Raw genomic sequence first — 115,939 nt, 5'->3', positions numbered from 1 at the left:
CTTAGAAGACACACGGGGTATGTCAACGTTCAGTGATCTTGGTAATGCACCTCTGTTGTATTCCTTCCTTCAACACACTCATTTTTCTATTTACAAGTTAGGTCCTTTGTAAAAAGAGTTTTCACAACTTCCCTAATCCCCCATAAACACTCACATTTGAAAATAATCTAACTAGTAAAGAGAAGTATATTGGCAGCATTTCTAGACATTATCAATCATTGTCACAACGCTCAATGGTATACCACCTTTGGCAATGCTGGGAAAGAGAGCTCTGTATCAATATCGGAGGGAGGGGAGTGGAATTCAATAAAACTCAACATTCTTTCTTCAATGGTTTGTGCAAAACACACTGTAGTTCAGCTGAAACCCACCCACCAGACACACTTTTCCCTAATGAAAATGATTTAAAATATATCAGGGGTTCAACCCTAATTGTGAATGATGTCAGGTTTCTCTGGCCTCACTGAGGCATATACTTTGAGACTGTTGAAAACACTTCTAGAAAAAAAAAAATCATTATCTGTCAGATGGTGTTGGATTTGCAATCATTCCAAATCTTCCTATGGCAGTGCTTTGAGTTATTTCAGATGAGTTTAGACTATGGAAATAAACTATTATTTCTTACACCACATTATTATCAAGTTGACTAATTCTGCTCAGTTGAAAGAATATGAATGCACCCTGCATAACTGAATGGGAAAATTATATGTTACTACCCAAAGTAACCAGTGTTGCCCAGGTACAATATACCGTCAGGTGTATAAGTATTTGGAAAGTAACACAATTTTCAAAATTTTAGCTTTGTACACAACCACAATGGATTTGAAACAAAGGAATTAAGATGTGATTGAACTGTAGACGTTCAGCTTTAATTCAAGGGGTTTAACAAAAATATTGTATGGACTGTTTACAAAAGAGAGACATTTGTATACATGGCCCCATTATTTTCAGGGGCTCAAAAGTTCTTGGACAAACTAACATAATCATAAATATAATGATCATTTTCAATATTTGGTTGTAGTGAGAAGACAAGCAAAATGACATCTTTTATTGGCTAACTATTAGATTACAATATGCAACCTTTCGGGGCAACTCAGGGCTCTTCTTCAGGCAAGATATAATACAGAAACTGGAGTTCCCAATGTTTATATATACACTATGGCAAGAAACAACATTGGAAAATCTTTAAGTGAGAAATCTTAAATGTAAAAAATTAATTGACCTCTGCAGGCTAAGATTAATTTAGCAAGAGAGGGGAACAATGTGTGGTTAAGATTTTTGGATAAGACAACTGTCCAGCAACGTCTTTTGAAGTCTTTTGGGTCTGTAGACAGGTTATCTGTGTCAGTCTAAGAGATGTAACCAGCCCTCATATCTGGCCATAAAACTCTTGTCTCTAGTTAAACCATGTTGTAATGTATTAAATTTTAGCATGAGTTTAACTTCCCATTCTTTTCTCTCTTGCTGTGTTTTGAAGTTGCCCATAAGCACTGTGACTTTAAAGTCCCTCTCACAGTGTCCATGGCTGTTGAAGTGGGCCGCTACAGGAACATCTGTATTGCCATGCTTGATGTGGAGCCTGTGTAAATTCATTCTCTGGCGGAGTGTTTGTCCATCTCCTCCCACATGGAGTGCAGTGTATGGACATTTCATGCAGAGAATTAGGTAGATTAGATGATCTGCAAGAAAATGATCCCTTTATGTGCAGTGTGGTATAACTATACGGTCTGCATTATAAATGTAGGCATACGTTTTATATCTTTTCTGTAGGCGGGGAGATGTGCAATTTTCTGTTTATTCACTTAGGGAGCTTTGGACAATTAGCTGCAGCGTTTCGTCATTGCTTAGCATTGACTGAAGTTCTTTTATAAATTTTTGAAGTGCTTCAAGATGTGGGTTATAGGTGACAACAAGGGGAATGAGGTTCTAATTTTCTTTGTTTCTATATTCCAGAAGGTTGTCTCGGGGTATGGCAGTAGTTTTTTTTATTTGAGTGTCTGTTGTTTTGGGGGTATAACCTTGTCTGATGAAATTTTGTCCAAGCTCCTGCAGTTGTTTATCCTGGTCTGGTTGGTTGAAAATCCTTTACAGTCAAAGACTGCATGAAGTCTGGAACACATGGCCGTCTCCAAAGGGTTTCCAAACTATTGAGGCTTTGCCAGGCCTTAACTGCAGCTGTCTTCAGTTGCTGCTTGTTTGTTGGACTTTCTGCCATCGATTTTGTCTTCAGCAAGTGAAATGCTTGTCCAACTGGGTTGAGGTCAGTTGATTGACTTGGACATGGAAGAATATTTCACTACTTTGTATTGAAAAGCACTTTGCTTGTACTGTGAAGCATTGTCCTATCGGTTTTTGTAGCATTTGGCTGAATCTAAGCAGATAATATAGACCTATACAATTCTGAATTCATTCTGCTACTTCTGCCAGCAGCTATATCTATAATAATAAAAGGCAAAGCCCTCACTGACTCACTGACTGACTGACTGACTGACTGACTCATCACTAATTCTCCAACTTCCCATGTAGGTAGAAAGCTGAAATTTGGCAGGCTTATTCCTTACAGCTTACTTACAAAAGTTAAGTAGGTTTCATTTCAAAATTCTACACGTAATGGTCATAACGGTCGATAATGGTCGACAATGTCCGCCATGTTGAATTTTCCAAATGTCACTAATTCTCCAACTTCCCGCGTAGATAGAAGGCTGAAATTTGGAGGCCCATTCCTTACAGCTTACTTACAAAAGTTAAGTAGGTTTCATTTCAAAATTCTACGCGTAACGGTCATAACGGTCAACAACGTCCGCCATGTTGAACTTTCTTATTTATGGCCCCATCTTCTCGAAATTTGGTAGGCGGCTTCCCTGCACTAACCAAAACCAATGTACATACTTATTTCGGTGGTATGATGCTACTGTCGGCCGCCATATTGAACTTTTCAACAGTCTTTATTACTTATGGGCCCATCTTCAAGAAATTTGGTACACAGGTTCCCAACGCTAACTGAATCCTACTTACATACATATATACGTCCATAGCCTGCACCTCAGTCACCGTGTGAGGTGCTGTTGGGTCTCCCATCCCAACGCCTCCCACGTTGTTGGCTGCCTGCCTATATAAGGCCGTCCGTCGCTCCAGTCTCTACATTCCCCTTCCTTGCTTCGCCATGGGATTCACGTCTCCCTACTGATAACTACAGTCTTTTTATTTAATCCACGGCTTCTCCACTGTTTTATTGTTCATTTATTACAATTATAGTTATTGTGTAGGTATTTTAGACTTACTTTACATTGTTCAGGTACCCATTTCCTTTATCATTCCAACCGTACCCCCATTAACATGTCTATCGAGGTGATCATCATTGATTAAAGAACTGTCACTTACCGAGTGGTTTCCATGCCCGGAGATGGCACCTACCTTTTCCATTCTCTTTGTTACATATTGCACGGCCATATCAGGCTCACTCTTGATATCCGGAGGAACATTGTGTATCAATGTTTAAACTCTCAAAAGCTGCATGTGATTTTATCAATGAAACCGGTTGTGTGCTTACAACGCTTGACAGATGCCGAATGTCTCTTCAACACAAGTCCTACAAATACTGTCATAATTGAAACAAACCATGAAACTCAGACCGATTATGACAGCAGCAATACAAGCTGTGAGCTTTGAAACAAGATTACTGTTCACATGGCCAACTGTACATTGCATGCTCAAGAGTAAGCTCAGCGCACAGCTTGGTCATATTACAACCGGAGGGCCGAACTCACAATCATAATTATTGCTATATTTTCCCTCAGTTTAAAAAGGTTTAATTTTCTTCTTAATAAAAATTTTAAGGCAGTACTTCACCGCTGCGAAGCGCGGGTATTTTGCTATCATCAATAAACACTAGTAACGGACATCCATTTGCAGCCATGCATGATCCTGCCATAAAACTACCTCCACCATGTTTTGCAGATAATGTGCTGTTTATTGGATCATGAGCCATTCCTTTTCTTCTCCATACTCTTCTCTTTCTAACATCACAGTATATTTTGATCATAGATTTTTTTATTCAGAGAAAGAAAATTATTCCAGATCTGAGGCCTCATGTATAAACGGTGCGTACGCACAGAAATGTTGCGTAAGAACTTTTCCACGTTCAAATCGCGATGTATAAAACCTACACTTGGCATAAAGCCACGCACTTTTCCACGGTACCTCATACCTTGTCGTACGCAAGTTCTACGCTCGGTTTTGCAGGCGGCACACAGCGTCAAAGCACTACTACTGTTCCTGTGTGGTTACTCCTTATTTTCCTGACGCGGCTTTATAAATACACTGAAACTAACCGCATATTGTTTATTAGTGTAATGCATCTGATTGTAATTAACTTCTAAAAATATAATGGTCCAGGGAATAGCCATAGTATTCCAAATACCATAACTCCTTTAGCGTTGTTACTCTAACTGCACCTTCTTCTTCTTTCAGTTGCTCCCGTAAGGAGTTGCCACAGCGGATCATCTTTTTCCATATTACTCTCACTGCACCACTCGGAGTATTTATAACACTGTATCTGAGTGTGAATCACAGCAGCAGGTGATCGGAAAGAGAATTATCGGTATACAGCTTCAAGAACACACTGTCTCAGCCACAGCAAAACGTTTCAAAGCCTTTCCTGTACGGACCTCGCGGTTCAGAAACAGTTTCATCCCAAGAACGTTAAACACACTCAATCAATTGCTCCTTGTAGAACAGTCTGTACTTATAAGTACAATCACCCCACTGTAAACTTGCACTACAGTTATAATATTACACAACCTGCGCCACTTATAAAGCGTGTATTTACATATGATGACGATATCATTTTTAAGATGAAATGCAGCAAAATATGTTTATTATATTATACAGATAAAACTTTAACTTAATTTAAATAATCTATATTCTTCACTGAGACTGGCGTGAAGGATAGAATAATTAAACATGTACTACAAAGATATTTCAATGTTCCTTAAACGTTTTGAAGAATCGGCGCTCTAAGCTTACAGATGGCTTAACGTCTGTTACAGAGCTGATTGTGTGGCGATCCACTGTGCATACGATAACATATTGATATTGGACTTTCCCTATTGGACATAGAGCCGCCCATGAGTACTGCTACAATAAATAATTTCATCGAAGGTCACACACAATCAGTGCGCCATGAAACCAATGTTTAATAACGTGCTTTAACTATCATCATGAAAATGATATCATGTATACTTCTCAGTATTTTAGTTATTCAGAGAGCTGAAATATGAATGTAATGGATTTTGTGTCCTGTCGAAGGAGGAGAGCCGGTTTAAGAAGCACGTAGTGATTCACACACATAGAGCATATAGAAGATCACATACAAAACAAAGCATTTAACGTGCTATACTTTAATTACGATGTGATTTGAGAACTGGTTAATTAAACGATTTTAAGATGAAGTTTATGATGTTCTATTTTAATGACAAAATAAACTATGTGATTAAAGTGGAGATTTCGAGATTGAAGTTGACATTTCGTGCTTTTTCCTCACTGTGTGCCTTTTTTTTTCTCTGTACCTTAATAAGCTTTCATATGACACTCAGACAGTGGGCTACAACTCGCCTTTTCACGGCGACTTTGATATGTGACTTCTTTATTATTTCCGGCCTTGTGCGACTTTGTGAACGTGAGCTTTCAAGTTTCTCCAACACGCTATGTCACTTGATCAACTTCCTTTTGTTGATTATACCCCGGTTTAATTAAACAAATAGTATGTTTTTCCTTTGCCTCCACTTGGTATTCGCTGAAATTAATATATTTTCCCCCATGCTTTTCCCATTGTCTTTTCACAGAAGGCTGAGCTTAAGGGTGATTTATATTGATTTGCATATTCAAAGAGGCGTAATTCTGGGAGGAGTTGGGCCGTTACATAAAGCACGTGCACTTGCGTTACTTTTCACGCTGACCGGGATTTATGTAGCAGAAGAACTTGGAAGTTGGAGTACGCACAGATTCCTGCATCTGGATTTTTCTTTGTGTAAGCACATTTCGGCTTTTGTGCTTACGCCATGTTATACTGCGAATTCTACGCACGGCTATATACATGAGGACCCTGGGCAGGCTGTTTTCTGGCAAAGTCTAATCTGTCCTTCCTGTGCTTGAGGCTTACCAATTGTTTGTGCCTTGTGGTAAACTTTACTTTACTTTCATGAAATCTTCTCTTGATTGTAGATTTTGGCAGTAATAAGCCTACCTCCCAGAGAGTGTTCTTGGTTTGGCTAAATGTTGTGAAGGGGTTCTTCTTCACCAAGGAGAGAATTCTGCAATCATCCAGAACAGTTGTGGTTTTCCAGGCCTTCTGATGTTGCCAGCATGTTCCATCTCTTTAAGAATGTACCAAATGGTTGATCTGACCACTCCTCAAGTTTCTGCTGTCTCTCTAAAGGGCTTGTTTTGTTTTTCAAGCATAATGATGGACTGTTTTTACTTACAAGAACAGCTCATATTTTGAATGTTCACAGCGACAGCCTCCAAATACCCTCCAAATGCAACTTCTGCATTTGGAATCAATTCCATACCTTTAACCTGCTGAACAGCTTGTCAGTCAAATGTCCAAATACTTTTGAGTCCCTGGAAATGGGCAGACTAAGCAAAAAAATGGCTGTAATCCTAAAAGGAACAAACAGTATTTTGAGTAAACCCTTTAAATTAAAGGTGAAAGTCTACATTTCAATCCCATAATGATTCCTTTATTTCAAATCCATTGTGGTGGCGTACAGAGCCAAAATTATGGAAATTGTGTCACTGAGCAAATGTTGTAATGGCTAGCTGTCCCATCCATCGTCCACACTCTCTATTAATGACTTTGCTCTCATGAGTCGAGAATTTTTTTAATTCTGGTCTGATTAGATTCCAACATTGTGGTAAGTCTTTGCTGGTTTATAACAAAGAATGACGGCATCTCTGACTTTTCCTCTTAATTAAAGGTAGACAGAGTGTAGTGCTAAAATGATGAAGAAAACCCGACAAACCAGGAGTTAAACAACAACCCTTTGATTTTCCTTTGTATTGTGCTGCCCTTCCACCCTCAATCAAGCCTCACCCGACATCCCCCCTCTTGCAAAAGCGCATGATACTCTTTTTATATTACAGCAGATGGAAGCAACACAACACTCGGCATTGCCCAGGTAATTAATGTTTGGATGTTTCACTTGGCACCCTGCCTGGGATTGGTTCCTGCCTTGTGCCCTGTGTTGGCTGGGATTGGCTCCAGCATTTTTCTAATTAATTCTTGTGCTATCGATTCACCAATCAGTAACTAGAGGGCATGTTAGAGCCCACCCTCTCAACTTTGACGAGTGAAAGTGACAATTTCATTTCAAGTCGTATTTCATGACGGTTTGCAGGAATGTTATGGACAAAATGAAATAAATAAATAAGCAACAAAAAACATATTTCGTGACATATTTATTTATTTATGCTTTCTTTTAATGACATATTTATTTATTTAGGCTCTCATTTCATGACACATTTATTTATTTATGCTCACATTTCACAGTACTTTTATTTATTTATTTATTTATTTAATTTTGTCCAAAATATTCCTCCATAATGCTGAGCTTGCTATTGCCACTAATCAAAACATATCCATTTTCCTGACACAAACAGACACAAGTCCATTAACAAACATGTTTTATTTTCCTTGCGGAAAGCATTTATGTTGTTCCTCAGCACACAGCATGGTACAAAACACTAATAACAACTGCGCAGTACAACAGTTTCTCCTCCTCTTCTCTCTCTCTCTTTCTCTCTCTATCTCTCTCTCTCCATCTTCAGCCTCCACTCTTTCTCTGGCAAGCTTCCTTCTTCTCCTCCCAACTCTGGCTCCTAAAATGAAGTGAGGCAGCCCCTTTTATGCTGCACCTGGGAGTACTTCAGGTGGCCCCTCCGCATTATCTGGAAGTACTCCCAGGTGTGGTGGAAGCTCTGTAGCTCCCCGTGGTTGCCCCAATGGAACACATCAGGGCTGTGCCAAACTCCAACGCCCAAGGAACCTTGTGGGAATCTGAGGCACTGCTGCAACCAAGGGGGGCTGCCATCTAGCACTCTGGGTTGAGCAGTGCCCTGTGCTCTCCCGGTCCTTCCAAGAGCCCTAGCCCTTCATCACACCATCCATCCATCCATCCATCTTTAAATCCTTTTAATCCAGTTCAAGAATTTTGTGTGATCACCATTAAAGTGACCATGATAGGAATGGTTTAGAGCAGGGATTGTCAAGTTTAGTCCTGGGGTTCCACTGTAGCTGTAGGTTTTCATTCCAGTCAGTTTCACAAATCAAAATACAAATTTGGGAATGTTCTTCTAAATGTAAATATCACACTAGAGCACTTTTCTGAAACCAATATGAGGGGAGAAAAAAAAGGGCCAGCAACATCAATAAGAAGTAAGACTGGCTCACTGACTTGTGAATCTGGTTGAAATAAAAAGCTGCAGCTAACATGGAACCTCAGAACTTAATTTTAGAACAACTGGTCTAGACAAACACTGTGCACAAATGCACCTGCAAGACAACAGTTTTTCTTCCTTTAACATCACTTATGTCAATAGAGCGAACCAGAGTAAACATTCAGACAGTCTGTTGTCTTATTTAAGGTTAATTTTAAGAAGGCTAACACCTTTTCATAGACAGCCTGAAAATGTCCACTCCTACACATTAAATGCTTTCCACAGAATTATGTTTGCAGGGTCTCACATACCAGCCCACATATTCTCATCCATTGCTTCACTGGCTTCTTGAATCTTTTTTTTTCCACACATACAGTATATTGAATTTATTACATTCTAGATAATTAATTCTGACATAAGAAGCAAGCAAGATATTCATTAAAGATTTAAACTAACAATAGGCCAGAATTTCAAAGCAAAATAAAATTTTTATGTATACCAACTTTCACCAGAACAATAATATTTTGAAATAATTATTTTGACATTGTGTGGCCAAATAATAAATCTTAATTTGGTATAACATCATTTTGTGAACTTGCTCTTTGCAATAGTAATTGCTTTTTGAAGCACTGTCAATTAAATTTTGCATGAGCTCTCAGTGCTAAATTAGGCAGAATTCCAGAAGAGATCTGTTGATTATTCAGGTCATACGCTTTGTCAATAATGTGCTGACATGCATTTTGGCCCCTGAGTGCTCTTGTTGTACCATTGATTTCCTTTAATGTGCTTATCTCTTAAGACAGTCTACCTAACTCTTGGCGTAGTCACTCAAGACGTGTTATGAGAATACCAATGACAACTGACATTTTGCCTGCAATGTAACAGAATCAGAAAAAAATGTAGTTCTGCATTTTCAGCTGTTTAAATTGTTAAGGGTTGAAGATTTTTTGTTCTAAGTAGGTAGAATTAAACTTCAATGAGTTTTTTAAAATATTTTTACAACAGTAAACAAGCTCTAATTCCTATAAGCACTAACATGAACACACAATACCCATAGTTTGAAGTCTACAATCCCTTTTGAATGTGTTCCTCATTGCAACTGGTTTGACTCAATTTGTTCTCCTGCTTTCATCACAATATATCTCTAGAGTCTGGACACTTCAGGTTTATTTAATTAAATAAGGAGGTTAGAAGGCCCCGCAAGCAGTGCTTTAAATTAAACATTAAATCACTTTGTTGGCTGTATCTGTTTTTATTTCAGTTCTCACAGGCTTTCTTCTCTACTGCAGTTGCTGCGTAAATATATACACGGTGGCGTAGTGGGTAGCGCTGCTGCCTCGCAGTTAGGAGACCCGGGTTCGCTTCCCGGGTCCTCCCTGCGTGGGGTTTGCATGTTCTCCCCGTGTTTGCGTGGGTTTCCTCTGGGTACTCTTGGTTTCCTCCCAAAGGCATGCAGTTAGGTGCATTGGCGATCCTAAATTGTCCCTAGAGTGTGTGTGCCCTGTGATGGGCTGGTGCCCTGCCCAGGGTTTATTTCCTGTGTTGGCTGGGATTGGCTACAGTGTGACCCTGTGGTTAGGATATGATGGAGATATATATATGTAGCACCCTGCTAGTTGGGTATAATAGTAAACTCAGAAGTGTTTACTTGACGCTAAGTGCGCGCGCGATTTTCGGCGCCACGTTCAAGCGGGAAGTGAACTCGCGCGGCAAGCAGGTTCACGTCTCACCTGTGGAAGAAAAAAAAAACGCGGCTGCACAGTTGCGCGCTCTCCCTTTTTTAAGCGATACAGAGCTCGGTGATAAAGACTTTTTGGAGGACCGCCACAGCTGCATTCCGAGAGGCACAGCTGGCACGCAATACGTCTAACATGATTTATCCCAGAAGGAGAAAATGCAAATAAGCAGTGTCAGAAATATCACAGGAGGCAACAACTAATCAGGGAACGCAAATAAATCGCGCATCAAGACGAAGCTGCTGGCGTCATCCCAGACTGAGCTGTGAGATTCCTGTGTTTAACCAAGGAGGAAAGTGAGAAGTGTGGGGAAAAAGTTCTGGAAGGACACCGTGAGTACACGTGAAGTTATGTCCTTCATATGAGCTCCAACTAAGCGCGCCAACGATTTATATATATATATATATATATATATATATATATATATTTTTTTTTTTTTGATTTCTAGGTGTGAACCTTACTAGTGCTGAAACTCAGACAAATTTAAGTTGAACTGTGATAATATCCCATAAGCGGTGTGTTTATATAAATGTGTTTTATGTTTTTGTTTGTTTGTTTGTTGTTTTCTATCCATGATTGTGTGAAGTGCTTACATGGTGGTTGCATTCAAATAATTAATAAAAAAAAAGGAGTGTTTATAAATCATTACTTTGAACTAGTGTAAAAATTATAAATAATAATTGTTTTCATTGGACCCATTGGTTATTGTAATTTATTGGGAGGTGTTTAATGTGGATCCCACCAGTGAAATTTCATCCTATGTCATAGGTAACGTGCCAGTTAAATGGTGGGAGGGCTGCATATATATATACTGTATATCGTTTTGAAGCTTTATTAACTGTGCCTTTTTTACGCTAGCTTCATGCGTACTTGTAACACATCATTGTTGTATTTGAAATCACAATATTTTCTTATAACTTTCTACATGTAACCATTTTCTTACTCTCCGTTTGTGCTAACTGTTGCTGCCAAGGAAAACTCTAGCTCCATATGAAACTATCCATTTGTGGTAAAGTGAAATTAGGGGTCTGTGGTAGTGTGTTTTTTTAGAAAAGTCAATGGAGTAGCTCAGATCCTGTGAGAGTAGGTGTGGGGGAGGAAAGTCCTGATCCTGATGAGTGAATTCGCTAATTGAGCTTAACATGCATGAGAATGGTTGGTGCAGCTGTCCCTCATTGAGGCTCTGCGGTTCGTTTGGCACACCTGCACTCACTTAGGATAAAATGGGTCTGAGAGTGAGAGATGGAAAGAAAGAGAAAGTGGAAAGGAAAATGACAGAGTGGAGGTGAAACCATGGAAAAGGCAAAGAGAGAGAGAGTAAACGTCAGGATCGAGGTTGAGCTGGGTGAAGAGGAAAGGAGGCAGGGTGGACAGGGAAACCCTGTACACAGAGAAAGAAATGGTGTTCCAGGGGTAGGGTTGGTCATGCTGAACATTGGAAAGGAAGCAGGAGTGGCTAATTGCTATGAAGAATTTTCCTACAAACACCTAAGAATGATGGTGGGACAATGGAGCTGGGTACTGAGTGATGGTGGTGGGGAAAAGAGCCAAAGGTGGATGACCGCACTTGCTGGCATCTCTGTCAGCTAAGTAGACAGGTTTGAGAGACTGACACACTGGGGCTTGATATCCAGATGAAGGAAAAAAAATTGTTAATCCTGACTGTGTTTCAATTCTTGATTTTAACCTATTTATGGATTTTAACTTCCACAAAATAAGCACTGAATTTATCATAGAATTTTAATTTATTTATTTATTGTAGAACTTTACTGCACCTTATATATTCATTTTCACTTTTTTTATATGGAATAATTGCACAGTAAACTTTGCACCACTCTTGTTGTTTATGTGTCCTCATTGCACTAGTCCATCCTGATCATTACTATTGATAACTTGGGATGAAGAAGATGCGAAAGCTGTGGGCAACCCTCTGGCATCAGAGTAAGTCTTTGGAAGCAGTAGTTCATTCTTATTTGTGGTGTTGCTGAAAAATGCAAACTTTCCTCTCAATGAATTCATTCATGGAGAACAGATGAAAATGCAGAATAATTCTTTATTTGCACATAGATATGCACAAATGTCTCTGTCTATGGAGTGAGCAATGATTAATACAATTCATTCCCTTTTATTCTTTTCTATTACCATTACCTTCTCTAATACATCATGTCATCTGACTCTTAATACGTAGCATTCTATCATCTTAGCCAATCAACAGTCACCAGTAACTTTGTATACATGTTGAATCTTCTAAACATCACTGTGTTAAAAGGAGTGTTCTACGGTTTTCCCATTGATCTTGTCACCTCTTCATAATAGGGGTGTTTGGACTTCTCACTAGTTTGTTCTTGCTTTTTAAGTAGGTATTTAGTGCTCATTTACTTCATTTTAATCTTATTAATTACCTTGATGGTTCCTCTTAAGATGAGACAACCCTCACATGTTCAAGTTTTAAGCTGCGTTTAGTTAACCCTTTATTAACCTTCATTCCTATTCCTTATGCTTTTAATAATCCAATACAACTTAATTTCAGAATATACTTGTATTAAATTGTAAAAATGACCATGTATTGATTAAAAATATTTGTTTAAAATTCTAAAGTGGCCGTTGTCCTATTTTGTTGTTTGATCATGAAGATCTATTGGTGAACTCATTCAATCTCTCTTAAAGATTACCAGCTGTTGTCAGACATAGCCCGAAGTAAATGTTCATTTGTAGAACCCACATTTGAGTGTGATATTCAACATTTCAGCCATGCTTATTTACAGATCTGCAATCAATGCAACTTATATCATCATTGTTTGCTGCTTTTCAGTTAACCTTTTGCTCTACTTTTTCATTTGTATTACATGGGACATACATTTGTGGTACCTCAACACTTCTTCTTGTGTCCTTTGTTTTTCTCCACTGTGCTAATCCTAATAATACTATACTGTCAGCTACTGTACTACAGGTCAGGTCAGGATAAGGTTGGGAAGCATGCACTGGAACAGCACATTGCTGTACCCAACACACATCGAAACAGCTCGGGATCCAGGTTGGCAACCCCTCAGGTAGACACGTGGTCCAGTTCCACCCACCAGAAATGACCATCTAACTGCTGCAGCCAGGTGTTACGTAGGCATCCATTGGCCTGGTCCAGTCGCTCAGGACCTCAATAATGAGGATCCTGTGAGCTGGATCACCCTCAAGGAATTGTGCCAAATGGCCATAGTGCTGTAACTGGCACTTCCTCACAATAGTGTGTGCCTCACATAGGACACTCATTCGAGACAAGGTCAAACCAGCAGTACCCAAGGATTCTCCGAAGACACACAATACCAAAGGAGTCCAGTCTTCATCTCAGATCACTGGATAGTGTCCATGTCTTACAACCATATAGCTAGACAGGAAGCACCAGGACCAAAGACTTGGACCTTCTTCCAATTACATAGATATCGGCTGCGCCGCACACCCATTTCCAGCAACCCCAGGACTACTCTGTTGTTTTTACTTAAGCACAATTTACCCTACAAATTGGACAAGTAATTGAAAGCTCTTTTATTTACTATGTATTATCAAGTATAGCATTGCTTTTGCAGAAAGCATCTTGTGATAGCATATTGTGGCACAATATAAATAAATATTTAGAACATTTAGAACAGTAGGAAAAACTGTAACCAGTACAGTGGATTGTCCAAAATAACATCAAATTGAGATTTGAAGGCCCATGAAATTCTACTCTTCACCACAGCACCTGGTAATTTATTCTATTTGTTTATGGTTCATTGTGTGAAGTAAAGCTTCCTAACATGTGTGTGAAATCTGCCCTTTCAAGTTTTCAAAGATATGCTCATTTTGTTGATGTAGAGATTATTTTAAAATAACAACTGAACAGGCCTGGACATGGCCACCAGTAAGCTTGGGATAAATCCCAATAGCCTGACCTGTGTTATAATTGATTTGGCCTGTGCCCTGCCAATGTGTTTTTTTCCCCAACTTAAGCACAACATAGAACATTACCGGATTCAGGAGGAGAATAGTTTATTGAAAAGTATAAGTGGAGGAAAGCCGTGCATGGCAATGCTGCAAAATGCAGAAAAATGATAGATTTATTTAAATCAGCTATTGCATAAAGTGTAAGTAATCAGATATCTCAAGACATCCCAAAAAGCTCAGACAGTCTCCTGAAAATCAATGTAATCTCCCGAAATTACACAAGTAATTCCCAATCTCCCGGAAGGCCATCTTCCTCTCAATTTCTTTCGCAATAACCTTCAGCATTCCAATATTATTTTCTCACACAGAGTGAACACTTTAGTGTATGATTCACATCATGACACATCCTGATGTAATAGGAAAATAATATAATATATATATATATATATATATATATATATATGTTTGAACGGGTATTTCAGTAGATGGATAACACAAGGGAGAGGAATGCTCCATGACTGCCTGCCCTCCCCTTAGTTGTATGTTATGAATATCAAACAGGTTGCAGAGGTTATCAAGAAAATGGAGGATGTTAGAGGCCTAGTCTTGCCTGGGAGTGGAGGAGTGAGGTTCAAAGTATCTCAACATGCAGATAATATGTCCCTATTTCTTATGGATGGTAGAGATTTGGTTACAATATGTGAAATTTTTGAGTTTTTACAGAAGGCAACAGGCTGCAAAATAAATCAGAATAAGTCCATTATGGTGAATTATGGTAAATAGAGGGAGAGGAGAGATGCCCTTTGTGGACTATCAATTGACATGTTTTGTATTAAGATCTTAGGAGCTAACCTTTTCAAGACAGGAAGTGTCAAGAGAGAATGGAAATGCATCAATGTTTGCTGACATCCAGCCCCACTCCCAAACATCCTGCAGCCTAAACAGTCTACATTCCTGATTCCTGACACCTACCTGGCTACTCAGAAAACATTTAAATGTGTGTCTTCTCACATTTATTTGATATCTATCTATCTATCTATCTATCTATCTATCTATCTATCTATCTATCTATCTATCTATCTATCTATCTATCTATCTATCTATCTATCTATCTATCTATTGATCAGCATCAAACATTCTCAAAAGGAGAAACTTCCAAGAAATGGCCAATGAAAATGGTTTGTGATGGTGCATCACTGATCACTTTCTGCAGACTCTCCCTATTGGGGAAGTGGGAAAGGGATAGATTGCATTTTAAAGCAACTTTGATTTGGTTGTTCAGAGGGTTTTGCATTTTTCCCCACTACTCCATTCTGGACATTTAAAGACTTTGAACTTTAAAGAACCCTTAATCCAATTTTTAGGCCTAGGCAGACCTGAAGCCTTGTTAGTTGAATGGAGAATTGGCTTTCTGGGGTGTGGGACATTATGTGAGTTCTAATCTGAAAACAGGGCAGGTCTTGCCTTTTGTGTTTTTTCATGGCCTACCACAATTCCTGTGCTTTGGCTAGATTCTACAGCACCACTATTTATTTCTATTGGCAGCAATATTCATTATTTTGAATATATCTCAGATCTTTTGTATTCACAAATGTACTAGGCAAGGGTTTACATTGTCCACTCTCCTTTTCAAATCACCCTAGAGCCTTTGACAATCTCCCTTCATATTGTAGGCCTGATAACCCCAAATAACCGTCATGGTTTCCCACAAAATAATTCCATATATGCTTTTTTTAGGTAATGTCCTTTCAGTTCTAGTTCCTGCACTTAATGTGTTCAGAGCTTATGAAGCTGTTTTGAGGTACTAAACTAAGTGGTTCAAATCTTTCTTTCTCCTTTCAATTCACCTTTGTCAACAATCTTTTCTCCCTGTGACAAATTTCATGCAAATATCTGAGCATTGCCATTTCTAATTTGGTGCAGAAAATACTCTTCTCTAATCATCACTGTGACATTAAAGACATTGATATGGGCATAGACTTTGAACTGTTGTTTGATGTGTTTGATTTCATATTGTAATAGACTGTTTCACTGGTATTCTTAAAGCAATAAAGGATGTACTAGATAAAAACTTTTAAGTTTTAAAAGAAACCTTTGTACTAACTTTAACCTGTAACCTAGTTTATAATTAGAACTTCTCTGATTGATCTGTTCACCACATAACAGGTCAGAACCAGTTAAAAGATAAACTTGGGGTTGTCTAAATTACCAGTTGGGGGGCTACAATGTGAAAACAAAACAAAAAAGCAAAAAAAGCCTTTTTGTCCTAGTCCACAAATATGATATATAGATTGTCCCTAGCCAGGACAGGTCTGGAGGCATATGGTCATAGCATGAGGAAGAAGCTATTTATTATACTATGATGCCCCATTGGTCTAAGAGGTACAGTAAGGAAGAACAAGACCGCCTAAAATCTGGAGGCACATCAGCAATTGCTTGTCTCTGCCCTTCTATCAACATCTATCCAGAGACCATACCTGATCAAATACCAATCAGCTTATACGCACAACACAAGATTGAAAGAGTAACCTGACTTTTAAGCATATTGGGTGCTCGGGCTCATATTCATTTTTTTTATTTTGGTACATTAAGAATGGTAGCTTAGGGAATGTTATTCTGTGATGTGATCCCTACTCGCCCTCAGTTCAACAATATGAATTTTTCATTTGAAGTCAGATCCTTCCTCTCCCAATTTCTTTGAAACAGCAAAATACTCTGTGATAATCTGTTTACAATAGTCTATGACATAGAGGAGTGTCTCTTCCAGATCAGGAATTATACCATCATATCTATACCTGTCAGCCTAATAGGAGGTAGCTTTACTAACAGTCCTCCATCCTAGGCATTCCATTGAATACTTTCAATATAGTTTCCCCCTCATTCTCTATGTACTGTACATTCTGTATCTCTTTAGATTCCTTAAGAGTAAAGTATGCTCTTTCTATCTCTGGTCCTTTTTCTCTTAAGCTTTAAAGGCATGGTACTGGGTGGGTCATGCTCCCACTGGCATTTATATACCTCTGTTTTTTTAAAATGAAGATATGTGTTTCAGTGGACCTCCACTGTTTGTGATGATCTGAGACTCTGGCCATTCCAGGCACTTAAAGTACAGAATTCCCATCTATTCCTTTTATCTTTTGAATGAGATTGGTTCTTAGCCTGTGTGGTGTGTGTCTGTCCCAACCTCTCTTTCTTCTACCACTTACTCATTCTGTTTCTTCACATAAAAAGTCAGTTGCAACTCTGGTGCATTGCACACAGCATCAGACAAGCCCTGACTTTTTCATGTAAGCTTTTCTCCTCCATAACCTTCCCATTTTTAAGAATATCATTTTGTCTTCCAAGAGCCCTAATCACCAGCAAACCTAGTATAATTTTGTCAGTCATTTATATCTAGCCCTTGCAAATGTTTTGCATTTGGTTCTACTGACTGTTTTTGTCATTACTTCTCCTTTTATGTTTCTGGAACTTCCATGCACATGTTTTGGAACTGTTCTTCTGTCACTTCCAATTGGTCAGTTGTTTCAAACTCTCTATCCCCATCAATCCCCCACCTCCTTATTTTAATTCTCTTCAATCTTTCCACACTTTCTCTTAATCCAGTCCAGCAGAGGGCTTTTTTTCAGGGTGTCATCACTGTTAACTTGGAATTGAACTCTTGCTAAAAGTTGATAATTCCTTCTCTCTCTCTGTTCACTCATGGAAATCTTCTTTCTATAATTTCTCCTTGACATTTGGCTTTGCAGACTACCTCTTCATTTGGTACCAACATTAAGAGGTGGTTATCTGTCACCAGTGATGGGATTAGCTGGATGACCAGAAAAGATCAGCACTTGATCACACTATTTGTTTTTTGTTTTGATTTTTTTTTCCTGGTTGACTTGTAGATCACTGCCCTCTAAGATTCTGTTGCAAAGTCTCCATATGCTCCTTTATCTTTTTAATATTGTTCATCAGTGAGAAGAGAATACAGGTGGTTTGTGGGTACCAATGAAGGGACACTAGACATCCTTCTTAAAAAATGTTTTTGTTAATTTCTGTATATGTACTGATTATAAATTAATAAAATCTTGATCACAAATACATTTTTGTTCCATAAACTCTCATTCCCCCTTATCAATTGAGTTGTCCTATTCTTAAAATACACAAGTCCAGTGAAATAACAGTAGACAGTTTAGGCACCAGGGATCATGCAGCCAGGGGTCTGAGTTTATTGAATGGTTGTTGTATTGCTTTACTTACTATTAGCATGCTTGCTGCCTGACATCAGAATGAAAATGTTAATGTTGCTATCACTCATAGAGATCCATAGGTCTTAATTATGACCGTTGACCTTTTGGGTACCTTATATGCTTGATGTATCTCAATGACAGTGATCATTTTTTAAATTAATTTAATTTAATTTCACACGATGGGGCCTAATTTGTTTTTTGGCACTAGGGTCAATCAAATTCTAGTAACACCATTGTTCAGGTCGCTTTGTTGTTTAGTTGTTCGTGTTTGTATTCTTCACATTTTATTTCCTTTGTTTTCCACATGAATGTGTTTTTGTGTCAAACAGCAATACTTTTCCTTCTTTGTCAGCTCAAATGGCCACAAAAACGGCTGCAGTTCCTGTCTTTATTTATTTAAAATATCCAGATAGTTTTCTTCTTATATAAAGAACACTCTGTATGTTGTGATTTCTCTCCAGGTCAATGCTTTGCTTTTAGATGCATACATGGTAGAATTACTCCATCTTGTGAATGAGTTGAGATATTACATCTGGAATTTAATATTTTTTCCTTTTTAAACCTAGGTAATACAGCTAAAAAAGGATAAAAATAAATACAGCCATCTGACCAATGGAAGACATGACTGTTAAACCATATATATACTACTTTTTGAAAGTTTGGGGTCACCTAGATATTTTTTTTTTGTTTGTATCTGATAGAAATTGATTGCTTTTATTATCAAGATGCCATTAAATTAATTTTAAAATATGGCCAAGGCATTATTAGTGTTTATAATGTCTATTACTGCTTGATAATAATGATTGTTAATGCATTATTCACTTATGACTGCAAAGCCCCTGTTTCAGAAGTGATTCCTTCAGTGTCCTAATGGTATACTCCCTTAGCTTATTCTTAATTAGTCATGTTTACATGTTAATTGATTGTTAGAAAAAGCTTTCTAATTGCATTAGCACTACTGAAACCTGTTATCTTGTTCACTGGCATTACAAGGTACTGGCATTCCTAAAGTTCCGTTCTGGGTGCAAAAATGGCTAAAATGAAGTAGATTTCTTAAAAAACATGTTAGTCTATTGTGGGTTTTTTGGGGTTTTTTTGGGTTTTTTTTTTTTTGCTTATTCCATCTAACAGATTGGACCAGAAACTGAAGATTTCCTTAAAAGGTGTCTGTTACTGTCTTGGAAGAAGAGGGCAAACTATATAGAAAAAAGAAGGGGAACTGCATAAGAGGATAAAAACGTTAGAGTCTGTAGTGTGACAAACAATGGCTTACAGATCCTCAGATGTCTTGTTCATTAAATGCCTCCACAAAGATATGAAAGACTAATATTGACTTCTAAGTATATTTTTGTTGTAGCTAAAGATGATGCAATTAGTTATTACTATTCCAGGCAGCACCAACTGGTATTGCATAACTTTCTTCATTAAATAAATGTCATGAGTTAAAATAGGGGAGCCCAGTGCGTCGATCGTGGTCGACCCGTAGATCGCAAAGGTAATGCAGGTAGATCGCGTTGCATTCAAAAAAAATTTTTTAAACGTTAGTCTATCATATATCCTCCCTATGGCATTTACCACTTGATTGACATACAGGGCGGCCAATCTGAGATTTCTTTTCTTCTAACACACTGGTCATCCCGCACGCACGATCAAACGCGCGAGCTACTGCAAAACTCCGGCTGTGATCTAGTTAGCTTTACAATTTATATTGACTAAAGAAGGGATTAAAAAAAATTGTTTGGGGAGGGTATGGGCTGGATGTGGAATTAGAAGGGGATTTTTTTTCTCACAATGTCACAATCGAAGTGCGTTTGTCTGATCTGTCAATCTATCATTGCTATTCCAAAGAAAGAAAATGTGGAAAGGCTTTTTCGAACTGTTCATAAAAACTATGAAACTGACTTCCTTCCAAAAAGCGATCTGAGAAAGAGAAAGGAGAGGGAACTAAAATCGCAGTTAATCGGACAGCCGTCATTTTTCACTCGGCTGAATTCAAAAGCTCCTTGACTGCATTATTCGGCTCTACTTATTTATGCGAGTCAGTCTTTTCCCACATGACGATTATTAAATCCAAATACTGTAATGACCATAAATGTATTGAATTATTATTGTGCTATAAAGGTTATTCAGTTATGCTAGGTACAACAACATACATTTTATGTATAAAGTATATATATATATATATATATATATATATATATATATATATATATATATATATATATATATATATATATAATTTTTAATGTAGATCATTTTGACCTGGTCATTTTAGAAGTAGCTCGCAAGCCGAAAAAGTGTGGGCACCCCTGAGTTAAAAAAGTAAACTTTTCTTTGTCACCTCAGGTTTCCTTTAATATTAGATTTTATTTAAAGAGCAGAAAACAATCAATGCCAAAACTGTGAAATAATAGAGGAAACCAGGAAAGGTCATGTATTTGTTTCAAGCACAGTCATAAATGTATCCTGCTCGACTCTACCAGTGCTGTGCATGTTATGATTCTATATTTTTTATTAATTTTCTTTGACCCTTTAGAAATGTTTGCCTTACACTTCATCATTTTTCCTTAGGTTTTGTATCATATAGTTTTCATTTTCACTGTTGTTTTTGCTTTAGTTTTGTTTAAAGCCTGTTCATTTTATTTTAACATTATATTTTGTTTTTCACTGTCACACCATTTTAAGTATGGGATGTTAAGATGCATTCTCCCATTGTTCAACTTCCGTTGTTACATCACCGGGATGGCTGGTATAAGATGGTGATCAGTGGATGAAAAAATGTTTTTTTCCCAAACTCTTAGCAATAGTTAACAAAAGGGTCTTTATTTTGTAACAGGTTCATTTTGATTTTGACTTACTTCTGCTTTCAAATTTCTTCTTCTTTTTTCTCTGCTCCATTTGATAGACTTTAACCGTGTTTTTTTGACATCACAGGAGCTTTGACTTCCATCTCCTGACTATTTGCTTAGTAAACTCTTTTGACTTTATCTCCCGGCCTTTTCCCTGCTCACAATTATCCTCTGAAGCTGCCCTTAGCAGAAGCCTTTCCTTCTTCCTGCCAGAAATTACCAAAACTGTCCATGTTCATACAGTAGACTGCTGCCACACATCTGCTCGTTCCTGACTGCTGGTCCATTTACATTATGTCTGGAGTTTAAACATTTTTATCATATTCAAATGGGTTGTTGTCAGGGTGTGTCATTTGCATTTTTCATTCTATGACGTGAGCAAATGTGCTCCAAGATGAACATTCAGGTCTGAGGCATTTGGATGAACTGCCACTCAGACCATCATGCAATTGTTTTGTATATGAGAGTTAATCTGGACAGCCCAGAGAAAAACTTATACAGCCACTGGGAGAATATGCAAACGCCATACACATAGCCACCAGGCTGGCATTCAAACCAGTCTTCTGAAGCTGTAAGTTAACCACTGCATTACTAATCCAACTGCAGTACACTTAATACATTTTTTTCAATTTTTAATGTTACACTCTGTTTATATTAGACCTTGTTCTCATGAGAGCCATTGAAATGTGATACTGTGCATCCGGAAAGTATTCACAGCTCATCACTTTTTCCACATTTTGTTATGTTACAACCTTATTTCAAAATGGATTAAATTCATTTTTTTCCTCAGAATTCTACACACAACACACCATAATGACAATGTGAAAAAAGTTTAGTTGAGGTTTTGCAAATTTATTAAAAATAAAAAAGCTGAGAAAGCACATGTACATAAGTATTCACAGCCTTTGACATGAAGCTCAAAATTGAACTCAGGTGCATCCTGTTTCCCCTGATCATCCTTGAGATGTTTCTGCAGCTTAATTGGAGTCCATCTGTGGTAAATTCAGTTGATTGGACATGATTTGGAAAGGCACACACCTGTCTATATAAGGTCCCACAGTTGACAGCTCATGTCAGAGCACAAACCAAGCATGAAGTCAAAGGAATTGTCTGTAGTCCTCAGAGACAGGATTGTCTCAAGGCACAAATATGAGGAAGGTTACAGAAAAATTTCTGCTGCTTTGAAGGTCCCAATGAGCACAGTGGCCTTCATCATCCATAAGTGGAAGAAGTTCAAAACCACCAGGACTCTTCCTAGAGCGGGCCGGCCATCTAAACTGAGCGATCGGGGGAGAAGAGCCTTAGTTAGAGAGGTGACCAAGAACCCGATGATCACTCTGTCAGAGCTCCAGAGGTCCTCTGTGGAGAGAGGAGAACCTTCCAGAAGGGCAATCATCTCTGCAGCAATCCACCAATCAGGCCTGTATGGTAGAATGGCCAGACGGAAGCCACTCCTTAGTAAAAGGCACATGGCAGCCCACCTGGAGTTTGCCAAAACGCACCTAAAGGACTCTCAGACCATGAGAAACAAAATTCTCTGGTGTGATGAGACAAAGATTGAACTATTTGGTGTAAATGCCAGGCATCACGTTTGGAGGAAACCAGGCACTGCTCATCACCGGGCCAATACCATCCCTACAGTGAAGCATGGTGGTGGCAGCATCATGCTGTGGGGATGCTTTTCAGCCAGCAGGAACTGGGAGACTAGTCAGGATAAAGGGAAAGATGACTGCAGCAATGTACCGAGACATCCTGGATGAAAACCTGCTCCAGAGCGCTCTTGACCTCAGACTGGGGTGACTGTTCATCTTTCAGCAGGACAACGACCCTAAGCAAAGCACACAGCCAAGATATCAAAGGAGTGGCTTCAGGAAAACTCTGTGAATGTCCTTGAGTGGCCCAGCCAAAGCCCAGTCTTGAATCCGATTGAACATCTCTGGAGAGATCTTAAAATGGCTGTGCACAGACACTTCCCATCCAACCTGATGGAACTTAAGAGGTGCTGCAAAGAGGAATGGACAAAACTGGCCAAGGATAGGTGTGCCAAGCTTGTGGCATCATATTCAAAAAGACTTGAGCTGTAATTGCTGCCTAAGGTGCATCGACAAAGTATTGAGCAAAGGCTGTGAATACTTATGTACATGTGATTTCTCAGTTTTTTTATTTTTAATAAATTTGCAAAAACCTCAAGTAAACTTTTTTCATGTTGTCATTATGGGGTGTTGTGCGTAGAATTCTGAGGAAACAAATGAATTTAATCCATTTTGAAATAAGGCTGTAACATAAAATGTGGAAAAAGTAATGCGCTGTGAATACTTTCTGGATGCACTGTACCTATAAGTGATATTACAGAATTAGTTCTGGGAAAACCACCAAGATAGTAAGATGGATATGTTATTTAGGGGTGCCAAACTATTTTCTGTTCGCCTCTAAAACTGGCACGCTCACTAGTAGCTGTTGGGCTTGGAACTTTGGTAATATGTTTCAAAAGGGGCATACTTTGATGAAGATTTGGAGGCTTTGCCTGATTCTTTTCCTACTTGCTTATATGCTACAGAAGGACAAACAAACTGAATAGAAGCAGTCCTCAGGTTAGGTACGAGATAGGGACTGTAGGTTTGTACTTAAGTTGAATTTGTATGTAAGTCGGAACAGGTACATTATTTTAATAAATGCCATTGTTGACCGACTTTAACCAAGTGCTCTGCCAATGAATGATCGAGTTCTCTCTGACCTTTTTATTATTTCTACTTTATTTTCAATGGTGATGGTTTTTCACTTCTTTACTATAACACCAGCACTTGCATCAGATTTGTGTTTCAGAGACATTCTTGAAGGGTGAAGACAAAAGGTTAAGATGAGCTCTTCTGAACAGCACTGCACATTATCAGAGCAGGAAGGCACCCATCATCAACATGATGTACTGATGTACTGACAACAGACAACTTCCTGCTATGTGTGTAACAGTACAAGCAGGCTTGCTATTGAGAATGAATGGGGGCGAGGGGCGGTTCACCACCCGCCCACCACACTGTCTCCTCCTCTACAGTATGCTGCATGTAGTGAATCGCCCACCACTGCCCCTTTTCAACAGGCAGCCATCCGAGGCACACTACGATGCTGCCCCCTGTTCACCCTCAATGGCCTCTGTTCAGCCACAACCGAGTTACCGCTTGCAGCATTACTAGCCGCCCACCGAGAACAAACGGGGCAGCCATGGGAGGTGGGTGTTTAGTGAAACTGCTTGCCAACAGGAGCCGTCCGAGGGACACTACACTGCACGAGCAGTGAAATTGCCCCCATCCAGCCTCCATCCATCCACCGCTTGCAGCGTCCCCAAGCTGCAGCAGTTACCGAGGCGCATGCATCGCAGCTGTGGCCCGTTCGTAAGTCGTAGGTCTGATGTCCATAACCTGGGGAGTACCTGTATATTATTACTGTTGTGGACCTACTTCTGACTTGATCCAGGACACAGCCAGTGAACCCAGAAACAGCAAGTTTATTGAAAATATAAAAATACAGAATAAATAAATAGACAGAATATCCAGGGTAACAAATCATGAGATAAAACAATAATATTCCTCTTTTGAGCCTAACTACACAGATGGGAACTCTACTAAAACCCCTAGCCATAAATGAAAAGAATACATGACATCTACCCGATCTCCTCCCAGATCCTTTTTCCAAGCAATGTTGGCCTTTTCCTCTTTCTCCTATCCCATGAGCCTTTGTCAACTGCTACCTCCAGACTCCACGCTCCCTTAGGAATGGGCTAAGAGGGCCTTGTAAGGTCTATGCCACATTTACTTTTGGTGTCATCATGATGCAGAGTGAAGCATGCACTGATTCTCAGAGAAGAAATAAGACAGCTTAGCTGAAGCTCCCTGCCAGTGTCCCAGGTTCCCATGGCAGGATGTTGCCTTAAAATAGAGAAGCAGGAAAACTTCTGACATCTGGATCTGTATCGAGGAGGTTACAGTCAGTGGACATACCTGCCGACTTACTGGGTACTATTAGTGGTTAACTAAGAATCTGGTCCTGAAAGCTCAACCACTTGCAGTTAACGCTGACCCTGCAGTTGCCTTTACAAGTAATAACGCTGAGTTTCTCATGTGATATTAAAAACAAACTTTATTTGGAAAAAGAGCGGCAAAGCTTTAGAAATATTTTGCTGTTTACAACAGCTTCTGACAAAAATTCCACATTTTTTGTACATTTGGCATATGTCAAGCTATGTACAACTTTACTTAAACAGCCTTCCAACAATCAGCCTAACCTCCAAACCTGAAGAGTTTTAATCTTTCAAAATTTTGTTTTAATTTCTTAACCTTTGTCAGTTTGTTTGCAAAATGCCAGTATACATTTCAAGTATCTATTAAAGATGAGTACCGCTATAGAATAAGGGGAACAAACTGCAGAGTTGGGCTAAACTACTACATTGTAAAATTGAATTTAGTGTTATTCTTACTATAGGCAATGCGCTGGAGACACATTAAGAATCAGGCCGTTATTTTATTATTATTATTATTATTTATTTATTTGCATATATTGCCACTTGCACAGATGTTCTCCTGTGTCTCATTTTGTCATGCCCAGCTCAATCAAAGCACATGGAGTTGCTCATTTGCGGCTACACATATGTGTTACTTTAGCATGTTTATCTAAATAAAATGGTTGGCAGCACTTTAGTTTAGGTACTGCAAAATAGTAGCTATTACTCATTAAATCTTATGTAACAAGACCTTAAAAAAATGCTTTTTTTGATATTCATAGCACTTATGAAACATCAGTAGATATGTTTTTCATCTGTGTGCAGTGTGGCATATTTACAAGATGGTAAAATTAATTAGTATTAATATGAAAGATTCACAGGTCTTATAATAAATGTGAATTTTGTAATATCAAGAGAAATGTGTGTTCAGTTAAGCCACGTCAGACCACTCCAAATCAATACTTTGTTAGTAGATCTCATAGTAGAGATAAATAAACACTTTAGAAGGTCTTGCTACAAAACAGTAAATGAGTGATAGATGTATTACTGCAGTACCTAAACTAAAGTGGTTTCCTTCTTTTAAGTTTTTTTCTTTATAACATAATTTTACTTATATTGCATGTTTATGTGAGAATTTTACAACTAAGATCACTTTTGAACCTACCCCCAAACCAAGAATATATTCCAAGGACACCTAAGTAATGCATCAAGCTTATTTTATTAACAAAGTGATAGCACCAGAGGGGATAAAACAAGGAAAAGAAAATTATGCAAGCAGACAAAACAAAACTCGGCCTGCCCCTCTGGGCCTAAATAAGCATATGCCTTGCATCCCTGGCTATCCTGCAAGGTGCCTATTTTAGATACAAAACTTTTAAGTTCAGTGAGCCCTCATATATCACCCTTGTACCTTCAAGCACTCTTATTGTGTCAGCTCTTTCTCACGCTTGACCATCGTCCTGCTTATATCCCAATACCAAGGCCAACTAGCATACAGCATGTCCAGAAGAGCCTTTTCTCTTTCAAGTTTTAACTGCTTCTAGGGAAGGCAAGCTACCACTTTTTGGGTCAGAAAAGGTCAAGAGAAGACTTAGGGTTATGCTGTCAATGACTACCCTATAATGTTCCCAGGTGTCCCGGCAATCCTGGTCTCTGGGTTTCTGTTAAAGGGCCAGGCAATCAACCCCCTGACCACCTGAAAATTATAATCTGTAGAACAGAGACATGTATTAGATATTAATTCTCCCTGCTTCCACCTAAAGTCGTGGGGGGAACTCTTGACATGCTCCCCATCATTCCCCAAAATCCCAGACACATATTGGAGCTCCAGTGACTGACTATCTGCTGAGCTCTATACACAGTACTGAGACATAGTGGCCGCTATCAAGGGTTGTACGCTGTCAATGTCAATGATAATATTGGTACTGTTCCTGCCACCTGGGCATCTTACAGCCTGACTTCTGTCCTGTATTACTGCAGTGTTCATACAATTATGGTCATATTAAATACTTTAAGAAGTTATTTTTGGGGTTTAATTTGTGAAAAGGGTCCAACAAGAGAAGACTAATGGCCAGTGAACCAGTCATCACTGCTTTGGCTCAAAGAGCCATGTACTGTAGGTTTACTGACTTCCTCTATTGTATATCCTGTCATGTAATGTGCTCTCTATCCTCTTATTAGAATTTATCTTTTGTAATAAAACATTTTCATTTTTGTGTGTTTTGGCCTCTTTATTCTCTTTAAATTCTCAAGTACCCTCTATTATCCACAACAAATAGTCAATGTCTGTATTTTAGAAATTTCTACATACAATTTGTACATAACAGATATACATGTAGGAGAAAGGAAAACATTCATCCAATATGGTCTTGCGGCACAGTGCATTGAACAGCAGTTGTCGCCAGATCAAATGAGGAATACACTGCAAGACCAAGTATAATATTTTTGTCTCATTTATTTAACTGGTTTCTCTTTATCTACTTTTAGGACTTGAGTGAAAATCTGATGACCTTTTTGGTCATATTTATGCAGAAATATAGAAAATTCTAAAGGGTTCACAAACTTTCAAGCACAACTATATTTTGTATTGTATTTAACAGGGAGCCAGTAAAGTTGAGAGAGAGAATAGGTGTAATATGTTCAGTGGATTTAGAACAGGTTATTATCCTGGCAGCAGAATTTTGAATAAGTTGTATTGTGGGATGCCAGATAGCATAGCATTACAGTAATCTATATGTGAGGTGACCACGGCATTAACCAATACTTCAGTACTGTGTTGCGTAAGAACAGGACGAAGTCTAGAAATGCATTGCCAGGATTAACTTGTCCACTAGTATAAACAAAACCTTCAAGGTTAAAGTGCCTTTCTTGAAAGCTTTTTGACAATAAAACATATATCTTGGTTGCATTTTCCTTTGAACAATTCCTTCTTGACATTGTCCATGCCATTCTTTGCACACTGTAAACAATGCAGTCACCTTGTTTTATCGTTCTGTAAACGGAAGTAATTTCCTCTTCAAATGGAGAACTCCTAAAGAATAAGCACAGTGTCTACTATTCAGAAAACTGTGAATGATTAAGACAATTTACCTGATATTACAGATCATATGAATCTTTATTTAGGCTACTCACCATTGTTTTCATACAATAATGAGCCTGCTGTCCCCATAGGCCCAAGGACAGAAAACACAGACTTTTTGAAATGGTCCACATTTCTGATGATGCTTCCTTAGAAACAGAGACCAATATGGGCGTTAAGATGCTTCTGATTAACAGTAGCTTAACTATATAAAACTAATACCCTTGAATCAATTGTGCAGAGATTACAGGACTATGAGATTATACAAGGTAACATTACAGAGATCCCCCAGGATACCAAGGTTTGATAACAGGGCCCAGAATTTGGTGTAGATGGTGAAGAATTGCCATCCTGTGAAGGTATAAACTTTTCCATGATATCACAAAAAAAATCAGGAGAACTTCACTCTATGCAAGACACTAAACTAAAGATATGACAAAGTCCACTAATAACAGCAGGAGTGCACTCCTTAAAGGTTACGTTCATCATTACAGTAGACAAAGTCATATTTCATAATCATGGCACACAGTCATTTGCTTCAAGTCTTCCATTGTTTACTTTAGCATTACTTAAAAAAAAGTAAGAAAAACACATCTCCCTAGCACCTTACACTGGTAGTCAGCTAGGCACCAGAAGAAATGTGAATCAAAAACAGATTCAAAGCAGTGAAGTTTCCAGTTTCAAAACTCATGGCTGTCCATTTTTGTTGAAATGTTTATGGCTACAAAATTTGATAGTTAATCACAGAATCTCTGTTTAGTTTGTTTTATGTAAACAACAGCCATTGTAAAAGTCTGTATAATATAAAAAACAGTATGTTACTAAATAATCACTTTGCTGCTCCTCTGTACAAAAAGACGATATTGATGTTAGAAAAATCTGTGATTTTTTGTACTGTTGTTCATAGATCCATATTCTTGCCTTTTACATTGCTGTGTACTTTATTACAACCCCAAACTTTATAAATAACAATGTTAGACAATATCATATATTATTATGAAAAAGAAATAAGAATGCATTTTAACAAGTCTCATAAAGATGTCATTATAAACTGCACAGAATGAGTTATTATAACAAATCTTTATTTAATGTCCATTCATATTATCGAAGCTAAAAACTTGGATAATACAAAGTGTGTAAAATTGTACAAGTGGCTGTTAGTGGACACAACTTGGGCAAGGCTGCAGTCCATTCTCATTGCATGATGTGCATTTCAAGGCTTTAAAAGAGTCTGTGAAACAGTTTCGGAACACTGACATCTTACTCCCATGGCACACTGAGCAAGGAACGAAAGAAAATCCTCCACAAGTGGAACACTCTTGGGGATGCTGAACTTTCTGAAAGAGTAAACACAAAACCTGGACATCAGTTGTATTTCTTACATTTAAGTTCTGAAGAAATTTTCTGTTTTCTTCATATCAACTTCTAAACACACATTGAAAGGATTATATACTTTTTACGCACTCTTAAAAGAAAAGACTAGAACCCATATTATAAAAAGGAATCACTCTGGGAACATGAGGTAAATGTACACTTCAAATACTGCATATGTAATTGTTGGGGGAAAGACAGGGACAATAATATGATTGGGTTTCTGCTGCTTCATGAACAAAATCCAAGCTGTTTCAGGACAGTCCATCACCTTCAGCCAATCATGACTGTAACAACAGAAACCCAAAAATATAAAATCAATCATCAAGACAGATTCAACAGAAACAGGAGTTTATACAAACAGAACTAAGAACTTTGTGCTTTAATAGCTAAATTAATGGATTGCTGCTTAAGCTCTGTAAGTTAAAATGTTATTCTTCCTGCAGCATTACAGATCATGAAATTGTCCTAGGAGGTCAGGGGTGATTGTGGTTTACACCGTTAACTTTGCTGAACAAGTTGTTTTTAAGTATACAGTGCATCCGGAAAGTATTCACAGTGCATCACTTTTTCCACATTTTGTTATGTTACAGCCTTATTCAAAAATAGATTAAATTCATTTTTTCCTCAGAATTCTACATGCAACACCCCATAATGACAACAAGTTTACTTGAGATTTTTGCATATTTATTAAAAATAAAAAAATTGAGAAGGCACATGTACATAAGTATTCACAGCCTTTGACATGAAGCTCAAAATTGAGCTCAGGTGCATCCTGTTTCCCCTGATCATCCTTGAGATGTTTCTGCAGCTTAATTGGAGTCCACCTGTGGTAAATTCAGTTGATTGGACATGATTTGGAAAGGCACACACCTGTCTATATAAGGTCCCACAGTTGACAGTTCATGTCAGAGCAGAAACCAAGCATGAAGTCAAAGGAATTGTCTGTAGACCTCCAAGACAGGATTGTCTCGAGGCACAAATCTTAGGAAGGTTACAGAAAACTTTCTGCTGCTTTGAAGGTCCCAATGAGCACAGTGGCCTCCATCATCCGTAAGTGGAAGAAGTTCGAAACCACCAGGACTCTTCCTAGAGCTGGCCGGCCATCTAAACTGAGCAATCAGGGTAGAAGGGCTTTAGTCAGGGAGGTGACCAAGAACCCGATGGTCACTCTTTCAGTGCTCCAGAGGTCCTCTGTGGAGAGAGGAGAACCTTCCAGAAGGACAACCATCTCTGCAGCAATCCACCAATTAGGCCTGCATTGTAGAGTGGCCAGACGGAAGCCACTCCTTAGTAAAAGGCACATGGCAGCCCGGCTGGAGTTTGCCAAAAGGCACCTGAAGGACTCTCAGACCATGAGAAACAAAATTCTCTGGTGTAATGAGACAAAGATTGAACTCTTTGCTGTGAATGCCAGGCGTCACGTTTGGAGGAAACCAGGCACCGCTCATCACCGGGCCAATACCATCCCTACAGTGAAGCATGGTGGTGGCAGCATCATGCTGTGGGGATGCTTTTCAGTGGCAGGAACTGGGAGACTAGTCAGGATAAAGTGAAAGATGACTGCAGCAATGTACAGAGACATCCTGGATGAAAACCTGCTTCAGAGCGCTCTTGACCTCAGACTGGGGCGACGGTTCATCTTTCAGCAGGACAACGACTCTAAGCACACAGCAAAGATATCAAAGGAGTGGCTTCAGGACAACCCTGTGAATGTCCTTCAGTGGCCCAGCCAGAGCCCAGACTTGAATCCGATTGAACATCTCTGGAGAGATCTTTAAATGGCTGTGCACCGACGCTTCCCATCCAACCTGATGGAGCTTGAGAGGTGCTGCAAAGAGGAATGGGCAAAACTGGCCAAGGATAGGTGTGCCAAGCTTGTGGCATCATATTCAAGAAGACTTGAGGCTGTAATTGCTGGCAAAGGTGCATCGACAAAGTATTGAGCAAAGGCTGTGAATACATATGTACATGTGATTTCTCAGTTTTTTTATTTTTAATAAACTTGCATAAACCTCAAGTAAACGTTTCTCACGTTATCAATATTGGGTGTTGTGTGTAGAATTCTGAGGAAAAAATTGAATTTAATCCATTTTGGAATAAGGCTGTAACATAACAAAATGTGGAAAAAGTGATGTGCTGTAAATACTTTCCAGATGCACTGTATAATGACATAGACAACCTGGAGAGTTTATTAACAGATTATCTTTTGCAAAATGAGATTATCCTTACATTGCTTTGTCGCAGTAGTTGTTAATTTGTTCAGGTACGCTTTGCTTATATGGCTACAATGGTTTTTGTGTATCAATTTTTTGCACATTTTGTAATACATATTTCTTTAGTTTGGAAATTAAGTTATACTTTCGAATGTTAAGATATTGAAATGAAGAGAGCCACAATAAATCCATAAGCAACTGGTAATGTATGCCTATTATCTGGAAATGGTGAATTTGTCATAATGAATTATAGCAATTGATTTAGTTTCTAAATCTAAAGACCCATAGTATGACAGAGTGTAAATCTAATTACAATGAGATAGAAAGAAAAAGACTACAAAATATACAGATATTTCCTAAAGCATTAATGACACAGAAAATAAATGAGATATTTAGCACATTTTTAAAATAAGTACTTCAAAGAAAATAATACTGATTACAATATTTTGACAGCACAGTAGAACATGCACTCAGGGTACTAAATGAGACAATACAGTATGTCAGAAAAAAGAAGCATTTGAAGATTCTCATTTGTTGAATTTCTGTCTAACTAATATTAGCTGTTTGGTTTTTGTAACCTAGGAATTGTAACTAGCTTGCATTCTGTTCTGAGCTATTTGCTTCTCAGTTTTGTAATCTTGTCTCGACACACTCGTTTCACAAACAGTCCCTAAGACATACATTATGCTTACTCAGTTATGTTCTATGTTGGGTTAAATGGCCTGTTCTCATCTAAATCTATCTAATGTTGACCTCTTTTCATATTGGATATAAGCATCTGTTAAGCACATAAATATAAAATGTAAAAAATGTGGACATTTTCTTAAGGATATTAATGAAATTTATGTAAGAAACTCTGCAATTCCTTAATATTGCACTATAATTATATAATGATAATAATGATAATGATCACAGAAGATAATTGGGCTGGTGTCTAAATACAATCATCATACGCTATACACAACTTTTCTGGGAACGTTTTTTTAAGATTTTTAAGTGTGTCTGTTGGAATTCAGACAAAATAGCATTTGTGAGGTCAGAAAGTGATGGTGAACAAGAAGACCTGGCTCATAAATCAGCGTTCCATCCATCCATCCATTATCCAACCCGCTATATCCTAACTACAGGGTCACAGGGGTCTGCTGGATCCAATCCCAGCCAACACAGTGTACAAGGCAGGAAACAAACCCCAGGGAGGGCGCCAGCCCACCGCAGTAAATCAGTGTTCCAATTCATCTCAAACGTATTCAATGGGGTTGAGGTCAGGGCTCTATGCAGACGACTCAAGTTCCTCCAAACTTGTCAAACCATGTCTTTCTGTAATTTGTGTGCAGGACTACACTCATGCTGGAACAGAAAAGAACTTTTCCCAAACTGTTGCAACAAAGTTGGAAGTACACAATTGTCTAAAATGTTGTTGTATGGTGTAGCACTAACAGTACCCTTTACTGGAATGAAGGGGCCTATCCCAAACCCTGAAAATTTGCCCTAGACCATTATCCCTTCACCACCAAATTTTACAGTAGGCACTATGCAGTCCAGAAGGTAGCGGTCACTTGGCACTTGCCAAACTCACATTGATCTGTCAGATTGTGAGATAGTTAAACATGGCTCATCAATCCAGAGAACACACTTCCACTGCTCCAGAGTCTAATGACAGTCTGCTTTACATCACTCCAGCCAATGACTGTGATTGTGTAGAACGATCTTAGGTTTATGTGCAGCAGCTCGGCCATGAAAACTCATTTCATGAAACTTCTAGCGCACATTTCTTGTGCTGATGTTTTTTCCAAAGGTAGTTTGGTGAGCTTGCATGGTGGACCAATTTGTGCCTGAGCAGTTCTTCTTCCTAGACACTTCCATTTCACTATAATAACTCTTAAAATTTTCCTTAGCAGATTTAGCAGAGCAGAAATATCACATACTGGCTTGTTCAATGTTATGACAGTGGCACATTTAAAGTCACAGAGAGCGTCAGTAGAACCCATTCTACTGCCAATGTTTTTCAATGGAGATTGCACGGCTATTTGGTTGATTTTATGTACTTGTTAAAAATGAAACACCTGAACTTAACAATTTGGGGGGTTGTCCAAATCATTTTGGCCATTTAGTGTATGTGTTGTCCAATGTGTTTGAAAATCTGTTTCATATATTAATAATAGGGCGCACGGTGGTGCAATGGTAGCGCTGCTGCCTCGCAGTAAGGAGACCCGGGTTCACTTCCTGGGTCCTCCCTGCGTTGAGTCTGCATGTTCTCCCCGTGTCTGTGCGGGTTTCCTCCAGGTGCTCCAGTTTAGTCCCATAGTCCAAACACATGCAGATTAATTGCATTGGCAATCCTAAATTGGCCTTGATGTGTGTGTGTGCCCTGCGGTGGGCTGGCGCCCTGCCAATGGATTTATTCCTGTGTTAGCTGGGATTGGCTCCAGCAGACCCCCATGACCCTGTGTTAGGATATAGCAGGTTGGATAATAGATGGATGGATGGATGTTAATAATAGATGAATAGATGCAGTATTAAACAATAAGGAACATTAAATCATAAATACTGAAGAACTGATTATGCATAATAGTATTTTTCAAGCTTCCCTTTATTCAAAAATATCCCTGGCTTGGCATATACAGGCAGAATGGTAACAAATGTCATTGTCAGCATGCCTGGGTGGCTTTCTCAGTCAAAATGCTTACTGCTGCCATGTCTAGACTTCTTGATTTATTGTCCTCTCATTTTTAAAATAATTCCTGCATGCATAAAATAAAAAGATTTAGTTAAAATCAACTCTACCATGAATCAAGCTACCTCCTAATAGTATGCCTCCTGTCAAGTTTAGCTGCATTGATTGCATTGTAAAAAATCTAAATAAGCTACACTAAAAATATTGGTGTGATTAGAAATGGTTCTGTCTACTTTCAAAAGAGACTTGAGATATGTTCTAGTTCAGTATTTTCTAAAACTTTTTAAGGTAATTTTATATTTTGTTTTAAAGAGTGTGGCAAGCAGCTGGGGGTGGCACCCAGCCAGGATGCCCGGGAGGACCGGAAGAGGGATTACGCCTCCTCCAGACCACGAGGGGGTGACTGCCCTGGTGGATTTGGGGACCACGGGAACTGAGCTTTTTAAACTCAACCCTAAAGGGCCCATGGTCACCGCCAGGGGGCACTCTGATGGCTGGAAAGTCCTGGTCCTCAGCACTTCCACCACACCCAGAAGTGCTGGGGGGAAGACTACCAGGGACACCCAGAGTGCTTCCAAGTGCACGGCCGGTACTTCTGCCACACTGGGGAGTGCTGGCGGAGAGAAGGACGGAGCTCAGGATGAGAGGAAAGGAGGCAGCCTGAAAAGAAGAGAGAGGCATCATTTTGGTAAAGGCCTGGACTTTGGGGGAGTTTGAGGTTGTGTGCTGTTCACTGTAAATAGAATGTACACTAAACATGTGTTGGTGTTTGAACCATCGTGTCCGCCTGTCTGTGTCTGGGCCAGCCTCCACAAGAGCCAAACATAAAATTAAAGTCAGCTTTATGCTTAAAACATTCACAAACACGGTGGGTCAAATATCAAACATTAGAGTGACATCTGAAATTCAGCTGGACTTGGTGGAGTATGAAAGTCAGATGTGTCACCCATGGATCTTGGAACTTGTTGAAATCAATTTAAAGAAAGTAGGAAGTCATTGCAGGGTTAATATTGGTTACGTTATAATCAGAAAAAAGTTAAAAACCTGAAAACAGGTAAACAGGAAGCACAAATAAAGAATTGAGAACTTTATTATGCAAGACTTAAAGATGAGAAGGTCAGAAAGGCTCTTATAAATATCATCCCATTGAATCATGTAATTCATGTCCATAATTAACTGAGATAAATGCAGCAAAGAAACTGAACCAAGCATTATTGTTCTTCAAAACCGCTTTTTTTTCCTTTTTATCTTTTCCCACTTATATTTGGGGTTGATGTGGTTGATCAGCCTTCTCTAAACAGTTTAGTTCTGCACTTATTTGCTAGTCAAGCCTTTCTCCTTCTGATCTTATTTTACTTTATCCATTCACCTCCACTTTGGCTTTTATCTCTTTCTCTTCTCCAGTACTTCCATTCCCATCATTCTTTTTCCCCCATTGTCTCTACTCATCACATGTCCATACCACTTCAGCCAGCTATCCTATACTTCTTAGCTATCACTTATACTTTTGTTGTACCACTGATTGTCTCATTGCTTAGTCTGCCCTTTTTTATAACTCCACACATCCATCTCAAAATTCTCATTTCTGCAAAATCTAACTTCTCCTGCACTCCCCTTTACTGCCCATGTCTCAGCTCCATATATCATTGCTGGTCTTACCACTGTCTTAAAAACTTTACCTTTAACCTTCACCTTAACTCTACAAACTCTTCAAAACAAAACACTTATTTTGATTTTGATACTGGCAAAATATTTCAAAAACAGTTTGAACAGGAAAAGAACTTACCACTTTGTAGCACTGTTTTTCCTTCTCAAAACACTTAATAAATATTTCATTACTGAGGGCACCTATTTATTGAGAGTTTCAGGTGTAATTTGGTCCCATTCGTTCTGCAAACAAGTCTTAAAGTATGTAAAAGCTTCAAAATGTGTGGCACCTTCTCATTTGGGGACAAGTCAGAACTGTTTTGCATTGTCTTGCTCAGATATGCATCAGCATCCATGGAAGAGATGTCATCTTGAAGGCAGCATAAACTGCTCCAAAATATGTATGCACTTTTCAACATTAATGGAGCCTTCACAGAAGTGCAAGTTAGTCTTGCCCAGGGGCACTGACGCAACCACATACTATCATAGGTGCGAGCTTCTACACTTGTAAATTTTAGACAGAAGTGCCCAAAAGTGAAAAAGGAGGAGGAGAAGTAGGATAAAACTGTCCTGCAACCAGATGGATAGTAAACATAAAGGCAGAAGGTAAGCTGAGCAAATGCTCCTCTTGGTAGGGCAGAACTGTGGCCTGTATTGTGTATCAGAATATGAACAGTAAAAGGAGGTAAGTGGGGTGACTAAGTAAGACATTGTGCAATATGGCTTTCTGATTTGGTTTCTCTTGTTGTATTCTCCAATTCCCTCCTCTGTTAAACATTATTTGTGCTAAATACATTCTTTGTATTGCTATAGGGCTGTGTTTTGGGTCTTTTGTTCTGGATGAGCGTCATACATGGGGTACTCCCTTTCACACATAACATAACATAATGTAATGGATAGGGTTAGACAGGCCTAGACAGGGGAAGGAAGAAACTATCCTTACAAAAACTGTGGCACTCTCCTTACTCACAGTCTACTCGCACCCGCATCTAAAATCGTGCTGAGTGTGCAAATTAAACACAGACTGTACCTAGGGCAGTTATTTAAAAAAAGACTCTGGAGTGCTGAGGTGGTAGGGCTAAACACTGAGCTTTCATGCTCTAATCATTCACCTACTGAAGAGCACTCCTCATGAAATAATGGATTTGCATGCATATTAACCCTTTTGGCCCTGATATCCTATTACTAGCACATATATATGCAGCCATTTTTGTAAAGCACAGGTACGTTTGCAGCCGTTGAAACCAGACATGCTACTATTAGCGCAGACTGGAGAAACTGGCATATGGTCTGCGAAACACGGAAGTAAAAATGGACGCTCCCGTAGTGTGTGCACCACTTTCAATTTTATTTCCTCACAAAGATTGAAGTATTTGGCAGCTATTGCATAATAATAGTGATAATATTTTATTTTTTTCATTTTTGAGCTTCCTAGACACCCCAGAGTTAGAATACCTCACAAAATAATTTTCCTATAAAAACAGAAAATACAGGGTTAAGAGACTTACAAAGGAAAGATTTACCAGCCGTATTAGAATAATGGTAAGCAGTGATACACAGCATATCACAATAAACATTAGTGGGTACAGGATCATTTTTGCCAGTGATTAAAATCAACATTGATTTACAACACAGCAGGGAAAGCAATACAGGCAGTCCTAGGGTGAGAGTCGAGTGTAGGAGTCTGCACTAAATGAGCATTCACTGAGAGCTGGAATAGTGAGAAGACTGGCATCTCAAGTGTCTGGCAGCCTATAATGGTGTATACAACGATGAGAGGTGGTGTGGGTTGTTAGAATTAACAGATTTGTAAGTCAGTAGCTAAGGTTTTAAAGGTAATTCAGTATCAGAAGTGAAGCCCAGAGGGGTGATGAGTCAGGATTCATCAGTAGCATAAAAAAGCAGTTTTAATCTCTTAATGCTTACAGGATGAAAAAATAAAGGCAATTAAAGTGTGACATACAGTATATTTGTAAATTCAAGGAGAAGATGTAATGATAGAGTGTGGCAATGTTTCACATGTGACTAAAAAATATTTTGAATGCAATCAAGAAGGAACATTCAAAGTTGGTGTAAATCACTCCAAGTACAGACAATGGATTAAGGATTCATCCCGGATTGCTTGAGCTTTTGTTCCCAAAAGAAGTAGTCCAGTTCTGTTTGTATAGGAAATCTGCAGACACCCACATGCTAATGTTTCAGAGGCAGTGTAATGATTCTGAACACTTTGTGATTTTTTTTTATTGGACTTCATACATTTTTTCTTAGATTTTCTATTTTTATTAGGTTTGGAAATCTGCAGAACTCATTTTGTAGTTTTGTTTTGCATTTAGACTTTTTATTATATTTTATCATTTTATTTTTTTTTTTGTTTGTTTTCTGTGATGCCATTTTGTGTCATTGATAGGGGTATGACACTGCAAGTTATGCCATGTGACATCATCTACACAATTCTATGGAAGCCAGTGTTACACAAAGGTCAGTGTTCAATATTATGAATACTTTGTAAATCTTTGTTAGTAATTTTTGTAGAATTAATTATTGGTTATGCTATAAGACTGATATCTGGTGTTGGTTTTGAGTTTAGTTGCTTTTATCCTTTGATTCCCAGTTTTTACCCTTTCTAGTCCTTATTACATATTTCATTTACAAGTCCATTTTTTCCTCCCCTCGGGGCCTGGCAATTCTCACTTGTGGCAAAACAGACAGACATGGAGCTTCAGTAAACCTTTCAGAATTGATTATCATGTGGAATTGGGTAACATCAGCATAAAAGTGGAACATGAAGCCATGCTGATCGATTAGCAGTATGCAGACTTTGAGAAGAAGTGGACCATGCACTGAATCGACATACACAGCACAGCACAGGAGAGAGCTGAACCTCTCCAAGACAACTCCCTATGGCAGGGGTGGGCAAAGTCATTCCTGGAGGGTCGCAGTGGCTGCAGGTTTTTGTACCAACCCAGTTGCTTAATTAAAAAAAAATCCTTGTCAATTATTTAATTTCAGGGCTCTTTAGTGCTTTAACTCTGCTATGTCAGGTCATTCTCATATCCTAGATATTTTTTCCTTTCTAAGGATATCATCCAAATGCTTTGAAGTCTAAAACAGATGAGTAATTCTCAGTCATTCACTTTTATCTCTTCATTTTCTTTGCAAGTATTTAATTAAACCAAACAGTGCACGATAAACACATGCAGGTGTAAATGGAAACAAGCTTAATGGAGAAATGCTGGATTTCTTTTGTCATTTGCAGCTGATTGCTAATAAGGGATGATTAAAAACCAAGACTACAGCTGTTTAAGACTAAAATAAGCAATAAGGGTTCAAAATCTAAACGAGTGAGACAACTAAAATGAAGCAGAAGTGTTACTTGAGCAATAAGGGCTTCTTATGAAGCAACTGGGTTGGAACAAAAACCTGCAGCCACTGCAGCCCTCCAGGAATGACTTTGCCCACCCATGCCTTATGGTATAGATTATTGCTAATCTAGTGGTAGCAACTGCTGCATTCATCTCTATCAACTTTTACCGTGGGTATCCTGACTGAATCTAATAAATGATTTTATTAATACAAAATAAGCAAAAAAGTATTATTTGTTAATTTGCATGGTTGTTATGGTTATTTTGTCGGGGTTGTGACTTTGAGGGGGCACTGTAGGCAAAATTACTTTTCCACAGTGCATTCCTCAGCATTGAATCTGGACCACCCGTGAAGCTAATGCTCCCTGTGAGAAACAACTGTATTTGGAGTAATACCAGATAAAACAGCATTGCAATAAGAAAAATGTATTATACCAGTATATACCAGTAAATCAATATTCCTATACTACACCATTTGCATAAACACTCATTTTGCTTAAAGAAGAGAATCTTAATCCAACATTCAAACTCAGCAGAAAAATGTCAAAATGTGAAATATCTAATTCTCTTTACAAGAAACTGTTTTAAATTCATTAATGTCATTGTTAAGTAAGCATGTCAGGCCTGTGCTTAGCTCTCTGAGTTGGGCGAGTGCTGAATTCAATGGATTTTTTTCTGGAGTATATTATTGTATTTGCAGTGTGTTTGTTTGGATTCTTTTTATTACTGTGTTTTGTTGTTTAAAGAAAAATAATTTTTCCATCTACCATCCATTATCCAACCCACTATATCCTAACTACAGGGTCACGGCGCTCTGCTGGAGCCAAATCCCTGCCAACACAGGGCACAAGGCAGGAACAAACCCCGGGCAGGGTGCCAGCCCAACACAGGGCACATGCACACACACACACACACACACACACACACCCACACACCAAGCACAAACAATTTGGAATCGCCAATGCACCTAACCTGCATGTCTTTGGACTGTGGGAGGAAACAAGAGTACCCGGAGGAAACCCACACAGACACAGTGAGAACATGCAAACTCCACACAGGGAGGACCCGAGAAGCAAACCCAGGTCTCCTTACTGCAAGGCAGCAGTGCTACCACTGCGCCACTGTGCCGCAAAATAATTTATTGATTCAAAAATATTTTATCTTGTTATCCTTTAATTTCAAGATCTTCACAGATATAAAAAGAAAACAAAGCAATATTCGTAACAGCAAAACAAATGAACACTTGATGACCTACCTCAATTTTAGTCAAAAGATCCTGAAGCTCTCCTGATTCATTCATTGCTAATATTTTTTCTGCACCCTGTTCAAGAGCAAGAATATTACTGTAGCTTAAGAAACATTATATCATCTAGACATAAAACTCATAAACAGTACATGTGATGGTCCAAATAACATTTTTTGCAATGAATTATGAATGTTTATTATGAAAGGCAATAACATGTATTGCCAAAACTACTCTGCACATCCCGCCTTTTTATAAATATAAAGATCAGCATGATAAGAAAACAATATACTGTAAAAGAAATGTGACTTGAAATTGTTTGCTTATACTTTGTATCCCATCTTTTTTGCCAGTAGACCACACTTTCATTTTTCAATTGTGTTTCAATTTTTATTCTATAAGACTAAAATGTAATCAAACTCCAAAAATAAAGCACTGTGGAGCAACTGTGTGTATTAAATGTCAAACTGCAAAAACAACCTGGAGTACCCCATTTAATGAGAGAAATCACAAAGAAAAGTAGACTCTATGTCACCCAATGAATTATTGACTTTGTCCTTAACAGGGAGACGTTTGTTATGGTTGATAATTACATTTCTACAGTCCATCATACATGAATAAGAGCTACACAAGGCACAGTGATTGCCCTGATACTCTCCGATATCTATATTAACAGCTTGAAAGGATCTGACAGCAATTGTTTAGCAAATGATTCAACTTTGATTGTTACCTCTAACAATGCAGAGCATTTTGAGGGAGAGGCCAAAACATTGCAGAGGTGGTGCCAGGAGAAGAACTTCCAAATACATTTGAGGATGGCATTGACTTTAGAAAGAATGCTGAACCATATAACCACTGGTCCACATGGGAAAAATTCGGACGTGAGTGTCAGTAGGCTTTGCCCCTAGGAACCAAGTTACCGAAACTATTCTATCACATTTCAGTAATTATTTACTTCTCTGATGCTGATCTTTCTGATCATAAAATATGTCGATAGCAATTGATGAGATGAAACCTCAGTGGATGTCCTGTCATGAGGTGTTGTGGAAATGATTAGCAACAAATACCAGAATCAGTAGGTATGGAGTGTATACACTTACGTCTACTCCTAAAATGTTGGAAAATATGAACTTGTATTGTATTGTATTGTAGATGTGAGAAAAACGTTAGTCACCTAAACAGGACACACATGATTCTTATATATTCACAAAATCTCAAAAGATAAAACAAAAGACTTGATTGTTTAAACATTCCATTTGCAATTCCTGGAAAGATGAGCACAGACATTTTCATTGAAGTTGCCGTTTCTGTTTAACTGTTAGGTGGAGATTTCAACACAGGCTGTACACTAAGGAGGACTTGTGAGTGGTGGTGGTGGAGGAAGATGTGTTAGGGGTGCTGTAGAGTGAAATGACTTGTATGAATTTTGTTATGTTGTTGTGTACCAAAGACAGGATGTGATTCTTGCAGTCTTGAAGGAATTCTATATTTTTCTGGGTTTTCTTTTAAAATTCAATTGAAAGTTGGAATATACTGGTGTCTCAGGTATTACAGAACCATAAGATACTCAAATTAAAGAAAACAGTACAAAGTAATAGTGTTAAAGTAAACTTTTATAGTGTCAAAATTAAAACTGCATTAATAGACAGACTGGACCCATGTATATACTATATATATATAGTGACAAAGTTGCTCTTTGGCTTCAAGCATGTATTGATGTGGATGGCGTGTTGGTGGACCACACCATGGACAATAGGGGATGAAAAAACATTTAAGGTTCTTAATGTTCATGTTCCATTATGTTACTTGATAATAACACTGGTAGTTTCCTGACAATAATGCCTTTTCAATCATATACATAAATATGAGCCACCCTGTATATATACACTTAAAGTGTTGATTTAACATTTTACTACTGACTGCCTAGCAATTTTACTGTGTAAATAAATGGCAGTGTGAACAGTTAAAACAACAGATTCAGAATAATTATGTGAATCACAAAGTAAAGAAAGAATTATGTTCATTTAGGATATGTATACACTGTGTATGAATTATGCTAACTATCATGGTGGCTGGATAAAAATGCAGTCAATGTTTATTTGCATATCTTTTACTTTTTGCACCAGAATTGTGTTCTTTCACAAGAAGAACATTGTACCCAAGGCAGTTTAATGGTGGGCCTTGGTTAGTTCAATTTTTTCAAAATGTTCAAATAAAATGTGACAGGCTTTGAGTTGTTTAATTTCATTACCTTCAGCTGGAACAATGGAGTCTGACTAATAAGCTTCACAACCAAATTCTATTCACTGTAACAATCAACTTTTGTTTTCCTCTAATTCTTGTGACAGTCAAAAACAGTAACATAATGCTAAGGATTTGGTAGTTCATTGCTGTTTTAACACATTAACTTTGATTGAGAACATTTTCAGTTTCAAAACCATACAAAATCAAAATATGGAGAAGCTGCTAAGAATAAGCTGGATAAGGTGTAGTAGAAATGTTAACAGAATGCTGATGCCGTTGTCAGTATATACAACGATTGGTTTTTACTGAATAATCTAATGTTAGTCACACTTTTGTTCTAGTACAGTACACAAACTAAAGGAGTGCACTTTACACCTTAGTTACAGAATAATTAGCATAAGGTATAGTACGATATGACAAATACTATTACAAAATTTTTATATGCACACTTATGGCAACAAAAACTCCTGCTTTAAAGTGAAAAGTTATTTTTTCTTCATAAAAGAATTTTAATTTGCTAACACAGTACAGATGGACCTTCAGGTACACTGTGTCAAAAAGGTTTACTTTTTTTTACTGTTTTCATTTTATTAATACTGACTGCTAACATTTGCAGAGAAAACTGTATTATAAGATGCCTTACCCCAAGATAATGCCCATCAATGAAGACCACAGGAAGAGATGGCGATTCTGCCACCCTTTTGCACCGTTCCTCCAGTTCTTTTCCATATTCAATGTTTAATGCAATATTTTTATCGACAAATTTAACTCTGTGATTCTGGAATATCTTCCTCACCAGTTCACATCGTTCAAAGGTTGTTCTTACCACTCGGAAACTGGTGGTATAAATTACAATTCTTCCAAACTCCAGCATTAAGTTTGGCTGAAAAAAACAAGTTTAAAAATGATTAGATTATTTTTTCATAGGTGGTGCAGTGGTAGCACTGCTGCCTTGCAGTTAGGAGACCTGGGTTCGCTTCCCGGGTCTTTCCTGCGTGGAGTTTGCATGTTCTCCCCATGTCTGCATGGGTATCCTCCGGGTGCTCCGGTTTCCTCCCACAGTCCAAACACATGCAGGTTAGGTGTATTGGCGATCCTAAATTGTCCCTAGTGTGTGCTTGGTGTGTGTGTCTGTGTGTGCCCTGTGGTAGGCTGGCGCCCTGCCCGGGGTTTGTTTCCTGCCTTGCACCCTGTGTTGGATGGGATTGGCTCCAGCAGACCCCCGTGACCCTGTAGTTAGAATATAGCGGGTTGGATAATGGATATTTTTTCATAATGAAAATATATATGTGTGTATTCTGTGTATTCAGAAAGAATTCAGACTGTTTCATTATCTTCACATTTTATTGTGTTATAGATTTAGTACTCAGTAACCACAATGACAAAGTGAAAATGTGTTTTCAGAAGGGTTTGCAATTTTTTTTTAAATCAAAAACTGAAACAGACTTTAAGGTTATGTTTAGTCACAGTTTTACTATATTCATATTATCCTTTTTTAGGCTTAAATGTGACATTTTAGGGATTCAGTAAAAATCTAAATAATCAGACAGTTGGAGCAGTGGTAATGCTGCTGCATCAGAGCAAGGAAAGCAAAGTTTTTGGGCCTTCACTGTGTGGAGTTCTCCTGGTGTCCAAAGTTCCAGTTTCCTCCCAGTGTCCAAAGACATGCAGTTTAGGTAAATTGGCTATATTGGTCCTAGTGTGTGTCTGTGTGTTTGCCCTGAGATGGACTGGTGCCCTGTCCAGGGTTTGTTCCTGCCTTGTACCCTCTGCTGGCTGGAATAGGCTCCAGCTCCTCTGTGACCCTGGTATGTATTAAACAGGTTTGAAAATGACATGAAATAACCAGAAACTATTTGTTTTGAAACAAGAGCACTGTACTGTATGTTTAAAAGTTCCATCATCCATTGAATTTCTAAACCCACTATTTCCATTTACTTGTGGAGAACTGCAGCTCATCACTATGGTGAAATGTGTCTGGGTTCCATGACTGATCTGAATAGGCGTAGTTTGTTTTTATTAATGCAGCTCAGATTCCGTGGGTGTAGATGTGCGTAGGAGAAATGAGCAAACGTAGAATTTTTAATGGGGTAATTGGATGACTGATTGTTAATGTGGGTGAGAGTGGTTGACACAGCCATCCTTCATTAATGCTCTGCAGATTGCTTAGCACACCTACACTCACAGGGCTGTTTAAAAGTACTGAGTAAGAAAGGAAAAAGGGAGAAAGGAATCAAGTGGACAGGGAGAGAAAAAGAAGTAGAATTATGTCTGGGTAAGTGCTGGAGGAGGAAGTGAGTGGTCAGGGAAGCCCCATGGAGAAGTGTAAACAGAGGTGTTCCTGAGGAGCTACAGCCCTGATGATTAGGTACAACTGGGATAATGGTGAGTTCCAGGTGTCCTGCTAGACCGATGCAAGGTGGCAGAATGAGGGAGCATCCCAGCAGGTACTGACAGAGGTAGTAGGGGCGGGGGGGATTTATTGATGATCACATTCGGCAAAGTCTCAACCCTACTGAGCATGCCTGATGGATGGGCATCAGGAGATAAGGGAGAGAGTGAGAACTTGATGAATGGAAGCTGATTTTGACTGTGATTTTATCCTTGGATTTACCAATTTATTGTATTTATCCATTGTATGTTAACTTCCTCACTACACTATTGGCTTTATGAATTACTTATTAAAGATTTTCACACTGCCTTTTGAATGTTTTAATAAAACACACTTTGCACTTGTGCACCTTATTTCTTGTTTGTGTCCTCACTAGCCTAGTCTATCCTTGGTTATGACTGTTGATGAACTGGGAAATTTTGAAGGAGCACAAGGCTGCGGATAAACACAACAACATTAAAAGGAAAAAAACAGCCTTGAATGAATCACCAGTTCAATACACTAACCCCTCTCATGCTTGCACTGGGATCCCTCATTAGGAAACATTTTCACTCTTATGCAGATGACACCCAGTTATACATTTCATTTAGATCAAATGAAATTTCTCCAATGTTGTTTTTAATTAGTTGTGTTAGTGAATTAAAGGAGTGGATGGATGAGAACTAGTTGTCTTTAAACACAGATAAAACAGAGATGTTAATTGTTATAGGGAATGACGTTGATCACAAAAATATTTTGTCATCATTTAACTCAGTTGGAATCACCATTAATTTTGCTAAATCAGCCCACAATCTAGGAGTTATCTTTGACTCTAGCATGTCATTTAAAGCGCATATTACAAAGTTGTCCAAATCATGTTTCTTCCATCTTAAAAATGTCGGGAAATTAAGGCGTTTTCTAAATAAACAGGATTCTGAGAAATCAATTCATGCATTTACTGTATTTCTAGTAGGATTGACTACTGCAATGCAGTGTTCACTGGATGGTCAAACTGTTCTTTATACAGCCTCCAGTTAATCCAAAATGCTGCTACAAGAACTATTACAACAAGAAAATACGAACACATAATACCAGTTCTTAAATCCTTACATGGCTCCCAGTTAAGTTTAAGGCAGATTTCAAAATCCTCCTTTTAACATAGAAAGCATTAAATGAAAGTGAAAGTCCGGCTTACTTGTCTGAACTTATCATGACTTACAAACCAGAGCACACATTAAGATCTCAAGATGCCAGTCTGCTTATGATTCCAAAATTAATAAAATAACAGTGGCAGGTCGAGCTTTTAGTTACAGGGCCCCTAAACTGTGGAATTGTCTGCCTGCTACTATAAGAGATGCCGCTTCGGTCTCAGCTTTTAAATCCTGGCTGAAGACTCACTCCTTCAGTTTAGCATATCCTGACTAGAGCTGCTGATTAACTGTACAAACTGTACTGCATCTCTGTTGTTAGTAATTAGGACTAAAATATAAGTAACACGATAGTTATAATTGGATACTAACCCTCACCTATTCTGTTTCTCTTCTTTGTATTCAAATGTGGCACTTGGTGCCACGGCCCACCTGCCAAGTTGTTTTGCCTGCCTAAGGTAAAGTCATACCTGATGGAGGATTGCAGGAATCGTGGGTTAGAGGGATCCTTTCATTGGATTGGCTGGCCCAGCGCCGTTTTAGCTGTGGAATGGCCAAATGGGGGTGGCAGCTTGATGGCTGAAGTCAACAGGACGCTAAACAAATCCAAATCATATTATCTGATATCATCTACTGTTAAATTCTGGTCCGTACTTGTACAATTTTTATTTTTATACTGCATTGAGGATTTGTTCTGTTCTGTGTATTGTATTGTATTGACCCCCTTCTTTTTGACACCCAATGCAAGCCCAACCTACCTGGAAAGGGATCTCTTTTTAAACTGCCTTTCCGAAGGTTTCTTCCATTTTTTCTCTACATGAGTTTTTTTTTGGGAGTTTTCCTTGTCTTCTTAGAGAGTCAAGGCTGGGGGGCTGTCAAGAGGCAGGGCCTGTTAAAGCCCATTGCGGCACTTCTTGTCTTTTAAGTAATAGTAAATGCTAATTATATACCCACTAATATTATTGTAAGTACAAAATTTAAATATTGTTTTGAATACCATTATTCTAAATCATTTTTTTAAAGTAATACTAGGTGGCCTTGCCTCCTGCTCGCTTCACGCGCCAACCCCCAAGCAGGCGCTACGCGCTAGCCACTTTGCAGATCTGCCGCTTGCGTATGGGGAAGCAGATGTACAATTTAAACAGATTGTTATTTTCAAGGGAATTGTTACATATGCATAATAGAACTATTTTACATTACAGTGAGCAATTAGCCATAGTAAAAAATAGTAAAACGTAATAATTAGAAAGAAAATTATGTTTCATGTTGCGTTAGAGGTATTCATTGCGTTATACGTTTTTGTTCCATTTGGCTTTGAAATTAATACGTAAATACTTTTTAAACATTCACTTTTACTGTAAAACTTAATTAAAACCAATTTTTTTTAATTAACTTTTCATCAATATCACATTGAACTTTGATTCCGTGTTCTGGACTTATATCGTGACAATGCAATGTATAATTGCCTGTGAATGAATATTGTTTCTTTCTCTCTAATAAATAAACCAACTTTTTTGAATGTTTGTCCCTGTGATTTGTTAATTGTCATAGCAAAAGCTATTCTAATGGGAAACTGTAAACGTTTTAATGCAAATAGCATATCAAGATCTCCTTTGGTGTCTAATGTTATCCCCGGAAGATGTACTACATTACCTTTCTTGTTGCCTGTTAAAATTGTACATGTCAGAATTGTTCGACCAATTTTAAATACAACTAATCTTGTCCTATTGCATAGCCCATCACTCAGACATAAATTACGCAATAACATTACGATACATCCTTTTTTCAATAGTAATTCGGCCGGTGGAAGTCCGGATGGTGTTAACGGTTGTAGATATTCTACAGGATATTGTAAGCTGATGTTTTCATCTTCCACACCATCACCACCAACTGTTTCAGCATAGTCTATTGATATGCATTTAACCAATTTGCCATGTAACCAATCAACAATTTTCATGTTAATTTTCACATGTACTAATTTCTTCTGTTGATAACCCTTCGGGATGAAATTCTTCAATAAGATTTGGACATAATAAGTCTTCATTTATTGGGAACTTAAAGCGAGGGAAACATAAAAATTTATAAGAGCTGAGAGCACAGCTGAATGCTTTAGTGTCTGACAAAAGCATTCACACAAATGAGAAGTGAAAGGACCGTGGGTGTGGACCATTAACCGTAAATGGTTGAGAGGAGGGTGGGACTTCAAAAACATCTCTTGGCAATAGTCTTGTCTCAAGATTTTCTTTTATAATAAAGAGATATGCTAACCCATAATAATACACCAAATAACCCCACAATGACTTTCATTAGTGATTGGTTTCCTACTTAAAAAGCCTGTCAGCACTGGTGTTGTTCCTTTGACTTTGCATATATATAGAACTAGCAGAATACCCGCGCTTCGCAGCGGAGAAGTAGTGTGTTAAAGAAGTTATGAAAAAGAAAAGCAAACATTTTAAAAATAGCATTAAGATGATTGTTAATGTAATTGTTTTGTCATTGATATGAGTGTTGTTGTCATATCTATCTATTTATATTATATATATATATATATATATATATATATATATATATATATAGCAAAATACCTGCGATTGGCAGCGGAGAAGTAAAAGAAAAGGAAACATTTTAATAATAGCGTAACATGATTGACAATGTAATTGTTTTGTCATTGTCATGAGTGTTGCTGGCATATATATATATATATATATATATATATATATATATATATATATATATATATATATATATATATATATACACATACTGTATATATACACACACATATATACATACTGTATATACAACATATACATATCTACATATATACTGTATATACACATATATATACAAATCTACATATATATATCTACATATATATATTAGGGGTGGGACTTCGATTAAAAAAATGAATCCAATTAATTAGAGGCTGGGTAAGAAATAATCTTGATTAATGTATGTAATCGCACACGTAAATTTGCCCCAAATCGCAAATGTTTTTTTTTTAATTTAAAAGCGGTTTTAGTGGGCGACAGAATCAAATAATAGACATGGACATGAATATTGTAAACTGAAGCTGTTTTAATTTCTGAAAAAAAATCTTTTAAACTGCATTTGAATTCAAAACAGAAACAAAAATATCATCCCTGGTTAAAATTGGGCAGACTTAAAAATAAAGTGGTAGTTTAAGTAATTTAAGTACATTTTCAGAATAGTATTGTCTTTAAATAATAATAACCAAAATTTCAACATAAAGTGCAGTTTTCTTCTTAAAAAAATAAGTCAGAAACATAAAAGGTAATTTGACCAGCTTACTCTTTAAACTCTGAGTAACATTAGCCAAAATTATTTTGTACATTAGGCTAAAACAGTGTAATCATTGAACATTTTGTAATTAGATGTATTTAGAATTACTAACGGTCACGGAAGTCCAATGATCCCCAGTAAGAGCCACAAAGTCCGCTTTCTGTAATGCATCTAATTTTGCTTGCTTTTCAGTGTGCACAAAACCATGCTTTTATCAAGGCTTCGCTCGGGTAGTGAAATGATCAGTCGTAGGAGCGCTTTATTCCGACTCTAACATTGTTGTAGCTGTGATGTGTGCATCAGTGTAATGGATGTACCAGGAAATCATGCATTGACAAAAGTTCCCGTTTGCTTGGAATTGAAAGTGTGATTAAATCGTTATTTTTAGCGTTATGGAGTACATGCATCGAAGCTTCTCAGCTGTGCTTGTGCTAAGAAAGGGAAAATTTTAAAAATAACGTAACATGATTCTGCGTTAACCTAATATTTTTCATCGTCCCAAACCAAGGAGATGCGAAGGTAAAATGAATCAGGTAGCGCGCATACATAGTCAGTACACCCCCTCTCAGGAATCGAACCTCGAATGTCAGCATTAGAGGCGAAGACTCTACAATTGCGCCACAGCGTGTGGCTTGTCTATGCAAAAGAATGTATTGTAGATCGGGGATATATATACATTTATATATATATACCCGTGTACCTGATGGAGAAGTAGAAGTTATGAAAAGAAAAGGGAATATTTTAAAAATAGCGTAACATGATTGTCAATATACAGTATTGTTTTGTGAGTGTTATTGAATGTTGCTGTCATCAAGGATTTGATTATCATTATTTCTTTCAATCAGGCTCGTATTTGTAGGATGTGTTCAAGTTACATTCCGTGTTTGTCAATCGTTGTAAAGATAAGAGGTTTCATTCATCGATTAGTTCATTACTGCATCAATAAACAGCTCGTCTTCCTCTTTATCTGAGACGTGACAAACTGCATGCACGTTTTTTTTACGCTGTCTTCCTTTAGCAGGACATTCACTTTTTCCACCGTGTGCTTTGTTTCCGCAGTAGCTGCACTTATGAATATAATTGTATGTATAAGCGCTTCATATTTTTTGCTGCCTTCTCAATTGTGTAATTCGGTTTTGTTCAGCACTCTTTGGAACTGTTGCTTTTGTCTGCGCATTGCGTCAGTTCCGTGAGCGCTTGGTGTTCTTGCATCGAAGGTTCCCAGCTGTACTGGTGCCATCTCGTGTAATGTCAGCTAAGACCCGGCACTTAAAAGTTTCTCTCGCAGTTTCAATGAGTTTGTGCCAAACACCACCCTGACCATCTCATCTTCCTCTGCATAAGCACAGTCCTTCACCCGTGAACATTTACCGGCAGTGTTTGTATTGGATTGCGCTGATGGACGGCCTTATATGGGCAGGCACTAAATTACAAACGCTAGTGGCAGCCTGTCTATGAACCTAATTTAATATAAACTTACGGTTCCGCGCGTGCTTTGTTTCGCAGTAGCTGTACTTATGAATATGCTTGTATGCATCATTTGCTTCATAATGTTTTTCTGCCTTCTCAATTGTGAAATGGCGTTTTGTGCTCATCGCTGTTTGGAGTTCTTCCTTGTTCTCTACGTACTTACGTAGGAGGCGTGATGATGTCACACGAAACTCCGCCCCCACGGCCATCTCCAACTCAAGACTCCATTACATTATATGGGGAAAAATAGCTTCCAGTTATGACCCTTATGCGTAGAATTTCGAAATGAAACCTGCCCAACTTTTGTAAGTAAGCTGTAAGGAATAAGCCTGCCAAATTTCAGCCTTCTACCTACACGGGAAGTTGGAGAATTAGTGATGAGTCAGTGAGTCAGTGAGTGAGTCAGTGAGTGAGTGAATGAGGGCTTTGCCTTTTATTAGTATAGATACAGAATCATTCATAATATTGCACTGAATACTTTGTGTATAATATTTTCCTTTTCCCTATGCATTATAACAGCATAGAGCAACAATTATTTTATTTATGGCACTAGTTTCCTTATCTTCTTTATTTCAAATAACCCATTTTCCTAGGTGTGTGACAGAGAGACCCGGTACTAAATTTCTGTCTCTGCCCTACATGTATCTGTGAGCTCCTAATGCTGCTGCCAAAGGCTTTATAAATCTTTAAGAATACTCAATAGATTTGTGTTTCCTGCTTTGTGGTTCACTTTTCTGTCTCAGAAAAAACAGAAATTGCTAGAAATGAGTTCCATGAATAAAAGCCTGGCATACTCCTTACTTTCTTGTTTTTTTTTTCACAGGTATGCTGTCTTTGTTATGAAGGAACCATCAGTGGTAGCTCAGATATTCTAAACCCCATTGCTTAAATTAATTAAATTAGCTTGCAGTGTTTTATTATTCTCCAGACTTGAACTCTGTACATCAAAGTTCTTAGTTAGAATTTGTCCACTGCAGTGAAGTAACTATTTAACATTTTACTTTTTTCTTTTCTTTTTTTTTTTTTTTTGCAATTCACTGTCAACTTCAATAGACAGCCACTTTTCTTTTTATTGTTGACAAATGGATAGACAATTTAATAGCGCTGTTTTCTTCATAACATGAACTGCAAATGCTAGTTATTACTGTCTAATAAAGTAAGTTAAAACAGAAAGAAGAAGGTCTAGTCTGTTATTGAATCACAAATGTAGGTGCAAAGCATTGTTAAGCTTAAGGCAAATGGTGCCCACTACCTCCGAGATTGAACAGGAAACCAATATATTCCCTATAATTTAGGCTCAAAAGTATAAATAAACTTTTTTAAGCATCAATTATCCCCATCCAACAGAATATCATGGTTGTGAAAGTTTTTTATGTTTATAACATTGTCTCCAGTAGTAAAGTTAAAAGTACAAGACAACAATGATTAATTTTCATTTTGTTCAATTTCGGTCCACAAGTATATTTCAAAATGGTCAAAACTCTGGCCCTGAGATTTATTTATAGTTATAGCAAATGCAAAACTATTACAAATTGTTGTCTATGTAAGACGAATGGTAATCTACTTGCTGAAATATCACCAGTGTCTAACTTGATATGCAGAAGGAATAATAATAATAATACATTTTATTTAATAGGTGCCTTTCTTATCACTCAAGGTCACCTTACAATAAAGTTAAACAACAATTAATAAAATAAAATCAAGAAAATGATAAATCACAAAGCAATAATTAGCAAACAAACAAATATGACATGCAGTAACAGTGTAGAATTCACAATTGATATGCCAGCTTGAAAAGATAAGTTTTGAGGGTAGTTTTAAACTGTGCTATTGACTCAAGCTGACGAATAGGAGAGGGAAGAGAATTCCAGAGTTGAGGAGCACTATGAGAGACACTCGAGCTCCCATAGAACTGAGTTTGATGTGTGGTACAGAAAGTACAGCTGCAGATGAAGATCGGAGTAAGCGAGAGGGAGTGTAAATCTGGAGAAGATCAGTGAGGTAGGGAGGAGCAAGGTTGTGGAGAGCTTTAAATGTTAAGAGCAGCATTTTATATTGTATTCTGTAATTAACAGGGAGTAAGTAAAGTTGAGAGAGAGCAGGTTTAATATGTTCAGTGGATTTAGAACAGGTTATTATACTGGCAGCAGAATTTTGAATAAGTTGTAAGTGATGAATTAGTTTTGTGGAATGCCAGATAGAATAGCATTACAGTAATCTATGCATGAGGTGACTAGTGCATTAACCAATACTTCAGTACTGTGCTGGGTAAGAACAGAGCGAAGTCTAGAAATGTTTCGGAGATAGAAGAAGGCAGTCCAAGAAATGGTACTTATATGGGAAGAAAAAGACAAGAGTACTGTCAAGAATAACGCCCAGGCTCCTAACTTGGGAAGAGATGTTTATGTTAATATTGTTAATTAAAATAGAAGGGCGGCACGGTGGAGCAGTGGTAGCACTGCTGCCTTGCAGTTAGGAGACCCGGGTTCGCTTCCTGGGTCCTCCCTGCGTGGAGTTTGCATGTTCTCCCCATGTCTGCGTGGGTTTCCTCCCACAGTCCAAAGACATGCTGGATAGGTGGATTGGCGATTCTAAATTGGCCCTAGTTTGTGTGTTGGCTGGGATTGGCTCCAGCAGACCCCTGTGTTCAGATTCAGTGGGTTGGAAAATGGATGGATGGATGAAAATAGAAGAATGGTTAACCTTAGCAAGTGTAGATTTAGAGCCAATGAGGAGCATCTCAGTTTTATTGCTATTTATTTGGAGAGAATTGTCAGTCATCCATATCTTTATGTCTTGGAGACATGCCATAAAGGCATCTGAAGGGAAAACAGAAGTAGATTTAGTGGATAGATATAACTGTGTGTCATCAACGTAGCAATGAAACTTAATACCATGGTGCTGGAAGATATTACCTATTGGGAAGATATAAATGAGAAAAAGAAGCGGCCCCAATACAGAACCCTGCGGAACTACCTGATTAATGACTGCATTCTCAGATTTAAAGCCCTTTATTTGAACAAATTGCTTCAAGAAGAAAACCACTGGAGGACAAGGCCACAGACTCCAAAACTAGCTAGATGTTTCAAAAGTATCTGATGAGATATGGTGTCAAATGCAGAGCTGAGGTCAAGAAGCACAAGAATTGATAAAAAGTCCCATGTCAGCTGCCTGGAGAAGATCATTTGTGATTTTGACCAGGGCAGTTTCTGTGCTGTGTTTAGGGCGAAACCCAGATTGAAACTGTTCAAAAAGGTTATTTTTTGAAAGGTGGGACTGGAGTTGGAAGGCAACTATCTATTCAAGAATTTTGGATATAAATGAAACATTTGAAATAGGCTGATAATTGTTAAGGCTATTTGGGTCTAAACTAGGTTTTTTCTGAATTGGAGTAATTGAGGCTGATTTTAGTGAGAGGGGGACCGTGCCTGTAATAAGGGAAGAGTTAACTATAGTAGTTATCATGGGGGAAATATGTGACAGACAAGACTTAACAAAGCTTGTAGGTATTGGATCTAATTGGAATGTGGAAGAATTAGATTTTGTTGCAAGCTCTGAGATATTATTTTCAGCTGGTAAACTGAAATCTGAGAATAGGGTGGTTGGTAAGGGAACATGGGTGATAGTGGAGAGTATGTCATTTTCTGCAGAAATAGAGGAGGCAAGTTGCTGGTGGATTTTTTCAATTTTTAAGTTGAAGAAATCCAAAAAAGTGCAGCAGTATTTAACAGAGAGGTTATGGTGAGCTGCACTTTCTGGTGGTGTAATTAGCCTTTTCATTGTAGAAAAAAGAGCTCTAGTATTATTCCCTCCTGCATTGATAATGTTAGAATAATATACAGTTTTGGCAGCAGAGAGAGCATTTTTGTATTTCAACATGTGATCTGAGTACATTTCCTTGTGTACAACAAGACCCGTCTTTTTAGCTAGTCACTCTTACTGTCGGCCCGAGGCTAGGAGCTGACGGAGTTCAGATGTTAACCAGGGAGCAGTGCGAATAAATGAGAGAGTCCGTATTTTTAAGGGAGCTAGTGTATCAAAGGCAGAGGACAGAGCAGCATTGTAATGGTCTACTAATTCCGATGGTGTGGTAGCGGAAGGAGAAACATACTGGGATTGCAATAAATATACAGTATGAGGGTCTCTGGGTTTACATGCTTGACATTACGAAATGAAATTACACAGGGAATCTTTGATTTACTGAGAGGTAAGCTAACATCAAATGTGATCATTCTGTGATCTGAGATAGGTAATTCAGTAGGAATAAGATTGTGAGGTGTGATACCAGAGCAGCAAATTAAGTCTAAAATATGACCTTTGTTATGAGTCAGAAAGTTGACATATTGAATTAAATTAAAACAGTCAAGGATTTTATTAAAATCATTTTTCAGTGCATCAGTTGGCACGTTAACGTGTATGTTAAAATCTCCCATGCAGATGACATTAGCAGACATTACACACAAAGTTGTTAAAACAGTAAAAAGTTCAGCAATAAAAACACTTGATAATTTAGGAGGTCTATATAAAACAGCAATTATAATAGGTAAAAGTCCGCAGAGTTTGCCAGCTAAAAGTTTAAAGGATGGATATGCTGGAAGAGGTATCGGTGGCTGTTTTAAACGGAATTTGGATGTGCAGACAAACTCTGGAGGGAGCGCTTAATTTAAATGGAAATAATCACTGGGTTACTGCCAGGCTTCCGTAAGACATAAACAGTCCATCTAAGTATCTATGATAACATCACCAATCAGTAGAGCTTTGTTAGAGATAGATCGAGTAATAAATAATCCAAACTTCAAAGCGTCTATGGACGTATATTCTGGGTATTTTACCAAAGGAATCAACACGTTTTGATTAGCACATCACTCAGAAGTACGTGGACATGTGCGTCATTCAGACCAAATTGAAGGAAAAGACCCGCTGCTACTTCTGCTGAGGCAAAAACGACGTCAAGAGCCTCGGTGAACGTACTTTGGTACGTGGTACCGTGGTGCAGCAAGAGATCAGCAGGCACTTCATAGTTTGTTCAAAGTTGATACAATTCATCTGATGAATATTTTGGTTTTGAGGATGTGACTGCATTAGATAGCAAAGTAGACATAATAATCCATGACAACCAATTGAGGTTTATCATAGTAGATTTCCAGAAGTCACCCAAGCAAATTCCAGATTGGAAGCAAAGCAATGTACCCCTCGTGTACCTACTCAGCCCAATTAAAATAACATGTTAGCCAGTAGACTGTCACCTCTGGGATTTCCACAAGTACTCAGCAATTGACAAGGGGCAGTTTCACCATCTAATCATTAAAGCTAGTTACTTGATCAGAGAATCAGTGAGAAAGTTTACACTTACCCACACAGGTTGCAGCAAGCAAAGAACAGTTCTAAGAGGGCTCGTGTTGAGGCCGAAGGAGGCAAGGGACGCAAATGCGTTTTATCAGTTTTTAATTCAATGCAAAGGCGAAGGAAGATTCGATACAAAAGGCAAAAAACGAGTAAAAAACTAGGAAAAAGTACACAAACAGAACACCAGCAAGCAGCGGCAGACAGAAACGCCAGCGTTCGCTTCCGGTAAAGCCTGAAGAATGAGACTTCTCCTGCATGATCACCATGCCGGCAACTGAATATTTATTCAGTTTTACAATTTGTAAGCATGTGTCATTACATAGGTTTTATCTGTCGACTGCTAACACACAACTGAACTACTAATTTTAGCAGAGAGGATGTATATAAGGTACTTTGAGTTATTTGTATTGATTTGACAGTATCATTGTTGTATTCTCCTAATGAAGACAAAAAAATATATACTGTATATTGATGTATACTGCACGACCTACGGTTTTGAAGAAAAAAAATGATAGGTTAAGGAACATATATATGAATATATGCACACACACTACTGATACGTAGTGGTCACTAGCAAGGCACTCACCTCCCCTGGAATTCAATAAGGCCACTGTATTGTTTATTTAGGTTTTGTTTTAAAAAATGTTTTCCTGTGCATAAGCTCAGTAGAAAACCTTACATGAAAAAGTATACCCTTGAATTTTTCTATTAAATGTCAAAAATTGAGTGATTAAACAGAAGGATCCTGTGTCATCATTTTGCAGCTTTTTAGTGGATTTAAACGGATGAAAACATTTTCAAACCAAAACCAAAATAAAAAGAACAGCAACTGTGGTGGTTTCAAATTGTAAATACTATTGTGCACTTATAACAAACTGGCCTTTCATAAATTGCAATGTGCTTCATATTCTCCCTCCCCAGAATGAGACTTAAAAGAATCAACCTATATGAGTGCTATATGAATTACAATTTAAAATCAATATGGCTTCTATACTAATTATATTGTTTTTAAACTGTTATTGAACACACTCATCTCCACTGATTTATTACATCATTAGATCACCTGTGACATGCACCTAACATGAAAGGTACCAACTAACCCTTAAGTTCTTTTGTAAATAAGGAATAAGAATAAATGTCAAAACCAGCTATACAACTTTTACCTGCAACCAGTAACCTCTTACTGCATTACTATACCCTGCATATTCAACCCTAGGGACCACTTTAAACTTAGTTTACCACCAAGAGAGGACTTCACAAAACATCCTTTTTAATCTTAAGGGACCGCAGCCAGACAAGGAATGATCAATCCTACCTGTTGGCTATTCTAAAAATCAATGATCGAACAGTGTGTTGAGGTTAGTCTTTGACTTTAAAATAGTATTTTATTTGCCTGAAAAATCAATCGCAGCAAATAAAAGCAATATGAAGTATAGTACAACCTGGGTGGCTCAAGAAATCTTCATTGACTTCCAGATGACATTTCCCAGATGGTTCAGTTCCTTAGTTACAGATTATATATCGCTAAGCAAAAAAAAAAAAATTCCTACCAGAGAGAGAGTTCCTTTTCCATGTGTCCAACACCTTAGCAAATAGTAAGCTCTGTTTAAATGTCTGTGGCCCCTCTTAAATTGTTAGAAAAGCAGAAAGTGAAGCAAACACTACATTTTTGCAACAGTGAACTATTGAACTAAACTTGAACAGAGAAAACTCTTTTTGGAAAAAGTCTAATAAAGGGGCATCACTTTCTCCCTCCTTCTCACCCAAATTAAGTGGACATCTGGATTACTGTCCTCTAACAGATTCTCAAAACGCTAAAATGTTTATCACATAAGCTAAAGTTGACTCCCATTGAAAGATACTTGAAGTTGCAAACAAATTGGCTAAACAAAACATTCTAAGGTCCTACTTTGCCTTTCGGCGTTCCCAGAACACACTTCACTCCTTTTTAGCTTGACATGTTTTTCAGGCTTAATGTTGTTTACCTGAAATCTGGCAGTTGAAAAGGTTAAAGCATCAGCCATGCATCTGCCTACTACACTAATGCACATCACTCAATTAACCTGCATATTTCAAATACTAAACATTCAAAAATGACATAATGACAATGAATTCATGGTAAGCAAATAATCCAAATCAGCTCTAAATACCAGCTTACAATGTAGTATGTAGTTATCATTTGTGGAATCACAAGGGTCATGCAGCCCCCTAACCCAAACACAGATAGGCTCAGAGACACACAAGTCCAAACACCACATGTTTATTTCCTCTCATTGCCTCTGCAGAACAGTGCACAAATCACCAGCCAACAACACTATTGCTCAGTCCCCTTTTCTCTCTTTTCTTTTCTCTTCTCTCTTTTTCTTCTGCCACCTACACTCCTATTCACAAGCTTTGCCCACCACCTCCTGACTCTGGCTCCCCAAACAAAGTGAGGCAGCTTCTTTTATATTGCACGCAGACGTGCCCCAGGTGCTCTTCATTTATCTTCTGGCAGCAGTTCAGGGTGTGGCGGAAGTGCTGCAGTCCAGGGCTCCAGATCTGTCCAGGCGCCTACCGGCGGTGGCGGCAGCCACAGTCCCCAACAGGGTTGAGTGGCCCTGATGCAATCCAGCAGAGCTGCCCTCTCGTACATTGGCCAAATGAACAACAGAAGATCTGGTTCTTCAAATGAAATGGCTCATGCCATTTGAACAGACCTCTTGCATACAGGAGTATTTTGTCGAAGTGGCTTATTGTCACAATATTTTTTTTTTTTTTTTATTTATTTATTAATTTTATTACAATCAATACATAGCAATCAAGTTTTACAAAAAAAAAGAATTATGCTAAGAACAGATCGATCCCCACCCTTGAGAGAGAGAGCAAGCCAAAGCGGTGTAAAATTTAAGGCTTTTAAAAATACCTAAATCAACAAATTCTCTGTGCTTTATAAAATCATTTCAAAATATTACTGATTAGATCCTGCCATGTTTTGAAAAAAGTCTGCACAGATCCTCTAACTGAGTATTTGATTTTTTCCAATTTTAAATAATATAACACATCAGTTTCCCACTGACTTAAAGAGGAGAGTTTGGGTTCTTCCAGTTTATCAGAATAAGTCTGCGTGCCAACAGTGTAGTGAATGCAATCACAGTTTGTTTGTCTTTCTCCACTTTAAGACCCTCTGGAAGAACCCCAAACACAGCTGTTAATGGGTTAGGAGGGATTGTGAGTCCAAGACTGTCTGAGAGGTAATTAAAAATTTTTGTCCAGAATAATGTTAATTTGGAGCAGGCCCAGAACATGTGACCTAGTGAGGCTGGGGCTTGGTTGCAACGTTCGCAGGTTGGATCATGCCCTGGAAACATTTTGGAGAGTTTTAGTCGAGACAGATGTGCTCGATATATAATTTTGAGTTGTATAATTGTATGCTTTGCATATGGAGCTTGAGTGAATTCTCTGCATTGCTACTTTCCACTCCTTTTCTGATATATTAATTGAGAGGTCATTTTCCCAGTGTCCTCTTGGATCTTTGAAAGGAAGGGATTGTAAAAGGATTTTATATATTGTAGAGATGGAGTCTAACTCCTTGAAATTGAGCAATAATTTTTCCAGCGTGGATGAGGGTGCAAGATGAGGAAAATCTGGAAGGTTCTGTTTAACAAAGTTCCTGATTTGAAGATAGTGAAAGAAATTTGTAGCTGGAATGTTAAATTTGGAACGTAATTGTTCATAGGATGCAAAGGCGTTGTCTATATAAAGGTCTCTAAGCAAGTTAATTCCAAATTTTTCCAGATATTAAAACTGCATATGTTTGTGAGGGTTGAAAGAGGTGGTTCTTTTGCAGGGGTGCCACAGAAAGAAGCTTCTCCGTCTTAAAATGCTTTCTACATTGGTTCCAGATTCTAAGTGAGTGGAGCACAATTGGGTTATTAGTGTATTGCCGATAGCGTGTGTTTATTGGAGCACAAAGCAAGGAATACAAAGAAGTACTGCAGGATTTTACTTCTATTGCGGTCCATGCCTGTGTATGTTCTTCTATTTGTGTCCAGGTTCTTATCGACTGTATATTTGCCGCCCAGTAATAAAACTGGAAGTTAGGTAGAGCCATGCCGCCTTCTGCCTTTTGTCTTTGTAGGGTCGCTCTTTTGATGCGTGGATGTTTAGAATTCCAAATAAATGAGGTTATTGTTGAATCTAATTGCTTAAAGAACGATTTATTAATGTATATTGGTATGTTTTGAAATAAAAAGGAGCTTAGGAAGAATATTCATCTTAACAGTGTTAATTCTTCCAGCTAGTGTGAGATGAAGGGTTGACCATCTATGCAAGTCTTGTTTAATTTTTTCCATACAGACACGAAATTTTTTGATAAAGAGCTTTATGTTTACTTGTGATGTTTACGAGGTATTTAAACTGTTCTGCAATGATAAAAGGAAGGGTGTCTAATCTAATATTATATGCTTGCGAATTCACGGAAAGAGTACACTTTTATTCAGATTAATTCTGAGACCAGAGAGCTTTTGAAATTCTGTGAGTGCTGCTAAGACTGCAGGCACAGAATTTTCTGGTCCGATATATACAGTACCATGTCATCTGCATATAATGAGATTTTCTGTTCCAGTCCTTCTCTGCTAATCCCCTTTATCTGATCAGTATTTCGACAATGTATTGCCAGTGGTTCAATGGCAATTGCAAACAGCAGTGGTGACAAAGGGCATCCTTGTCTTGTGCCACGTTCTAGTTTAAAGTAGTCTGAGCAAATGTTATTGATGCAAACTGAAGCTTCTGGGTTAGTATACAGTAATTTAATCCATGCACAAATGTTCGGGCCAAACCCAAACTTCTCCAAAATAGTAAAAGGTATTTCCATTCAATCATGTCGAATGCTTTTCTGCATCCAATGATAATAATATTTCTGGGGTGTTTGATTTAGTTGGTGAGTATATTACATTAAACAGGCGTCGAAGATTTGAAGATAAGTGTCGGCCCCTAATAAATCCAGTTTGGTCTTGTGATATTATTGAGGGAGCACTTTCTCCATCCTTCTAGCTATGATTTTAGAGAGTATTTTAACGTCGTTATTCAGAAGTGAAATTGGTCTGTATGATGCACATTGTAATAAGTCCTTATTTTGTTTTGGAAAGACAGTGATTAGTGCTTGGCGAAAGGTTTGTGGAAGAGATTGGTTATCTCTGGCTTCTGTAAATGTTGCTAATAGGAGGGAGCTAGCTGAGCGGAGAATTTCTTGTAAAACTCTGCAGGGTAGCCATCAGGGCCTGCTGCTTTTCCACCTTGGAGTGACTTTATAGCATCCAGTAATTCTGATAATGACAGAGGTTTATCGAGCTCCTCCACACTAATAGCGTCAATTTGTGGTATCTGTAATTTATCCAGAAATGCATTAGATTGTATATTGTCTTCTTTAAACTCAGTAGTATATAGGGATTTATAGTAGTCTCTAAAAGTGCACATTATATTTTTGTGTTCGATGATTTTATCTCCATTCGTGTTAGTAATTACAAGATTGCGTTGCACTTCTTGCTTGTGAATTTGTTGCTAAAAGCTTATTAGCTTTCTCTCCATGTTCATAATAATGATGTCTGGATTTGTAAATTAGTTGTTCGGTTTCTTTAGTTGTCAAGAGGTTTAATTCTGAATGTAGAGCCTGCCTCCTCTTATGTAGAGTCTCGCTTGGTAGTCTGGCATGTTCTTCATCTATTTTAGTAATTTCGCTTTTATCTCTGCTACTTTCTTCGGATTTATTTCTGTGGGAAAGATATGAGATAATCTGTCCTCTTAAGAAGGCCTTAAGAGTTTCCCAGAGTGTTCCTGCAGAGATCTCAGGGGATGTATTTGTCTCTAGAAAGAATTCAATTTGTTTGGATATAAATTCAGTACAATTCTCGTCAGCTAATAGAAGCGGATTGAGGCGCCATCTATGGGGTGAGTGTATGGGGCTTAGTAATTTCAGCTCCAAGATCATCGGAGCATGGTCTGAAATAACAATAGCATCGTATTTACAAGATTTAATCTTAGGCAAGAAGTTATTATCTATAAAGAAGTAATCAATCCTTGAGTAGCAATGATGTACTGGTGAGTAGAAAGAATATGTTCTTGAATTTGGGTTTAAAACCTCCAGGGATCTGATAAGTTGTGATCAGTTATAAACTTTGTAATTATCTTTGCGGTGTTAGTTGCGTTCCCCTGTGGAGGAAGTCTTATCTAAAAGTGGATTTAGAACACAATTAAAGTCCCCAGCCATTATAAGTTTATGAGTGTTCAGATTGGGAATGGATGCAAATAAATTTTGTATAAATTCCTTATCATCAACATTAGGTGCATAAACATTTATCAAAATCATTTTACAGTTAGATAAGTCTCCCATGACCATCACATATCTCCCTTCAGGATCCAATACTACATCTGATGCTACAAATGGTACTGTTCTATGTATGAGAATTCCCACCCCTCTAGTTTTCTTTGTAAAACTAGAATGGAACATTTGGCCAGTCCAGTCTTTTGCAGCGGAACTGATCCTTACTTAGTAAGTGGGTTTCCTGTAAAAATACTATTTTAGCATTTAGACCTGTTAGGTGAGAAAGTACTTTCTTTCTCTTTAATTCGTGATTCAGGCCTTTAACATTCCAGCTTACGAAGTTAACTGTCCCATCATGGAGACACTGATTCTGAGTTTTTGGTGTCATATTATAGTCTTAACTGGAAGTGAAATAGTTTAGGTCTTAATTTCCTATTCCCCCAAGAGTTGTTGCCATGCAGCTTATTATTACGTTGATAGTTATAATTATAAAGATTGAGATGATAGATTAGATATAGATCAAGCCTGCTCTCTTTCTCTTCCCCTTAACCCCCACCCTCCCTTTTTGCCTCCCCAGGTGAGGCTAAAACCCACTTCATGCAGTCCCAGTCCTCTGACATACCCAGAGACAGAGCACGTCCAAAGCACATCAAGCCCCCATGCAGTGGGCTTTAAGGTTAAAAGATAGAGATATCTGTTACCAATATAGTCTTTAAAAGAGGAAAAAGAAAGAAAAGAATTTTGCACTTAATATATATATATATATACATATACACATATACATATATATATATATACATACATACATACATATAATCTTCATCAATTTTAGTGCATTAAGATGATATCCCCAGATAATAAACCCAGGTGATGGTGTTAAAGATGTGTCCAAAACAAGCATAACAAGTCTTAATGCAGTAATAGCAATAACAGCAAACCAAGGGTATGATATTGAACAGTCTCATTTAGGGTACACATGAAATAATTAGAAAAAAAAAAAAAGAGGAGGAAAACGTAATTAAGCACAATAAAACACAAACATTTAGCCCTAGTAATACTAAGTAATGATAAGTAATAAGTAAGTAATAATAATATAAGAATATGAGAATATATGCTGATAAAAACCCGTATTTTAAAACAAATAGATCAGACAGTAGATTATTAATCCTAGCTTTATCATTTACCGCCATGACTCACAATTATGTATCAGAATAGTCCGGGATCAGCTTTCTTAACTCATTTTCTGCCTCCTCCTTGCTAGCGAAAACATAGAAATGCCCTGCCATTCCACTTTCAGTTTTGCGGATACAGGAGGCCGTATTTGACATTGGCTTGCCGTAGCGCTGTTTAATATTATAGAAGGCGGCGTTTGATAGCTGTTGCTGGAGAGAAGTCAGGGAAGACGCGAATTGGCAATCTTCATATATAATATCTTCCTTTTTTTTCCTGAGGAGTTCCATCACCTCTAACTTAAATGATAATCGTTCAAAACGGACTATAAAAGATCTTGGTCGGGGTCTGACGGTGTTTGATCAGCGACGCTGTAAGCGCTGCTATCTCAGATTCTGCTTTAAAGTCGCCCCCGATTATTTTAGAAAAAAGTTCAGTTGCGAATTTCACCGGGTTTAAACTTTCTCGATTCTCCGGCAAGCCTTCAATTCTGACATTATACCTTCTATTCCCATCTTCTAAAGCAGCCAGTCTGTCTCCAAGTTTTTCTCCGAGTTTTTACATTCAACTGACATTTACTGCTCTTTCCTCGGCACTGGCAGCTAGATGTTCGGCTATTTCGATCCGATTCGTGAATGTCTCACTAAGATGCTCCAATCGATCAGCAAGCGTGCTCAGTTTAGCCGAGTTTTTCTCAATGCGCTCTTCAATTTTACCCAGCACCTGTCGAAGTTCAAGCTGTACCTCTTGACGAAGCCTTTCATTTGCCTGTTGGATTTCCTGTCGCAGACATTCATTGGCCTGTTTCATCTCCTGTTTCAGTCTCTCATGTGCCTTTGCCGTTGCTTTCTCATTAGCCTTCTCGCTTTTCTTTATATCTTGCCTGAGGTCAGCGAGCAACACTTTCAGTTCAGATAGCTCAAATGTGCCTTCTTGTACCGTAGATGAAGCAGCAGACTCTGCTGAAGCCGGTGTCCCCGCTGCTCCAGTCCCGCGTGATTGCATAACTGAAGCCGCGGACCTCCCGGCCTTTTCCAGTTTCAGGTAATCCTCTCCAATCGGCGAGCTATCCACATCTGCACTCACGATCGCACCTTCGCTCCCCTTTTCGCTCTCAGCAGGCGACGATGTAGCGGACCGTGGTCCCGAGGAGTCTGTACTTTCGCCCATCTGATCCAGGTCTGTCTCTGAGAGGCCGTATCTCGAACTAGGGCTTGCTGATCGCAGCTTGGATGTAGCTTTAGTCTTGATTCTTTCGGACCCCCTTCTTGTTGGCCATGTTTATATGTGTTTACATATACTGTAGCGGTCCCTCTCGGGTTGAATAAATACAGGATATCTCAGAATAATAAGCAAATAATATGAAAAATAGCACCACTGCTAGCGGAGCTCCACTTCAGACGTCCATCTCTCGCATCGGACGAGACCAAACTCCCTATTGTCACAATATTTTAGACAAAATATTTGTTTGGGGTGTGTTGAGCAACAACTAGATGCCTAGCATTGATTTTTTTATGGATGATTTGATGTTGTTTTCTGTGATTCAAGTTGGGATGCTATTGAAGCCCATTGTATCAGGAACTTTGCCATCTCCATTCTGCATGAAAACAGATTAAATGTTTGTCAAAGTTTTTTACAAATAATGGGGAGTAAGCAACAGAGAGAAATTTTTATGTTAGATAAGGAGATGCCTCTGTTAGGATCCAGAGGCTCTTTAGCATATTTTTACAGTCTTCATATTTGATCTATATTTGATAGTTTTGGAAGTTTTTTTGTCTTTCCTTTGAGTTTAATTACAATTTTGACATTTGTAGTGTTAAGTGCTTGTAACTTTCTACTTATTTATATATTCATGCAGAATGAAGTGCAGTCTTGACAGATGAAAAATAAACAGAAGCTCTGCCCACGTCTGGCAAATTTGTAGCTAAAAATAAAAGAGGAAAAAATTTAATGAAAGAATATTTAGTCATTATAAATTAAAGACAAATTAAGTATTTTGTAAACAAAGACACATCATTTACATAGAAAACAGCTTTTAAGAAATAATTCTAGAACAACTTCCTCTGAGTAAAACTAAGAATATATATTGCTTTGAGAAAAAGGGGGAAGAAGAAAGATTTAGCATTTAATTTTTTTCCTTACAGTCCTTTTTTGGTATTTTTTCAATGCATGTGTCTTGATTTAAAAAAATATATTACTAGTTTTATTGTTTGTTTTTTTGTCTCAATTACATGCCATTTTTTGATACTAGAGTATAATAAACTTTACATCACTTGCTCACAAAATAAAAAAAATGATCGAAACATTGAATATTTCTGTAATTTTTATTTTTTAAATTTCCAGTTGGCTAAATCATTATGCAAATAGAGAATACCTTTTGTGTGGCTTATTGTATGTGTTAAACCTTTTATTAAGAATAGTTTTGCAATTGCAAAAACAATGCATATAAAATAGCTGTATGTTCAAAAGGAATAGCCATATTTTCTATCTTTTAATAGAGAAAGGCATTCTTTAGTGTTGACACTTTGAAAACATGGTGCAAAATGATGCAGCTGTTTTCCTATAAATTGCCAGATATGAGCCGGCCAATGGTCTAGAGCTGAGCTGGAAGAAGACTTCAGATGGCATTTTGACTTCTTTCATCAAATCAGTAATAATGGTATGACATTACCAGTCAGCATCTTGTTTGGCAACTATAGAAAAATGGCTGTATCATTTCACACAAGTAATTTTGCATGTGGTAAGGGGGTGCAGAGGGTACAACCGCACCTCTTCTTCATGTTCTTCATCTTCAAACTATGGCAGGCTGCTGATATCATTGGTTTTAAATTTTATATCAAGTTTTTTAAAACTGATATTGAGGTTTTGAAATTTGATATCCACTTTTTAAAATTTGACATCGACCTTTTGAAATTTTATATCACACTTTTGAAATTTGATATGGTGCTTTTGAAGCTTAATTTCAAAAAAGACAGCTTAAATGCCAATATATTATGACAAGCGTTTTGACAATTAATCCATTTTCCTTTTTATGAAATTTGATATCAGGCTTATAAAATTTAATATTACACTTTTTAAATTTATCATCTAGCTTTTGAAATTTTCAGTTTTTGAAGTTTTTAAAATTTGATATCACACTTTTAAAATTTGATATGAAGCTGTTGAAATTTGATATCAAATTTGGGAATGTTGATATCAAATTTCAAAAGCGTGATATCAAATTTTAAAAGCTTGATTGAAAATTTCAGAAGCTGGACAACAAATTTGAAAATTGTATAAACATGATAGCAAAATGATAAAATATGATGTGAAAGTTTAATATGTATATGTTATAACATTTAAGCTCTCATATGAAATTTAAAAATGCAATATCAAGTTTTAAAACCTTGATATCAAATGTCAAAAACATAATATAAAATTTTAAATCCTTGATTTTAAAAGGCTAACATCAAGTTTCAACAGCTCGATATCAAATTTAAAAGCTTGATATTAAACATTACAATGTTGATATCCATTTTTCAAAACTTGATATCATATTCAGCGTGTGTGCAAGCGACTAGTGGTATACAAGTTATCTCCAAGAAATAACAGTCAGGCAATTAAAAAGGACACCCTACGATCAGTTTAAAGGTACAGATATTTATGTGAAAAACAAAGAACAAATATGTTTTCATACAGGTTAATAGATTTTGTGTCCCCTTTAAAAAGCGATGTGTGGTGTTAATGGCAGTTCTTTGGAAATGTCCAGTGACTGTATTATACAGTAGATTCCAGTTCTAGTGATGACTTTGCTGAAGAAGTATACTCTGACGCCACTTCTGAATGCTAATAAAAAGGCCATGGTAAGACCATTTCTGGTCACAACACACCTATTTTCGATCATTCAAGTTATAAGGTATCCCACATATTGTTTTTTTTTTTTTTTTAAATAAAGAAGCCTACTAAGTTCAGTACATTATCACAATATATTTCCCTATTACTTCAGCAGACCCCCGTGACCCTGTAGTTAGGATATAGCGGGTTGGATAATGGATGGATGGATGGATTACTTAGTGTATGTGCTGGCTACCTGGCAGGTGGATTTCGAGACTTGCACCCACGTCCATATTTTGGTTTTGAGCAGCAGACAGAAAATGCAAAATCCAAGCTGCTGATGAGGTGTCATGTCATGACGAGCTGCTGTCTTTCTTTCCACTCAGTGTATAAAATGCAAAAGGCTGAGGTTGAGATGTGTTGATAAACAAAACTATCATTTCAAAGACTTTAGGAAAAGCAGATCATGACAGATCAACAAAGAATTGTTCCAGCAGCCCTGTCCACAAGACCATTTTTCACCTTTAAAAGATGAAAAAGGTGATTGTTCCCATTTAACCTTTTGTGTTATCTGTATTTGTCTCAAGAGTTAACGGTTAAATTAGATTAACAGTTTTTCTTTTTACATTAACATATGATAGTTTGAATAACAATTTCACCAGTTACATTTTTTTATCAAAGCTTTTTCCCTTATTTGTTTCTCCAACTCAAAGAAAATGCTTTCATTTCTCTGGGTGTGTTCAGAAAACTGTTTGACTTTTAGTACAGAGGTTGCTTATTTTTTTCAGCAATTTAACTTATCTTGTTATAGCTTGATTCACACTTTCTGCTTTAGAAGGAGAAAAGCTTCTGATGACATTACCATTACTTGCCACAGGAGAGCATATGTTGGCCATTAAGCAATGACACTACCAGAGGTAGCTTATTGTCTTAAAAGTACATTTTTCTTCATTTGTTAATGGTTGTATATGCCTCATCAAAAGAAAAATTGCTTTTTAAATTTTTTTTTATCTTTTATTGAATTTATTAAAAAACATGTAACATTCCACACAATCAAGTCAAACTTCAAAACTAAATTTAATTCAACCCCCACCCATGTGAAAAAAAGAAACTTTGCTTTCTAAAAGCATTTGCATGCATACTTGAACAAATTATCTCCTTTTAAAAGTGTTTTGTTTTTTTTGTAGTTTAATTTAATTTCTGCTCCATATACTGTACATATATTTTATTGCATTGAATTCTTTGATGAAGCCATTTTCACCTTTAAAAGAATATAATCATCTATTCTACTGAAGATGAAGGAACCATTTCTGCTCATCTCTGTTTATTCAGAATTTGATTCACATTGTTTTGCAAAAATTTACAAATACTGTGTACTATTGGTAAAATAAAGCAGCAATAATATAGCAGAAGACAAGTAAACACAATGCTAAATATAATTCCATAATGCACATAGAATATATGTAACTAAGTAAAGAGAACTACAGTCATTTCTTAAATTAAGATCTTAATACTCCAAAATATTTATAATGAAATCCAAAAGTATATATATCCTAAGCTAAAATTAGCTCACCACATAGAAAAAGAAAGGCCAATTCATCACTCTTCAGCTGCTTCTTAGGTCAGTCACTCAGTCATTCTCCAACACACTATATCCTAACTACAGGGTCACGGGGGTCCATCCATCTATCCATTATCCAACCCGCTATATCCTAACTACAGGGTCACGGGGGTCTGCTGTAGCCAATCCCAGTCAGCATAGGGCACAAGGCAGGAAACAAACCCTGGGCAGGGCGCCAGCCCACCACAGTCCTTCTTAGGTACTCCACAATAAATGAACTGCACATGCAAAGAAGAACAAGTCCAGCAAACTATTACACTGGTCTAACATCAAGTTCACCACTGGTAATGCCACATTTAGTCCAAGACCAACTCCAAAGTCTGCTCTGAAGTAAAACTGACTTTAAAAAGAATATTATTTTAAAAACTTACTATAAGTTAACCATGTCTTTTTCAAACTAGCTGCCTTGCGAAGTAACATTCTGCTTTGAGTGTTTCTTCCATCCTGGGAAGCATTTCTGGAAAGTTTCTTCTGTAAGTTCTATTAGCATGATCAGTTACTATTGTTTGGATATTATGAATCATTTGAAAATGATGTCTTGTTAGGTAATTCTTCAACTCAGAGAACACAAGAAAGTCACGTGGTGAATACAGAGGATGTGGAGTCACTGGAATGCTTTTAAGTGTCAGGCACTTCCTATCAGATAAAGTACAGTGAATGGGTGTGTTAGCATGTTACTGTTAAACATTCTTATGTTCCATTTGTGACTGCATCAACAAACACTCAAGACAAGGTGCTACAGAGGAAGTGTTACAAATCTTACTACTTAAATTTTTTTTTTTTTTGCTCATATTAAGTTATTGTTTTGGATCTTATATTTATTTTCCTAGATTTTGGATCATACATAGGTTTTGTGTTTTACTATGTTGAAAGTTGTAATTTATCTTTATTGTTATATTTTTATGTGTCTGTAAGCTCTATTTTGGTTCTTAATGGAAAGTAGAAATGTAGGGTCCTGCCACTATGACACAGGTGCCTGTTGCAAGTGACGCACCCCCAAAAAGTCACATGATGTGACATCATTTTCATCATTTTTAAGTTGCATTGTGATGTCAAACCTTGTCTAGTCTTGTAAATTTCTTTTGGGTCCTTTTTTGTACAATATACAGTATTTGCCATTTTTCCAAGCCAAGTAGTGGAAGGCTAAGCAATTCAGTTCATGACATTTTATAAATGACATGTTCCCATTGACAAGCTCAGATATCTGTTGTGGAATGGGACCCGGACCCAGACAGGCGGACAACGTTTGTTCACCCAACATACCCATTTATTCACCACAACTATTTACAATATTTACAAGTCCAGTGCACAACCCAGTGCCTCCAGCACCGATTCCCCAAAAGTCCGGGCCTTGCACACAGTCCTTTATGCCTTCCTTCAGGCTGCCTCCAGTCCTCTCTCCAGCTCCATCCACTTCCACCCGACTTCCGCTCTCGACTGTTGGGAGGCGGCCCAACACCCCGGGTGGGCTCCAGCTGCTTCCTGGCATTCTTCCGCGGACACACCCCCGTGTGGCGGAAGTGCTGGGCTCCAGGGTTCTTCAGGCACCGGGGGGCCGGCTGGCCCCTACAGGGTTGGGCTTCCAAGCCCCCTACCCGAGGCCGCCAACAAAACCAGGGCGGTCGCCCCCTCGTGGTCGGGAGGAGGCACCAGCCCTCCTCCAGTCCCCTCGGGCATCCCGGCTGGGCTCCACCCCCAGCTGCATGTGACACTGTGCATATACTGTATATGCATGTCAGATATTAATTACAAAGAAGTATGTAATAAAACAAAAAATACCATGCTAAAAAAAGAACATTTATTTTGCATGCATAAATATATGTTACATGTGTAATCTTTTATCTTTTTATTGAACATTCCTAATGGTAATAATATAATTACAGCTTACATATTTGATAAAGAAGTTACTAATTTGCGGGTGCCCCAGTTAATAGAGAACAGGCAAGTTAAAATGTATATGATGTGGAACAGCTGCCACTCTATAGTGTACCAGGTTTTTGGGGGAGAGATTTCTTCTCCCATGGCTCAACTTCAATCTAGAGCAGGTCAGTCCTTTGGAAAGGAAAAATACACTGGACATCTTCCACACTGCAGTTCCCTTAGCATTTTTCATTTAGTCCTTTAAGGAAAATGATGTTTAAGTTTTTGATTCATTTCATTCCATTTGTTCTTCTTTTCTCTTTGCAGGATTGCAAGATACCTTTATTGCCACAGTACAATACAATGAAATATTGTTTGGAGCATCCCAATAGATGCAATTAGATAATAGCGTATACAGTATAAGAGTAGATAATAAACTAAGTACATTTTAAACTATGAGAAGCACAGTTACTAATAACAGTTCCAAATATAAACAGAGTAAAAGTAAAGGTAAACATATACTGTAAGTGTAAATAGACAAATAATGAATGAAGTCAAAGAGAAAATTACAGTCAATGTAATGATCATGAGTTCCAAAAGGGTCATGTATAAGTATGTGACTTTGTGTGGTTTGATGCAGTTCAACTGTGTAACTTCATCGCAGTTTTGATTCGTTTCTACACCCCTAATCTTTAGGGATTCCAAGCCAGTGCCCCAAGTGTGTCTGAGTACCTTTGTGTTTTTTAATTATATACACTCCCAAGAATACTTTCAAAAATGCCCACTAGAGGGTGATATCACTATCAAACCCAGTTGGACATATTGGAAAAAACTCTTTATAAATAACAGATTTATTTTTCACAAAAAAAAAAAACTATACCCCCAAATAAAAAAAATAGCAAATAATATCATATCTCTAACATAATTCATAATATTGACATAAACTAAAGAATCATACTTGAACAAAGATCTGAATCCCAGGCAGGGGAGGGACCCTGGCTGAAATATAACAACATATGCATTGGTATCAGTTGAATCTTCACTGATATTATGATGTTCAAAAGCTTCCAAGCAAAGCACATTTATTAGGTTGTTTTTCTCGTGTAAAAGAGCTCAGTTTGAATAGCTACTCCACTTGATTAATATGCACAATGACAGAAATTAATTGAAAATTAACAATGTACATGCTAAACAATTCTGTATTCTACAAGCAATAAACTTCTGCATTCATCATCTGGCAACAAGGCAAGTTTTTACAGAAGGTGCATAACTTCATTCATTTATTTTCTTTAAAAATACTGTATTCCATGTTTTCCTACATTTCCCCATTCGTCTTCACCCCTGCCAAAATCACTACTGCACAGTCTACTTAAAGTGTGCACAGGGTTCTTACTCTGTCAGGTGCTTATTCAGACAAAACAAAACTGCAGAAGTTCCACTTTCAAACTGCTTTACATTTGCCTCTGTACGCTGCAGCGATTACTTAACAGAGCACTTACGCTGTGAAAGTTTTACAAACAATGTGGGTCATTTTTCATTCTGAATTGTGAAGTGTCCAGTCTGTCAGCTTTCAAAAGTGCCGAGGTCTGACGTTCTAAGGCATATGGACTTCCCCCTGTAAACTGCAGAGATTGCTGACAATTTAGGCAGTTTATTTGTCAATAAGTTCATCTGTGTTTGTCCTCCACTCAGTAGTGTGTTTTCAAACTGGCAGCTCTTTCTCCCAAAAATTAACTGAAATCCATACATATTACTCTTGCCCTGAGATAATCAATTACGTTTTTATGCAAATAAGAAGCTTTCCGACAATGGCTGTGAATTTATTTGGAATTGTCAAACAAGCAGTCATTTCTTTGTATACATCAAATTATTAAATGTTTTAAGTTTTTTTGTGTATTACATGTTCCTTACTGGCTCTGTGTAAACTGTGAGAAAAATTATGAATCAAGTTTTGTGATTTCCCTAGATGAACATGTTGCAATTAATAAAGTTTATTCAACCAGCTAACTGCAGAAGTAAAAAAGAAACTTAAGGCGATCAATGACATTTTGAAATTTTTAGTGAATCAAGTCATTTGGCTCACCTTGTGAGCAAAAGCCTATTCTGATGCATCCCAAACAGCTTTTTATTCAATCTGGGAAGAGAATAAAGATTAATTTATTCATCCCTGGGATGGCAACATAAATGTAATGTAGGGTGTATGATCGATCGGTTAATTATTATCAGTTTTACCTTTAGCAATGCTGATAATAAATTAAAACAATCAACAAGACACCCCTTAAGGGACGTCTCTGTTCCACTTTCTGGCTAGGACACACATGCTTGTTAAAATAAAATAATATAATTTATTTACAGCTTAAGGATAATAGATGGATATATCCAAGAATACTTAGATATAAATGTATTTATAGATGAAGGACAATAACAACAACACAAAACATAGAATTATAAAAGCTTAGTTTATTTTTTTCTCTCCTATAGGGAAAGAGATGTAACTTATGAATTCCATCTCTTAGCTTAGGTAGATTTTTTTCTCTTCAATTGAAAAAGTGAAATGGCTTATGAATTCTGATCTTATAGTAAATGTTTTCAAGATGGATAAGTTCTGTTGCTAGTGATTAAGCACCATGTATGTTATACTATAGGATTCATTAGCTCTCAACAGCTAGCCTCTCTGCTTGTTTATCAAATGCCACACAGAGGGCTCCCTCTTTCTCTCTCTCTCTCTCTCTGTGAGAGAGTGTGTGTACACATAAGGTATTGCTTTGCACTTTCTTAATGGTTTTAGGATTAGCTGGCTTTGTCCTATATATTAAACTGCAATCAATAGTCCTAGGAATCAAAGTAATACATATGGTTCAAGGAGAGGGATAGTTTGTTACTTTCCAGGTCAGTTTTCACAAGACCATTCTTTGTACAGGAGCACATCTCCTTCTTTACCTTCAGTCGCACCTTCTAGCTGCAGGTGGCAGTTTCACACACACAGTGTCCTCGGTCAGCCCCCATTGTTAGCAAGGTGGATGCGTGGTTTGCAAACAGTTTCTCACTCTTGCTTGTGCACTTGCTGTTTCTCAGCAAGGTTGGACTAATAGCAACCTATTCCATATTGGAATTGGACAAGTATTCCACCATTCCATTCTGGGACATTTGCCCTGTGGAGTAAAAGAATTGTTTGAACCTGTAATGCGGTCACATTCTATCAGCTATGGGTATTGGCTATGGGCAGCCAAAGTTGGCCGGGTTGAGAAGACAGCAGTTAGTTATGGTGTGGTTGATGTTTTTTAATGAAGGAATAATGGTCTTGGTGTCTTAGATGCACATAAATCCATCCTTTTGGCTGATATTTGGTGGAACTTTCTGTCCCTCAAGGTTGACAGTTCTTGAGATATGGACCTTGGTTTGTATTTGGGCCTCCAGCTCATGCCTTCAGGAGATGTCCCTGCTGATATCAGAAGGTCTGGTATTGATTATCTTATCAGATAAGGCATGGGTTGAATACAAGTGAGAGACCCTGTCAGGCAAACAGAGACTCGTTTACTGACAAAAAGAGTGTATGGCAGCATCTTGCTAAACCAGGACTTGGGTCCCAGCCTGACAAAACAGACAATGCCAGTCTCTCCTACATCAGAAAAACAACTGTTTTTAAATGTCAATAAAACTTTCCAAAATTACAGTATCTTCACTAAGTATTCAGAACACTTACATATTGAACATTTTGTTGTGATGCGGCTTTTTACTAAAATCCTAGGCTGGGAACTATCTGAATGGAGTCTGCATTTTAACGTTATTGCTGCATGAGATTTTTCTTGGTACCTTAGTTTTCTACTAACATACCAAAGATTTGCATGTTACTGAGCAGTCTAAATCAGCCTGCTGTAATTAAGTTTGGATTAGTGCTTGATGGTGCACTGCAATGGACTTACACTCTGTCTAGGGTTGGTTCCTATCTTGCACAAATCATAACTACAGGAGCAAATTAAAGTATAGTAAATAAATATTTCTTTGTTATTTTCATTGTGTATTCTAAATTAATAATCAATTATTCTATTTTTAAGGGACGGTTACATTTCCCCCTAACAGTCCAGGGCATCTTGGTTATTCTCTGAAGTTGTTCACTTGTCTGTATGGAGTCTGATTTGCGCTTCCATGTTTAGTTTGCTTTTTACTATGAACTTTAGGTATTACTTATGTCCAAAAATGTTCATGTTAAATTAATTGGCAGCACTTAATTGCCCTAGCATAACTGAGTGTGACTGTGTACATGAGTGTGTCCTGAAATCTCATCTAAAGTGTTTTTGCATGTTGCCACTGGAATAGACTCAGGCTCCCTAAGACTCTGTAGTGTAAGAAAGAGGGGTTGTAAAATGGAAGGATCGATATTCTTTTTTGTCGTTTAGCCAAATTCAAAATATCCTCTAATATCTGTCGTCCTTCCATCAGGATGTGTTTGTTTACACATTCCCTCAAGATGTGGATGCAGATTAATCTGTATTACACTTTTCATTTTCTTTTTTTGCCCCCAATGATGAACCGAAAAATTCTCAGGAAGTAATATGGCATGAGAGTGCATAAAAATTCTCGACACATTAACATAAGGGTCAACATGAGTAGAAATTGCAAAGCGTATACCGTATGTTATACTGAAATAACTGAGAAAGAGAACTGTAGACATGGGTAAAGTTCATGAACCATTGCCTAGTATCAAGGGATGCCACTTGGGATCTAACTAAATAAGAACATGCATAATTAATGAAAATGACACAAGGCATTCTCACAGAATTAAATGGGGACTGCCAGATGCACTCATCTAAGATGTCAAAGGAGGATTTTGGGTGAGCACAACATAGAGGGATTGCACAAACGATTGAAAACAAAGAAGCCATCCTTATTAAAGTCATTCAGGCTAAGCTGAGAAAGTGAAAAAAGCTTAATTGTTACAGGCTTGCAACACAGTTAGCAATGATGGGTTACTCATTCTAATAAATAAGGAATATTTAAGAAACTGATTGTTCTGACTACTGTTCTAAAAGATATCATCTTCATTACTCTCCTGAGGAGATGATGTACTAGCTTAACTTCAGAAGCATTTGGTAGCTCTTTGAGCATGCCATTATTTTTTCAAAGATAACTGAAAAACCGGTTGTCTCTGCTTTTGGAGCCAAAAACTCTAGGAATTAAAAAAACTCTCAGAAATAGAAATACATATTCTCGCAATGCTGAATGCCTACTCCCAGTGTCAGCTAGGCAGTTTGCCAGATTAGTTGTTTGGAAGAAATAGTTTTTTTAGTGTCTGCCCATACAAGATTTTTTATTCTTTTTTTTAAGTGAGATCAAATAAAATATTTGATCATGTAAACCGGGGCTTAGGGACATCTAGGATTTTGTCAGAAGCACTAGAGTAAATAGAATCTCTATGCTGTACTTGATTTCCAGTACTGTTTTACAGATATGTATATATACTGTAACTGAGGATAAGTTTTTTTAACAAAATAAGTGGCTGAAAGCAGGTCAATTAGCTCATCAGTTATTGACTTGAAGTACTCTGCAATGCTACTCTCAGCTAGAATTTTTGGTAACTGGCCTCAACTCTTGTGCAAGGTTTATCTTTACCCATGAACTGGGTTCTTGTTGAAAAGAGATTTTAATGTAACAGTTGGGATCCACTGTCCTTATTGTCCACATATTTCTATCATGTTATCTCTTCATTTCCTTGAATTTTTCCTCCTTGAGCATTCCTGGCAGATAGCTGTTCTGTTCTGAGGTTTTCCCTGCTGACAGTGTGAGTCCAAGCTATCCAATGCTACTATAGACCAAAAATTCAGACGTGAGCATTAGTAGGCTTTGCACAATATGAACCAAGTTACCCAATCTATTCTATAACAATTCAGTAATTATTTTCCACTCCAATGCTGATCTTTCCGATCATAAAATAGATCATTACAATAGCAATTGATGAAAAGAATTCAAAATTATTGCAGAATTACTGTATTTGATGGGTCCTCTAGAGTGCATCGTTCTCTTGCACGATTTGTCTCAAAAACTAATCAGCACATTGTTTCCTCTTAAAAACATGTAATACTTCTTAAAGAGCTTCCACAATAGTTCACTGGAGAAGCACAAAAGCAGCATGAAAAAGCACATGTAGAACCTCACAAGACCTGAACTGCGCACAGCTTTAAGCATTGTACAATCATGCTCACATTTTTTCTACAGTATAGAAAAGTATTATTTCTATTGTGAGATGTTTCAGTCCTTTTTCAAGATAATTAACATATTCCCTGGGGAAAGAAAGCTAAACTGCAATTAGTAACATTTAGCAGGGTCCTCATAGATCTATGGATATTGTCCTTCTTGTAATACACATTCCAAATTGCATGTTACTCGAATCATGGCCTTTTAGCATTATTAATTAAGTATAATTTATCTTGTCATGCACTCTGCACAACATCGTGTATAACTAGAGTTCTGGGTGTGTCTGACATGTTTTGGCCCTTTTTGCTCTTAGTTTGACTCTTTCTTCCCACTCTTTATTCCTATTATCTCACCCTTTAGCAGCTAAAAGCCTAGCTTTACCTTGTTCTGCAATTATTATCATGTACTGTATAACTGTAATTAAATGAAGCATATTGCCATGATTTTGATCTAAAGGTATATAACTGGTATTACTGTTCAAAATATATGACATTTGTTTGCCATTTTTGCACTCTAGGTTAACCAGATACTTTCATCATTATGTATTTGTTTTTTCAAAGTCTGCTAGGCTTTGTCTTGATTTCTCAGTTCTGCGCTGCCTTTACTTCATAATGTTTCAATTGTACTTTACATTTCTTATTTGTTCTTTAACTCCTTTAAAATTATTTATCAAGATTACATTCTGCTAAGGTGTTTTTGATGTACCAGAACAGTTGAAGCTTTGACATTGGTACAGTCCCTTCTGCAATCTTATTTGCTTTAGGGTGTGCTCAAATAGAATTATCAGGGACATTTAGCAAGAGAGCTCTGGAGATTTTCCTATAAGAAACTGATTGATTACACCGATAGCTTCTGCAAGTCTAAATTCTGAAATCCTCCATAAATACCTGATATTAAATTTTTTTAATATCTATTTTCTCTCAGTGTTCTTCAACTGTCATTCTTAAGACAAAGAATTAGGGTGGTGGTGAGTGAAAGGATACTAAGTATGAGTACTTGTGGGATTTTTTTTATGTCAATATTTAATTTTCTCTGTGCTTAATTCAAGGAAATATATTGTTTATTTTTTTGTGGTTTGTAATAAAACCTGTAACCAAAAAGTTAACATTATCTGACTAGCTTTATAGCAAAACCAAAAAAGAGACATTTTTTGTAGTGCAAGTGGCCTATAGGCCTGGACTTAATAGTTTCTGGAGGAAAAATTAAAGAAGAGGCTAATTTTGATTTTAATTTCTATGTTACTGTGCTGTCATTTTCTGTGTGACAGCTACATGTTATTGTATTTTCATTGTAAGAAATGCACACTCTATCCAATCCAATCCTATCCACAAGTGCTCATATACTGGCTGTCCAATTTTCTGAGATTTTCTGCACAGTAGTATTGACTGCATTGAATGTATAATCAGAAGCCATAGTTACACTTTTAAAGGGATTACTTTAACACTGTGAGGGTTAATTGCTACTTTTACTGTGTAGTTGTGGTACATGCAGAGACTGGACAAATGATAGTGCAGGACTAGATGAGCAGAAAGAAACAAAAACTATTATTTGTATGGTTTAATATTTCATGATTTTTCTAGGTTTGTTAAAAGTTGTAAGAAGGCCAACATTCAACTAGGAGACAATTGTCAATGTTCTGCCTTGTAATAAATTCAGACTGAAATTTACGGGACATTTTAAGAGATTTAAATTCTGTGTTTGCATTTTGTGGTGTTTAAAAGATTGCTTCATTGGATGAAGACCAGCTAATTAAAAGTAATAACTATCAAATTGAAGTGCCTACTTCCCAATGATATGAAGTGCTTCACATTGCCTATTTTACAAATTCTTTATGGTTCTGAAAAGCCTAACACAGTGGTTCTCAACCTGTGGGGTAAGCCCCCCTAGGGGGGTGTGAAGTAACAAAAAGGGGGTGCAAAGATGTGAAAAAAAGAAAACAAGAATTAAAAATATGAAAAAAAACATCTGTTGAAACCAAAACAAATTAACTTAAACTACATTCTGAAACTAGAACAATAAATATAGAGTTAGATAAATGTCAATAAAAGTTAAGTAGGTATAATAAAATATGCATCTACATTTCAAAAAAAGTTAGGAGGGGCACGATTAAAACTTTTATGAAAACTCGGGTCGCAAATAATTAAAGGTTGAGAAACACTGGCCTAGCGTGCATATTGTGAACTATATGATGAATTCAGCCTATTATTTGAAGGAACTCTTCAAATAATTCACACAAATTGATTCTGGCCATTGCAATTATGTCCCCTATATCAATGTTACAATATTATGGAAACTAATGACAAGGACACATCTATACACAAAACTGCACACATTCATATGGGACAAATATCAAATTGTCTGTTAACTTACGATGAATGTATTTGAGATGAAGGAGGAAAACTGGGGAACGATGATGAAAACCCACAGAGAAGTGGGGGAGTATGAAAACTACATACAGAAAATAACTGAACCACATTGTATTGCTGTGGACTCACAACAGGAGTCATTTGAGTTTTGCACTGTAACCAGAAGCGAACCTGCAGCATCTGGATTACAACAGCAGTTTCTTATCCTAAAGAGGCATCTTGACCTTGGGCCGAACACATAATGCGTCTGAACTCTGAGAGTGGAGTGTTTCCTGGTGATGTCAGCTGAGATCTTTCTTTCTCTTTCACTCAGCCCTCAAAGTCCTGTACAATGCCACCACTCCCCACCCATTCTTACTGTTGTACCCTTTATAAAAAGCTATGCATTAAAAAAAAGTGCTTATGAGTAACATCTAAAGAATATTCCTTCTGAGAAATATCACTGTATGTGTCTTTATATATAATAAATATTGTGAGAAAGCACAACGTGCTGGGATCCTTATCCTGTCCGACACCAATGGCGTAGAAACACAGGGGAAGACAGTTCGCTCACGGCATGGTCTCCCCAAAACACCAGAAGGCAGCCTCCGTGGGTTATGGTACCACCATGGATTCCCACAAGGCACATTGAGAACTGTAGTTCATTGGTTTGGCCCTGTTGGGTTCCGTGGGTGCCACCAGGGGGCGCTGAGGGAACTAGCAAGGCAAACATTTTCAAGCTCTAGCCTTGCCCGGAAGTACACCTGAGCCACAGTTTCAGAACACTGGAACTGCTTCTGGGTTTTACGTAAAAGGGGCTGGCTGCCTCAACTTAGGAAGCCAGAGTCGAGAAGAGGGAGACAAATTTTGCTGGAGGAAAGGTGAAGAGGAGACAAAATATTGCAGACTGGAGAATTATAGTTCAGGTTGTGGTGTGGGAAACAATTACTGGAAAGATTTTCACACAATTAAAGCCTTTATTCACCGACGAACTTGTGTTTGGACCTTTGTGTTGTGAGTTTGTATACATACGTCCAGTGCCTTCAGAAAGTATTTAGACTCCTTTGGTATTTTTCACAGTTTGTTTGTTTTTTTAGAGGCCTTATGCTAAATTTGTTTTAATTATTTTTTTCATCTATAAACAACACTCACTATACTAGAATGACAAAGCGGAAACAGGATTTTAGAAAATTTGCAGATTTGATAAAAATGAAAAGCTAAAATATGACATTGGCTGCCCATCCAAACTGAGGAGGGTAAGGGCTTTGGTATTAGGGCAGATCACGATACCTGAGGGTCACTCTGGCTGAGCTCCAGAGAGCCTGTATGGAGGTGGAAGAAACTTCAAGAAGGAGAACCACCATTGCAACACTCTACTAAACTGTGCTTTAAGCCAATGTGGCAGAATGACACATGAAATTCCGCTTCAGTTTGGAAAAAGGGTTATAGGACCCAGAGTATTTTCTTGTAACAACAGGTACAAAGAAGGAGCCAACCGTGGACGAGATACTAGATCATTTCTGGGTGTATTCACATACACTCATACCAGATTAATCACCCTAACTCTATATGAGAGAATACATTAACACAGGAACAGCATGCAGATTATATGCACTCTAGGCAGGGAATGACATTCAGGGTCCCTAGAGCAGTGATGCAGCAGCACTAAATTTTGTTTTGCTGTTCTGGAAAATTTTTAAATCTCAACTAAAGCAAACTTTTGTTTTGAATGAAAGATTTATTCTGGGATTAAAAGCTCAAATAAAATCAATATGGCTAGATGTTTTTGGTGACAGGGTTACATGAGAGATGGAGAACATCATAATGAGTGACCTAACCAAGGCTTCTGCATAGTAGGGTATATCCGCTTGGGTCATGATTTTATTCTGCCACACGTGTCTTCGTTTAGTATAATATTGAATATCAAATATTGAAAAGAGAACCCCTTAATTAATCTGTCTGGAATGTACATTTTGGTACTCAACTGGTGTCAGGTACCAATCTGCAGTACTTATTCATAATGCAGTGCTGTCTGAGCACCAGGGGCTGATGGGTGAAGCAAGTTTACATATATCAAATGACACAGAGCACTCTTGAACTCAAGAGCAGGTCATTTTCTTCAAACTGCTGTTCAGTCCCTTAGGCATTAACATTCATAGGGCATGCCAAGACTCTCTTGACAAAGAGAAGCAATTAATTAGAAGATGTAATCCATTTTGCAGTTAAACTATGTAATATTTTGAAAGCATCGAAAATGAAATATGCTTTTTTTTATCATGGATTTCACTCAAGGCTTGGCATTGAAATCTTAATCCTGGTTACATTCTTGCAGTGCTATTGGTTGTCTGTTTTGTACTTATAAGCAATACATTAAGCATAGTGCATTTCAACATCTTTCCACCACACTTAAAGTGTTTCTTGCTTCTTTCTTACAAAGCACCCAGACAAATGTATTACAGACAGTACATTTATGAAATTTTCACATTCTCCTCTGATGTCTGATTGTTTTTTCTCTTATTCACCTATTCCAGAGATGTGCCTCATAGGTGTCTTGATTATATGTGAGTGTGACTTTAGCACTGCCATGGTAGCTCCAGCACCCTCACAACCTCAAACTGGATTAAGTATTAAACTGCTAAGCTTTATATACTGAGAACTAAAAGGAAAATATTTTGCAAATTTTACTCAAAATTATTTGCTTGAGCTATGGTCAGATTTTTTGCAAACTAAGAATCAGATTTCTTGCATAGGTTGTATGCAGACCTACTTATTTTTATTGAGAATCTCAAACTAGAACTGGACAGCTGAAGGAAATGTTTTGATAACAAAGCTGACATTCGGGAGCCATTTAGTTGATCTTGGGTAGTGACTTCTGCTTCACTGCTGTTGCTAAACATGCTCTGTTTAAATTGTGTCATTACATGAGACAGAGGCAAAGACATGCTTTGCAACCATTTACTGATTTCTAGCAAACACTCCTACACTATATTTGTTTTAAGCTAGACATTTGTATCTTAAATAATGCAACTTCACAAAAAAGAAGCATTAATGCTTGAAGAAGGTTTTGAAAGTGAAACTTAAAAATATAAATGAATTGCATCATACAGAATATACCTGATTTCAGCAATAAAGAATAATTTGTTCTAAATATTTATGATTATTTATTTATTTATTTATTTATTGAGAAAGAGAGAGAAAGAGTCATAATACTTTAGAAATACAATAGATGTTAATTGTCATGTATTTCAGCTGCCAGGGATTAGTATGCTCAAACTCTTCTCTGTCACCTGCACTGCCATAGCATCTGACACTCATCCTTCACCTTGCTGAGATGGTTTGATTATGTAATAAGGATACACTTATGGGATTATATTACTCAAAAATAATAATGATTACATTTAAATAGTGTTTTTCTAACCTACTCAACATGCATTGGATAGACACTGAGGAACCACATCACCCATGTGTAGCATCCACCTGGATGATACGACGTCAATCATTATTGCACCAGTACACTCACCACACATTATCTATTAGGTGGTGAAAGGGGGAGAGAGATGGCTAGTCATTAAGGGACAGGAGATGATTTGGGGGTGGGGAGCAAAATGGACAAGAACTTGATGAGCAATGTAGCCAGGACATCAGGAAAAACCCTGCTATTTCCTGAAAGATGCCGAAAGATATTTTATGACCAGATAGAGTCAGGACTTTAGTTTTAGGCCTCATCTGTAGAGTGGTGTCAGTTTTTACAGTACAGTGCTCACGTCACTACACTGGAACATTGGGATCCAAACACAGACCACAGGGTAAGCTCCTCCCGTTGTCATCGCCAACATCTCATCCAGCAGCAACCCAAGTTTTCCCTAGATGGTCTCTCATTCAGGCTTTGGACCAAACATGCTTATCTTCATTGGAATGTCTGGGAATTTCCCAGGTGGACGTGGAAAAAGATATGCTGAATAGGCAGGCCTGGTCTGTCCAGATCAGTGTGTTCCTACTTTGACCCTCACCAGGATAAGCATAGAGAAAATGAAGTGAAATTACTTATTTTTTACCAATTATTTCTTTGAGTACCTTAAATGTATTGATTTTCTTTCCATCCATCCAATTTGGGTACTTGCTTATTTCATTGCTGGGTTGCAGAGTGCAGCAGATTCGACATAGCAATCAGCCCTGTATGCAGTGCGAGTTCGCCATAGGGCATATTCGTGCTAAGCTACTTTAGTGCTACAAGCTCTCATAACACACACATGTTTGGAAATGAACAAACAAGGAATACTTTAAGTAAAATAATGGAAAAGAATTACATGCAAAGTTGTCTGCCTACTGTTTAATTATATATTCTAATTTGGCCAAAAGCATCCACTCATAAAAACAGTGATACCTGAAAGGCTCTTTAATGAAAAAGTATCTAATGATTATGAAGAAGTACTATGACTGAAGGTTTAATTGTACTTTAAATCCAGAAAGCCAGAAACTTGAAGATCCATGGCCAGGACGACCCTAGATTAATGAATGTCTTGAAGGCTGGCAGGCCATTTATGGTAGGTTGGATAATGAAAGTCAGGAGTCTCCTTAGTGTGACACTGTGGTATATACTGTATCTTTATTAATCCATTGCCTGCCCCCTGAGCAATGCCGATCCTTGAAGCAGCTTCTAGGAACTTCTCAATGTTTTCTGTTCTGTAGTGAATTGTTGCCCCATAAGGAAACCTTTAAAAGACACAATTATATTTTAACTGATATCTGCCAAACATATTGTGTCAAATAAAGAAAATATCTCAAAGTTTAATTCATTTTGATAAATTTTATAATTGTAAATTGTCTATTGCACCACTTTATGAATAATAAGAGCTGCTGTGGGGGCTGTGCACCAAGAGGTTAATATATACCACAATATTGAATGGAGTCAGATACAGATGTAAAGCATGGAGAATAATGTAACCTGGAGTAGAAGCCGTCAGACACTTTCACTGGCACATGGGAAAGCTTTTCAGAATAAACTTGGCTGATATAAATACAAGAGGGCCACTCTGATGCATTTATTTCTTTTGTGTACAATATAGCCAAATGGATACCTCTAAATGTGTGATATTTCCATACTTTATATCATCTAATTCCATACAATATGAGTCAGTCTCTTTTTACTGTTTCTAAAGTGCAAACATTTAGAGCAAACATTCTCCCGTGTGAGGAAGAAGACATCTTTTTGGCATCATTAGAAAGTAAGAACTATTTATAACAAAATATTCTGTTAATGAAGTTTATTTGGTAAGTTAATAGTCACATTTTGCCAACATCTCATTCAGATATTTTTAAAAACTGCCATAGCCTAAATTCAAATGACTCAAATGGCCATGACCAGTTGTATGACTCCATAATGGAGAATAGTGAGCATTTATCTCTTTAAAAATATATTAGTGCATACAGCAGATGAATGAGATGTTGGTAAGCCATTGCTTTGTTGCATTTCTTCTAATTTCACATTAGTGCTGCAAAGCTTGAACACTTTCATACAGTTATTTTTCATTTACCTTTGATATACTACAGCACAATTAAGTGATGGAGTTTGACACTTGCTATGATGAAATGAATGATGATAATAGTATAAATACACATATTACATAGAGACAATAGGGAATTGTTAATTGTAAAATACTACACAAACAGCAAAAGGGAAGAATAAAGTTGCGGGTTGACTCAAAATCCCATACATATTTAAACAGATGCTGCATATACTGTAGAGTTGATAACTCGTACACATATATTTCCCCTTGGGATTAATAATATAATAATATAATAATAATAATAATAATAATATAATATCTATCTATCTATCTATCTAGCTATCTATCTATCTATCTATCTCACTTCAGTCATTATGCATTACTGTACACTGTACTGTATACATTATGTTTCACTCACTGGATCGTGTAGGATGCACTTTACAAGAAAAAAAATGTTTTGATGTTTAAGTTGCAGACAAATCAAAACAGTCTGAAGTATCTGAACAAGTAAATAAGCAATGATGGGTCTTACATTATGGAATTGATTTGAACAAAGATATAATAAGCAGGAACAGTTTATAATTAAGTCTCCATGAATTACCATGACATATTGTTCATTCATGTTAAGTTATTAAGGTTGTAAAATGATACGGTAAGTTGTTTAGAATTAAACGCTGCCTAAAATTACAAATATTAGACAGGCATAATGGACTAGGGGTGAAGCATTGGATTGAAAATCGCCGAACCACCATCTCACTGTATGACCCTGAGAATTCTTTTAACTATCTGTGTATCCCAACTGTAATAAATACATGTAATGAAATGTACTGCTAACGCCTTGGGCTGGAGTTCAGTTGCTACATACTGTATAATAAGCACCGTCCGGTTTCATTGTTATAAATATTATTACTTTATCAGAAGTAAATCAAAGGCTGAAGACACTCCATTGCACTTAGGGTCATGAGAATCTGCTATACATCACTAAGTTATGTAGTTGAAGCAGTAACCCTGACAACTTTTAGTAAGTATTTAAGTGAGATATTGGGAAAACTTAACTATCCTACGTTCCTTTGTCTGTCTTCTTATGTTCATAAGAAGTAAAGGTAGCAGGGTAATTTAGAATAATAAATAATGTGTATACTTAAGAGAGCTGCGATACAAATAAACTTATAGACTTATTGATGTACCAGTTCCAGGATTCTAATTGATACAAAGATGATCAGCATTAATGATCCTGCATGAAACTTTGCTGGACAGGCCACATCCTCAGAATGATTGTCTCCTGTCTACCCTGACAAGTCCTCTGCTCCCATGTGAGTTAGGTTAGAAAGTCCAGGATGGCTAGAAGAATTAGTTTAAGCCCCTGGCACACTATGTGACCTTCCCAGTGATTTTAAGTTTTAGACTTTGATTGCATAATCTTACTGATTCAGGTGTAGTGGTGGCAAACTCCTTGGATTTGAAGTTGTGTAGTGATTCAATCAGACAGGTTTGTAATTCACCCGGGATTGTTTTTTTATTAAGTTGTAGGGATGGGCTCCCATGTGTGTGAAGTTAACAACCAATGAGTACCGAACCAGAAGTCCAATTTATAAGATACAGCTGCAAGGAAGGAAGTGAAGCAGATATTTTGTACCATGAAAACAGAAGAAAGGCTCATTTGTCTGATATTCCATGTTTGTTGTACAACAGCAAAATGGAAAGATCAACAGAGACTGTGGTTGAACTTAACAAACCTGGGAAATGTTCATACTGCCACCAGCACTATCAAGTAGCTCTCAAAACGTAGCAAGCTTGCGATAATTTGGAGATGTGAAATTTTGCTGAGAAGTCATGAGGAAGTCATATAACCAGTCATTCATTGTAATCTATTGTTGTGTAATCTGAAATCCACAAGGCAACACCAGCCAGCAATGATAATCAGTAAGCTTCACATGCTTTTTGACTAGAAGTCATATAGTGACTTAAAGCTGTCCTCCAGGTTTGATCTTTCAAAAAGATTTTCTAGGATGGTATGTGATTCATTTTGGCTGCCTGTCTGAATATGCAGACAAAATATGTCAAGAATTTTGCAAGAATTAGGTAAACAAGATTGAGAAACTAAATTGGGAAGAATAGTCTGCTCTTGAAGTATTTGTAGTAACGTTCAAGTGAAGACAAAATGAGAAGAAGAAACCTGATTTGCAGAAGCCAAAATTGAACCCCTGCTCCCACTGTCAAAAGGTGAATTGCACATAGCTGATGGCAGCAGTGACAATGATGTGAACAAGAGGAATAAATAAAATCGATTTACTAATGTGGTACAGATAACATGTTTGATGCAACTGCAAAGAGGAACACAGGTTAACAAAGAAGTGTGAATGAGGCTTTTCGCAGTATTCCTTGTTTTCTACCTAAAACAAAGAACCTTTAAAACCACCAAAATCCCTTTAGTGAGTTTCACGAAATTAGTATCAGTATTCGTTTCGTGGAACTGCATGCTTATAGAAACATGCTTGTTTCATTCATTGCTAATTCTTGTTAAAATATTAGGTGTTAAGTTTTTATAATCTTTCTAGTGCATAAAGAGCGAGGGTCCTTTAATTATTTTTTTCTCTTCTATTATCCGTTGGATTATTCTCCAGTACAAAGATAGTTTTTGTCAGGTAATGAAACTAGGTTTTTAAAATCACATATTTCTTGCAGCTTTTAAAAGTTTGTGAAAATGTGTAAAAATAGTATGTAATTGACCATGCATTGGAAAGTAGTCACAGATTTCCCTCCCTAGGAGTGTGGTTGGTAATGTGAGAGTCATTCTTCAAAAATAATGAGAAGGAAACTCCACAAAACAGAGACACCAGGCACTGGGGTTACCTTCCTGTCAGAATTTACCTACAGCTATTAGATCAGGCAGGCGAGGAGAGAGTGCTGTTATTTGATGTGTCTGGGCATTACTAGAGGACAGTTTAGCTAACTGTGTGTGAGGGGCAGAGGGAATTTTATTGGAGATCAGTCGATGTTCTCCAGGCCAATAGATTAAAAAATCAATGAGGTCTTGGGTCCGAGTTTTGTTTAAAATAATCAAGTAGAAAAAGGAAAAGCTGTAGAAACCTGGTCCCTTAAATGTAAACCAACCCCATGGGGTGTTTAGATGTAAGAGCTGTCCAGATGAGTCTGTAGAAGTTTTAGACATCTTATTAGATCACACTATCGCTAGAAGTAATCCCGGGCATGTTCTGGAAATGAACTACAGGTGAAGATTAGAGATCTTACTGTGAGAGCTTATTGAACATGAAGCAGGTCAAAGGAACAAGAGTTCATAGCTAGAAAGAAAGAACCCAAAAAAATGTGCATAGGCACTGACCCATGTGAATTTAGGTCCTTGTAGTAGGCTATTGTTTTCTGGGTTTTCCGACTCATTTCTTATCATTACTTTGTTTTTGATGGTCTGACATTTCTTTTTGTGTGTTAGCCAGGGGTCTAAAGCTATATGTATACTGTACATGAATTAGAGAAGTGCTGCATCTTTATGCAAAGTTAAAAAATATGCAAAAGTTAATTTCAGGCCGAGAAATAGAGAGAACATTTAAAATGCAATGTTTTGACCGCAGAAGCATTAAAGTGTTTCTGCCTTTTTTCCGCATAATCTTTTACAATTATTATTCTTTCTTTATTGCTAAAAAGCTATGATATCTTTTCCGTATGGTAATAATGTTTACACACTATAATCCTCAAAGTACACTCTACCATAAGGATGGCTGGACATAAAAAGTGGACAACATTTGCATAAGGAATATGATAAGAAAAATAAAATAATTATAGATTGAAAAGTGTATAGCTTGTGGCAGTACTGGTATGCAATGTTCATCTGTCCTAAAGATCTCTTTCACGTCAATCCATCCATCCATATGTTACCTGAGCCATCTTAAACTAGTTATAGGGTCATATGGGCCAAAGCCTACACCAGAAGCATTGGGCTCAAGGCAGGAACCAGTGGATGAAGCATCAGGGTATCCCAGAGGTTCTTATGTAATAAATATATTAAAAACTCTGCCTCACTCTGTACAAGTCAAGAATCATTTTTTACTATTGGTAGTTCTCAGTATAAACTATTCAAACTAAGGTTTAGAAAGTAAATTATATTTTTAAGCTACTTATTTCACATTAGCTAACAATGTTACCAGTGATGTAAAAATAAGATGTCAAAAGTGTTTGCATATAGTACTAGTAAAATGTGCTCTATTAGTAAATAATGATTACTTTAAATAGGAGATGGCAGGACTTCTCCTTCATAGATATTTGAACAGCATGTGAAAAAATCTACCAATAATTATATAGAAAAAGCTGGAATGCTTAACACAACAAAAGACCAAGGTTTGCATGAAAGTCAGCGGAGCACATACCTGATAGACATTGGAAAGGTTATTAAAAAGAGCTTGACCAGCACTGACTTTATGCTTCACTCCTCGAACTGTCCCATTTTTGCTTAATATGTTGACTCTTTTGGTCCCATATCCTCTGTCTTTCGAGACTCCAGCAAAAAGAAGCAAATCATCTGGCTCACTCTCACTGTCATCCAGCTCTGACCCTAAGTGCCCATTTTGATGACCATTCACTTCATTTGAAGCACTGAATTGTTCAGTTCCTGAGCTACTGGCACATTCGGAGTCATTCGAATCTGCTGTCCTTTCTTCTGCAAAGACCTCCTTCAGTATTCTCCCACTTCGAGAGGAGGCCACACGAAACCTGACCTTCCTCTGCTGATTTTCTGCACCTGTTTTCATTGCATTTTGAAGGCTTGCCTCCTCCATTAGAAATACTCAACGTTTACATCGTAGCTGTCACCTCATTTGCCAGTATGTCACGCTTTAAACAATGGCCTGATTGCTGAATTTCCTTATTGACAGGAATAAATGTATACAACCTGTTCCTTCAGACTGCAAATTAGCATGCTCCAGTAGCAGCACTCCACCTCTTAATAATGGATGAGCATCAGCTATGGTTACCTTTTAAATTGTCAGCAGGTAAACCGATAGGCTGCAATTGAATCATTACGTTTCTTTGTGAGGCTCTTAGTAGAATGGAAACAGACATGTGTATTAGAAAAAATGCATATGCTTATAAAGAAAAAAACAATGTGATAAAAGGCATTTGGTTGTTAGAAAATTGAAAGTAACCCTTCAGATGCAGTGGTCTCACAGCAAAGCTATTAAATTCCATTTGATATCTCTTGGCACAAGCAATACAGTAACTGAGACATGTCCCCAAGGTCACATTCACCTTAACAGAAAATTAGCACAAAAAACAGTTATAACTATGCATGCAACCTTCTGGTTTTTAATCATTTCAGTTACTCATATCGTTTAATTTAGTAAAATGATGTTAATGTTAAATGCTGCAAAATTTCTCAAATACACTTCAGAAACAGGGTCATGAGTAACTAGAGCCTATCCTGGATGCATAAGGTGCAAGGCCGGAGCCAGGCCAGGGTGGGGTGCCAGTCCAATCTAAAATAATCAATTTAAAAATAAGTAATCTCTTTGGGGAGCAGGAACGAACCTGAAAGAGAACTACTATACAGGGTGGTCCAGATCTAATTATGGAGATCCAGACCATCTGGATGACTTTGATTTATGTGGGGACGATTCCAGTTCGGCACAAAGACAATTCTTCATGTCGTCAGTTCACACACTTCTCGATGGTCTGGGGTTTTTCAGGTGATTTTCTATGTAATAAACTTAATAAGTTATAGCTTAATGAAAATTGCATAATTAGATCTGGATTACCCTATCGGTGCAGTGGCCCTGTAATCTCTTTTATACTATTTAAAAATCTGTATACATGATTTTGATCAATAATTATTCAGATGTTACACCACTGTTAATCTGTTTCTTGGATTCAGTTTATTTTACAAATTGAATTCCATCATCTGAGTTTCAATGTGCTTTTACTGCATTCATGAATCATAGCTGAAACTGAAGCTATCCTTCAAGTAACTGGTATGATATATCATACTCTAGCAGGAAGTCTGAAGTATATAAACTTGAAAAAGTAGGACAAATGTAGTCTATTGTTTGCATTTTATCCATTTTTTAAATCAGGAACAAATTAATGCATTTATAAGCAGTTAACTGTGCAACCAGTTTGTTGGATAGCAGAGACATAACAACCAGACAGACACGGACACTTGTCTTTTTTATTAGCTGGATTTGTTTTTAATTATGCATTTCTCAAACAAACAGAACATTAAAAGAATTTTGATGAGAACAAACCATTTAGAACATCAAAGGCTTATGTGATTGCCATGTCTTTCCATAAGACTACCTTTTTCAGCACCTGATATCTGGCTAAACAACTAATCTCAGTTCTTTAGTTTTTGTATTTCATAGTATTAAAGTCTAGTTTTGTCCATATTTTTATTTAAAAAAAAGAAAATAATAAGACTTATAGGAGTTTTGAATGATCACAAACGATTTTACACCCACATTTAGATATGGGAATAACAATTAACCCAGATAACTAAGACCCTTTCCTATGTTATCCTAATAGCAGAAAAGTCAGTTTTGGTAGGCTGCTAAATGATTTCATCATGACGTCACAACATAAAAACAAATGTAACCAGTTTGTGTCATATGATCATGAAAAATATTGGCACTGTGGTTATATTTGCCTTATAGTTCCAAATGTGTGAGTTCAAGTACAATACAATACAATACAATTTATTTTTGTATAGCCCATAATCACACAAGAAGTGCCGCAATGGGCTTTAACAGGCCCTGCCTTTTGACAGCTCCCCAGCCTTGACTCTCTAAGAAGACAAGGAAAAACTCCTTGTAGGGAAAAAAATGGAAGAAACCTTGGCAAAGGCAGTTCAAAAAAAGACCCCTTTCCAGGTAGGTTGGGTGTGTAGTGGGTGTCAAAAAAAAGGGGGTCATTACAATACAATACAAATCCCAGGATTCATCTTGGTTTTGTCTGGGTACATTAACCTCCTCCTCCTCTGTCTGAAAAGCCTGCACATTTTTAGGCTGTGGTAGTAAACTACATGCATAGGAGTGAAGCTGTACATAGGTAGAGGCCAGGCCAGCATTTGAATGTGTCTCCACCCTGCAAAGTATATACATATCAAAATCCAATAGCATTAACTTTTTAAAGTCATAACTCTTTAATAATATTTTAGTGTTAATTGTATCTTATAAGACTGCTGAAATGTTATTTAGCTGTTTTATTGAATGCTATTTAATAGCAGTAATGTACCATACTTAAAGAAGATTGACATATTTAATAAACAAGAAGGTAAGTTAATGCATCCTGACTTCCAGCAATTGCCTAATTTTCAGGCAGAATTCTAGCAGCTCCTAATGGCTTACAGTATAATTTACATGCTTTGAATTGTTTTTTATTATTATGAAAGTGAATTCAAAGTGAACAATCATTACTGTTCTTTTTTAACTTTTATGTGAGGAGGCATCAATGAGCCTTTTTTTCATTATTGTGTAGGCTGAAATGTTGACAGTTTATTATAACCCTTCAGTGCAAATCTTTAAAATTGATTACTGTGGAAAAACCTGAAATCATGAAAGCAAGATGCCTAAAGATATGAAGTGGTAGATGTAATGGCAGCTTTTTTCATGTTCGCCACATAAATTATTATTCTTCTAATCAAATCTCTACATTAGTTTAATGCTACTGGCAAATATTTTTGATTTACTGTTTAGTTTAAGGGTATAGTACTGCAGTGTTTAGTCCACAATCTGGATCTTTTTCTTCCCCCATTCCAAAGACGTGCATGTTAATTTAATTGGCAAATATAAATTATGCCATGTGCATGAAGGACCGGCACTCTGCAACCCTAAATTAGATATAGACTTTTGGTTGCCAAAAGTTAAAATTCCAGCTGTGGTAAATGTAATAAAATGTTCCATCATCAAACACTGGGTTCTTTCCACAACCATATACAAGAGCAGGTTTTTTTTGATTGATTGATTAATGTCTCTAATATTACTCATCTGGACTTACGTGTGGCTGTCTGAGTGAGTGCACCCTGGTTTGAAGTGGCATTCCTTCTTGCAATGGTGGATCATCTGCTACTTCCAATGTGTCATGGCTGGTTTTTAGGGTCCTTTTGCTATTTTCCACATTAGACGTCATTTTGCATAACTGTCGTTAGGGTCATGTCCAACATTTCTAGGCATGTGGTTCATGACCTTGAGTTCATCGACACAACAGGATAAAAAGTCAACGTCAGGCTTTATTTGATCTGCAGATAAATCCTTAAAAAACAACAACAACAAATTTTCTTACTTAAATGATCTTTGTATCTTACTTGGTTTTGGCTTCTCATCTGATTTTTTGACTTTGATTCTTGCTTTTTTTATTTTTCATTTATTTTGTTTTGCCTTTTTCATGTATTTCCTGGTTCAACTCAAAAATTAGTTAATTTGTATCTTGCTGAGACAGGACACAATGCTGCCAGGATAGTTTCCAGCTGTGTAGAATTATATATATTATTATACAATGTTTTGTCATGTAAGGGTCTGATGGTGACACTGTCCTCATCATAGGAGTTTCTGTGTAGAAGTGAGTATATGCAAACCATTGATTCTTGTTCTATTAAGTCACACTTACCAGGTTGTCACAGAGACGAAACTGGAGTCTGCAGCTCCACTTGTAGTCATTATTAGGATTATAGTAAGGTTGACTGCATCTATGGTTAAAATGTGTTATTTCTAGACTACAAGTAGGGTATTAAAAAGAGTTCAATGTGCAGCAGAGAAGAAAATTCAAAAGAATATGTACTCAGTATAGAATAACATTCTCTAAATTATGGTTCTTAATGTGCCAGGTGGTTATTTGATCCAACATAGTGTCTGGATGGATACTGATGGAAAGCGAAAGACAGATAGACACAGGGAGATGATCAGCTGCTCCATGTGCATTACTTTTTGCTTTTACTTTTTATACCTCTACCGTACCCCTTGTCCCAATGCGGAATTTTATTTTTGGGGTCTACTTTTTCCTGTGTTTTTGTCTCATGCTTCTTGACAAATACTGGCTGGCATAGCCTAATTTCTCGAACTGTACCAATCAGCATTCCACCTGAGGGAATGACCTTGGGTACAATGTTTCATTTTGTCTTGCAGCCTTCAACCTGTGGTTAATGAGTCCATTCAGATGAACCCATGTTTCACTTTTAACTGGTTCTGACCAAGCGGAGCAAGATTTTATTTTATTAACTAAAAAGTTACATATTTCTTTTAAACAATAAGGTTTTTCTATAGTATATACTTAATACTGTAGTACTCATACTTACTGTATTAGAATGCCAGTTAAATAGGCTATTAAAATATGCAAGCAAACACACCGAACAAGTCTTCAAAGTCTATCCACATATCAAACAGAGTTAAATAATAAATAAATATTTAGTTCAATGAAATAGTACTAATAGCGCTATCAACAGAGTACAGTGAAATTCTTACTTGTATGTCCAACTAAAGTGCAAAATGTTGTCACTCTACAGTAGTTAGCATACAAATATATAGTATCTGCTTTGTCTACTTTCCTTTGGAGTCTTCAGTACTACAGTTTATTTTAATTAATTTATCAGACAGAAGAAAAGCCCAGTGTTTTCTATCAGAATAAACTAATACATGCAAATGCAGCTGAATAGAATATGCCCAATGGTGGTTCCTGGCTGTAGAGCAGTGGTTATGATGTTACAGTCACTGACTGGGCCTTCAGACGTGGTCTTCTTCCACTCAAAGGCCCCTTCCAAATGCTCCTCCCATGGCACAGTCAGCTCTACTAGGGCCAAGCTCTTTGTGCTTCCTGATACTAGGACTATGTCTAGTCAGATAGTGTTCTTGGCACTTAAATTGCCTGCCTAGGTCTACCATCATCTGTCAGCCCTGTGCTGTGTTCTGCAGTCCTAATGGCAATTTTGATCCTGGCTTCTCTTCAGGTCTATTAAAGTGGATGAATGACCTTGCAGGTTTAGATCTCAAGCATGCAGTGATGGCAATTCTGATTGTCTCCACGATGGTGTTAAGTACCTTGTTTTGATGCCAGCTATATTAACCACCCCCAAAATGCCTTTTACAGTAACACAAAATATGCTTCAGTGTCTTCAGAGTCTTTTCCATGACAGAAAGGGCAATCTGCTGTTTCCACCACACCTCAGCAGTGCAGGTTGAATGGGCTTGGGAGGACATCATGTTATTGACACAATGAAAACATTTATACAACTCAAGCACATATTCTTATAGCTACAGAGTAGAAATAGGTTATTCAGGTGTTGTAACACCAGTGAGAAAGGTGTTCCATTCCTGATAACAATTATCTTTCAGTCTTTTCTCTATATTCTTTGTGGTGCTCTAAGGTTTAGTAATAATAACGCTTCTCATCCTATAGTGTTTGAGCTGTTGACTCACCAGACACAAGTCACAAGTCTTGCAAGCACAAAATGATTTTGTGTTACCTAATGGCCATTTAACCAAGTTCCTTTCCAATCAACACAGAATCCTTGGTAACTAATTCTAGTTCAGGCCTCCAGATTTTCATTATAGGGCCATTGATTTAATTGTACAAAGAGTTGTTTTGTATTGTCATATCGAACCATAGATTTTGCTTTGCAATTTCAGTTCACTGGATGTTTTGTACTTTCATAGTTTAATACTTGATAGATAGACAGATCTTTATTTGTCCCCAGGGGCATATTTAGCTTTTTACAGAAGCCTTTAAAATAAATAAATACATAGATAAATAAATATATACTGTATACACTCAGACTTAAAAGGAAGACAGTTTAAAAAAAAAAGAAAACATCTGACTTGGCAGTGACAGTCACAGTGAGAAAATTGTGCTGGTGTATTACTGTTGGCATAAAGGATCACCAGTAGTGTTTCTTAACACACTTCTTTTGAATAATTTGTGGCTGAAAGTAGCCAGTGTCACTGTGTCAGAGAGAGGATGTGCAGCATTGTTCATAATGGCATTCAGTTTGTTTTAATTCTCTCCTTTGCTACTAACTCCAGGGGGTTCAGAGTGCATAATATAACTGAGCTTGGCCTTGTAATCAGCTTGTTAATTTGGTGGGCCTGTCTTGAAGTGATGTTACCAGTCCAGCACACTACAATATAGAAAATTGTACTGGCCATCGCAGAGTTGTAAAAGATGTGAAGGATGTCACTTCCTACATTAAGGAAACACAGTCTCCTAAGGAAGAAACACCTTCTCTGCACTTTCTTATATAGTTATTCTGTGTTCTAAGAACAGTCCAATTTGTCACTGATGTAGACCTCCAAGTACTTGTAGGAGTGCACTACCCCTACATCCACTCCCTATATATTGACGGGACAATATACACATGGTCCATAAATACTTGGACAGAGACAACTTTTTTTCTAATTTTGGTTCCGTACATTATCACAATGAATTTTAAATGAAACAACTCAGATGCAGTTGAAATGCAGAGTTTCAGCTTTAATTGAGTGGGTTGAACAAAAAGATTGCATAAAAATGTGAGGGAACTAAAGTATTTTTTAACACAATCCCTTTATTTCAGGGGCTCAAAAGTAATTGGACAAATTAAATAACTGGAAATAAAATGTTCATTTCTAATACTTGGTTGAAAACCCTTTGCTGGCAATGACAGCCTGAAGTCTTGAACTCATGGACATCACCAGATGCTGAGTTTCCTCCTTTTTAATGCTCTGCCAGGCCTTTACTGCAGTGGCTTTTAGTTGCTGTTTGTTTGTGGGCCTTTCTGTCCAAAGTTTAGTCTTCAACAAGTGAAATGCATGCTCAGTTGGGTTAAGATCAGGTAACTGACTTGGCCATTCATGAATATTCCACTTCTTTGCTTTAATAAACTCCTGGGTTGCTTTGGCTGTATGTTTTGGGTCATTGTCCATCTTTATCATGAAACACTGCCCAATCAATTTGACTGCATTTAGCTGGATTTGAGCAGACAGTATGTCTCTGAACACCTCAGAATTAATTTGGCTGCTTCTGTCCTGTGTCACATCTTCAATAAACACTAGTGTTCCAGTGCCACTGGCAGCCATGCACGCCCAAGCCATCACACTGCCTCCACCGTGTTTTACGGATGATGTGGTATGCTTTGGATAATGAGCTGTTCCACGCCTTCTCCATACTTTTTTCTTACCATCATTCTGGTAGAGGTTGATCTTGGTGTCATCTGTCCAAAGAATGTTTTTCCAGAACTGTGCTGGCTTTTTTAGATGTTCTTTAGCAAAGACCAAGCTAGTCTTTCTATTCTTGAGGCTTATGAGTGGCTTGCACCTTGCAGTGCACCCTCTGTATTTACTTCCATGCAGTCTTCTCTTTATGGTAGACTTGGATATCGATACGCCTACCCTCTGGTGAGTGTTGTTTACTTGATTGGCTGTTGTGAAGGGGTTTCTCTTCACCATGGAAATGATTCTGCGATCATCCACCACTGTTTTCTTCTGTGGACGTCCAGGTCTTTTTGCATTGCTGAGTTCACCAGTGCTTGCTTTCTTTCTCAGGATGTACCAAACTGTAGATTTTGCCACTCGTAATATTGTAGCAATTTCTCGGATGGGTTTATTCTGTTTTCGCAGCTTAAGGGTGGCTTCTTTCACCTGCATGGAGAGCTCCTTTGACCCCATGTTGTCTGTTCACAGCAAAATCTTCCACATGCAAGCACCACACCTCAAATCAACTCCAGGTCTTTTATCTGTTTAATTGATAATGACATAACGACGGACTTGCCCACACCTGCCCATGAAATAGCCTTTGAGTCAATTGACCCATTACTTTTGAGCCCCTGAAATGAAGGGATTATGTTAAAAAATGCTTTAGTTGCCTCACATTTTTATGCAATCATTTTGTTCACCCCACTGAACTAAAGTCTGCACTTCAACTGTATCTGAGTTGTTCCATTTAAAATTCATTGTGGTAATATACAGAACCAAAATTAGAAAAAGGTTGTCTCTGTCCAAATGTTTATGGACCTAACTGTATCTACTGTACATCTATAACCAGTTCTTTGGTTTTGCTGATGTTACATTGCAGACAATTCTCTTTGCACCAAGAAATAAAAGTTCTCCATCTGACTCCTGTACTCATCTCCCTTATCAATACAGCCCCAACTCAGGGCCATCTTAATGAATGGGCACACTGGGCAGTTGAATGGGGACCACACAAGCATAGGGGCCCCATGCTAATCTATATATGTTGTGACTTGCTGAGTGGTTTTGTAGGTTGGGGCCCCAGTGCACTGGTTTGCCCGGGGGCCAATGATGCTGCTAAGATGCCTCTGCCCCAACTGCAGAATCATTGGAGAATGTCTGTAAGAGACATGACCTCGTGTTATATTTATATTCTGAGGTATACATAGCAAAGAGGAAAGGAGACAGGACTGTTCCTTGTGGTGCTCCATTGTTATTATCCATATAAGAAACAGTCCTTGAGTCTTACAAACTGTAGTTTGCCCGACAGATAGTTCATTATCCAGGACAACATAACCTCATCCACCTGCAGAACACTGAGTTTACCACTTAACAGGGATGGCTGGATGGTATTGAAAGCAATGGCGAAAACAAAAAACATCATCCTCACAGGGCTACCAGCTTTGTCCAGGTGAGAATAAGCCTTAAGGAGCAGATAGATAATTGCATCCTCCACTTCAATGTTCATTCAATTAGCAGACTGCAGTGGGTCTAGGTGGTCTATCATAAATGGACTCATATACTGTAATCCAGGGCTAGTATCTCAACATTCTCAATGGTGTGAGGCATAAGTGTCACTGGTCTGTAGTCATTAGGCGAAGAGGTGCCTCCCTTCTTTGGAACAGGGACAATGCAGGATGTTTTGCACAGCAGCAGCACTTTCTGGACCCTTAAAGACAGGCTGAACATGTGCTGGAGAGAATTATTGCAGGAAACATTACTACACAGGAATTATTCTGGTGCTCCAAAGCACCAACTGATTAATTGAATCTCTTGATATATAGATACTTTGGCCCTTGGACTGGAGAAAAAGTGGTCAAGTTCAGTAAGTCCACTGCAAACAAACCTTCAAGTTACGAACTTTTAAAGAAGTGAATGTGCAAGTCCATTAAATTAAAACATATTTAAATAAGTGAAAAATTAAAAATTTTAATTCTCAGGCATGTGTGTGCATCCTCTAAAAGTGGTTGTGCTTTTGGCTGTATCTCAGTTTACATTGAATTAATGCACTTTATTTCAAGCTTGGGATGTCAGGAATTAAGTATGTTCAAAAAGAACACTGGGACACAGTTGGGAACTTGTTAAGAGTAAGTTCTTCATTCAGAAAACATTAACATGCCATAGAAAACCAAGTAGTGTGGAGAAGCACGGATGCAATAGGGACCTTCACAGCTGGATCTCATGAAGAGCTGTTTTCTTTGTTGACTTTTTAATATCAACTCTAATGTATGATCTTCAGATATGAGCATCCCATCAGGAGTACCGTGGGCTTAGCGAGGGCTTTTATTTTGATAAACTAAAACTGGAGTTAGCACTGGAAGTACATTTTTTGTGATGCTTTAAGTGACGTGCAGAAGGTGTTGAGTGATGATGCCATCCGAAACAGCGATATCAGCCGATGGAAAACAATGGAAACATTTCTTAACTTTCTGTTGTTTATTGTTAAAACAAATGATAAATCTCTAAAAAAAAATACAAATATTAACTTTTATAAGCATTTTCTAATTTACCAATTGCTGTACATGTACATGTTTTCTACAGGATTTGAAGGTTGGGGTTTGCATTGTGTTCCTTGGGTGCCTAGGCTAACTGTTAGGCTTATGAACAAAGTGGGCATGCAAATGCACTCTCGGAATGGAACTTGTTCGTATGTAGGAGACTTACTGTACTTCTCACTTTGCATGTACAGTACCATGTCATATAGACTCAATATATAATGTTCATAATATTCAGGGCTCTGGAGAGTGGGGGTCAAAGCTTATCCCAGCAGTATTAGGCACAAAACAGGAAACAGACTTGGATGGAGCAGCACAGTGATAATCACACTAAGTCTAATTTAAAGTTTGTAGGGTGCGAATGCCCATGTCTGGCTAGAAATTAGAAATAGTATTTGGAAAAAAGAAAAAAGCAGCTGCACTTACTTTTGGTTGATGTTTATGTGGATAAATGCTGCCACACTCAATAAAGTAAACTAGCTCTGAAGCTAAAATGGCCCCAGTATGTCAGTTTTTTTCTTTCTTTTGTGTGTTAATCGTCTCCCTTTAAACTCGCCCTGTTTTGCCTGCGTGTGGGAGGAAAAGAATATTTTGTTTTCCATCCAGGAACACATTTGAGAAGCCGCCCCCGTAAGAACAGTAACTCCTGAACTACCAAAAAGGAGAAGCAAGTCAGACTCACTTTAAGAAAAGCTTTTCATCTTTGTTTTAGAAGACTAAAAGGGCAACAAATGTGCTGCTCATTTTGAGATGCCTATCTAAGCTTTGTTGATACTCAAATATAATATGAAAGCCAATACAATAGAATACAGAGGAATCAAATATCAAATATTGTCCCAGAAAAGCAGCCCTTCAAATTGCTTCCTTCATTAAAAGCATCTTGTACAATTACTGTAAGTGGTGTTCATCTCTTTTCACAATGCTGAAATTCAAAGTGAAATTCCAACTAAGAGCTACTGTCCTAACAATGAACTGACAGGTAAACTTTTTGAGCAGGACCAGATGATGTGTGTAGAAAAACATAAAGGTAAATCAGCATTAGAAACTGAAGCCAGGGCGTGAGGTTGGAAGAACAAGCAAGAGATGAAAAGCAAATGAAACACACAAGAATATTTACAGAAAAGATTTTCTGATAGAGTTCTGGTATCTGTAGGTCAGATAAGGAATGAACCCCTAAGCAGTCCTTTTATCCCGTTGCGTCAATTTCAAATCGGTCATGACCTTTGAGACCATGCCCCCAGAAATGCAGGAAAGCATACCTAATAACAGAAAGTCAAAATAGCAACGATTAAGAGCCAAAAAATGGTATCTAAAATGTTGCAAAAATAAAACACAGCACCTAAACCATCAGGAATTATAAGCAATATATTACAGAAACAATTCTTGACCTCAAGTACAAAATAATACTATATAATCAGCAACAAAACTAAATCATGATAGCAACTTGTTTGCTGATAGCTTGAACATATTTTTGCAGAACTGTGTGGGAGATTAGGTGGCTGACATGGATGGAAGCAGACAGGGTGCCGGGCTTTGGTATTTAGTTAGATGGCTTATAAAGAATCATTTCTGTCAGAAAATCTTTATTTGATAGTTTTGAATTCTCTGTTGGTGTTAGTCAGAATACATGCCCACATCTTTCTTATCCATACAACAACTCAACAGACTAGAAGGAGCTCTATGTAACAACCTGTTTATTGTATTACAGCACTGCAGAAAATATATTAAATGTCAAACCAACAGAACCAATGATGGCCACAAGAAAGGAGATGGATGCAAACCACTAACCACAAAATCTGAAACTTTCGATCATATCATTGCAATAATGTCATTGGCAACATGAAAGCTTCTCAATAATTTACAAAAACATAATTTCTCTGCTGGAGGTGCTGCCCTGGTTGACCACTGATCTATAGTTGCCTGAAGGCTTTGAGGTGAAATGATCTTTCTTGAAGTAGGAGTAGTGTGTACATTGACAAAGACAAGAGCATACTAATACTAGGATGTATGATTGTTCAAATGTTCTTTCTTCTGAATAGAACTGATCTGATTAGTGCTTAAACATGGCACATTAAGAGTTTGCAACATGCTGTGTGCACAAATGTGTGCCATACTAGTCTAAAATATGACATAAATAAGGATTGGGTGATGAATAAGTTAGGAGGATTAAATTAATGATTCTGTGCAGAACTGCTCTAGAAAGTACAGGACTAACAGCAACACTATGAGAATTGCAAGGCTATAGTCTAATAGCCAACTACTATTTATTGTACTCTATATAGTACCTTTCATTGTAATCACTATTACATTCTCATTTACACTTAGGCAACTCCATGTTGTGAGGGTGACACACCATTTTTTATCAAATGATGTTTTTCTTGTACTTTCTTTTCTTTGTTTTGTAAATCAATTAAAGGTCCTGAATATATGATAGTGTGACTTCAGTTATTTCTAACTTCTGTAAAAAAAACACCAAGTGCAGAGCTGTTAGCGGTGACCCAAGTAAAAGGATATGGTGAAACAAAACAAGATTTAACAGTTGCTGGTCAGAGTAGGCACCAAGGCATTGTCCTGGATTCAGGTTCTGCACCGGATCATGATCTGTATGGAGTTTGCACCTTCTCCCCATGTCTGCATGGGTTTTTCTTCCACCACCCCAGAGACTTTCAGGTTAAATGGCAGATCTAAAATGGTCTTGTGTGAGTGTGGGCTCCTTTTCAGGGCCTTGCCTAGAAAAGTGCAGGGAAAAGCAACCAGTCCACCCAATTTATTATAGTGAAATTTTAATGTGAAAATAAAACTAATAAAAAACAAGTGTTTAAAGGTGTCCATTTTATTTTCAGATAGACTTAACACGTGTAGTTTATTTGGAAAAGCAAGTTTTTTTGGTCATGAAACACATTAGGTGATGAAGTGCAATTAGCACATTGTATTATTAAAACAGGTGCATCATTTGCACAAAATTTAAACTTTATTCACACAAATCACAGCAGATTATTTTCAAAATCACATTCTGTTTTCATCTCTGCATATTGTAACTAATGAAGCTAACGTACATTAACCCATTAACATTCATTTGTTAAGATATTAAATATTCAATAAACTTTCCAATTTATAGATATACATTTTTTTCAGTTAACTAGATGACTTCCTGTTATGTGGATGTATCAACCATTATTGCTTTACTGCCATGTTAGAACCTCTCTATCTCCATCACTGGGAAGGGGTCAGCATCACAACTTCTTCTTCTCCATTCACTTATGTCTGACAAAATGTCTGCTGTGAAATGGAGTGCCTTCAGATCTTGGCTTGCTGCATCCATCCATCTTTTTTTTCTGCATGCCACAACCCCAATCTCTATATACTATGGGTCTTTGCCCCCGTCTCGCTTTGCTCGCCAAACCTTTTAATGAATTAAAATTGGCTGTCCTGCTATACGCCAGCCACTTCACGTCTTTGCTGCTCGCATATGTGGATTTCACTTTCACCAAAAAAGAAATGTTTTAATTCTCACGGATACGCCTCTTCATTGGGAAGAAACACTACTTTTCCCTGTTGGCAACACGAATTAGACAATCTACAAGTCTCCGACTTAAAGTTTAAATGTGAACAATATATCTGATCTCTTTTCGCTGTTCCATTGTTTCACCGAGTGATAATTTCCATTTGTTTGTGCTAATTCGATCTTTACTATCATTTTTTGGAGGCTTTCGAATTTTAGTACTTTCATTATCTCTAACCTGCATTGCACCAACGTTTTTGAATTCTTTACGATGTTCTACATTGTTATATACTCTTTGTCTTTTATTTCCGGCCCCGGGCGTGGTTAAATCTCTTGGCACAAAGTCTCGTCTCGCAGGACATGAAAGTATCTCCCTGTAAAAGTCTTGTCTCGTCCCAGGTTTTTTTATATAATAGAGAGATTTCTTACTTTCATAATCCATTGGATATAGTAATTTTCCTATTTGTGCTGCATAATACCAAATCATCTCATATGTGCTTTATGTATCTTGTTCATAATACAGGCAACAGCAATGTTGCTGCAAATCTTATTCCCTTTTAATCCTTCAGCAAGACTCCTTACAGTCCATATCAGCATCCTAATTTTGGTTCTTTCCAGGAGTGCTTCCTCTTTTCTTATCAGTGTGCATGTTTCTTCTCCATAAATCAACACAGGTCTAAAAATTGTTCTGTAAACCTACCTTTATCTCTAATTTACATTTACATATCACACAGATCTTCTCTCAGATCTTTCCACTTCTGTAAAGCAACATTAACCATATCTCTCACATCCACCTCAGTTCCTCCTTTGGCACTAACCATTGATTCCAGATATTTAAACATTTCCATTTGTTTCAGCATATTTCTTCTGCAGTCTGTCATTTTTAAGGAGTGATTTGTTTTTGAGAGTACCACTGTTTCAAACTTGGTCTTGTTTTTGTTAAGTTCTTTACTTTCTAATGCCTTTTGTAATTGGTTGTATCTTTCCTGCAATTTAGTGGGTGAGTCTTCCACTCAAGTTAGATCATCAGCATATATCATGTTTCGCGGAACTTCTCTTTGAACAAATTTACTGACTGCATCCATGTCAGTGATGTAAGTATTGGATAAGACTCCTGATGTACACCATGACAGATCTGAAAGAATGCCATAGTTATTATTCCACTTCCAACTGTTGTTTTAACACATTCATACATACAACAGATTTGACAATCCAAATTTGCTTTCCCGAAATTTCTCTACTTCTTAGATTCCAAAACAACAGCTCTCATGGTCGATAGCTTTCACTGAATTGACATAGTCGTAATTCCGCTTATTATATTCCCTTCCAGTATTTTCCCTTGAACCTGCCCCAGTGTTAAATTTGTCATCAGTTCTGTTTTGTTCCTGCATTAAACCAAACTGATTTGGTCTCTGGGAACATTATTTTATGCCACTGTACAGTATGCTGCAAATATATGGATGATATGACAATAAAGCCACTTAAATTGACTTGATGTGCTGTATGTTCACTCTTGTTTGGATATGTCACTCAGTCACTTTTTCATACATTTTTAATGCAACTCCCAATAACTTAATTCCTCTGTAGTTTCAAAAGTGTCTTCATTTTGTTTATAGATTGTCACTATGTCATTCTCTTTTATTTCATCACGTATGGTCTCATTGTTCAAAGAATTTGTTTAGAATGATTTATAACCAGTCCACCACTTCCTGGCCAAAAACTATAAATATCCCTTCAGTTATTACAGATGAACCTGGTGGTTTATTTTTCATCTGCTGTCTTGCCAGCTCAATCTCTTTATGTACAATTTCATTTTCTGGTTCCTCCACAGGGTGTTGTATCTGAAAGAATACGGGCTAAACACTTTTCCAACCAAGCATTCTCTATTTATTTTTCTTTTTTTTCCAATAAGCTCCTTCATCCCATTAACCACACCCACCAAAACAAAACTCACCAACATGCCTCTCACAGAATTAAGCGTGTACCCACTCTAACCCTTAAAAAAAACCCAGGATGCAATTCTGCACATAACACAGGGTCAGGTGGTCTCAGTGTTCCCAAGGATTTTCCACACTGAGTAATTCATCAAAACAGGTTCTCCTATTAGCTCCTATTGCTTTCTCATATGTCAGTAACTTACCATGTTTATTTTTCAGGGCATTTGTCAGAATAAGAATGTGCTAACAGAAATTGACAAAGAACTTCAGCTTCGCAGGAAATCAAGCTAACTAAACATACAGCTGATTCACAATGAAGGAGTGAGAAGCAAAAACACCACCTAAGAACTTCACAAAATGTCTGGCAAACTGCCCCCACTTAATTCATGTTTTAAATGATCACTTGGCATCTGTTCCAGCAACATAGAATGCAATGCAGGAATGACCCCTTGAAAATTTTGCTTGAGTCCAGGTAATTGATCAGACATTCTCATTGCCTTACTACAGGGACCAGATGCAGTGAGTGAGGAACCAGACAGATTCCATGGAGGTATCATACAGTTTCATCAACCCAAGGGGCCTTAATTTCTGGCCATTATTTGTATAACTTTCCTAAAGATAAAACATTTACTATAGGTCATTTTTAATATAAGGTGTGGGCCTAAACTGGCATCAAATAATTAAGGTTGAGTGGAGGCCACACTGCTAGCACTTTTCACAGGCATCTTGGGATATAGTGAATAATGGAAAAATCAAAATTGAATTTTAATGTTATTCAAAAAATAGGGGTGAAGTGCATCCCCAAGGACCCTTCCCATAGTGTGGGACTCAGAGCAAAAACCTCAGTTACCCTATCTAAGAAATGGGCCTGCTCCCTGTAGGGTGGCCTGATTTCTCTCTTGTGCCTGATGATGCTGGAATAAACTCTGGCCCCCTTGAACTGGACTTATAAAATTTGAGAATGTTGAATTATTTTAATGTATTCAGTTTTTGCTTGTTTTCTTGATCCATTTATTAAGATCGTTCTTTATGCAAAAAATAGCGGTGAGCTAAATTTCTGCACACCTCATTAATTTTCATTTTTGAATATTAGAATGCTTCAATCATGCATCACGCAGTCTCTGAGATCCCAAAGTCTAGATATTACCTTTAATGTTTAAATTACAGCACTGTTCTGCTGCTTCCCCTGATGGTGTATGACTAGTAAATCATAAATCACCCATTGCTCTGTGACTGATCTGAATCAGCATTGAGTTTAACATAAGATGTATCATGAGGTTCCTTGAATTTTAAGATGAGCAGTTTTACTGTTTTACTGTGCTTCCAAGAACTGGCACTTGCATCAAGCAATCCTCCTGCTGTGACAGAAATCACAGTGGCTTTTGAAACTAATATCTTGAAGCTTTAAGAGAACACATGTTAGCACTCTGGAAGATGAGACTACATGCTTTTCCTCTTAAGGAGGGTAAAATACAACAACTTGCCATCAAACTGATTTTTATTATTCAGACAATTGCAGGATGTTTTGCTAATTTGTGCCCGAATTATATTAGCATGATAAACACAGGCACAGAGCATTTGGAAATTGTGCAGCAGTTTATGTAGAGTGCTAGCTAGCCTCAATATGCCTTGCCTGTCACTAGGTTGCACAAGCCATCCTCTGCTAGTAGTGTTTCCTGCTGCTTGTAATCAGCGGCAGCCAGGCTCTCATGTGAAATGAGTACTCTTGATTATTCTCTAGTATTTAGCCAAGCACTGCACTTTCTTGGCACTCAGTCGAAACTACAGTTTCCACATTTCTTATTTTTGCTTGCCTATTTCCTAGGCTTTCTCGGATTTGTCCACACTTTGCATTAAAGTTTTGTTTTCTTCCTGATTGGCACCCTGACCCCAGTGTGACTTGGCATTTCTTTTGTTCCCAAAGCTATCAGCTTACTGTTATTCACACAAACAGTAATTTATCTCCTCCACATCATACCTAAAAAGTTCTTCTGCACCCACAGACACTGAAGGTTTAACTATGTTTGAATGGTGTAGTGAAAAGCCAAGCAAAATGATATTGTAATCTTTTTAGTTAGCCAATAAAAGGTGTCATTTTGCTTGGCTTTTCTCTTCATTCATAATGGCTAACACGGTACATGACCCTAGTACTACAGACATACAAGACACTTTGAATGGTGTGAAAGATTGCCTTGAGGCATCGTACCTTTAGGATAAATCATGCTCCAAATATCTGTGATAAACAGATTTCTCCTTTCATATGTTACTCCCCTCAATAAACTTAAAAATAATAGTTGTTATAGAATACAGAATCCAGAAACCTTGGCAACCTTTAAGAAGAATCTAGATGAGATACTGGGACAGCTTAGCTATTAGATAAATAAACGGACTTGATGGACTAAATGATCTCCTCTCATTTGTCAAATTTATATGTTCTTGAATAGCCAAAGTTTCATTTTTTTTTTGTTATATATATTTTTTTGTTATTGTCTTGTAAGTATTATTTCAGAAGAAAAGGTGTAATTGAAGATCTGTAAAACCTAACTTATCTTTCACCAAAACTCCCAAACTGTATGATCCGTCTTATTGTTCACCAAAACCAAATCAGGAAAACAAAAATTTGGCTCTAAAGAGTCTGCTGAAAATTGTACAGCAAAGAGAATGTAATAACGAAATTAGAGAAGCAAATGTGTGCTAACACAAAGGTTTCTTTCTTTTTTTTTGATGACCGGGACATTTACATGGTGATATTTATATCGTCATGTAGAAATGTAAAAAATGCAGAGTTTTAGTCTTCGTTCTTAGCAACACTGAAGCAACAGCAGCCAAGGTGACTGCGTCCATGAACAATAAACATGGCATGACACAATAAAGCCAGAAAAAATTAAAAATGCACATACATTGTAATAATATGATTGGACAGACCTCAGTGCCAGTGCTAAAGTTTTCCCTTATGTTGTTTGGCTGTCCTTCCTTTTTTTTGAGTATTTGTTTATTTGGATTTAGATTATTTTTGCTGCTCTATAAATCGTAAATGTCATCAAGGATAAGTAGGGCTAGAGGAAATCATATGGAAGGCATTTATAGATGTTGTTGAGAATTTTTTAGGAAACTATAGAGAACCAATCTACATCCACCCGGTTCACAACATGCTTCAAAGATACAAAACCATGAAGTTTAACATGTTGCTAAAGATTTACTTTCTGCAATTATGACAGAATTTTTCCCTACTACTTTTGATACTGTTGCTGTGTCTAACATGGTGAAAGATTTTACCAGGACATTGCAGCGATAGAAAAACAGTATCAAGTTAAGTGTAAGCTATCAATGCTGGAAAACTATTGTTAGATATTGAAATAAGAAGCATCAGATGCGAAGTACACATGAAAATCAACAGGAAAACTTTTTTAGCTCAATTAATGTGGTGTCTAAGCATCATTAAGTGACTAAACACACTAAATTCATTAAAAGTAAATTTCACGTTTCTCCAAATTTCTATGATACAGTCAATCTGAAATTGTTTTTGTGTTAATCTTGAATCTGTTTATTATAATCATCAAAAAACCTTTACCCCTCAAAGCCTTATTTCGTGGTCCTTATTTTTAGAATAACTACTGTCCTTCAAGATGAGATATTACATCAACAATTCTTTAATCATTTAAGAACTTAATGCCAGAAATTTTATACAGCTTCATGTCTCCCTTTCAAAGCTTCAGCTTGCCCATTTTGGACTGTGAAACCTATTTCTTGATATTGGGACCGATGTGATTTGAGGCCTAATTGAAGTCTTGAGGCCTACCTTTGAAAGTGAAGCCTGCTTTGAATTTCAGAAGCTCTGCAACTTATAATAACATATGCTTTATGCATGATCAGCATAACCCAAAGACACTGCGGAACAAAATTAGTTTAGACACAGGTCAGGAACAAAATATGATAAAACAGAAAAACACTACTCAAAAGGCACGTTCAACATAACAGAAGAACAGTCAAGAAGCTGACAACTGAAGCACATATCCACTTCAGAAATGTCTTAGCTTTAGAGGCTTAAATTAAAATATGTATTGTCTTGTGAACCTGCTAGTAAATGACAATTTCACCCATTTATTTTCTGCATCTCCTTTATCCATTATAAGATCCTATCCTATATGTAATTGGGCAAGGCAGGAACCAAAACATTGATGATGGATGTACTTTAAACTGTTCAGGTAAGAGGATTTTTTTTTTTGCTTCTAGTCTGAGATCTTGTCAAGATAAACAGATGTACATTGCATCCCGGAGAAGATGGAGTAGAAAACATGACTTCAGAGGTTTTTTTTTTTAATTTTATTTCTTGTACTAGTGCTTTCTTAGCTGGGAATCTCATATAAATTGAGTTCAGTGACAATGCCCAAAGTATTCACTGTGCTGTGAGAAACTGCAAAAGATAAAGTCAACATGCTCTGGTACAGATGTGTGTGTGTGTGTTTTTGTCCTATTTGGGTAAGAGGGGACAGCTGATGTTGGAGGAACCAAAAATTGCTTGTTAAAAACTACCAAAGAGTTCTCTCTCTCTCTGTATATACAGTATACAGTATATCTGTGTTTAGCTTGAGAAGTCGTAACCTACCAGAAAAGAAGCCACCTGAGAGTGGAATGGTCATCACCATCTTACTATTTCTGCCTAGCCTGAATGAGGACTTAAAGCACCTGGACTGTACGATTTGATGCATCTCATATCTATTATTAATGGTTTTAATGTAAATAAATATTATTTTTAAGTAAAGCTTAAAAATCAATGCCTAGAAGCTAGATTAGCCACTCCTTAACTAGCAGTAGTTCCTTATGGGCACAGAGGATGCTCGGGTGAATCCCTCTATTGAAGTTAAAACACAACCTATGACAGTCTCAGTAAGCAAGCACCCTACCATTAGTTGTCCCTAGGGTTTAGACACTGAGACACGTAAGAGGTAAGAGTTAACAACTGTTAAGCTGGTTTTGACATTTCTTCTTATCCCCCATTAAGACAAGAACCTAAGAGTTAAGTTTGTTCTTTTCATGTTTGGTTATTTGATAACACAGTAAAGCAGAATAACATCCTATTGTTTGGTACTTTCAAGTGCATGCCTGCAATCACACATAATTTAATTAACATTTGCAACTACATTTAAACCACAGATGTCTGAATTGTAAAGTCACTCTTTTTAAATTCACAAAAGTTCATGAAGACGAGTAGACATTTTTCAACTATTTGCATAGTTTCACAATGCTATTCTTTCCAAAACGTTTGACCATGGCTTGATACTGCCAGTTCCTCCAACTCCAGTTAGAAGTGAAAATTCTTAATTTCTGCAATCCACACAGCAATCTGCTTAGTGAGAAAGTAAAAAAAAAAAAAATTCTTTTAGCTTTGAGGCTTTCAGGATTTATTTTCTTGACTATGCCTACTGATGTGAGTCTTGAACAATGTGAATACATTTTCTGTACTGTGTTATATCTCTGCTGCGTCAACTCCCACTGTGTGTTTTGGCAGACAAGTGTGTAAAGTAGAATAAAAATGCAATAATCTTTGGTAATAAATAGTAAGTTTATAGTCCTGTGAAAAAGTAATTTACACCCTCTTTCAATTCTGTGGTTTTACATATTAGGACATAACTAACGCTCATGTCGCCCTTGCCATGTACTAAAATTAGATAAATCTAAAGTCTTCGGTAACAAACAACATGTATTACAAGTAGTAGATTTTAGTTTGTCATTTTTATTCAATAAAAACAGCCTACAAGCTTACAGGCATAAGCAAAGTACAATGGGTGGTTTTCTTTTTTCTCTTGGGCAAAAAGCATGTAATAATAAATTTAAAGCCAATAGATGAAGGGGCACCTTTTGTTGAGATCAGGGGGATAAGCAAAAAGGCAAATTTCCTGAATAATTCTGATAGAGGTTTGTGATGGCTGTCTACAGGACATAGATATTTACATGTCTTGCAAATGAGTCACCTGCTTTGAAAATCATACTGCTTTGATTGGTATCTTATCAACATACAATATTGTGATACAGGACTGCCTGCTTCATTTGAAAATTAAAGTGTTCTGGGAATATTGGTTTCTAATCAGCATACAGTGGTATATGTACTTCCTGGTACCTGACAACAATACTATTGCTTAACCAATTAAAAATGTATTCACACTAGCAAAGGAAATTGTACCACTGTTGAAGGAGTGCGCGCGTCAGGACCAGAGAATTTCAGGGAGAGAGCGCTCGCCAAGAAAAGCAAACAATCAAAAAATCAATACGTGCTTTTGTGCTTTTAAGTATGCCGAGGCACCGCGATAAAACGGCATTTTTTAAAGGAGCGTCCGTATCCTCTAGGCAAACAGCCTCTGTGCAAACAGCCCCTCTGCTCACACCCCCTCCATCATGGAGAGAGAGTGAGAGTGACATAGAAAAGCAAACAATCAAGCACCACGCGGGAAGCATATCGTATATCATTGAGGAGTTTTAGTTAATATGTAATACATGCTCCGATTGGGTAGCTTCTAAGCCATCCGCCAATAGCGTCCCTTGTATGAAATCAACTGGGCAAACAAACTGAGGAAGCATGTACCATAAATTAAAAGACTCATTGTCCGCAGAAATTCGCGAACCAGCAAAAAATCCATTAAATATATATTTAGAAATGCTTACATTTAAAATCCGCAATAGAGTGAAGCCGCGAAAGTCGAGCGCAATGTAGCGAGGGATCACTGTATACTTCTGGTCAGTGGGTGTGGTAGAAAGAGACAGTCTACCGAGAACGCTCACATGGAGCGCAGGGTCATGAGGGTACATGGCTGACAAGATGCAAGTCACATTAAGGGGGACACCTACCTCCATTAAGGAAGAGACAAATGGACCCTAGCAAGACTGGCAGAAAAGAAGCGAGATCGCCATAGCAACACGAGGATCCTAGAAGTGAAAAAGGACTGTTTACTCCATGAGGGAGAAACATCGACAGGGGTTTCAACAAGGTAGAAAGACTTCTGTTGGGAAACAATCATTCAGCAAACAGTGTTTCAGTGGGACTGTTGGAAAACTAATTGTAATGGTAACACAGCACACAACTTGGACTTCAGACCATCAAAGGTCATATCCTCCACTGTTAGACTGTGGACTACGTGCTATCTTTTTAAAAGGTTTTTACTCCTCCTGTTTTTTAGATTCTTATGTACTTTTATCTTGGTAAATTTTATATTTTCTGGTGTAATACAAGTTACTGTTGATTATTTTGAAAATGCTGCTGTTTCTTTCATTGTGTGTTTGCTCATCACCCACTTTAAAGAATTCTGTGCACTCTTATCTTTATAGTTCAAGAGCTCCCTAACTCTTAATAACACTGGATGGCGCAGTCAGATATTTTAACTGTGTTATGGTTAGATTGCCTATAACATGACCAGACACCTGTCATACATTCCAAAACCTTCATTCTTTTCATGTACAACCATACAGTTGTAGATTTTCTGTTGTGTCCCTTTTCATGATCCAATTTCGACCAATCTTTAGCTGTTGTATTAATTGTCTTTAGAATGCTCGGGAATAAAAAGGATGAATGTAGAAGTTACTGATTATACACATCCAGATCTTGGACAATTCAACTGACCTGTATATCTTTGGACAGCAGAAGGAATCCAGAGCACCCAGTGAAATTCTATGCAGACACAGGAAGAATATGCAAACTCCACACTGGGCGAACCCTGTTGCCAGGGTCTTTTTGGAGATCAAGATCATCCTCAGAAACCATTTAGAACAATGCCTCACAGCTTCTCCCTAGTATACTGAGTAGTTTCGGCCAATTATTAATTTAGCAGAAGTGTGTCAAGAAATGTTAATGGTTTTTCTTCTTATCTACAGAATTACACCTTTATAATGCCTCACTGTTACTGCTCTCATATCATCAAGTCAAGAGTGTTTTCTTCTTTTTAGTAATTGTAGTGTTCATTTTGGTTGTTTGTTATTTTTTAGCTTCTCTAAAAACCTGTAAATTCCCTCCTTGCGGCAAATAAAGTACTATCTATCTATCTCTCTCTCTCTCTCTCTCTCTCTCTCTCTCTCTCTCTCTCTCTCTCTCTCTCTCTCCTCCTGGATGTAACATCTGTGAGGCAGCAGCACTAACCACTTGCCCCTGGGGAGACACATTATTTTAACTCACAGATAGAGTTTGCATCTTCTCCCTGTATCCTTATGGGTTTACACTGGGTACTCATTTTTCCGACAAAATTGTGTGGATAAATTCCTGACTGTCATGAATTCCTGATTCGTTTTTATATTCTTTAATAATAGTAACTTTTATTTTTTGTTATTTTGAATTTTACTATGATGCAGTCTTCTGAGTTTTTTATATCGATGAGGCCATACTGTTTTCCATTCTTTGTTCTTTTCCAGTGACATTATCTGACAGATACATGGAGCATTGCATCAGCTACTGCTCCCTACATCCTAGTACTGGAATAAATTCTAGAACACTGCAATTTCTTGCATGATTTGTTGTTTTGAACCTCAGCTTTTGACAATTATTTTTTGCATCTTGTTTTGGTATGCTACTTTTGTTTATTTTGACTTCCTGTTTTAAACCTAGCTTTATTTTTTGACTAGACTTTTGTTTCACCTTTCATATTCTGATGAATACCTTTTTAAATGTTCTTTTCACAACAATCCTGCCTTTTTTATCAACATTAATATTCATTAAACATCAGACGCTGTTGAGTTATCGGCACTCTACAATTGTGTTTAGGACTAAGCAGGTTAAAGAAATGGATAGAAGAATGGATTTATATTGCTATATAATTATGTTCAATGGCATGGGGATTAGGATCCTGTGTGGATTTTGTTTGGTTGATACCAAACTGACTTTGCATGGGTGTGGTTGTGCATGTGAGTGTACTTCATGGTGAATTGACTCAACACGACTCTAATGATAGAAGTCTTAGAAAGCGTTAAGTTTAAACAACATTGTTTTATGAAGCCAAGTCCACTCCGACCTTGGAGAATTTAGCTTTTTGCCATTTTTAGATGTGTCTGCATAATTGATTAGGGTTTCCTTTTTTATGTACATTAATTTAGACACAGCTCTCTGGAGCTGCAATAAATACTTGGCGGAGATACATCCACAAGCCCACACATGAGGTTAATTGATTTTGTTGTCTGGATCACAGAGCAAGTGGTGGATAAATTAAACAGTTCACCGCAAGTGTTGTTTTATTTTAAAAGGCCAAATGCAGACTGAGGCTGTCGCCTGAAAGCAACAATCTGTAGGAGTGAATCTTTTTCTTTGTCTCTTTCTCTCTCTTTTTCCTTCTGTTACTGTGTCTCCAGAGACATTCAGAACAATGATTTTTTTTATTATGTTTAAAATAATTTACTGATGAGAATGCTTTAGAAGCAAGGAGAAGCAGTTAACAAATCTGCCTCACAATTTCTAGGATCTGGCTTTGACTGCTAGGTCAGTCAGTTTCTTTCTTTTTTTTTTTTTTAATTTTTATTTATTAATTTTATTACAATCAATACATAGCAATCAAGTTTTTACAAAAAAAAATTATGCTAAGAACAGATCGATCCCCACCCTTGAGAGAGAGAGCAAGCCAAACGTGTAAAATTTAAGGCTTGTAAAAATACCTAAATCAACAAATTCTCTGTGCTTTAAAAACTTATTTCAAAATATTACTGATTAGACCCTGCCATGTTTTGAAACAAGTCTGTACAGATCCTCTAACTGAGTATTTGATTTTTCCAATTTTAAATAATATAACACATCAGTTTCCCACTGACTTAAAAGAGGAGAGTTTGGGTTCTTCCAGTTTATCAGAATAAGTCTGCGTGCCAACAGTGTAGTGAATGCAATCACAATTTGTTTGTCTTTCTCCACTTTAAGACCCTCTGGAAGAACCCCAAACACAGCTGTTAATGGGTTAGGAGGGATTGTGAGTCCAAGACTGTCTGAGAGGTAATTAAAATTTTTGTCCAGAATAATGTTAATTTGGTGCAGGCCCAGAACATGTGACCTAGTGAGGCTGGGGCTTGGTTGCAACGTTCAGGTTGGATCATGCCCTGGAAACATTTTGGAGAGTTTTAGTCGAGACAGATGTGCTCGATATATAATTTTGAGTTGTATAATTGTATGCTTTGCATATGGAGCTTGAGTGAATTCTCTGCATTGCTACTTTCCACTCCTTTTCTGATATATTAATTGAGAGGTCATTTTCCCAGTGTCCTCTTGGATCTTTGAAAGGAAGGGATTGTAAAAGGATTTTATATATTGTAGAGATGGAGTCTAACTCCTTGAAATTGAGCAATATTTTTCCAGCGTGGATGAGGGTGCAAGATGAGGAAAATCTGGAAGGTTCTGTTTAACAAAGTTCCT

The 115,939-nt window shown here is 37.4% G+C and overlaps 1 protein-coding gene across 1 annotated transcript; it reads right to left on the bottom strand.

Moving 5' to 3' along the window:
• Positions 1-29,392: 29,392 nt before the first annotated feature.
• On the bottom strand, positions 29,393-90,313 carry grxcr1a (glutaredoxin and cysteine rich domain containing 1 a). Its single transcript, XM_039752783.1, has 4 exons — positions 89,825-90,313; positions 43,639-43,878; positions 40,764-40,829; positions 29,393-29,575 (listed from the first exon to the last, which is right to left on the bottom strand). Exons 1-4 carry the CDS (start codon positions 90,230-90,232, stop codon positions 29,396-29,398), a joined length of 894 nt encoding a protein of 297 aa, XP_039608717.1. The 5' UTR covers positions 90,233-90,313; the 3' UTR covers positions 29,393-29,395.
• Between the last annotated feature and the right edge of the window lie 25,626 nt (positions 90,314-115,939).

The sequence above is a fragment of the Polypterus senegalus genome, chromosome 4 (assembly GCF_016835505.1).
Source record: "Polypterus senegalus isolate Bchr_013 chromosome 4, ASM1683550v1, whole genome shotgun sequence".
In the NCBI taxonomy this organism is placed as follows: domain Eukaryota; kingdom Metazoa; phylum Chordata; class Cladistia; order Polypteriformes; family Polypteridae; genus Polypterus; species Polypterus senegalus.
This window is presented reverse-complemented; position numbering and strand designations above follow the sequence as displayed.

Coding starts and splice junctions, on each gene's coding strand:
- grxcr1a (XM_039752783.1), bottom strand. CDS start 90,232: ATGGAGGAGGCAAGCCTTCAAAATGCAATGAAAACAGGTGCAGAAAAT. Junction 43,879..89,824: donor ACCTTTCCAATGTCTATCAG/GTATGTGCTCCG, acceptor TGTTTTTTTCAG/CCAAACTTAATGCTGGAGTT. Junction 40,830..43,638: donor TTGATGGGCATTATCTTGGG/GTAAGGCATCTT, acceptor GCTCTTGAACAG/GGTGCAGAAAAAATATTAGC.